At 44.2% G+C, this 144179-nt stretch overlaps 2 protein-coding genes across 8 annotated transcripts; both read right to left on the reverse strand.

Annotated features, from left to right (window-relative positions):
- Nucleotides 1–3487: 3487 nt before the first annotated feature.
- RABEP1 (rabaptin, RAB GTPase binding effector protein 1) lies at nt 3488–95389 on the reverse strand. 3 transcript variants are annotated; one of them, XM_059717311.1, is made up of 19 exons: nt 95239–95386; nt 89729–89799; nt 61396–61524; nt 54835–55038; nt 53238–53398; nt 35775–35894; nt 28922–29057; nt 27944–28122; nt 26842–26961; nt 22595–23062; nt 17266–17370; nt 16434–16550; nt 13458–13556; nt 9503–9643; nt 8794–8983; nt 6817–6872; nt 5976–6074; nt 5302–5418; nt 3488–4103 (listed from the first exon to the last, which is right to left on the reverse strand). In XM_059717311.1, exons 2-19 carry the CDS (start codon nt 89733–89735, stop codon nt 4002–4004), a joined length of 2550 nt encoding a protein of 849 aa, XP_059573294.1. In that variant the 5' UTR covers nt 89736–89799; nt 95239–95386; the 3' UTR covers nt 3488–4001. The 3 variants fall into 3 exon arrangements, with proteins under 3 accessions (XP_059573294.1, XP_059573291.1, XP_059573292.1); XM_059717308.1 differs by lacking the exon at nt 89729–89799 and having other exon boundaries at nt 95239–95389; XM_059717309.1 differs by lacking the exons at nt 89729–89799; nt 95239–95386 and adding an exon at nt 87020–87059.
- A 38399-nt stretch (nt 95390–133788) lies between these two features.
- On the reverse strand, nt 133789–141273 carry LOC132244713 (intraflagellar transport protein 22 homolog). 5 transcript variants are annotated; one of them, XM_059717001.1, is made up of 4 exons: nt 141223–141273; nt 140523–140649; nt 140161–140434; nt 133789–135663 (listed from the first exon to the last, which is right to left on the reverse strand). In XM_059717001.1, exons 3-4 carry the CDS (start codon nt 140336–140338, stop codon nt 135515–135517), a joined length of 327 nt encoding a protein of 108 aa, XP_059572984.1. In that variant the 5' UTR covers nt 140339–140434; nt 140523–140649; nt 141223–141273; the 3' UTR covers nt 133789–135514. The 5 variants fall into 5 exon arrangements, with proteins under 5 accessions (XP_059572984.1, XP_059572986.1, XP_059572983.1 ...); XM_059717003.1 differs by lacking the exon at nt 141223–141273 and adding an exon at nt 141061–141168 and having other exon boundaries at nt 140535–140649; XM_059717000.1 differs by lacking the exon at nt 141223–141273 and adding an exon at nt 141061–141168.
- Between the last annotated feature and the right edge of the window lie 2906 nt (nt 141274–144179).

Raw genomic sequence — 144179 nt, forward strand, 5'->3', positions numbered from 1 at the left:
GCACAGGACACCAACGGCTTGGGTCGCTGGAATGCAGTAATAGCTTCCAAACACTCAGTTTGCCAAGATATGGCTCAGGCTGACTTAGAATTTAAAAGCCAATTATATGGGACTGCAAGTGTGGGTGATTTCTTCCCCCTCCCCTAAAACAATGATCTGGTCAAGCTAAGTTTTGAAAAGTAGTACTGCACTACTAGGACAATGGCACAATATGAAGTGCCAAAATAAAGCCTTAAGGATAGGAAGGCTGCAATTCACTGCTAGGTAACAAGGTTACCAGACATGCTGCAAAGAACACTTTTGTACAGATTAAGACTATACAAGTAGAGGGAACACTTACAAAATTTGATTTTTTTTTTCCTCTCTTACAGTCTGCACAGACCAAAGTCCCAGTTTTCTAAACCAGTAAGTATGTTTTTGCATCATAGGTGGCGATATGACATGTTAAAGCTAATAAAAGTTAGTAAGAGATCAGAAACTGATGGTACATATAATAATCACCCTCCCCACATCAAGCCTAAAAGCTTCTCAAACTAGTTAGGGGCAGTTTCTCACCTACACTCTCAATTACCAAGTGAGCAGTACCCCCTTACATGCCTGAGGTGGATATGTGCGCTTTATAGGGACTGGAGTCCTTTGAATTCAGTCTCCAGAAGGCAACTGACTTCCCTGTGCAACTTTGCTGCAGAACAAACTAGCTACCCCTCTCAAAGCTGTGCCTTATGTTCCTCATTTCTTTGAGGAAGTCACCTTCAGATATAGGGGCTCATTAGTTTGCCAACCCAGCCTTCTCCAAGGTTAATGCCCAGAAATGCTGTCAGTCACTACTTTCCTTTTGCCAAGCCAGCACCCTGAGCTAAGTCAGGTCTTCAAGAACTCTTGTAATGGTCATGTTTTCAGAGCCACTTTAGCCACGCTTCTCACACAGTGAAATAAACTGGAATGGGTATTGCTAGCTGAACAGCCTGCTGGTGCAAGAGCTACATTCTACTTTTAAGCATTAAATAATACTTTTAAAAGCTGAATGTAGGAGATTGGTCAAACTAGGGAATGGGAAAGCCTTTTGAAATAAAAAGGTAAGAATGGGGAATACATTGGTCATAGCTATCCCACGTGATAAGTTAAAGCTGGAGGTTGCTGCATTGAACTCGCTACACAGAATCAAAGCAAGGAAGTACATCCATCATTCACCACCCCTTTGTGCTACATCCCCCTTTCAATGCCCTCCCTCCATGCTCACCTTAAAATCAAAACCATCATGCAGCCTCTCAGGCCATAAAATGTAATACACCAACATGCATACTCATGCACATGTTCCTTCTGTCATTTCAACATCAGTTGCTACCAAAGCTTTGAATGATCACTAACAGATCACCCACCTACCACTTCTAGGCTACAGGAAAACATCTTGCAGCTGCAATCTGACACCACACCAATGCACAGCTACATAAAATATACTGCATGAAAGCCACATCACTCCCTATTGATCAAAGCAGTATAAACAATACATGGGCGTGAGATAAGGCTGAATGGTGGCTGTTCAAGAGTAAGTATGGAGAGAGAAGATATGGCTCAGAGAAGGAGGTAGGGGAGGTTGAGAAAGGAAAGTGGCAGTGGTTTGAAGTGTGTTCCATGACTAAAAGCTGCTTTCCTTGCTTTATCTGAATAGCAGAAGGAAGTCTAGCAACCTTAACTCTCGGGTTCTTGCATCAAGTTATTATTGAGTGTGTTTCTTCAAATAAAGTGTTCAATTTGCTGCAGAGCTATGTTGAAAGTAGTTCAGTCCAGGTCTTGTAAAGCAGCAGGCTTTCTTAGTGCTCCACTGCAGGAGTTAGGTACAAGAAGGATGTTGGAGTTCAGGAGAATGGGGAAAAATCTCTTGCCTTTACTGCTAATAAAGACCCAGCAGTTCAAGTGCACATGTACACAACAGTGCATGTACATTTTAGGAAGCTATGGGTGCTAATAAATATGATTTGGTGTCAAAAAGTTAGCAGCAGGCAGCGGCTCCTGTCAGGCCACAATCAGAAGGAATTCTGGCTACTTGCTTGAGATGTTAGATTTCATTTTTAAGCACACTGTCAAAACATGACAAGCAACACTCTTACTACCTGTCAGATTGGCTTATTCCTGAACAGGGCCAGGGGACGTGGGATGGTAGGGGAAATAAGTTAATAACAAGGGCAAAGCATTAGCCACATGTGCTTCATCTGGGGTTCTTTAAAACAGTCCCCTTTTCAAAACCAATCAGTCCTAGTTTTAGTTTAGCAGAGTGGCTCTGGCTTTGGGTGGGAGTGTTTAAAGTGTGTGTGTGTGTGGGGGTGGTGTTTAAAGGCCAGACCAAAATAGTAATTGCATGCACAGCAATTGAAGTCATTTTCTCTCTCTAGCTTTCCCTTTACCTTGTAAATTTTACTGCTTTGAAGATTATAAAAAAAGAGAAGCAACAGGTTAAAGCAGAAAGTATTACCCCCACTAACCTTTACACTACAAAAGCAGAACTAGTGATCAATCCATTTAACCCCCCCTTCCTTTAGGCAGGGAATTTGGTTCTAATCAGGGGCCACATTCAGATATTCAGTCTGCAACACTGCTTGTAATCAACAGAGGATTGTACCTAAACCACAGCCAGCTGACCTCAGTGCATAGAATTCCAGTAACTACAGGAATGTTCATGTTAAACACCGTACATCTGGGTAATAAGAAACCCATACCAACACTTGGAGACTCACACACATGTCCATCCTTCTGCTGTCTGCTGTTGTGTTGCCTAGCGTTACTTGAATGTATAATTACAGAAACAAGCAACAGTGTGGTTTAGGGGTACTTCCTTTGCTTTCAGCAATACCAGGCTGCCACATTTATAACAGATGCACTGGACTTTTGAAACCTGAAGCTACACATGCTGCATTTGTAGTCTGATAAAGAATGTAACTGGTGCTTCACGTACCATTCACCTAACTTGCATGGGGTGGGGGGACAGGGAAATCAGACTGACTTTATTCTAAAGCAAAATCTTCTGCCCTTTTCAAATACAAAGTCAGGTAAAAGCTAGTACTTCATGCATGGTGCTGTGCACTGCAGTGGAGAAGAGTTGTGTAAAGCCCATGCACTGCGCTGACAGTGCGCAGAATTTTGCTACTAATCTTACCAGCTACAAGGGACTAGTAAAATTGTTCAGGTTTAGAGTTAAAAAAGCATCTGCTGACTTAACTCTGTACAAAGAGGTACCAAATAGTGCAGCTGTTGTGCTTTTCTTGAACCCCAGAATTTAATGTGGCATTCAAAGGAACTGAATGTCTCATCATTCATTACAGACAGGTCCATTCATTTTTTTGGATTAGCTTTTTACCTGCTCATGAGATATGCAGCTCACTCATAGCCATCACATTTCAACAGTATCCAGATTCTTCAGCACAAGGGCAATGGTAAAAAAAACAAAAACCAAAAAAAGCACTGAGTTTGGAAAGAAAATCAATATCCAGTGTCCTGCTAATAAATTCATATTTTAATATAAAATATTCATACAGCATACTACACTTCATTCTCTCTGCTAGCGGAATACTGTTACTGACTATTCAAACAGAAAATTGTCAACCACTCTGCTCTTCAAGGAGTTTTGAGGGACATTATGGTTTCCAGCAGCTACTCTGATCACAGTATTTTGGGAGAGGGGAATAGGTTCCAGAAATCTATATTAGGTTAGAGAAGTTGGCCAAAAGGGAAAAGTTTTTCAGGATGTGAGGACTGATCCCACTTACAGTGGAACACAAACACTGCACCCATTAGTGTTCCCATTAGAGAGTTCTCTTCTAGCCTGCAATCTCCCTGGTGCTCTCTTCCTGCCCTGTACAAAACCTTTTCCCCTCGAGAAACAACTCAGTCATTGCTCCCCTCTGTTGTCTTCTGCTCTTTCAGTTAGAGTTAAATAATAATTAATGTTGCTATAAAGATGAGTTAAAAACCCCAGATGCAGCCTCGGAGCCCTGCCCCTCAGGGTGTCATGTTTCAGGAAGCTGATTAATGTCTGTCAGTTTTGTGTCATTCAGGATCGCCCGGATTCTCTCCAAGGAATCTGCCTGCCGGATCCGTTCCAACTGCACCTAAGAAAACAACAAATACAATATGTCCAAAATGGTGCGTCTGGACCCACAGAGCAATAGAGCTTGGTTCTTCCCCAGCTACTCCTTTCCATCATGCACAGATGATGCCCATCCAGAGCTGACACTGGCATGGAAGAAAGGAAATAGCCCTTCCCAGTTTGCCCACTCCTCTTGACAAAGCAAATGGCTATGGGGCTGAAATGTCACTGTCCAGCCACAAGAAGAAGAGATCAGATAGGACAAACAACTACTCGTACAAACAAAGCTGGGGTCTGGGAAAAAAAGACAGCAGCGAGTGACAGTAACACCAATTTCTTGTCACTAGGTGTTTATTGAGCTACATGCATTTTTGGAAAGAGCATCTCATCTGCCAAGTGCTGGGCAATTTTTCCACTATGGGTATTTTTCAGCTACTGATCCAAACCCGCCTTTGAAAAAAGAGATGACAAGCAGTGATTTCAGTGAAAATGGTAATTTAACTAACTGTCTTATGTCTGTGCTACCTACCACTACAGCAGCAGAAGAAAGCACTGACAGCCTTCTCTGCTCACCCACATGGACCATGTCCAAACAAGCTGAGATTCTTGAGGCTGTTTTCTAGTTAAACTAGAAAACTTGCTTCATGTTTTCAGTCTGAATTTTACAACACTTTAATGAGCTGTATGTGCAAGGAGTTAAAGGCCAAACTTTAGATGTACCCCAAAAAGAGCTTTGAATCACACTCGGTAGCATAATGTAGTAACCTAAAATCCCTGGATATTGAAATTCCTTCCTTCTGCTGTCTCATGACAGCTTTTTAGGATCAAAGGACTATCCTACACTATGACTATAGCTTAAAAGCAGCAAACTCACCAACTAGAGGTGCCATCCCATGGATTTAGAGCAAACGGTGCAAGTCTCTGCCTTCGCATCTCCCCTTCTGAATCACACTGTATCACTAAGACTCAAAGTCATATACTGAAGGAACTTATTGAGAAGGACACGATAGGGTTCTGAGTAAGAGCTTAATCTGGTTCTAAAACAGGTGGAATATTCCTGGTTTGTACTAGTAATGCTTTATTATTCATAAAAACACCTATCAACAAGTTTATAGCCCCAGCTCTTATGCTGCACAGGCTCCCTGCTACAGAGGTAGCAGAACATATACAGGCATTAGTAAACATAATACTTGGAAATGGACTGATTTTATCTCCCTTACCTGAAGGGTCTGCGAAAGCTTTACAAAGTCTCTCTGTACTTGCTCACTGACGTCTAATTCAGTCTGCAACCGCTGAGCTTTATTCTTCTCTTCAAACATCAGCTGCTCAAGGTTAGCCTAGAAAAAAATTAGTTCCTGATGTGTATTCACGGAGAAGTGGAGCATGTACAGACTCCCAAATAAAGTATGAGCTGAGAAGCAGAAAACCTGGGTAATACCACAGAGGCACTGCATGAAAGGATCCTCCCTGGGCCTTGGTTTTCCTATCTATGAACAGGAGAATCTCAATTATCTGAAGTCTCAGGGGCTCAAACCGAGGGCTTGATTAAATTAGAGCTGTTTGTATATTAACAAACTCTGTATTGAAGTCTGTCAGAAGAGATGCTAGCTTTACAGTTTTAAGTCACTGTAGTTTAGATTATTGACTATTCCCCACTGCTCTCCCAAATACAATTGTAAAGTAATTTGGAATGGGGCTTTCAATAACTGTGCTAGGCAGACGACTGCATTGCCAGGACACCTTTTGACTTTCAGAGACTTCTCCTTGTGTTGTCCCTGTGAGTAATACCTTGTTTGACCGCCACACTGATCTTCCAAGACTAACATGTGCAAGACAGCTTGCCTTTAAAAAGCTGGTTACCTTAACACACACACACACACAACACAGATTCTACCTTTGCAGCAGTTTCCTTCTTCAGATGCTCTTCCAAAGTTTTGTTCATTTCCTGAAGACTCTCCAGCTGCTGTGTTTTCTCCTGCAAGGTGTTCTCCAACTGTAAAATCAAAGAGGACAGCAGGGTTTTTCATCAGTTCATTTTTCACGACTGACATGCATTGAACACACTACCATGAAGCAATTGGTATAAATGCCTTTAGCCTTTATAAATGTGCAGAAACACCAACATTAAACCATGTCACTCATACTTTTCTACCCTGAAACTAGAAGGAAAGGTGGTGCCTAATAGTGTTTAGCTTAAACATTAGTATAGAAAGAATAAATATTTTAGGGAAGAGGGTCAACTACTAAGGTGTCAAAATGTTATACTATTCCCAGCATTATAATTTACCCTTCAAAACTTCAAATATCTTTTTTCTTCTTTTAAAACCATGCTGGTCTTTACAAGACAGAAGTATGTAAGCTCACAACTTGCAGCAAGGCTTTTATCAAACTGATACAAAGGAACAGAGTAGTTAAAAACTTTAAAGTTATCCAGTTAGGTTTATAACTGCTTGTGTACTTCCTTACATTAGGCCAACTAGTTAGTCTCCTTGTACAGAGTTCTTCTACATAAATGCATAAAAATGTTGTTAGTGACAACTCAAAGGCAACAAGAAAAACTAGTTTATCTTTTCTGATATGAAGGAGACATGCTCATACCGGTTCAGAGCCAAGGAGAACTTGTTACCCGGTTATCAGACTCCTCAAGATTCTCTTTCCTGCCCATTATACAGAAGGTTAAAATTCCTATATTTAAGTTTGTAAAACTCTTACAAACTATCACATTGACTCCTCACCTGTTCCTTTTCCACTTTTATTCTGTCCAGTTCAGCTCGCAGACTAAAAATGGAAGCTGTAAAACAAAGCAAAACAAGCTTCGTCACTGCATTGGCTTCTTCAGGTTTTAAGACCCAGTTGTTATCTATCAATGGTTTAAAAAAACAAAATCTAAAAATACTGTATCCTAGCAAGTGTGTCTACAAACTCATATACATATAGGTGCATAGCTCAGCTGGCCCTAACATAGAATCTGACTGTTCACTCAGCACATTACCATTTTGCCTATTATGAAGCTCTTCTTTTTCAACAGATAACCCTGGCTATCTCTTCAGTAAGTAAATAGTCTCTTAAGGCAGGTGTCAAAATTGCCATTATCACTATTCCTACCCAGCGGCCATGGGGTGAACTTCCTCCCCTCAGCCTGTTCCATTTTATCCATGTTGTTATACTAAGCCTGTCAGTATCCCATCTGAAACAGTTACATGTTCAGGAAGAAACATCTCCCGTCATTTGAATATTTAAACATCACTCTCTCAGGACATGAACCACTATTATTAAAAGATCATTAATATTATGAAGTTAATCTACTGTGATTTTAATAAAATGTGTCCTTCTTCAGAAGCCTTAGGGCTCTGTTTTATAATGTTGGTTTACTACAGCCTCTTTTTCCCCCCTATCTACATGTCCTGGCTGAAGCTTTTTATTAATGCAGACTCCTGGACAGATCTGAAAGTGTAAGTAACAGTGTTGTGACAAAAATGAAGTACACCCAAATCTACTTGAGCTAGCCCTGTCAGCGCACAGTACTTTCAGCTTCGATTGGTACATTTACCTTGCTGACATCTGGAAGATCTGAGGCAAATCCAATACTCTTCCAACAACAGGACTCAGCTTCCACCAACCTGGGCAGCCTAAGTTACCCCCTGCACCCACCTTGCAGCATGTCCTACTTCCAATCAAGTACTCAGCTGTCCGTAGTCTCAGTGTACTTGAGCAATGTGCAGAACTATTACTTTATCTCATCTCCCATTTTCCTATGATTTTCCCTTTTCAAAGATATGTGAGGATAAAGAACTTATTTCATTCTTATGAGTGCTACTTTGAAGGGAGACAAAGTTTTTCTCTTTGTACAACTAAAAGCAGAAAACAAAGGTAGCAAAGGTAATCTCAGGAGAGAAAGCAGAATTCTGTTGTTTTTTTTTCTTGTTCACATTTCATCTCCTACTGCAAAATCTTTGAGATACGAACCTGTAGTAACACACAAAATCAACAACTGCACCCGTGTTTAATTCCTACAAGTTACTTCTGTTCTAATCATTTAGACAAACCTATACAAAGCAGCTTCTATTCTTTTTATCATGTTCTTGTTTGCTATTCACCTGTCTGCAGGATTCTCATTCCCCTTCACAAGTGTGATGACCCTCAGGAGCTAAAGCAAGTAAAAGCTGTATTGCTGAAGTCTAAATGAGATACTGCTCTCTCTCCCACTAAATTACCCTGGTAGTTTTCCTGGCAACACACTAATGGGTCACCTAGTCCAACAAATTCATGCCTTACATTCACATTTATGTATTACAAAGACTGAAAAGAACCCCTGTGAACCCCCATATAACACAGGAAAGTGGCAGCACCACAGATTTCCATATATATTTAAGTAAAACAACTAAACTAAGAAACATACCTCAATGCAAGAAAAAAAGAGGAACCACCCAGTTCCTGTTTACTACTTTTACTTTTAACTGCCCTTAAGTATCAGGTCTATTCTACACCAGAAGCCATATTTATAAGAAAAATCTTACAATACACAGCCACGTCAATTTAAGGGCACACTCAGATGCACACTTGTGTGTTTTCTATAAGCATGTCGCGTACATCTTATGAAGAAAATGTGGATACCTTGTACTTGTACTTGTTACCCCTAAAACCAAAATCCTAAAGTGCCTTCCATTTTCCAACAGGCAATCCTCTTTCAGGAGTATTTTTTCCTCTCTCACCTATTTCCTCTTTGCAATTCTCTATTTCCGTCTGTAAAGTTTCTTCTATAGTTTCCTTCAAACATTGTTCAGCTCGAATCTGTTCTTTTAAGAATAAGATTTCTGCCTTAAGTCTTTCTTCAAGGTGATCTGCTGCAGTCCGTACACTAATGATGTCCTCACGGTATTTTAATAGCAATTTACGGAGTTCCTAAATGGAAGATTAATGAGAAGTTATTTAACAACAATATCTTCCTATACGCAAAGATACACACTCAGGCAAAAGACAGAGATGGTAACTTGTTTTATCTCCATAACTTCTCTGTATTCTGCCTCAGCTTCTCAATTGACTCCTAATTTTTCAAATGATTCAGCAAACCATTTGTCTGAAAAGGAAATAAAATGTTTGCAAAAAACTTTATCTTCTCTTTGTATCTGCCTACTGTTAATCTGACACCCTTGAGAATGAGGAAGGGATATCTAGTGACAACTGAGATATACTACTCCACAATGCGGAGGATTATGGCTTATTCTTAACCTTCAATCACTCGTATGCTTAGTTTACGTTCACAAGTGGGATTATATGTATATCTGAACAACAGTTTGCAGGGGCAAAGGCTTTAAAATTTAGGCTACAACAGGTTCTACAATTTTATCAAGATTTTAGGTACCACACACATTTATTTCATTTTTTTTCTGTATAGTCTTCCAACAATTTTAAAATCATTACCTCCATGGATTCCGGCAGAATGAAGTCTTCTGCATTCTGTAAAGACTCATGCAAGCTATGCTTTCCTTGAAGGCTTTCATTATCTTTCTGTAATCTCACCAACTCCTCTGAGACCTCCTCCCTTGACTGTGTCAGAACAGCCTTCAATGTAAAGAGAAGAGCACAAAATTATGACCTAAAAATTGTGCTTGGGCCTATTCATATCCAATTGATCATCGTGCTTCCAGTGCTTTAGAAAGGCAGGACAAATTACATTTTTTGAGAAAAAAGGGCAAAAAGGTGGCAATATGGATCATCTCCCTCTGTTTAGCTTTGGTAATTTCAGTATTAGTAAAAAGCAGAAAAAAAAAAATCAAACTTAAGGGCACAATAATAAGCAAGAGAGTAGGTTATAAATACACCACAACCATGTATCTGCCAATTTTCTTGCCTCTAACTGATAAATTGCGTGTCTATACACAAATGTATAAAAGAGACTCAATTTAGTTTTTCAAATCATGAGTGGAACTGTCAGCAGAGTCTAATAAGATCAATAAGACCTTGTTTTAAGTGGATCCCAAGATTTAAACGAGGGGGTTTCAAAGATAGAGCCCACAGAACACTATGATCCTGCCCACAGTGCAGCCTGCAGTTCTTGGACTGGCCTCATGGGCTGCAGGCAGCACAGGCACTGGCTTCAATCCTGTGTGCAGTATGTATGTGCCAGAAAGGCTCCGGGCTGGTCCAGGCACACGTTAGAGGCAACACGAGGGGCTGGCCTACAGTGCACACTGCATGCGGCACCTAGACCTGATTGACCTTGGATTTATGGCTTACTTGGCATGCCTAGCCGAGGCTGTAGGCTCAATCCGTCCTGCAGACTGACCCCGTGCCCCTCACCTGTCTCATAGGGCCAGATAAGTTTGATGCCCCTGACTTAAGCCATCTGGGCTGAAATTTTCCATGTCACACTGGTCCCAGGCTCACACTTCTAGTAAAAATTTCAGCTGAAATTGTCAAGCTATTTCCAAGACTGAGGTTACTAGGAAGATGCACTGCCTGTGACCTTCTCTCTCATAAGCTCTCATGCCCAGGTGTTTTGCCACAGGACCTACACATTTGGCGGGGGGGGGAGGACGACGACAACGGACGGACCTCTGTTTCACTGATACTTTTGCCTTCTTGAAAATCTACCCAAACTCAGCCAAGTTTTAAGCCTTTGAAAACTGTTGTTCGCAGAGGCTTGGAACAGACTTGCTAGACTGTCAGAGTTAAGATCAGCATATTCCACCTCTGTTACGCACACTCCAGTGCAGGGCTGAGAAGGACTTTCCTTGAAACTGCAGCTCTGGGTTGCTGCAGGCTATGCTGGGTCCAGGTACTGAATCTGAGAACTGGCAGCCAGTCTCTCCTATGCTCTCAATGCTTATACTGTTGATGTGCAAGGAGTCTGGAAGAAGCGGCCCATTTCAAACAAAGAACAGCAATTGGCTTCTACCCCAGTCTACTTACCATGCCAGAGAAGGGTTGGGGAAGCAGACTGGATCAAGAACCTGGGGACAGACATAGCCAGTAGAAATGAAATAGTAGGAGTATGGCAACTGAGGCCAGAGGGCAGCAGAGAGACTGGATGAAAAGCTAGGAAAAGATGGGCAGGCCAGGAACTGACTGGGTGAAAGAGACTGGATCTGATATGAGAAACCTGTGCAGTGAAGACTGGGACTGTCCTGGTGAGGCAAATGGTACTGAGAAGAGAAGCCAGGGGTATAAGGGAACAGACACAACAAAGCAAAAGGGTGCCAAGTAGGGGGGTGATAAGGAGAGGCAGAAGAATATGTCCACTAGAGCACATTCTCCTTTAGAGCCTGAAATAAAACCCAAGATTTCAGTCTCACCACTCTGCTGCTGACAGCAGATATCTGTGAAACCCACTGGCAAAGTGAGTTATCCCCCATCTACTGATGGTCCATGTAGAGGGTGAGAAATCTACTACTTGTATCAGTTACTCCATTTGCTCAAGTGGCAGAGGTCTGTGTGGTGGATCCAAAAGGTTTAACACCATGCTGATAAAACCATGTGGTTGCTGACAGGATGTCGCATGATGGGACTGTTTTTCAGTTTGCTTTTTAAAAACCTAGGAAGTTACACACAAAAACACTACGTTAAGATATTATTAACAGTGCCAAGCCAAACCTGCAAGATAGGAAATGCCAGAATTAAGGTTTCCTGTGCAACTTCACTGCATATGCACATATAGGCCACATTACGATATAATGTTTTATTACATTAATATTTTTTTCCAAAGGACCCCGTCTCATTCAGGTCACAGGATGAACCTGCGGTGAGGATGAGTTAGAGCTGTAATGGGAAGGAAACTTATCTGTAAAACTCTAGCTTTGTTTATTTAGCAGGCTGGAAGGTGGCAGAAGAGGATGGACTCTTGGCTAAAGTCGCAGAAAGCTTCCCCAAGGAACTAGATTTTATCCCTACTTTCTGCTACTGATGTTTTATATGATGTTAGTCAAGTAATTTAAACCCCATGTTTCATCAGCAGTCATTAATTTATATATTCCTTGTTTGCTGGGTGCCAGGTTGGATAACATGAAGTCAAATTTGGAGAAGTGCCAAGCAGTCAATTAAAACTGAAGTCACAGGGAACTGTGAATGTTAACTAATACTTTATATCAGGGGTAGGTAACCCTTGGTATGGGTGTGCCAGAGCATGGCATGCAAAAAAGCATTTTGCTTGGCCCATGTGCCTAGGGGCAGATGGTGGGGAAGGGGCTGGGGCTGCGCTGCCACAACAAGGATTGAGCCCCTTGCAGTTCCCCCACTGTCCGTGCCCCTGGCACACCAACATTTTACAAGTTGAGGTTGTGGGTGTTTTTTGGCACTTTGCCCAAAAACATTGCTGACTCCTGTTCTATATTATCTGTTCTACATTATGTCTCATCTCTGGGAGAGGGGAAATATCAGTCACTAAGTATCTCAGATCCAGCACCTGAAGTATGTTGACCTATTTGACCTTGAACCCACTGCCTCAGTTCCTTATTCATTTCCTCATTGCCTGTGGGCATTATAAAAATACACTCATTAACACTGGTAAACTACTGTGAAACTACAGTAATTAATACCACAAAAGCCCATGAGAAAATTAATTCCGTTTCTGGAGTTGAGTCAGAATAGTACCTGGTAAATATGACAACACACTGAACTGCTACTCCTAAGTAAGCACCTGTATGAAGTGTAGGGTACAGAGGGGAGGGGGAAGGGGTGGGCAAAGAATACAGACTCATATAGTTAATGACTACTATACTGAGGTGGCAAAGGCAACCTTATTTCTGAGATTCCTTAATCTTTCTAATGCTTGACTTTGCAATCTTAACAATGTTCTTTTAACATAGTTTTGTGTGTGTATTCTGTTCACTGCATGCATTTTACTATTTATGGTAGCTTCAGTAAAAGCAAAATCTTTTTTTCTGAAAACAAGCTCCATCATGCTGCTGCAGGTCATGGACTTGTCCTCCTTATAACTGCTGAGTGCAACAGGTCCGTTCCCCAGCATACCATGTATATGGAAAAGAGGTCAGTCCCTAGCTCCAGCAGTTTGGAGAAAGTAACAAATCAGGAACCCTTGATCCAGAACTTCCGGCAAAAGTTAAAACAGCTTCTTGGAACGGTGGAAAGGGAAAAACTGGCAAACTAGGGAAGGATGACACCTGCAAGCAGGCTCTCCCTGCTACATGGTGACAAGTACACAGACTATGGCAGCACAGAACCTGGAATGGCTTCTAAAAACTACAGGCTTCATATCTCTTTTTTAATTAAATATATCCACATGTAAAAAGCATGGTTATCTTATCTTAGCAGACTGTGTTAAACAGCAAGAAACAGACAAAACACTGATCACTTAATAAAGTACATAGTGTATCATGCAGCACTTTTGAAGCGAAATTTAAGATTAAAGTTTCTTTACCATTTGCTCCTGAACGCTTCTCTTTGCATGGGAAAATGCCTGCTGTAATTCACTGAGTAAAGTCTCAGACTCCTGACATCTAACAAGAAGTGAAGAGATCTTCGGGGGGAGGGGGAAAAAAAAACAACAGATCAAACACATAAGGATACAGTTAACAGTGAAAGCAAATTAAAACAATTTTTTTAAAGCACTGAAGCATTCCCCTTCTCTCATACCTCACATATACTTTAGATATTGCAGCTTTGTATTTATTCAAAACAATTTTTTTGTTGTATTGGCAAATATATCATGATTTCACCATAAGTGAGACTATAATTCAATCTGATCAGTTAAAATTAATAAGATAAAATATAATACATATTATATAACATAAATAATTATACAATTATATATTTATATAATACATAAATAATTATATAAATACTTATATATTTATATGATATATAAATAAAATTAATACTGTGTATTTGTATACTATTTATGTATTAATCTTTTATTGAAAATTAACAATGAAACAGTAGCCAAATCTGATCACCTCAAATACAGACATTTCAGACTGGCAGAAAAGACAAAAGATACCAAAGAGCTAAAGAAAAAAATAAAACAACGAAAAGAACAAGTTCAGGGGAAATACTGCAAAAGGGTTTTTTAAATATATTTAATTACTAATCCAGAAAATTTCCTCTGAAATTGCCTACTACACTCACTGGGCATGGCCAGACGAGCGCAGATGTGCGGTGTGTGGTTCAGCAGACCTGTCTGCGGTGCCACACACTGCACATGCAGGTATTCCCTGCGCTGCTACTTTGCCAAAAACAGTGGGTTGGCGCATGTGGCAGCAGCATGTGCCTGTCAAAACTGGAGCCTAGCCAGCTGAACCCACACACTGGAGGCCGGCCAGGCTCCCTGCTGCAGGAGTGCCTCTCAGAGCCCAAGGTAAAGCTACTGGGGCCAGCATAGCTGATGGCCCCAGCCTCCATTACCACACCTTGGGTAACCTGCCACGTGCCAGAGCGTGCATGGCACGAGCATTCACCAGGGACAAGCAGCAGTAGCACAAGGGAACTCACCTTCCCGCTTGTGGGGATGGGCCCATTGGGTGTATCTACACGTGTTCTACTGTGAAGTAAACTAATTAGCTCCACAGTACAGTGTCACTGGCTACACGTGCACCTGTATTAGGGCACAGTAAACTAATTAACTCTGCTGTAAGATAGAACTATCCAGGACAAGTACTATCCTATAGCGGAATAGTTACGTGTGCCGAAACACACGTGTAGATGGTGACAGTAGCTGGCTGAGGCATGAGGGTACTACAGTGCAGGGGCTGCCTGCTGGCTAGCCCTACACTGTAGCACACTTATGACCCAACCAGCCGAGCTGGGGCTGAGCAGCCCCGGGCTGGCAGGCTGACCCCCAGGCTTCCTGCAAACTGGGGCTCCTCCACCCTGGCTCAATGTGCTGTGGTCCTGGGCACACATGTAAACACTGTGCCCGGGAGCAATAAACTCTAGTGCAAACTGTGCCAGAGGTTTTTGTTACGTGCTAATTGCACATGTAGATGCACCCACTGTTTCTATAATATTACAACACAAAAAAATCAAATAGTTCATGGGTTTGCAGTATGTTACTATACATAAGTGTTTTCAAAAAGCTGTATATTGCAGGATTAATTATCCTTTATTACTTCATCTGTGGTAGCATCTAGTGGTCCATGCTACATCAGGACCCCTTGTGCTAGGGGCTGCAAAAACAAAACATAAATAAAATATTCTCAGATTGCAAGCTTCCCACTAAAGGTTCCTGCTCTCAAGGCTCAGAAAAAAAAGGCATGTACTTTGATTGACCATAATCTATTCCCATCCACTCAGATACATAGTAAACGTTTGTCTCCACCTTTATTCAGCCTGTCAAATGTTGGCAAGGTAAAATAGCATGTAGGAGATTACCCAGAAAAAGTAAAGTGCACGATTAACATCATGTTCCTATGTTTGATTCATTACTTCTAAGACTGAAATACTACTCATCGAATCTAATCATTAAAATTTAGAATTGATTTTTTGCAAGAACACCTGAAAAGGAACATCTGATCTAGCATCAAAATGTTCCAGTCTAATGAGGTACAAAAATAATCCCAGGTAACTGTAAAACAGATATGCATAGATACTTACAGCACACAGCATAAAAACAGCCATATCCCCAGCTGGAATGGGTCTTAAACCCCCTTTTGAAGAGAGCATTTAATAAGCTTGTTCACCAAGATGTTTCTGTTACAATTAGAATGTCTTTACTGAGCAGAGAACTCAGAAATGGATGACAGATTAAGCCAACTTGCAAAATAAACTTGTTCTGTCAAAGTGATAGCTGACTTTTTGGCATTCCGTTTAAGAAATGGTCTGAATGTTGAATTACCATGGGGAGAGAGACAGAACTAACAGAAGGCTCCAAGAACAAGAAGCACTGGAAAGAAACCAGTCATGATTAAGTGGGCTCAGAGAGGGAACTTTTAAGCCAAAATGGGTAACAGATGAGAGTATCAATATATGCCAGATGCTTGTATAAGGAGTTTGACAGGATGTCAGGACACTGGAGTACAGACTACAACCTGTGTGGAATTTTTCACTTCAATAGCTTTAGGGGAGAGCAGAGGTTCTCAAACTTTGTGATACCGTGACCCGGAGCAGTGGATGGTGGCAGTGGGGAGCTTGCACATGGCAACCGCCGCTTCCATCCACCACTCTATGATGCTGCAGCACATCGCTTCTCTGCGCCACTGCATGTACCTCTGGGGAAGTTTGTGGCCCCCTTTTAAATTGCTCATGACCCCCCAGGGAGTCACGACCCACAGTTTGAGAACCCCTGGAGTAGAGTCTGCATGGTTCCTAAATCTTTAAAAACTTTAATTATCCTGGGAAACACAAAAATAATGTTCCTTCAGAAGAATCTGTTTCTTTATTAAACTGAACTTGTTCATACCTGATTAGAAGAGTCTTCAGCACTTTGTTTCATGTAATCCTCCAACTCCTGTTTATCTTTCATCGTTTTCTCCAATTGGTCATTAGCCTGTCTCAGCATCACCTGCAGCTTTTTCACCTACATGGTTTGAACAAAAGAAGTGATGCAGCTTTCCTTTTAAAGAGCACATTTATTTCCTCAACAAGAGTATAAAAACATTCGGAGTTTAGCATTAAGAGTCACAAAAGTCCCTTTGTTGTTCTGAGAAACACCATGCATCACTGATTAGCCCCATAATGGAATGTAGAACACCAGACTGCAGTAGATCCCCATTTCTTTCATATTACTCACAAGAGAAGAAAGATGGCCTGTAACAATTCAAGACCTGTTCTTCTTTAGTACACAGGTCCAGTGACCCTATATAGTTTGCATAGCATAAAAATTAAAATAGCAAGTGTTTTGCTTTGTGAAGAAAGTCACTAGAATTTCAAAACATTAAACGCTTTTCTACCAAATAGGTACAGAAGGCTGTTTAATCCATAATCTCCCTCCCCCAACCTTGTTTTTTCTTTTTGCCAGTCATAAAGTCTTTTGTTGCAAGGCTACATAAACCCCAGCAACACAACTGTAGGAACTATCTAAGAAATATGCATAAGTGAGGGCAAATGATTTTACACACCTAAAGTAGCAAGTCAGATTATGGCAGTAAATTGAAGCAAATTTCCCAGAATATGAAGTAGGTTAACTTCCCAAAACTAAAGCCAGATGATTACAAGTACAGATGGTTAATTGTTACATTCTTGGTAGTTTCTACAGCTACAAAATCTGACTACAGACAAAGGAAAAGCCCCACCTGATCTCTTGTCTCAGCTTCCTGAATCTGGATACCTTGCAACTGCTTCTCGTAATTCGAGCACATATCGCAGCGTCTACCCAGCTTGTTTCCAGCATTCTGCACCTGGGGAACATAAAGTTATCACTTGCCACAAAGACTACTGAACTCTATAAAGGAACGTGCAAACGAGTGGTACAGATATTCAGGCATGTTGTGTGATCTGAGAAGGCTACTGTCGATAAGAGAGTGGCAGAAGTTAGGTGGCAGCAGGCTGAAGTTATTTTATGCTTAAATAACAATATAAATCCTAGATGTCAAATGTTAGGATTTCCTGGCACAAAACCCATTACCAAAGTAAGAGAGAAGCTCAGACATGCAAGAGGTTATCAAGTCATTCAATATTTGAACGACATTTGTTTTCATGCTCATAATTAGGTACCATTTCAAAGTAAAGAGGCATCAGTCAGAGAGCAAGAATTCAACAAGCTATATCATTTTTCCTCATAACTAAATGTTATTACAAATTAAACAACATAGGAGACAGCCCTCAGTAGTTGGTCATTTTAACTTTAAAATGATCTATTAAATTGAACACATTCAACTCTGTTAGCCAATACGTAGGCATATTCTACAGCTAACTAAAAAGTTTTTTATTTGAGGCAAGAACAGTGATACAGTAGCGATTTGGGAAGCAGACACATTTTACACTGGAATATTTGGGAGTTATAGCTCACTAATGAGTGATAACACATCTATGAAAAGACATGTCAATCTTTTCTTACTCTTCTCAGTCTTTAACCATATATACACACTAATAGTGTTAAAAAGGTCAGGTCACTATATAGTTTGAGGATACTGAACTTCATAGATCAAGTGATTTTCTCTTCTACAAGCACACTGGACTACTGGCTACGTGAGTAGATTTACAGGCACAATTCAACCAATGTCAAACTGTCATTTATAACAACACATTTACAGAGTGATATCAACTCAATCTCTTAAGGAGCAGTTCCACTGTATTCAGAGCTAGAGGAACTGGCACTGAATGATGTGTGGTGAGGGCATCAGTTCCACTACTGAAACAGAAGGTATCTAGGGGTGCAGCAGACTGAGGATATAAATGACTGAGATATGGAAAGTCTTCCATAAGAAGGGATTAAACTGCCAGTCCTTTCAGAGAGGAAGCCAAAAGGAGACACAGCAGCAGTATACAAGATAATTGATAGAAACGTAAATAAAAATGCATTTACATCAGCTTATATTTACTGTGCAGTAAGCGGAAATAGGTCGGCATCTACATGTGCAGGCATTAAGGCACATTAACACTATGGGAGATCAATGCCTCCCATGTTGAGGGAGGAAGTGGGTCTGAGGCATGGGTAGGCGCTGCCCAGCCAGGGCAGGCAGGGTGCAGGACAGAGCTGCGGTTTGTCTGGGGGGTGCGGGGAGGGGGCGGGGGGGACAGCGTGGGCTACAGCTGCGGGCTGGGGCTGGCAGGCTCTTCCCAGTGCGTGGGGGGCGGAGGGGTAGGGGCTGGGCCGTGCTGCGCTCGGGTCAGGTGGCAGTGGCACTGGGTGGGGGCTACAACAAGGGGCTGCAGCCACCCCAAATTTCATCATAGCCCCCCCCCTACCCCCCAATGTGCCAGGAAGAGCCTGGCACAGCTCTGGCCCCAGCATGCAGCTGCAGCCTGACCAGTCTGCCCTGCGCATATCTGGGGTGCTCACAGCAGTGGGAGCCGCCCCTCCCCCCCGATGAGCCATGGCTCCATCTCCTACCTCAGCTGGGCAGTGCCTGCCCCAGCCACAACCCCACTCCTCCCTCACCATGGGGGGCACTGATCTTGGCGAGGCCACAGCTGGGGTACTGCATCCAATTCTGGGCTCCACAATTTAAAAAGAACGTGGAGAAGCTTGAGAGTCCGGAGGAGAGCCACATGCATGATCAGAGGGCAGGAAAACAGGCCTTATGATGAAAGGCTGAAAGCTATGGGACTCTTCCGCTCGGAAAAGCACAGGCTCAGGGGGGACCTGGTGACTGCCTATAAGTATATAAGGGGCATACATCAGGATCTGGGGGAACACCTGTTCACCAGAGCACCCCAAGGGATGACAAGGTCAAACAGTCACAAACTCCTCCAAGGTGGTTTCACGCTTGACATAAGGAAGAACTTCTTTACTGTGCGACCCCCCAAGGCCTGGAACAGACTGCCGCCAGAGGTGGTGCAAGCACCTACTCTCGACTCCTTTAAGAGACATTTGGATGCTTATCTTGCTGGGATCCTTTGACCCCAGCTGACTTCCTGCCCCTTGGGCAGGGGGCTGGACTCGATCTTCCGCAGTCCCTTCCAGCCCTAATGTCCATGAAATCTGCTTCCCCCATGCCCCTTCTCTTCCCCTTCTCCTTCTACCACAACATACTTACCAGCTGGATGTAGCCGTTTTGGAAATTGGATCGGTATCAGCCAACATGCCTCCTTAAAAACTGGCTATCTGTATCAGCCCCCAAAATCTCTATCAGTACACCACCACTAATCAGGTGTAAATCTGATATTTGCGTCATGCAAGTATCAAAGTTACGCTCAAGTCAGCGTAAGTCACCATATTTACCGTGCAGTATGGGTGTGCATGTGTAGACGCATGTCAATACTGTTCAGTAATTTTGGTTACTGCACAGTAAATGGTCACATATAGAAGCACCCACATATACTTAATTTACCCACTCACATAAAAAGGTAAATACATTTAGAATTAACCTGCCCCCATAAATAACTGGTGAAGCACAGTTAGCAACAACAGGAACCAAGAGCTTAACAGGACTAATTTAAAACATAAATGAGAACATCCCAAGCAAAATTACATGGGCTAAACTCACCTTCCCAAATATAAGCCTGTGGTTAAAAATAAGCTTTTCATACAGGAAAGATTCCATATTCTCAGAAGGTAGGGATTGGAGGGGAGGGCAGGGAAGACGGCAGTTACAATCTAATATACATATATTTACATCCATTGGTGATGTGGCTCATGACTCCGAATGCTTTCATATAGTGGACATAGGGTGAAGTAATTACCATCATGGAATCAATGAAGTTTTGGTACTGACTTCAGTAAGGCCACAAATTTTTTTTTATTTATAATCCTTGAAAATTCACTACCAAATAAAACTCCTTTTTAATATGATTTAATACTTTGTTCTTTATATGCCTGTTCTCCACACAACATTACACTGGTCTTTTTTTTAATTTGCAAAATAAAACACTTTGGTAAAATAATGTGAACAAAAATCACAGCTACATTCTGCCCACAAAGTAATTTTTTGCCTGCCTTTGCAATAAACTTTTGCTATTTTTTGCCATGGCAACCCTCTGATACTGTCTGGTGTCAAAGACAAAATTCTCAACTAGATGGGCTGCTGCTCTGATCCAGTTTGGCAATCTTTCAGTTGTTGTTTTTGGAATTTAAGGATTCAGACCAGGGTTTTAACAAAGCAACAACTACAAGTCAGTGCTGCAAAGTGGAATCTCATTTGTATTTGCCACTCCCTGTCTCTCCACACAGAGCAGTATTCACAGCTGTTTGAAACCTAGCCTGTATTCCTGCCCCCAGAAACAAGTGGAAAACAATGTTTCTCTCAGAATTTCTAAGGGCTGGAATAAAATGTCATCCAAATGACAGTGGGGCAAAAAATGTCCAAAAGAATGCAGAAGACTGGAGTTGCCCATGATGACGTAACATAGCCTCTTAGCATTTTAGACAAGATGACAAAGGAACTGGTTCAGAGAGGCTTAAACATGCAACTGATGGTCTATTTGAATTCCAATAATCCTGCAAAAATTGAGATGCTAAAGTCAGTCTTATGACCACAACCATACCTGCCCTGTCTCTCCATTTCTCTCCTTTCAGTATTCATCTCTTTACTTCTTGCAATTCTTACTCCTGTGTTTGTCTTTCCTCTTCTCTTTGCCCTTTGTCCCTTTTTTTGTACTTGTTTTTTTTTTACTTACTGTCCTCCCTCTATATTCTCTCCCATTTCCTCCTTTCCAGGTCATCTCAGTAGCCCCTTTAAGTAGTCCCTGAACACAGTGGGCATGGTAGTTGAACGCTAGCTCATGCCTTAGCAAGAGAACAAACTCAGGCTTTTGACTTAGCTGCCTGCCAGTTCCTTCAACAAAACTCTGATATGGCATCTTCTTCAGTCAGGTCAGCTCATCTACACGTGCACACCCATACGGCGCAGTAAATATGGTGATTTACACCGAATTGAGCGTAAATTTGATACCTGCATCATGCTAACTGGAATTACAATACAGTAAACTCTCTGGTAACTGGCACCTTACAAGGCAGCACGCTCTGTTAACCAGCATGCCAGTTTGGAAGGAAAAGTGAAACCGGAAGTGCCCACCGTGGAACTTCTGGTTTCTCCAAGCCCCCACAGCCCAGGGCAAAGCACCCTGCGCTGCCAAGCCCCCACGGCCTGGGGGCATAACAGGCTGTGCGGGGCCCACCTCCCTGTCTCGCAGGGCCTGCAGGTTCCGTGGGAGGGGCAGCGATGCTGCGGGAAGGGTGGAGGGATGCCCCAGACGTGGCGGGAGAAGCGGCAGCTAGGGCCACTCAATTAACCGGCATATTTTGTTATATGGCATCCCCCATTCCCGGGGGATGCCGGATAACAGAGCTTTTACTGTATATCAGTTACCATCCACTGCTTATAGGATTGCAAAAATGGTTACCAAAAAGAGTAAGTCCCTGAAAACGTTCTGCAGCTGATTATATTGTTGGTTAGTGGACTACAGACATTTTGATTGGTGGCAGGGTTTATATATGCTCTAAACTTTGTTTCCTGCATGATCCACAGGTGATAAGTGGCTCGGGTGCTAAGGACCTCCATTATTAAACACTTTTCCTTTCTGTATCTTTATTCCTGTCCTGCCCATCTCAAGATTACACCAGATCTCTTTTTTGCCTTTTTTATTTCTCATCTTCTCTCTTTCCCCTCCTTTTGCAAGACCAGAAGCAGCCTCCAATTGATAGCCCAGTATCTAAACCAGCTGTTTCCTGTATCCCTTCCACATACAACACTTCTAGGTTTCATAAAATGGGGAATGGTCTTTCCACTGAATAGCATCTGCCAGGCCCCTTGTGCATTAAATATGCTTTGCTCCACAGGACTATCTTCTGAGGAAAGGGCTAGGATCATGTGAAATTAATGTATTTCCTTCTGTAGCCGGCTCCATGCTCAAAGCAGATCTAGAAGGGCTGAACAGTTTTCACCCAGTGGACACCCAACACCACACGATTAACCACCACACAAAAGCAACAATGGCAAGATGAACAATTGGGCTACTTACCTCTTTCTGAAGTAGATTCCATTCTGTCTCACTAACTAAGCGGTAGCCACTAGGGGACACGTATGCACTTTCCACACTCTGTGTAACGCTGGAGAGAAGGGAGGCAGTCTCTTCTTGCTCTGGTGTCATTGCTTTGATTGCTTTTTCCTGATCTTTGGTTAACATGAATCCACTTGGCATTTGTAGAGACCCAAGGGATGCAGTATCGAAGTTCTCAGAAACTGAATCTGCTCCAACTAGTGGTCCAAAATCTGATTCATCCAGATTCCCAGCAGATTTTGCTTTGTTGTTGTATCCTAAAGTTTTGGACTGTAAAGATCCAGATGTCCCCAGGCTGTCCGTTGACTGTGCTCTCCGAAGTCCATCTTTAAACATATCACTGTCTGATTTATTGAACGATTCTCCAGAAGACAATAGCAAGTCTGCATCCAAAGAATGGACTGAGCCATGGGTGCTATTTAAATGCACCTGAAATTGAAAAAAAAAAAAAAAAGCCAAAAAACTCATAAATTTTCAATCTCTGTTCTGGCAGTAACAGCAATACAAACTGGACACCAGATATTTATCTGAATTGGCTATCAAAATGCCGTTGTTAGACGTGGTAACTGCAGATGTAACCTGACTTTGGTGAGAACACTTGTCATCTCTTGAGTGCAAAGTAGAAGATGAAGAACTAAAATGGCCTACAGATAACAAATTTGCCCAACATTCCAACTTTGTTGCAATATTTACCAGATTATGTCCACAAATAGTGAAAACGAACCTCAGTCTAGGGTTAAATGTAGGCACCAAAAATAATGCCATCAATCACAAGGCATGCTAGCTACTCCCTCTGATAGACTGCATCAACATTGTAAGTCTGTTATATAATAATAAAGATTAGAGAATACAATACATATGAACAATTTATAAAAAAGATTCTAAGACTGATTCCAGGAAATGCTTACCAACGTTTCACTGATTTCTGTTTTTCCCTAAGCTGTTTGTAAAACAGTAGTGAAAGGCAATGCACTGCAATTTTGTTCATCTTAAACTAAGTTGTTCTGGGTAATCTTGATATGTATCTTGAAATATATCTTCCTAGGACTGACATGTGTGCTGCTAAAATGGAGGAGCTGTTGAAATGTACTCTTCTTTACCTTGATTGTTAGTGGTTTTCAGGGAGCACTGTAAAATATTCCCAACTAGTGAAATTTTTAGAACAAAGTACAGGTGTGCAGCTCAAATGCAAAAATATTACTGGATCATCTATCCCGAGTAACTCTCAAACACTGTTATTTGTAAGAACTGCACAAAAGGCACTATATAATGAAATTTACCATCTTAAATCAGAATTTGAATGAAAAACAGCTGTTATCCAAACAGAAACAAAAAGAATGAAAACAGCTTTAGTAAAATATGATTATTGCTATCCAAAAATATATTCCACAACACAGGTGATGGTGTAGAAACTCAAAACCCACATGACAGGCAAGAAGCAGTATATTCACGCCATCAATAAATCTAGACATGAATGGGCAAGCTGTTACTATAGCTGTTACAGGCAAACATTCAACCATCATTTGAATAAAGCACAACTGAGCGTTAGCAGTTTTCTTTATAAAAGTGTTTTGCAATACAACAATGCTGCATATTTTTTAAACGGTAAAGAATATCTAAACACACACTTAAGCAATGCTGCTCAGGTTCTGCGTTTTAATGGTGTTGTCTTTGTTATTGCCCCGTCCCCCCGTACCATGTTCAGTTTAATCAAATACTTGCATGCAAACTTAAAAAAAAAGAATTCTTGTTACAGTATATGGTAAATTGCAGGCCCATATATATGTTTTTTTCAGAAAGATATTTCTGCTGATGAATATTTGAGAATGTTCAAGCATTTGTAAAGTCCACTGTGGGTAATTAGACCTCTTGGACCTAGGAAACTCCTGAAGCTATTGATTTTTTTCTGTAAGGATTGTTTTCTATCTGGAAAACACACATCTTCTATAGAGCTTACATGTCAGGCATGTAAAGCAAAAAAGTTATTACTTTCTGTATAGCACTTCCTATATAGTTATGTATAGATTATAAATGGCAATTGAAAAGGAAAACAATCCTGGAAAATATCCAAAGAAGCCACACTCTACTCAAAATATAAATTATTTCAGATATTCCATTAGGGACAACTGCTAAAACTAAATGAATGCAGCTGTTTGCTTACTTTTATAGTACCCCAAGGAATAAAAAAAATAAATGAAATAAATGTACAAAGACCAAAAGTTCAATTCTCTGCTTCTTGAACTCCTTGGAGCACATACATGTTGGTAGCCTATGGCACAAAGTTTGAAACCAATCATGATGTGATCACAGACTTACTGCCAGATGCAGGATAAAACAAAATCTCAGTGGGAGCATCCCCATGTGCACTTTACTGCAAAGCTTACTGATTAGCTCTACAGCAAACTGCCACTGTCTACACGTGCACTGATATTGGGGTGCAGTAAACTAATTACCACTGCCATAGGATAGTACTGCCTGACAAGTACTATCCTGTGGCGAAGTCCTTACCTGCGCTCAAATACACGTGTAGGCTGTGACCAGGGCTGGCTGGAGCACAAGGGTGCTGCAGCGTGGGGGCTGCCTGCTAGCTAGGCCTGTGCTGTAGTACTGTCATGCCACAGTCAGCCCCTCCACCACTGCCACCTGGAGCCCAGGGCCGACCCTTGGGCCTCCTGATGCAGGTCAGTTGTTTCTGGGCGCAGCATCTTCACGTGCCTGGGGCCCACCTGGCTCTAACTGCTGCAGTCCCAGAAGCACGTGAAGACACTGCACCTGGGAGCAGCTAACTCCATTACAAACTGTGCCAGAGCTTAATCAGACACATTAATATCACATGTAGATGTGCCCAGTTATGATTAAATTGTAATTTATTCCTTAACCAGTTCTAAAGTGTCACATTGTTTGTAAGAAGCGGCGAATTGCTGAATCCTGCTCAGTTCTCCACTAGGACCATGAATTTCATTCAACTCAACACACAAAGGGAAAAAATTAAATTTAAAACATTAAGGTCCTGCTTCAAACTCAAGCAGATACAAGAAAGAAAATTCAAATTTCTGTACTTCATTATCCTTAACTAGGCTCAAACCTAGGTCTTTCAGAAGCAGTCACAAACTACCTTAATAGTACAGTGACTCAAACTGAATATGTTACACAATGTAATAAGCTCATTTAAAGCAAAGTAAACTCATTGTTTTAAGTCAAACTTTTAAGGCAGCTTAAAAGTAGATTTTGTGTATTTTTTAAAATGGTTTAAAATAAATGGAAAAAGGCTACTGAACTGCTGGGTACAGCAGTATTTCTGTGATGAGAAAGTAAAAAAAACTGTAGGTACAATTTAAAAAAAGAAATAGTTGTAGAGATTTTAATGTACAGGGTTTTGCCACAATACCATACAACAGGAAGGCTTAGAACATTTTTCTGCGTTTTAAAATCTTAATAAGGTCCCTTCCAACCCTAAGGCTTATATAGTTCAACCACCTGCACAAATACTGGATGCACTACTCCTAACCCTTGCCAGATAAATGCTTATCCCATGAGACTCATCCCCTCTTTAGATGATTATTTTGCAATAAACTGTCAAAGGCTATAAAAGCAGATTCAAATACTTAATATACTCACAAGAAATACTTCTGCTTACATTCTGTTTAAAAGCTCATGCAAGTTAACAAATCCCTTCTGTAGGGTTTACATATGCTTTTACAGCATAGAACAAAATGAGTTTTTAAAAAATTACATTTGGATATGCAACTGAGAATAAGGCCAAAAGTGAACTTCCAGACAATGATCAAAGCAACTATACAGGCACTGGAATAAGAAGAAAAAGCAATTTAAACTAGTCAAATCTGACATTTTTTCTAAGTTCCAAACTGAGATATTCATTAGTTCTTGTTTTTGACAAGTGAAAATATTTGAAGCAGATCTCAAATACAATTTTAGCCAACCCAAAAAATGATAATGATTACACACACCCACACATAGATTTTGACAACATCCAAAAGCATCATTTTTGGGCTCTTAGGCCGCGTCCAGACAAGCGTCTGACCATGCAACGGCAACTCAAAAGTATTCATTGTTCAATGAGGCTGATAACCAACTGAGGATAAAGGCCAAGACGTACTGAGGCAGCACCAGCAGAAGGCAGCACCTTATACCAAACACCATGGGAAATAAACACAGCAGGGTTACTCTGAATGGTTCTTTTGTTTTACCTCTTCATTAGAGAACTGTGGAAGGGATTCTTCATGGGAACATACTACTTTTGTTTCATCTTCTGGATCTTTTTGTTTCTGATCCTTTCTTTTGCCAAGTCTCTGCTGCTCATCTTCTTCCTAGAAATCAGTCGTCAATGAAAAACATTTAAACATAACACATTTTGGCCTATTTCATGCAAATGCAAATTTGAACTTGGAAGCCACTGCATGAACTCCTTTAATAAATCTAACTATAGAGAAGAGATTTTGCCAAGAAGATATACAATAGTACCCATTTCACAAGAGGCATATGCTGTCATACTGACTTAACAGAAGAACCCATTATTGAGAGTTGATTCAATGATTAGAATGAATTGTATTCCAAAAAGAATTGCTCATTGCTAACCTTCATTCTTATCAGAGGCTACAAGACATATAAAATTATAAAGGAGAAACTGTTTAAACTATCCTACCTGTACACACTGACAGGTATCATTAACAGAAGCATGGGCATTTGAAACAAAGGAAAGAAAAACATGACTTCCTGGATCACAGTGAAAAAGGCAAAGGACATATAGAAGAAGCATGAATCAGAGACAAAGTGGGGCAGGAGGGAAGACTGATAAAATATTGGTCATCATCTTGAATTACAAACAATCCTCAGAATTAGAGAACGTAATTCTTCTTTGTAGTAGCACCCAATACAATGATCTTTTCATTTACCCATGAGCAAGGAATTGTATTTTAAAAAGTTGTAAAAAATCTGCCCTTTCAACTTCCTTGCCTTAGTCCTTCTATTCTGCAAGGGATCCATTTCTCTCTATAAGCTTCAATTCCAGCCTTTCTTAAAATTTCTCTTATTGATGGTGGCAGCACTGCTGCAATTGCTGGTATGCAAATGTTTTAACAATTTTTAAATGCAATAAAAATGCACTTTTTCTATTAAGCTCTATAAACTGTTACTTTCTGAAATACAAATGCATTTTGCAAAGTATAAAATAAATCAAGAGCCAAAGTAAAGCCACAAGGTATTCTCTAGCCCACAGAGCACTTTTAATAACTGATATAACATATTAACTCTATAAGCTCATACTACAAATTAAATGAAGGCAGTAAGGACCTGATCCTTCTTTTTTAATTCTTCAACTTGTCGCAGCTGTTCAGAGGTCAGAACAATTTCCATGCGTTGCATATCCCGCATCAGCAAACGCTGAGACTCCAAGAATTGATCATTGGCTCTTTGCCATGTGTGTTTCAACTGGTTGTGCTGTTGCCGTTCTTGCTCTAAGAGATGACAGACTATTCAAGAAATCAAAACAAGAGTTTTTAATTGGATTTTAATGGTTGATCATTTTTCTTTTTCTTCAACCAAAGAGATTTGTATGAGTTAAAGGTAACTATTAGGGCTCTACTCCGTGACAAATTTCATTCAATAATTATTAAGGGTGAAATGAACGGGATTTCTTTAGCTCAAGTGTGGGTAAAGTCAGAGGTACATATTACTGGCAATAACATTTTAATTAGGAAGCTTTTAAACTTTCTACACACAGGAGCTGAAAAACAAACCATTCAGATTTGTTATTTTAAACAAAATGATAAAGGGCATTTGTCTTGCTTATTTCAACATAAAAGCAACTGCTTATATTCTCTTTAAATAGTATAATTTACATATTTGCACCTGCAGATATCCACATCCACATCCCTCCTATTGAACCTCAAAAAACACATGAGTGTATGCTCCTCAGTGTTGGGACTGTACTCTTTTATAATTCTACAATTCTTAGCACGTCACTTTACGGGAAACAAATATCACTATTACTAATTCTAAATACAGGGGTATTATACCAAAGATGAGGTTACCGTAGTACAAGTTCAGTAACTTTTGGTGAGAACGTATTCATTCCTTCTTCTCCCCAATAAATACATCCAACAGTATAAGAACTGCTCATCAGGGAGAAACTTCAAATGGTTTAGCATTTAAAATACTTGTTTAGTAAGCCAAGATTTAAAAAAAACAACAAAGGGAGAAAGCCACCTGGCATTGTATTTCAAGTCTTTAGTGTAGGAAAGCCACACCTGGTGTGACTGCATAATTTACCTTCATGCAATTCCTTCCGTAATTTCTCTGCATCTTCTTGCAGGACTGATTTCTGTGTATTGAGGACAGCCACATACATCTCTAAATCTGTCCTACATGACTTCTCAGCTTCCAAATAGTGGTTTAGTTCTTTAACCTGAAGAATAAGTGAAGAAATGGAAAACAACATAAAAATTTAAGGCTATGCTCAAACAAATCTTTTGCTCCATGCTACTGCCCCAACTGCTGAGTTAAACTTTACTTCTTACTTCATGAACAAATAAAACTAATGAATTTATTGTGCCAGTACTGTTTGTATTTATATCACGTTGCCACTTGGTCAGTAAAGTTCTGCTGTAGAGCATGCAAATATATATTTGCAGAGATGTGGGGCAGAAAATTTTCTAGTGCTTTATTTTTCAATGGGAAATTTTCCATTTCTAAAAATTCATTGTTTCATAAAATTCATTAGTAACAATGAATGGATGCCAATACAATATTAGGCAAGCTTGGCAGTTTCAAAGTTGTAATCAATGTTTTTCAGGTGATTATCCCTAGGAAGTGTGTGTGAGAGTACATATGTTTTATGCAGTTGTAAACAGGAGGGTCAATACACTCACATAATAATCCAAACCAAAAATAAAATTATGAATTCACCTAATTGGCTCAGCAGGTCAAATCAAAACGAAAGCTAAAATTCTCATTTAATCTCAGACTGCTAGTGAAAGCAAAACCAAAACTAAAACTGTGATTAATTTTTGTTTCACTTTCAGTTCAGCAAACACACAGAACAGCGTCTCATTTATTTTCTCGAGTTGGGGAAGTTGCAAGTGTTTGTTAATTTTTTAGTTCTTTTCATTTAAAGTAGTCATAGTAATGCCTAATCAGAAAAAAAAAAAAACCCTAGTCTGTGGCATCATTATAGTGAAGTTCAAGCCACTGAAGGAAGGAAGAAAGTTGTAGATGTAAATATTGTGGGCAGAAGTATGCTAACAACGCAACAGGAATAAAGAAACATTTAATAACAACATGCAGAAACTGTCCGGAAAGAGTACAAGCCATATATAGAAAGCCAATACAATGAAGTGGTGGAACAACATAATTGAGAAAAGTCTACTTCAGCAATCCTATGCAAGTAAACACATGAATATGTTAAATGTCACACAATATACAATAGTATCTATATTGTTTTAAAACAATTGTAATTTAATTTTAAAAGTTGTTAATGCAACTCTGGACTATTATTTATTTATTTATTTAAAATATTTGCATCCTGCCTTTCTGCTTGCACTAAGCACCCAAAGTAGCTTAAGCTTAACAATAATTTTTTTAAAAATTACATAACAGATAAATAGTTAACTATTTCAACCCAGCAGAGCAAGCTTAGTCCTTTGGCCGACAGCAGAGGCCAGACTATACTTCCTTTGGCTCTGCAGTCCCAGGGCAACTGAGCAGCAAGTTGAGCAGTAAAGTGTTCTTTCTGGCAGGGAGGGAGGAAGCAAGCTCCCTGCTATTTCTCCTTCTCCTGCTGATGGATGAGGTCAGACTAAAATAGGCTAAAATATTTTTTTTCCCCCTTTTGTTGCAGGAACTTGGTAGCTCAAGTGAAATAACAGATTTGCAAAAGATGGAAAGTGAAAACGTTGAGCTGCCACATCTGGGGGAAGAAGAAGTAGGATCTTCGCTTTCAAGATCACTGCCACAGATATACGATCCACCAGGAGTAGCTGTTAAAGACAGTCAAGCTTTTTATCAAGCTTTGTGGACAAAATGTCAAAAGATCAAGAAAAAGCAGATAAGACAAATATAGCTCGAGCTATGTTTGCAAGTGGTATACCTCTTTACAAACACTGGAAAATCCATACTGGAACATTACTGTTCAGAGGAGGGCCACCTGTTTGGTCAGAGGCCTGCAGGCAAGGCCCTACAAGGAGAGACTGAAACCTAGATCTCTTCAGCCTTCGCAAGAGAAGGCTGAGAGGTGATCTTGCGGCTGCCTATAAATTCATCAGGGGAGGGCAGCAGAGAATAGGAGATGCTCTATTTACTAGGGCATTCCCCTGGAGTAACTAGGAACAATGGCCACAAACTGACAGAGTGTATTTAGGTTGGACATTAGGAAGACCTTCACAGTAAGGGTTGCCAAAATCTGGAATGGGCTTCCAAGGGAGGTGGTGCTTGTGGCAGAAAGCCACCTTTGTCTCTCCCCAAAGTCTTTGCTTTGTGACAATTTGATAAGGATGGGCCCAGCAGAGAGAGACATCCTTACCCTATCTCTTTAGGTAACCTGAGCTGGATACATTCCTGAGGGAGGGGGGAAACCTGCTCTCTCTGCCTCCGTGACTGGCATCACATACCTGGATGAGGGGCTTCCTTCCTGGTGGGCTAGAGTCTGCCCGACAACTAGTGATGCATTTCAAATTGGTTGGCTCACAGCCAACAGGTGCTGGCCTCCATTGGACCAGGTAAATGAGGTCACAAGGGCTATATAAGTTAAGGACTGCCCAGGAGGAGGGAGCCAGCAGCAATGAGGGATACTCAGGAACAAAGAAGAGCTGTACCATCTGAAACTTGCCCTCTCTCTCAAAACTCATGATCAAGGAACTGCCTGCCTCCAGAGAGATTCTCCAACTGCCTCTGGATGATACTTGTGAGTAAGCTAACTGAGATCCAACTAGATATATAGCTTGCTGTAACTCAGATGTGAGATCAAAGGCTACCCCAGCCACAGGAGTTTGCTCTATGGGATTTCTCTGATATTGCTCTACCCTGTACCCTATTCTAACCCTACCCTCTGTAACCAATAAAGTTCTCCTTTGTGATTGGTGTAGGAGACTTATTGAGGGGTGGGTTTAATTATGCCTAGGAGGCCCCTTGGGTCTGCGGACTAAGGGAGACTATCCTTTTTGGCCTCTGACTTAGGGAAGTGCCCCAATTTCTTGTATTGGGTTGAGTACCCGTTGGACTATTAGGCCTGTGTTTCCCTGAGGACACAGGACCCAGACAGTCCCTTCTCGGGGTGGTGGAAGCACATGTTACCCCCGGACTCTGTGGTGGGACTCGAAAGGCGGTCGGCCAGGGCATAGGCGCCCTTGGAGAGACGCGTAGAATCCAAAAGGTGGATGGGCATAGTGAGGTGGGAGGCTCAACACAGGAGCTCTCCCTACTGGCCCGCCATAGTGCTCTCCCCTACCTTGTGGGTTTTCAAGAGGACACTGGACAAGCACTTAGCTGGGGTCATCTGACCCCAGCACTCTTTCCTGCCCAGGGCAAGGGGTTGGACTTGATAACCTACTGAGGTCCCTTCCGAACCTAACATCTGTTACAAAATAATTCGCCCATCATATAAGTTACTGTCAAGTTACTACTTATCACATTCTCTCATGGACAGAGAGCATGACAGAGTTCAAACAACGGTTATTCAAACGAGTGGTCAAGCAGAATCACTGACTCAGATGTCAGATGGATGGACTGATATACAAAGAAATCCTTTATTGAACATTATATGTTAGCAATAGTAAGTGTGGATACAATGAAGACAACATTGGCAAAATGCAAAGCAGTTGTGAAGGTATTCAACAATCATCATGTTACTAATCAGACTTCGAAGAAATTACAGAAAGAGAAGCAGGAGAAGCAAAGTGCACTAGATGGGGCTCAACTACAAAGTGTTTACATAGTTTGCTGCACACAAAGAACTGTTTGCAGTGTGCTTCCATAGATGACACAGTATCCCAGATTATTTCCATAAACATTTGGAAGCAGATTTTCATCAACTATGTGTTCTGGGTTCGAGTTCAAGGAGCATTCAATTTGCTACTACCAGTTTCAGTGGCTATCAAGAAACTTGAAGGAGATGCACCAAACCTTTCAAATATTCCACAGATATTCAGACAACTGAATTAAAATTTAATTGAGCTTTTGCCTTCTTCACCTCTATCCAAAGAAGTAGTAGTAGTAAAACAAATGTTTGCTAAGAGATCTGAGTTTTGCTCTCATCCAGTTCATCTGGCAGCAAATCTTTTGGATCCTCAACACAGAGGACAACATTTATCAGAAGATGAATTATCTACTGCTCTTGATACAATTATAGATGTAGCTAAGAATGTCCCCAACATTGACAAAATAGCTGTGATGACAGATGTTGATAAGTACCATACAAAAGAAAAACTTTGGAGCAAAGACATCATTTGGCGGGCAGCAGAGAATGTGTCTCCTCTCACATGGTGGAAGAGATACTATAACACCTGCCTGCTGTTCAGGATTGCTCAAAGGATCCTAAGCATTCCATCAACAGCAGCTTCTTGTAAGTGGAACTGGAAGACTTTCAGCTCAATCAAGACAAAAAAGAGGAACAGACTAACAAATGAATGCATCGCTATGCTTGTTTCTATTTCTCAAAATCTCTTGCTTCTGGAGAATCAGTCAGAAGCAAAATTAATGAAGAAGATGCAACACGATGATAAGTTGCCCATAGACTCATTGGTAAAACCATCCATTAGCAAAAGAGAATGTGGTCAAGTAGTTCTGAATAAGATTTGCCTCAATCTGATTCTGAAATGGAAATAATAAGTAGTGCAAGTGATTCTATAGATAGTGACGGTGAAACTGGAGGTGCCACAATGACCTCAGTCGAAGAGAGGTAAACTCTGTTAAAGTAGATGAGTGGACAACCGTGACATGTCACACACAGGTCTTTGGGTGTGCTAAAATTAGTGTCAACAGGTTTTAGTGGCTTTGTTTTTTTTCTTAAATTTAAACAAAGAATGTAAGGAAAGTACATGCTATTGTGTACTGTCTTTACATTTTTACAAGTATTCCAATAAAAATAATTTATTTCTATACAAAGCTTTGAATTTGTTGGAATATAACATTTAAACCAGGTTAAGTGTGCTGTATATAATTTTTTTCCTAATTGAATATTTCAGTTCAAATACCTGTGGCTATTGAGACATAAAATTAACATGGGGGTACTTTTTTAGTTTTATTTGACTTGTATTTAGTAAACAAACTTGCTAAATCAGATCACGCTCTATTTAGGGCACTGGAAAATTTTCCAATTCAAAATTTTCCCAAAAACCCACATCTCTGTATATTTGAAGATTTAACAGTTACCACTAAATCATCATAGAAACTTTTGCACAGATATTTGCTGAATTCTGGATGCTTCATAGTAGCTCACTAAAGGCAGGTATTGGTTACATGCTCTTTTAACACCAGCTTGCTAGTTTTTGTCTAATAGTAAGGGCAAGCCATCACTTAACAATTTAAATGCTTCACAGTAACATCATTTTTGACAACTACAAGCAGGAAACTGGAAAATTGATCTGGAGCTTCCAACATCACATTCACAGAACTGCAAGAGCACATTAGCAATCTGCCAGGAGTGAAAGGACCACTTGGGTTTAAGGGTTATAATGCATCCAGCTATATTATAAATGTGTCTCTTTGCTACTATATGTTAGTACCTATAGGATACTAAAACCAAGCAAAACAACAGAGTTATACAGCAACAGAATCCTGCAGTTTCACAGAGTCACTGGATGCTGCTTTTCATGACCTTGTGGGTTGTCTGGACCCAAGGTTACACACTGTGACTTTCTGCATTAGTAGTGGAAGAGTTGCCATTTGGCACGAGTTATTCTGTATCATTATAAACTTCACAAGAGGACAAATTTTCCAGATGTTATTCAAGATTTATTACATTTTTGGAGGTGCAAGTGTAAGATCCAGGAATGGTGATGGTTTTGTTGTGGGGCACAGTTATTGTGGGAGTGTTAGGGATATGTTGGCAGGTTTTACATTTCTTGTCCTGTAATTTCTTGTCTTGGACAGCCATGCCAGGACAAGAAATGTAAAATCTTAAAGGGAACTTATAAAACACCTTTAGTAGACAAGCCTATGAACTTCACTTCATAAATCTACTGGATACAAAAAAATCATGAACTTAATATAGACATTGGATTTATTACAACTTGTCTGACATCTGATTCACCAGGTACCTTCACACATTTCCCCTACTTCCCCTCCTAGCTCTACCCACTGTCATCCAAACTTTCACTTATTTACATTTTCACAGACTTCTTCCAATACTTTTGGCTTCTTTTCTACCTTGGAGAACTCAGAACAACAGCAGAGTCTCTCAATGCCTGAAGAAGGATGTTTGTGCCCAAAAGCTTGAGAAGAACTTTTTTTCCAACTATTTAGTTGGTCTAATAAAAGATATCACATCTACCCAAAGAACCTTGCCTGCCTATATCCTTAGACCAACACAACTACAACCAACAGCCATGCATTCCCCAATAGAGAAATTTGGGTTAAACATGTCTTCTGGCATGCCTGAGAGAGCAAGCAGGAGTTTTAGAGAACTGATTTATACTCTAAGCAAAGTTTGAAAGATGCTGCTAAAAAGAATCAATGCAAGACAAACAAACTGGACCTAATACCTCATTTTATGAGCAGATTGATCTAGTAAAAATCAAAATAAATTACGAAGGGGAAGTCCCAGTTCTAGATTATAAAAGCTTAACTGCAAAACTTTCATGGACTCAGACGCCCCTTAGTCCAATTTGAGCTTGATGGAAAGGGACAAACACAGTATGCCCATCTGTTTAGTGCTTTATTTTTACAGGTGTTTTACCAAGCTCACATAATTTAGATTATGCCTGGATAATTTGTGCACGTAACCATATCCTCAAGACAAACGCACTTAGTATGTATAGAACAAGTATTATGTACGAGGACAACGATAAGTTGTGGTGTAGCACTTCATACCATATCTCAATTTGTGTATCTGCTGCAAAGTTTGTTACTAGTTGTATCCATCAGTGGAACAAGCAATGGTGCAAGCAGCAGAGTTGACATTTTGTCTCACCTCTGAAGCCTCCAGTTCTTTTATTTTTTCTTCAGCTTCCATCAGTTTCTCCTTTAAAGCTCCAATCTCTTTCTCCATTGGCATCACAACTGAACGCAGTTTCTCAGCATCCTCCTGGGCCTGAAGTCAGTAAACAACATGTTACAGCAAGCACTATGTTTTTATTGCAAAGTCTTCCACCCCACCAGAAACACAAACAAAATACACATGCCAATATAGCCAGATTGTATTTTTACTTATAATCTTGTTCTATTACTATCTATTTGGCTAGCTGTAGTGTTGTCTAGGGCAGTGGCTCTCAATCTTTATAGACTCAAGGCACCCCTCAGAGTAATATCAGCTCTTAGTTCTCTCTCCATTTTTTTACTACAGAAAAATAGAGGAATTATTTTCTTGCAAAGAACTCAGGAAGACTACAAGTCAAAATGCTTTAAAATACTACAGATTCTTATTTAAAATCTCTATATTTAGCTTGTGAATCATGTTTGCACACCTAACATCAGGGGTAGGAAATTATTTGGGCTGGAGAACACCATGACAGCTCACTAAAACTCCTTAAGTGGCTCTGCCCCACACTTGGCTGGACAGATGGGATGGGACTGCAGGCAGGCAGGGAGTGGTATGCAGGAGTGCGACAGGTGGTCAGGGCTGGGATTGTGGGGTGGTGACAGTGCAGGGCTAGGACCTGGGGCAGAGCTGAAATCCATTCCCCACATGCCCCTGCAATGGGTGCTGGTTCTGTGGGGAGGAGCGTGCAGTGCAGGGAGTGGATCAGGTCTTCGCCCAGCAATCCTGGGGCCTCTATAGAGTGGATGAGACTCAAGCAGGCAGGGCACATGGCTGGGCGGATGGGATAGGGCTGTGGGTGGGCAGAAAATGGCATCCAGGAGCAGGATGGGTGGGCAGGCGGGGCAGGACCATGCCAGGATCACAGGGCCATAACAGTGCAGGGCTGGGGCATGGGATAGAGCCAAAATTCACTCCCTGCATGCCCCTGTCAGTGGAAATGGTGCCCATCATAGGACTGTGCAGGCACTGGATCATGGCTCTGCCCAGGCCCCATACTGTCACTGCCTTGCAATCCCAATCCGAGCCCTGGCCTCGCCTGCCCATCCTGCTCCCAGATGGTTCTCCTTGCCCACCCACAGTCCCATCACGTCTGCATAGCCAAACATGCTCTGCCCGTGTGGGTCCCAGGCTAATCTCCTTAGAGACCCTGCCCACCAGCTCTGTCCAATGGGGCCAAGGCTGGCAGCAGAGACTGGCAGTGGCAGCTGGAAGGAGCCACAACTGTGGGGGCTGCTGGAAAGTGAGTCTGGCCACCATGCCACCCCAGGCCTACTGCACACTTGAGGATGGTGGGACTGGCTGTATGCGCCAAAGCCCAAGCTGCCCCCACACCTGGGCTGGGTGTGGCCAAGGGACCAGCAGGGACCTGGACAAAATGCCTTGGTGGGCCAGAGCTGACCCGCAGACTGAATTTTGCCCACCCCTGCTAACATGTTAACACTGCATGGCACTCCTGAAAGGATCTCAAGGCAGCAGCACTCTGGTTGAGAGCCAGTGCTCTAGAAGGGCCAAAGTTATGTGATGCATTGAAGGCAATGATGTTTCAAATTCATGGCTAAATGTTTGCTTTTTTGTTTTGTTTTGTTTTGATTTTTTAAAGAAGAAAGCTAGTAGGTCTTTCTCCTTAGTATTTAGAAGGATCAGGGACGATCAACAATTTTTAGAAATCTGTACTGGACTCTCTAATTAAAATACTGTACTGAACATTTTGCACCTTGATGGTAGATAGTATAGAAAAAGACAGATCATTCAGTTGGGATGCAAATTTAGCCACTGATCACCTTTTTAAACTCTCGAATTCTGAAGTGGAATACATGCAGTACTATTATTTTTTGCTTTATATGCTTTAGATAATTACTGATAAAGCATCACTTGCTAGTATTACTATGCTACATATTTTGGTTATAGTCAAACTATGAAGAAATACTATATTTTCTCAAAAGTAGGTCCCCAAAAGATTGAAGTAGGATAAGAGAATGAAATGACTGATCTGAGAGAACAGGGGAAAGGGAAAGGGAGTCAGATAAAAACAGCAAGAATTAAAAAAAAGAAAGTGCAAGAAGTCCTCAAATTTCAAAATGTTGGAAGGTGGCCTTGATATCCCAATATCTTATGTGCTCTGACATGCCTTCAGAAACATAGCAAAACCTTTCCAAGTTAAAGTGACAGCTCCAGCAGAATCTTCAGCAGCAGTCATTGGAATTGCTTACCCAAAAAATAAATCAAAGTTATTGTTCAAGCAACAACCAGGGAACTTATTTTTAGTTTATATTTCTGCGTGTAGTAGAGGGAACTTATACCTTCTCTTCAAAGATCTTGGCAAGGATAAAAATAAAACTATTTTAAAAACAAAAACATGATCAAAAGGGAACAATTCATCTAATAGCAAAGGCTCCCAGGCAGCTGCTGGACTAGAAACATACACTCAGTTGTGGTGAATATAAAATGAGACTGCAGACTGAAAATGGTACCCACCCACTCACTCTCACTATAGTCCCACTTTCTAGTTAATTTGCTGACAAACATTTGTTTTGAACACAACCGCTGGGAATAAAGATAGCTAATAAAATACTGCAGTTGTTTTGGCATATTCTTTTTCTTTAGAGAGGAAATGCTTGAAATATTGGATAATACCACCAGTGTCAACAGGTGTTCAGTCTTTAAAAGGTTTTCCTAAACTAAGCCAAATCCAGTTGGCCAATTACTCCTAATGCATTTTGCCACTGCCAGGTTTGTATATCTAAACAGGCTAAAATAAGACCTGCAAGCAAAAGAACCACTGCCACATACATGGTAGATTCACTGCCTACCAGGAGTAGCTGGTGTCACATCGTAGAAACATGTTTCCACAGCCTACAGCTGGTCAGTCTGCCAATTATGTTCTTTCAACCTACAGCACAAGTTGAGTTTCTACAGTTGAACCACTCTCCCCTGGCACCAGGTCAGTGGATATGAAATCCCTATAGCTGTTCATAGTAAACCAGTTTTTTTAGGTCTTTTAGAAAGCTTTTCCAACAACCTCTTTCCCAGCTACGTATGACATTTCACAGCACCCTTTCTTGACCAGTTAGTTCGCGTTGCCAAGTATAATAAAGCACAAAGTAATACAAATCCATTTGTTCCTGGTACCTGGTGCATTTAGTGGAACAGCAGGAAAGTTCCACCATAACAGAACTAGCCTGTTCAGCAGCAATCAAGCAGAAAGATGGCAAGCCACAAGTAAACTGCAGTGTGATGGATTTAGCCATTGTTTTCTCATCGGATCAGAGCTAAATACCGAGTCTCAAAACTAAAGGGAAGTGTAAACAAAACATGCAAAGGTCTGTGTAACACTGAACACTGGATAGTCTACATTGCTATGCTAACAAAATCAGTAATTATAATTCTCACCTTCCTCGCTAATCCTTTAGTCTCATGCCTGCAACTACAATAAACAGAAGTGAAGCCTAATCCAAGACCTATTGAGAGGGGTGATGATGGAATGAGAGGGTGGTTTTATTTCAGGAATGCTATTCTGTTCACCAATACGCTTATTCCAACACTTCCAGTTCACTGGTTGTTGCCCACCACCTTCCATCTTTTACAGTATGCTCACTTCTGAATACCTCTCCCCTTTGCAATGCTTCTACACCCCTCTCACCTCCTTGTTGGTTTTCCTTTTATCCCGCGCACAAGCTAGAACAAAGTCCTTTGGCAACTGTTAAGAAATATCACCCTAGAAAAATTATTGCTATGCATACAAATACAAAAATTATTTTTTTTAACCTAGTATTTTAGATAGCAGTGCCTTAAATTCATCCTTCTCAATACATATTTTTGTGGTTCTGAACGTCCAGCCCATTTTCAATATTTTCGAATTCTGATGTCATAGAAGAACACCAGGAATGAATAAGAACATTTTAAGTCTTGAACTTTAAAACCATGCCAGGAAGTTGAATAGATAACATTTCAGTAATCTCAGGTGGATGTGCAAATTGAGCTCTCTCTAACAGAAAACTCTGGAATTGCAAAATGAACTCTTGGCAAGAACTATCCTTAACTTCTATATCAAACTTATTATGCAAACAAGTCTCTTCATTTAACTGACCACCTGGCCATCATGATACAGAACATTCCCACTTTTGCTTTACTGAACTGCATGATAGCTTTAACATTTGTCATACCATACTGCTTGCTGGTACAGTTTTCCCTTGCTTTATGCTTTACATGTGTTCCTGGAAAATGGCGTGCAACTCAAATTTGCATAAAGGGAACCCATTTTACAAGGTACCAAATAGGGATATGTTCCAAGACCTAGACTGTACTGACCCCTAGACCCATTTCTACCACTTTTACAAAGCAATTTTGGTACTCACCAACTTCAGACAGTACACACAAGCACAGGGTGGTGGTGAATGTTACCATAACGGGGATGGCAAGTACAGAAACATGTGTTGCAGACGAGTGAGGAGCACAGATCCACAAAGGAGACTATATTTTGGTGCGCGTCACTCCCACAGTGCACCACATAAAGCAGCTGACTGCGGGCCTGCACCACAACAGTAAGAGTGAATTTACCTCACATAAAACAATTTTGGTATAAAAAGGGTCATCGCATAAGAGTGAATTTGCACACACAAAACCTGCATAAAGCAAAGGAAACCTGTACTATTTAAGGCATTAAGCATATTCTGAAGTTATATTCTAAATGAAACTATTAGAAAGAGGTCAGCGCATGTTTCCAGGGGCTAACGAATTCCACTAGTCTGGATTTCCCATTTGGAATCCAAGCACTTTCTTGCACAGATGCTGAATGATCTTTGAATGATCTCTGAATGCACCAAGGGTGCATTCTTCTTCCTTGATGCTACACTAAATTTATTCACATGACTACTTTCTACCCCAGTTCAATTTAAAAAAAATATTTATATCGAGTGGAGATCTTGAGAACCAACATAAGAATGTGTATCAGTTTATCAGGCTGGATCAGAATAAAAAGCCTTTTCAACTGACTTTTTGCTGATTCATTGTCTTAATAGGTTGATATAGTCTTGCAACAACTTTCATCAACGCTGTAAAGAGCATGGTTTAATCAAGCATATAGTCAGATCTTTTCTACTACGTTTAGCATTGGCAACTTTTGGTACAGGAACGAAGGCTGATTTCTTGAAATCACCTAGAAGCTCTCATTATGTGTATATCTGAATAATGAATTTAAGTAGGTATGTTTTGGAATTTCCATTAGAAGACTGGATTTCAACTGTAAAAACATGCTTTCCAGATACTCTTCCTTCCTTTCTAGCATTCTGTCTAGTTCCAAGAGTGTTTGTTGGGGCTTGTTCTCTTTTGGCATGTGCATGTGAAGATCATCATAAAGTGCCTTCATTAGTTCAGTCCATCTTTTCAGGGTGGTGTATTTGTAGCATGCTCTGCCATTCTTACTTCTTATATGACTATTACCATTTGTTTTTTCCTTAAAAGAAATCCATCATGCTATCAGAGAGCTGTAGGATTGTGTCTAGTTTCATAATCCTCTATTTTGTCAAAGCTTTGTTTTAGCCATTTTTCTTTAGCCTCCTTGACCTTTTCCACCAAACTTGTTTGTGCATATTCTGGCAATCCCCTACTTCTCCTGATGTTGCTATCCTGACATTGGGGTAACAATTTCTCCACTAGCCTGCTGTTTAACATTATACCTTTTTATCCATAATAGTACGTGTCACCGTCCAATGCAGGGGTGGGCAAAACAGAGCCCACAGGCCGCATTTGGCCTGCCAAGGGATCCATTCAGCCCGTGGCAGGTCCACATCCTGTGCGTCTTTGCCTGTAGAACCGGAACCTGTCACAGGGACGTGTGTGGAGTCTATCGTGGCTCTACCCTGGGCCCTGCATTATCCCCACCCTGTAATCCCTGCCCATCCTGCTCCTGGACGACGCTCCCTGCCTGAGGCCCCATCCCATCTGAGTGTGCCCTGCGTGTGGGGGTTCTGGGCTGATTTCCATGGAGACTCTGCCTACCCACTCTGTCCAGCAACCCAAGTGGTGGGTGCAGGGGGCAGATGGGCCCAGGACTGGACAGAATCAACCGTCTCTCCTGCTGCCATGCCATGCCAGCACCTTAAGTGGCCCTCCAGCCCAAATAATTGCCCACCACTGGTCTAATGTCTTCCAAATATTCCTCAATGTTTTCTTTGTGGTGCTCAGCTGTGGTCTACTGTTGTACAATATTCCTCACATTTATTTGCGTTCATCCATAGAACAGTTTATTGTCTTCCTTATCTTTTCAGTACTTTTTGAAGCTTAATTCTCAGCTTTGCAGCTGGAAGGTGATGGAGAACATTTCAACCTGCTAGTGGAAATGTTCTAGCATCTAGAACTCTTTGCAAAAGCTTTTTGATATTGCAGAATCCCCATTTTTTCCTACGAGGATGATTCACAACCTGCTTAATTCACCATGGTTGCCAAATTAAGAATGGACCTGCTCAGCTAACTGCTGCGATTTTTACTTCAAAGCGTGCTATTTCTCCTCTAAGCAAGAGCTCATAAGTGGTCCCATGCAGCTGATGGGATTAGCATCACCCTTTGACATAAAAAGCTACAGTCAACTGCTAGTGGTTCCATATAGCTATATTGTACACACACACCCCCAGCCCCACCCCCGTCTAGCTCATGAACTGTCATCTTCACATGGAGGTAAGGTACCTAATCCTATAAAGAATTTGGGTCCTGCTATATTACTAGTTGGTCTATATAATTTTTGTAGTAGATGCCAGTTTATCCTAGGGCCAATAGCGATATAATCTTTGTGGCTGGTAAGGATGATCCAAGCTGTTTAGCATTTCAGGACTACATCCTGTAACTGACAGAATAATTTTAATTAAATGTTGTGCCTCTCCAACTGGAATTTGTGTTCTAATCATTTATTGCCCCCACAGAAGTTTGCCAACAGGATGCTCTAGACAGCTCTTACACTTTTTCCAAAACTGATAATAATGAGTACCTTTAAGGGTAAAAATAGAAAAAGGTCAAGTGGAAGACATAGTTGGAGATTATGTGCTAGAACAAGAAAGGGGAGACAGTTTAATCAGTATGAATTAGACATCATGAGAGCTCTTTAAGAGCTATGCAAGTATCACTTGAGAGCAAGACAGGAAGGAACATTAAATCATCTAATGTCTTGTAAAGCAGGCCACTACATTTCACTCAGTTACCTTTGCACTAAAACCAACAATGTGTTCAGCTAAAGTACGATTTCCAAAAGGGGACCCAGTCTTGATTTCAAGTCATCAGAAGATGGGAAATCCTGGATTTCCCTTGATAGTTTGCTGCATTGGTGAGTTACCCTCACTGTTAAAAGTATGAGCTTTATTTCTAATCTGAAAGACTGTCTTCAGTTTCCAGTCATTCATTCATTAATCTTGCTATGCCTTCCTTCAGTAGATAGAAAGACTAGTAGTCTATATTCTCTCCCCATGAAGGTATAATTAAATCACTCTTCAATCTTCTTTTTGATAAACAGATTGATTTCTTTTAAACCTTCCACTTAAGCATGTTCTTCAGCTATCATCTCATATTGGCTCTCCTGCCAATTTTCAACATTCTTTTATAACACATGACTATGTCTTTACACGATATGCCAGTATCTATCAAAATACTGTGGAGAGAAAGATCACTTTTCTGTTCCTGTTATATTTTGATACAGTATCAAAATAGGAGCTCAAATGCAGTTGCTTAATAGGCCTGTGCGAAGTGGCTAGTATTCGCTTTGGATTCGGATTTGGCCGATTAGGGGGACAGCAATTCAATTCGGTGATTTGAATCACTGCCCCGAATTGATTCAGTCAAATCCAATTCGGAGATTCGGCCGCCGCCAAATCGGCTGAATCTCCGAATCAAACAGGCCCCATCTCCCACCCACTCTCCCATCCCCGTCAATGGCTGCCTCGCCCAGCCCCAGCTCCTGGCTCTTTAAAAAAACCCAAAAAACCCGAAGAAAAAAAGCCCTGCACTCACAGGCTCCTGCAGGTGGGAGGACAATTCCTGCTGCCCCCACTTGGAGGCTCTGCCACAAGCCTCCAGAAGCCCCAACAGCCGCTGCAGCAGCCAGTGAATACGGGGCTCTTTTTTTTTTTAAGAGCTGGAGCGCTGAGGCTGGGTGGGGCAGCCATTGACAGGGCTGGGAAAGCAGGCAGGGGATGGGGCCTGGAGGGAGTCCCCCCATGGTCCCCACCCCCACCATGGTCCCGCCCTCCCCCGCCCCCACTTACTGGCATGGAGTCCAGGTCTAGCTCCCTGTGGTGGCGAGCGGGGACTGCCCTAATCTCCAAATCTCTCTGAAGCTTTCCACATCTTTTCCAAATTGATTTGGAGAGCTTCAAATTGATTCAGACCTTTTTACTGGTTTTCTGATTCGATTCAGATCCAGAAATTTGGCTGCCAAATCAGTCTGAATCTCCTCTTAATTGAATCAGCACACAAAGCTTTGCACAGCCCTATTGCTTACCAGACACAGGATGTTGACAATTTGGTGAATTACTATTAATTGCAGTCCACCATACCTGTTTAGTATGTGACAAGACTTCTGCCTTGAGATTTCAGGCCTTTGCAAGGCCTGGAGTTTGTTTAACTAAAGAAAGAATATTTTTTTCTAATTTGTTTATGAGGACTACCTGTTTGAATTAAAAAACAGTCTTAAGAAGTCTCTCTCCTTTCCTCACATTTCTAGTTTTTGTATAGTCTTGGGGAAACTGGAAAATGTGGAAATACAAGCAAGGACCTCTTCCAGTTTTGTGAAATATCATTCAATACCTCATACTGTATGAAGCATTGACAGTGGCTTGACAGACGCTGCAGGACACTATCTTTCAGATGCAAAAAGATCAAATAACCCACCAAACTGACTTACAAAGAACAAGCTATTTCTGGGTTTAGGAGCCACTTTGCTAACCCAACTTCTGCTATGCAAGTCTTAGTTTTTAATAAACCTTCTTGGGCAGAGCACATACACATAGGAAGCTCTGTTCCACCCAGGAAAGGAGACTCTTTGGGGTAGAGCCAATAGGGGTTTTTCATATTGACTGGGAACAATCAGGCATACTAACTGTAGAGACATGTTTAGTCAGTTATGTAGGACAGGACCACTGCTCTGAGTTCTCAGTTCATCATGGTCTTGCAGCTGCTGGATGCAGTGCTTTCTCTCTGGGATCCATTCCCATGAACAAGGTCCTGTGGCCAGTTTCTGGCAACGGTGAGGTGACAGAAGCAGATGGCACATGCTGAATTACTGGACAATATGGACTCGGGCTCATTGAAGTATACTTGTGTGTGGTAACAGAATTCCTAACAGACTTCAGTAAGAACTGGATCTTTCTGTGACACTATTTGTTTCCCATTACGGTCATCTTCCTCTTCTGAAATTAGACCTTTGTATTCAACTGCAACTATCCTCAGCCCAAACCCATGACTGATTGGCCTGGAACCCTCTGTTCCTTTATCCTGAATCCAAGATATCCTAGGAAATCCATAACTCTGGGTGCTTGCTTCAACTCTTTTCTCAATAGAAAATCCTGATCAGAACCAAGAAGAAAAACAAATCTTTTTTCCCCACTAATACCAGTATTATTGCTACCACAGTCCTAAAGAGAGACCCAGGGAACACATGCAAGATCAAACGGTAGCATATCAAGTTGGAAAGCAGCCAGTGTCCATGTACAAAACAATTGGCTGAGAGCAGTAAAATAGGAACGCTCTGGTTATCAGCCATTCTTGTCTTAAAGATCCACTACAAGACTTCAGATATGTCAGACAGGGGAAAAGCAGAATAGAGCCCTAACTATGAAGCAAACAACAGGAATTGGGGGGAGGGGGGAGCAGAACGTTCCAATCTAAAATTGATTGTTATATTCATGGTGCGTCTTTTCCCTGGGTTGCCAAGACTGGGAAAAGGACAAAGCTTCATAGCTTAGCCCCTCTGGCAATGTTGAGTAGCCTCATTTGATAAGAAACTAGATGCAGCCCTTTTGCTTACACAACAGGAAAACCTAGCATCACTAGGAAGACTAATGCCAGACAAGGCTGTATGAGAGACCTATAGAAAGTTTAAGGCAATAAAGGAGAAGTTACTCAGCCTGTATTTATCCTACCACCACCTGCAAAGAAGTATCCTTTTTCCTGCTTACTAGCCTCAGCTTTTCACAAAGATGCCTACTGGGAACAGATTTGTTCAAGCATTTGATCCCAAACACTGGACTTCTGCATAAAAGGAGCGAATCTCACTTTAAAATTCATTTTAATATTTTATTTTTCTTACCAATTTGGACCACTGGCCTTGTAGGTAAAAAAAAATTAGGCTGCATACTATAAGGTGTCTTACCACTAGTTGATATATTTCTCAAAGGTCTTTTTACCTACCTATTTCCATCAGGAATGGAAGGGGTGGGTGGCGATGTTCAAGGTAACAGTAGTGGGAAGAAGCTGGGCCCAGAAGCTCCCTACCACACATTCCAGTGTAGCAGCCTTCACACTGCATCCAGTGCCTCAATCCATGACCAGCATAAAGGGAGGCAAAGAATCCAGGTTCCAGTCACAGATACAGCCATTAGTTCATGTTATAGGGCAGGGGTGGGCAATTATTTTCACTGGAGGGCCACTTAATGAGTTTTGGTGAGCTGCCAAGGGCTGCAAGGGTAGCCCCGCCCCTTGACAGATGCCCCACCCCCTGGTAGCCACCTAGAGACCAAAAGTCTGGTCCCTAACCCCTGACCTTTGCCCCGGAAGTGCTCCTTTTGGAAGGGAATTGCCTAGCAGGCCAAATCCAGCTCACAGGCTGCATTTTGCCTACCCTGTTAAAGGGACTTGGGTACAATCTTCCATCTGGTACATGGAGGTCTTCTTGTGCAAGCCTTGCCACCCTGGCAGCTCCAACTGCATGACTAGATAAGGTTAGGTAACCCCTTACATTTAAAGCATGTTTACAATACATACTGCAGAGGCATGCAGAGATGACAGAGCATCAGGTACTGGAAGCAGTCTAGGCATTACTTAGCAGGGTAAACTTAGTTCACTTGCAGAACCATAGTACTGTGGCTATTCAGCTTCTGGTACCCAGGCTACTGACCCCCATCCCACCCCTATCTAATTTTTATTAATATTATTTAATTTCATTTATTTTTAAAAGAAGTGTCAAGGAAAGCTACATATCCCTGTAGCCTGACATTGGCCCCATGGAGGACTGGAGAGCCTCTGGGTTAAAATACGTGAGGAAAGTGGCACAGGGAACACAATGGTAGGAGTCTACTACAGACCTCCTAATCAGGAAAAAGAGCTTGACCAGGAATTCGCCAGGGAACTGGCTGAAGCTACACACTCTCGGTGAATGGTTGTCATGGGAGACTTCAACTACCTAGACATCTCTTCGGAAGAGCACCTGGCCAAATCTGAACAGTCACAAAGCTTCCTTACATGCGTGGATGAGCTCTACCTGACTCAAGAAGTCTATGGACTGACAAGAGGTAAACTGCTGATGGACCTGGTACTGGCCAAAAGGGATGAACTAATCATGACCTAAGAATCTAAGGAAAGCTGGGAGACAGTTACCATAAGCTGGTCACTTTTACTATCCATCACAAAGCTGGCAAGTGAGTCAGCAATGCAGAAGTCCTTGACTTTAGGAAAGCTGACTTTGATAAGCTCAGGAGGTTTGTTGTCAAGGCCCTTAAAGAAGCGATCCTGAAAGCACAAAGGATGTCCATCCCATCTCGGAGGAAAGGTAGCAAAAGGGCACAGAAACCCCTTTGGCTAAGCAGGGAACTTGTGGACCTCCTACATCTAAAAAGAGAGGCTTAAAAAGGATAGAAGACAGGAATCACTACTACGGAGGAGTATTCTGCACTGGTCCGTATCTGTAGGGAGCAAACCAGGAAAGCCAAGGCTGCAACTGAACTCTAACTGGCTACATGTATCAAGGACAATAAAAAGTCCTTTTTCAGATATGTGGGGAGTTGGAAGAAAAGCAAGGGCAATACTGGACCCCTGCTAAACCAAATGGGATAACTGACAATCGACACTGAGGAAAAAGCCAACCTGCTTAATGGGTACTTTGCATAGGTTTTTCACCAGCCCAAAGGGACCACCCTGCCTAACATGATGTGGGACAGCCAGGGTGAGGGTGAATTTATACCCAACATTGGTGTAGACCTTATAAAGGAACACCTTGAGAGGATGGACACCTTCAAGTCAGTTGGTTCTGACAGATTGCACCCCAGAGTATTTAAGGAGCTGGCAAGCATCACAGCCCAGTCATTGGCAAAGATATGCAAGAACGTATTGCGCTCAGGTGAAGTACCCGAAGACTGGAAGAAGGCTAAGATGGTGCCTATCTTCAAGAAAGGGAGGAAAGTAGATCTAGGGAATTACAGGCCAATCAGCTTGACCTCAATCCCTGGACAGATTTTGGAAAAAGTTATCAAAGAGACCATTCTTGACAAGCTGACTGATAGCAACATCCTGAGGGATAGCCAGCACGGGTTTGTTGAGGATACGTCTTGCCTGACCAATCTCATTTTCTTCTATGACCAGGTGACATATCACTCAGACAAGGGAGAAGAGATTGACATCATATATCTGGACTTTAAAAAAGCCTTTGATCCGGTGTCCCACCATCTCCTCATGGAAAAATTGGCCAACTGAGGCCTCAGCTACATCACAGTCCAATGGCTAGGGAATTGGATTCGAGGTCAGACCCAGAGAGTGGTAGTCAACAGAAGTGAATCATCATGGTGCTCCATGACCAGTGGTGTCCCCCAAGGCTTTGTTCTTGGACCTGTACTCTTTAACGTCTTTATTAGCACTGCGGACCACTGGTGTTAGAAGCGGACTGGCCAAGTTTGCTGATGACACCAAACTTTGGGGTAGAGCATCCACACCCAAGGATAGGCTGGTGATCTAGGTTGACCTTGATGGGCTTAGAAAGTGGGCGGATAAAAACCTGATGACATTCAATACAGAAAAATGCAAGGTACTCCCCCTCAGGGGAAAAAAAACCCCGCAGCACGCTTATAGGCTTGGCAGTGCTACGCTCGCTAGCACCACAGCCAAAAGGTACTTGGGGGTCATGACTGACCACAAGATGAACATGAGCCACCAATGCAATGTCACAGATAGTAAAGCGAACAAAACTCTGGCTTGCATTCATAGATGCTTCTCAAGCGAATCTCAGGATGTCATCCTCCCACTGTACTCAGCCTTGGTGAGGCTGCAGCTGGAGTACTGCATCCAATTCTGGGCTCGACAATTCAAGAAGGATGTGGAGAAGCGTGAGAGAGTCCCGAGGAAAGCCACACACATGGTCAGAGGGCAAGAGAACAGGCCTTATAAAAAGAGGCTGAGAGCCATGGGATTCTTCAGGCTGCACCAGGTGACCTGGTGGCAGCCTATAAGTACATCAGGGGTGTACATCAGGATCTGAGGGAACGCCTGTTCACCAGAGCGCCCCAAGGGATGACAAGATCCAACGGTCACAAATTCCTCCAAGACCATTTTAGGCTGGATATAAGGAAAAACTTCTTTACTGTCCAAGCCCCCAAGACCTGGAATACACTCCCTCCAGAGGTGATGCAAGCACCTACTCTGGACTCTTTTAAGAAACATTTGAACACTTATCTTCTCGGGATCCTTTGACCCAAGTTGACTTCCTGTCCCTTGGGCAGGGGGCTGGACTCGATGATCTTCCCAGGTCCCTTCCAGCCCTAATGTCTATGAAATCTATGAAATATTGTCAACAAATTAGCTTAAAACATGAAAACCAGGTAAATTTCTTTGGCAGTGTTAAAAAGCATCACTTGCCATTTTTGAATCTCAAAGATTACACCCATTTTTTCTGGGAATTGTTGCTCTGTAAAGATGACAGGATCCAGAAACTTTCTATAGAAATGTCAGTCTCCAAACTTAAAAAAAAAAAAAAAAAAAAAAAACATGGGAAAGCACAATAGCTATTCCTAAACAGTAATTCCCAGACATATTCCATCAGACAAAAAAAGAAAATCACCTCAAAGTGCCAAAACACAGATTCATAGAGGAGACTTGGATACCTCTTGTGGGGCAGTGTTGATCAAGTATAGCTCAGAAGAGAAAGCTAAATCAAAATATTACCTGCCCGGTACCACCGGTTACTCCAAAAAAAGTATGGGGGGGAAAAGATACTTAGCAGGTTAATTAAAAGCATATATGCCTGTGAACCCCTCAGCTCCCACACTGCACTGCCCTGCTCTCTGCAGGTGGAGCAAGAAGCATCCATCAGAGGTGGGAGAGGGAGACTCTGGCTGCTGTTGCAGTTAGAGCAATGGGGAAAGAGTAAAAGCATCCACCAGGTAACGCCTGGAGGGCCATAACTTAACCCCCTGTGGGACATATACTGACCACTGTCAACTGGACAGCTCTGTCCTAAACAAAAGACGCTTTGAATGCAAATTCCCCACTTCCTTTGGTTCATCTACACTTTGAAGACTCCTTTCATAAAACCTCCAAGAATTCATAGACTCCTCTTTAGGATCTTAATCAGATTTAAAATTTTTTTTTAAAGAGTCATGTTTTCAAAAGTTGCAATATTCATCTGCTATTCTAGGGATGTGAATACAAAGATGATGTAGCCCACTTTCTAGTTTGTTATTTGGTGCAGTCTGCAAGCTCAAGCCCTGTTACAACAAGATGAAATACAGTGCAAAATGCCTTTCCTGTATCTCGTTTTTATTTTAAGGGGGAGTTGCTGGGAACATTTGTGTTTATAGGAGTTTGTTAGCTTACTTACATGCTGCATGCTGTGGGAGAGTATTTTAAGTTGCATGCTGTGCAGGGCAGGGTCCACCTTATTTGTGTTTGCACAATGTTCACCTCAAATCCTGATTAGACTTTGAGCATGACCATAATGTACTGGTATACTACTGCTTAAGATGCTGATATGAAATAAGCAAATCATAACTTCAGTTCAACAGCACTGGAATGAAGAATTGCACCACACCAGCACCTGGACCTTTTGTCTTGCTTGTAGCTCATTTTTAGTTTTTAAAATAAAATGTACAAGAAGTACAGCTTTGACAGCCCACATTTATGTAATGACAAAAAGATTCCTTACTAAATTAAAATTTTTTAACAGAAACTTTAGACATTTGAGACTTGAGACTCAGTTGGCTTCCTTCCAAAGTAGTGGTTTCGCCTACGATCTTGCCAAAACCTATGGATTCTTATCTAGCCAAATCCTGTAATTTAAGATGCAAGATACCAGGATGGATCATTTACAGCTAGGACACAGGTAAGCAGGCTTTATTCAGAAGGCAATCTATAATTGTCAGGACTTACTATTCAAATAAAACGGCATCCACATTTAAGGCACCCCAACAGAAACAGAAATATCAAGCATTTAGCTAAAAACAATGGGATTCTATGGACTTGCACAGGCTACCTTTTGGTTTCAGAGTCCAAACTCTTCTATTTACAATACTGTGGTCTTGCCACAATGTAACAGCAACTGGCAAAGATGCCACTTTTCCCTGCTCTGCTTGCTTTAAAATATGAGTATTGTCAGCAGAGGAAAGTTTCAGTCAGAGATTCATAGAAGTAGATAAATGGCATACAGACTCATATTATGCAGATTTTTCCCTTATATTTATTTGATCTAAAAAAAGTTACATAGGACAAATAAGGTTCTTAAAATACCTTGAGTGAAAGGTCAAGGTAAATATGCACCTTTACAGACTAACATATATACACACATATACATGCGTGCATGTATTAGTCTATGAAGGTGCACATCTACCCTAGCCTTTCACTTCAAACGTGTCAGACTTCAAGGTATTTTAAGAACATTGTTTGTCCTGTATCTCTCTCTTTCTCTCTCTCTCTATATATATATATGTGGTCTATATCTACCTTGTCTTCTAACTGACTTCAGACTAATACAGTTAACCACCTCTCTACCTTTGGAATGGGCACCCAATATATTTTCATTGACACGTGTTTAAGATTACACATCATTGATATATTTTGACAAACTGAACCTATGTACTAAACACAATATAAATATCTAGGGTGTGCATATGGGTGGGGAAAAGGGGTGGAAAAGATGGTTCTGAACTAATTTTGACATCATTTTTTAAAGCTTTTCAGATGGCAGGAGAGAAGTTACCACAAATTTGAGCATTTCTCACAGATTTCTACTTGTCCTAATTTTGAATTCAAAGGTCTGCATTTCCTTGCAAGCCAACAGTAATACTTAGGGCAAAAAATGCAACACACCTAGTGTGACAGCCTAAAAGCATAGTAGAAGCATTCACAGACTAATAGGATCCATGCATTTCTTGAGATCTCAGTATTGCTAATACAAAACAAAAACAAACAAACAAAAAAACATGCCTCCCCTTCCTACTCATAGTTTCACAGTTCATAGTTGTTAGGGTCGGAAGGGACCTAAGCAGATCATCAAGTCCGACTCCCTGCCATGGCAGGAAAAAGTACTGGGGTCAAATGACCCCGGCAAGGTGTTCATCCAGCCTCCTCTTAAAGACCTCCAGGGTAGGAGCCAGCACCACTTCTCTTGGAAGTTGGTTCCAGATCCTAGCCGCCCTGACAGTGAAGTAGCGCCTCTTGATATCTAGCTTGAATCTACCCTCTGCCAGCTTGTGACCGTTATTGCTTGTCACTCCCAGTAGTGCTCAGGGGAACATGGACTCCCCCAATGCCTGCTGGTCCACCCAACCAGTTTGTAAACGGCCTCTAGATCCCCCCTCAGCCTTCTCTTGCGAAGGCTGAACAGGTTCAGGTCCCTTAGCCTCTCCTCGTAGGGCCTGCCCTACTGACTCCTGGCCATGTGTGTGGCCTTCCTCTGAACCCTCTCAATGCTGTCCACATTCCTCCTGAAGTGCGGCACCCAGAACTGGACTCAGTACTCCAACTGCAGCCTGACCAGTGTCGGATAGAGGGGGAGGATCACCTCCTTGGCCCTGCTTGAGATGCATCTGTGGATGCATGACAAGCTGCAGTTGGCCTTCCTGACCGCGTCCCCACACTGTTGGCTCATGTTCATTTTGGCATCAATAATGACTCCAAGATCCTTTTCTGCCTCTCCCCAAAACCCCACGAAGATGTTAAGGAAAAGGACCTGAAGCTGTAGTAAAACATTTTGCAATGTGGTACCTTCTGAATTCATAAAAGAGACAAATGCTTTAAAATGCCCTGCTTTTAAAAGCTGAAGGCCAAATCCTGTAAACCTTTTATCACTTAGATCCAAGTCATCCAGCTGAACCTGCAAGCTTACACTTATGACATCTGACTTCAATGGAACAAGTATGGAACAGCTTGCAAGATACTATATAAACAAATCAGACATATTAACATAGGGTTAGCACTTCACACATTTCACCATACCTTTTTCATTTCATTTTCTAGATTTTCCTCCTCTTGCCCCTCAGACAGCCGCCTTCTCAACTCTGCTACTTCTCTTTCCATGTTTTCCCGATATTGGTTCCATTGAGTTCGCTCTTGCTCCAGTCTGTGATGAAACTGGAGCTCATAGTCACGAACGGTTTCTGTAAAACAATGTTTCCACCAGTGATTTGCAATACAAGTTATAAACATAATCTCCAACTATGTCTTCCACTTGACCTTTTCTATTTTTACCCTTAAAGGTACTCATTACCATCAGTTTCGGAAAAAAGTATAAGAGCTATCTAGAGCATCCTGTTGGCAAACTTCTGTGGGGGTAGTAAATGATCAGTAAATATCAAGCCAGAAGAAAACATTTAAATAAAAAAAAAAAAAAAAAAAAAAATCAAAAAACTTAACTGTAACCTGTGTTGCTTAAAAAGCAACACCTAAAACCAATTTGTTGTTCAGCTACAGTACCAAAAGAAATCTTAGCCCTGTATCCAGACTGGAAAAAGCTTAGTCCATTTTTTTGCCTCCCACCTTGGGGTCTGTATTATACACACTAGCTTCTTTGCCAATGGTTGCTTTAGAGGGAACTCCCTTTAAAGAATGATCCTTAATTAGCAAAGGGGTATCGTTATGGAGCAATGGAAAGTACTCAGAGTAAGTACACTGTTTTCAAAGTATTACTACCTCAAGAGCAACAGGAAAGTCAGCATATACATGCATCATTTTAATTTAAACAGATATATTAATGTCTATGTGACATATTTAGAGTATTAGATTATACTTCCAGAAATGGAAGATATGGAATCACAAAACTACTGAGTCTTTGCAGATGATTGTAGATTGTGCTGGTGTGAAATTTAAAACCACTATCATTATTCAAGCTGATTTACAGATATCATGCTGTCAACCTGAAATGTAATATAAGTTAAATATAATACTGGTAATATAATGTAATATAAGTTAATATAACACTGCTAGTAATACAGTCAGGTTAATTAAAACAATGGCTTTTATGTCTTAAAGGTCTATGTGTTCCTTCTTGTAGGTATTTTGGCTCAAGAATACCTCAGTAATTGTGCTGTGCACCAGAATGTCACCTATTGTACAGGTTGTTGCAGCAAAAGAATAAGATTCTGTGGCAGAGTGACATATTTAGTTACAAGGCAGGGAAAAATCCATGTGTTGGCACTGAAGGGACAATTAAGGGCTTGGCAACAAAGCCAAATCTGCACACAGAAGCAGAGAATCGTAGTCAGCTATAAACTGCTTTCACGTCAGCCAGATCTCACAGAACTTGTTTTTCTTTGTGAAAAACTGAAGACCACAAGCTCGGTCCTTAAAGAATACATAGTACATGCTAGAGACTTCCTAGCAGAGTGTTCCAGTTACTCTGCACCTCAGTATAGCCTCAAGACAGACCAGGGTGATTCTGACCATCTTGGAATTGAATAGCTAAAACTGAAGTCGTCACTCTAGTTCATAACTGCCCCAAAGCAAGATCTGTATATCTGCCTACATTCTGTACAACACCAAGTACAAAGCACAGCTATCTTGTAGCATCTTGTTCGCTAACTTTCTTTCACCTTACCTTTCATAATAGCTTGTAGTGAAGCCACTTCTTCTTGCCACTGTCTCTTTACTTCATCAATAGCTTCCTGCTTTGTATTTTCTGATACTGTAGCTACAGCTTTGATGTTCTCCATTTCAGCCTGGGCTTCCATTAGCTGTGTCCGCAGTTGTCCTAAATCATCTTGTGCTGCTTGTAGTACTGCATTTTGCCTTTTTAGGTCCTCTGAAAAGAAGCATGATTTCCATTTATTTTGGTTAACAAATTCAGTTTGAAATGCAGTATTATCTGCTACTAAAGCACCAGTTTCTGTTGTAAAGGGAGGAAAATGTGATTGATGTTAAAACATTTATCCATGGTGTCTAACAAAAAGACTGAAGTAACATTCTTGATTCATTTGGGGAGATTTCTTCCGCTTCTTGGATCATTTTTCAACTTATTGCTCATTCATGCAATATAAACACTGAAGGTACTACAAAGCAGATGCTGTAAATATCACCCGTCAATCAATATTCCCAATTAAACCCAAATGTATCTACTCTGTGTCACTTAATGAATATGCTGGTAGCAACCATGACCTATAAATTCAAGGATAGGAGCATGAGTCAAGAAAATGGAGTTGCTTACCTAATTTTGCTACCAACTTGCTGCCTGGCCTTAATTTAGCCACTTAACCTCTGCGGTTCAAGCTTATACATTTGTAAAGAGTGGGATGCTACTTTATTGCCTCATTAGAGGCATAACAACACTGCAAGATCCTGGTATTATGGGCATACAGAAATGCTAAGTGTTATTACCTGCCCTCCACGCAAGCTAAAGCCAAAATTTACCTTCTGTCACAACTGTATTGAGAACCACCTAAACCGGGGCCTGTTTTGGCTGCAGAGCTGTTTAATGAGTTTTGGAGAGGGGTGGAGTGCTGCAAGGGTATCCCTGCTACATGACAGGTGCCCCGCCCCCTAGTTGCCATCCCACCCCCAAACCCTTGATCTTTGCCACTAGGAGTCTCTCCTTGTCCAGGAAGTACTCCTTTAGGGGTGGGGGTTTGCTTGTATATTTTGTGTGTGTGTGTGTGTGTGTGTGTGTGTGTGTGTGTGTGTGTGTGGATAGGGGAGGATGTGGTTGGGGATGTGTGGGTATGCAATGTGTGGGTGTGGTTCTGCATGGTGTGAGTGGGGTGTTTGGGTGTATATGTGGATGTGTGTGAGGTCTGGTTGGAGTGTGGAGTGTGTGGGACTGTTGGACATGTGTGGGCTTCATGAGGGGGTGGGATGTGTGAGGGGGTGTAGGTGCATATATGGGGAGGTATAGGTGTGTGTGGGGTGTGGGTATGCATGTGTGAGGTGGGGGTCAGAGTGTGGGTGTATGTATGTGGGATGTGTATGGTGGGGTGTGTGGGATGGTGTTGGGCATGTGTGTGGGTATAGAAGGGGGTGGGTGCATGTGTGGGCTGTGGGTGGATTGGGCGTGCTCATGTGGGGGGCTTCTCCCATGTCTGCTCTTTGAGATGTGGCTGAGCCCAGCCCCTCCGCATGCAAGGAGAGGGAGAAGGGGACGGGCGCTGCCTGCCTGGTTCACAGTGTGCTGCAAAGGGCAGGAAAGCAGCTGCCGCTGGCTGGCAGCAATAGATGCCCCTGCAAGAGAGGAGGTGGGGCAGGGAGCGACACTTGGCATCACCAGCTCTCTTAGTCTCGGTCCCACACCTGCCTGGTGGGGCTGCAGCTGAGCCTGTGCTGGCTCTTGCTCCTGTTGCTTCTCTCTCTCACATGCCTGCCCAGCAGGGCTGCACCAAGTGCACAGTGCTCCTGCTGCTGTTCCCTACCTCCTGTGTATCCCTGCCTGCCCATCAGGGCTCTGTGAGCAGCTGAGCTTCTTCAAGCACCCCCCCTGCCCTCCACCCACACACGCTCCCCCGCCCAGCATGAGCAGGACCAGAATGAGCTGCAGGCGGAGCCCACCCTGCTCCCCTCAACACTATAGCTTCTCCTCCCTATCAGCTGCCCGGAGCACTGAAGCAGGGACAGGAAGAGGAGTTGCTGGAGGCTGGGGGAGCCCAGCAGTTTCCCTGGGCAGTGGCATCAACAGGAGCCCTGCTCAGAAGCTTGGCCTGCTGGCAGAGGAGGTTGGGAGCACAGCATGCTCTGCCCCAGGCAGGACTCATCCACAGGCAGAGCGCAACAGGGGCAGCCACAGATGGGGTGGATACAATTAACTGGTGGGTGCCTGCCTATGGGCTGAATCCAATCAGCTGGTTGGCCAGATTTGGTCCACGGGCTGTATTTTGCCCACCCCTGACCTAAACCAAGAGCTATGGCAAGGTATCAATTACACCATTTATCTAAACGAAAGATTTACTCTCAAGAAGAATTAAGCAGCATCAACTGTTTCACTGTTGATCATTTTAGCAGAAACCTCCAGCTAGTGTATGTATCCTATAATGCCTGACAGCCTTTCCTTTTCTGCCACAGTGCCGAAAATGTTCAAGCTATCCACCTGCTCAAACTGACATCTGAATAGTCCAATATAGGTTTTTGTCCTGTTAACTTTTCAGTATGTTGCAGCTGCTGGGTTGCTATAAATGTAAGCAAAATAAACAAGGGATCAGCATACTTATCTTAGTTCATTATTAACCTCTATATTTTATCTACAGGAAGGAGGTGCAAAACTTGTTCTGCTACGAAGTGCCACAGAATCCAAAAACTTTACAAAAACTAAGACACATTCTGTATACAGAGTCCAAGGCCCTTGGCTGTTACATTCAACAGGAAAAAAAAGGACAGAAAAGTAGCTATTTACAACTTTAATTTCAATACCTAGTTTTAGGTTTATGCATCTATTATCATTTTTTATTGTTTTGCTATTTCCATGTTTTTCAACCCTGCTTTTCTCTTTAGGGCTAATTAATCTTTATTTCATTAAAAAAAAAATCTAGAAGACTAATAATTGCTGAACTTTCATGTTTCATGAAATTGCATCATAGAGCTAGTTAAACTACACAAAGATGTGTTACAAATTTTTCCAGTATGCTTAATTTAAATGTATATAATTTCATATTCCTTAAAAAAGACATTTAAAAGCATACTGCAATAATGTCAAACTAATAAGGCATACACTATGCAGCGTTCAGTCTAACTTTCTAGTGAATACTACAACCTTAAAGAGGAAAGGTCTGCAACATATTAAATGCATTTTTGCAGCCAGTGTAGAAAGGAACATAGCCTACGGAATATCATTCTGCCGAGTCATGGTCTACACTATGTGGGTGCATCTACATGCGCAATTAAATGTGAAGCAATAAACTCTGGAGCCGTTTAAGCTGGAGTAAACTACTCTTGGGCACAGAGTCTACACATACGTCTGACACAGCAGCAATTTGAGTAGGCCCAGGTTGGCAGGTAGCACGGGGGTCAGCCTCAGGTTCCTAGTGGCAATGTCAGGCAGTGGAAGGGCTGGCTAGGGCATGAGGGTGCTGAAAGCATGGAGCTGTGTGGCTAGGTGGCAGGCAGGAATCTGGCCCCCAACTGGCTGGGCTGACCGGGCGGAACTTACGCCTGCAGCGTCTACACGTGCATTTAAATCATAGTACATTACCCCAGCGGAAGACAGTACTGTCCCCAACTATCTTACTGCTGTGTTAATTAGTTTACTGCAGCCTAATACTGCTGCACACGTAAGTGATGATGCTTTACTTGGCAGCTAATTAGTCTACTCAACAGTTTAAGCGCATGTGTAGAGGCAGCCTGTTTGCAGTAAAATTTTTAACACCAGCCAGCTATATGCTGCACCTCTCCATGGTGACAGCAAAATCATGTAAATGAGAATGCAACGTGTCTAAACAACCAAATCTTCTCTGACACTGAGCTTTAATCTTCATTTTTCTCCCACTCCAGAGCTACAACACAGCCGCAAACTTAACACAATGATTCAATTAGCGAAATGGAAACTAACAAGAAGCCAAACCTGGTAAGAAGTATAGTCTTGAGGTCACAGCATCGGACAGGGAGCTAAGAGATGCATTCTACTTCTGGCTCTAGTACACACTTCTCTCATTGGCTTAATTTCCTCATTTATAAAATGGCAATAAAAATACCCAACACTTGTAAAATGCCTCTAACACAGACAGTTAAATCCTATAAGAAAGCTGTAAGATCTGTTGTCATTTGTATTCTGACAGTGTCCAAATGACACAATCTAGGTCAAGACTCATTAACCTAAAGTCTAGACATATGTAGAAATGAACATGCTATACAAGGATCCTCAAGACAAATGCTTTGAAATAGCAAAGTTATCTATCCAGATTAGGTTCTTCTTTGCCCCCCACTCCTTCCCCCCCTTTCTGGTATTTATGCAGCCACAGAAACCATTCATTTCTAGTTGTTTTAGTTTGGGAAAGGGTGAAGATGTTGTTGACCCTTCTCCAGCATTGTCCAATATTTATATTTTCATTTCTCTCGATCCAACTCCTAAAAAAACTACAGAATTAGCCACTCTTGAAAGTCTTATCTGCATACTTCTGATCTTATAAGCATGTAAAAAGCTGCACTTCTGCAGCAGCATTTTCTGGCTTCATTTGCCTATTTTAAGGACAGGAAGACTGTCTAAATTAAAAAATAAAATCAATTTTGCTCTTAAAATAGAAACCAAATGCTTTTCTCCAGTCTTCAGTTATGAGCTAGTTGAGTCCTAATTGTTTTTAAAGAGCATTATTATATAAAATTGCCCTTAGCCATCAAATTTAAACTACTAAGTTTAGCTGCTTACATTTCACTTCAGATTGAGCATTCATTCAAAATGTAAAACACTACTTAATACCATGTAATAACATGATACCAAGCTACTGATTACCAGGCATCCGGGTTTTACATTCGCCATGGAAAATCGCAGTAAAAAACACCTTTTCTGATTTTAAGGAGAAAAGCACAGGAAATAAGTTTGCACACGTACATATGCACATGGCCGACAGGCAGCCTGGAAAGCAGCTCCTGCAGACAAGTCATGGGAGGGGGAGGGAAGGGGGGGGACTGAGGCACCCATAGTGAAGGTGGAAGGTAGCTGGGCAGGACTGGGGCTATTGCCCACCCGGGATGGTACATGGGGCTTGGGGCCCAGGGCTGGAAAGCACGGATGCAGGACTTGTGTGGGGAGTGGGACGGAGCCATGGGCGGCTTATCTGGGGGGTAGGCTGCCTCCCCACCATTGCGAGCACTTCTGGGAGGGCTATGCTCCTCATGTGCCTAGGGAGTTGTGGGCGGGGAATGAGGGGCACCAGCAGGGGTGCGGGGGGGTTGTGGTTGGGAAGTAAAAGGCAACGGCATGGGCAGGACACCAGCATATCAGGGCTGCTCAGCACCACAAAGCAGGTCATAAATTATTGGGTATTATCTCCTTTCTCCTAGCTGCTGCTTTTACTGTGATTAAGACTGTAAGCAGCAACGCAGTGGTGATGCGTAGGGGGTGCATGGGGGTATACGTGTGCCCCCTGAGAGCCCTGGTGCACCGTGACAGGCCACACTCCCCACTCAGGCGATGGGTGGGGGGGCAGGCAAGAGCACTGGTGCCCTCCCTGCGAGCACCAGCCAGGGGCGGGAGTGCCGCTGCAGTCGCTTCCTGGTTGGCGCGGCCAGCTGCGGGGGGACATGCCTCCCCGCCCCGGTCGCTGGCTGATCACTGGAGGGGCACATGCCCCCCCGACTAAGGTGGCACCAGTCGCCCATGCAGCAAAGAAAAGCCTAGATCAGCAATTCTCAACCAGGATGTCAGGTCACCTGCCTGGAGGATCCCCCATCCCCACTGCAAAAGGGCAAGCATTGTAGTCTATAAATTGGGTGCCACTTAATTCACAAAAGTTATGGAGGTATGCCTTGAGTGACCTGGATGTTTGTAAAAATGCTTGGATACATACAACTGTTTCCACTAATACTTATTGCTGCATTAAAAGGAGGAGCAGTGTTGAAGACCTAACCTGTTAGCAGAAATTTAAGATTAATCAAATATTTTCCTAACATTAAGCTACCATAGGAAGAATTGCTGTAGTTATCACTAGGGCACAGTTGTCTGGCAGATACTATCACAACATCATCCATGTGATAAAAAAAATGAAAAAAAAATGGAGGATCACTATTATCTTATTTCATGCAATGAATAGGACAGTTTGGAATGTTATGTGCATTTCAACTGCTTTGACAGCCATCAAGATTTCTACAGAAAGAATTGTTTGAAGATTAAGTTACATATGATTCTCAATAGGTTTACCAACAAGAATGGTTAATGAGGTCTGAAATGCTAATTAGGTTAACAGACAGTGGTTAGGATTCTCTCCTTTCCCTTCTGCTCACTTTCTTATTTATACCTGCCACTAAAACACTGGCAGGAAAATGCATTCTCTCTCGGCTAATAAGAACCATCAGACCCATATCACTAATCTGGCTGAACAGCCAACAATATAATCGTCAATATAAAAAGTGTGTTCCTTTAAAACCTTATTTCCCTATCTCCAGATAAAAGAGAAAAGAAGGTTGGTTATTAGAGACTTAAAGTTCAATTAATAAATCTTTAAAATAATTTGGAGAACTCAGAACTTACCTTCTTTAGCCAAGTATAACTCTTTAAATTTTGCCCTCTTTTGATTAAATTCTTGCTCAAGTTGCTGCTTTGTGCGCAGAAATTCAGCATTGACTTTTTCCAATTCTGCTACCCGTTGCAGAAGAGCAACTAAGACCAAAAAAAACAAACAAACCAAGAGATAAGGTACATCACTTACAGTTAAGGGTCCCATGCTACAACTATATAAAACATGAACCCAAATCCTTATTTTCCCTCATTAGTTCAGGTGTGTTCCAATGACAAGTCAGGATGACTGGTTGAGGTTTCTTTACAAAAACAAACTTTATATTGAATTCCACTTGGAGAAAAGGGAACAAGTAAAAGAATTGTTAACTGTTATACTACCAAGTGTTTCATTCTACTAAGTGAGGATTTTTTTGTGCATAGACAGAATGCAAGCCACACATACCTCTCCACAAGCAAAACAGTACTGGCTAGGGTACTGGAAACTTTCATACCTTCACACTTTATATCCTTCTTTAAGAATTTAAGTACAGAACAGACACAAAGCATAAAAGCCTGGGAGGGGAGAAGAGGAGAAACACAATCCAGAAATGCTAGAATATGTCACATGCTAGAAGTCCATCAAACAAACAAAAAAGTTGATTTAAGAGTACACCCCCAATTCTGCAAAACCATTTTATGAATATGTTACAATATGTAAAATACATTACAATTTTATCATGTAAAAAAGCTAAGAGACTGCTTTACAGTAACAGGTTTTGTTTTTTTTTTGGGGGGGGGGGGGGGGTTTGAAGAAGCTAGGTAGATAAATACTTTACCATATGTATTAAACCTGCCTAAATACAAACATTTTTTGACACTTATTTTTGGTGTGAAGTAATTAATAACTTATGCAAAAAATATGCACTAACTTCTGTAATATCATGTATTTTTGGGAATCTAAGAAATGCAATTATGACAGAATGCTACCATGCAGTCTCACTTACCTAAGCATTAGGTTACCCAAACCAAGTGAGGATATGCACAAAAGGATTCTTTAGAAACAAAACTATATTTTGCAGTTTGCTGTTATAAAGTAATAGTTAAAATTAATTACTGGAAAAGAGTCTCTCACCTATGCCTCTTAATTCCTCTCTTCTCTATAGCATATTTAGGGTACTTTTGTGTAAAGAATTGAGAAACTGAATTTTGTGCACAAACACCTTCATGCAGGCAGAAAGGCATTACAGGGAATGTTTCTAGTAGGGGTGTGCAAAGCAGGCCTTATTCGATTCGGATTTGGTTCGAATAGGAGACAGTGATTCAATTCGTTGATTCAGATCACTGTCCCCGATTCGATTTGGCCGAATCCGAATCTGAAGATTTGATGCCGATTTGGAGAATCAGTGATTCAGATGCAGACGCAGCTTTAAATGTTTTTTCTATATACCTTGAGGTACCAGTGCAGCTTGTGAACGCTGCTGTGACACTTGGGTAGATGGAGCATCCCACGGGGGGGGGGGGGGGGGCCACACCTTCAGCAGCGAACCTAGAAGCGGACCGGAAGTATTTCTGGTCCACTTCTGGGTCCACCTGAGAGCGTGCTGAGGGGGCCTCCCCATGCCCCTCCCCCCGCCCCCCCTGCCCAGCTTGGCAATTGCATGCGAGGGGACCCCAGGTGCCCCCCCAGACCCAGGAGGCACCAGTCGCTGAGCCAGGGGGGCGCAGGGGGGGTCCTCTGTGCACTCCCTGGCAGACCCATAAGTGCTTCTGGTCTACTTCCGGGGTATGCTGACAGCACAGTGGGGAGCCCCCTGCGCTCCTGTAGGACACTCCATGTGTCCCAGCATCACAGCATTCACGAGCCGCCTGGTACCTAGAGGTACGTAGAAAAAACACTTAAAGCTGTGTCTATGTCTGAATCGGCAAATCATTCTGAATCTCTGAACTGATTTGGAGCATTCCAATTCAGTTTGGAGAGATTAAAGGATCCCCTGATTCAATTCAGATTTGGAGATTCAGCCACTGAATTGAGCCAAATCAAATCAAGGACTGAAGCTTCACGCAGCCCTAGTTTCTAGCATTCTCACATGAACATAGTGGAAGCATCTATATGTGCCCCCACCTGTGCATTTGTTACTGCGCAGTCCTTTAGTATTTGCTTTAGCAAGTACTAAAGGACTACGCAGTAACTGACATTACTGCACCAGGCAGCACACAGGTCATTTCTGACCCTACTCAGCATTAGCAGTGAGCCACCGCTCAGCATCACGGTTCGTGCCTGCCAATGCTATGTTGCCACAGCAATGAGTTACGTTTCCATAGCTCATCGCTATGGCAACATAGCATCTCATGTAGACACGCCCAGTGTAATACAAGGAGCACAAGTTTAATCATGTGGAGGAATAGTTTTCCTTCACGGTTAAGGATGATCAGGGCTCAGCAACATGCAGCCCATGAGCCAGATCCAGCCCACCTACCTTTTCCAGCCAGGCTCTGCCATCCTGCATACTGCAAGAAACATCCCAAAGCATGGAGAGAGGAAGAGGTGGAGATGAGGCGGTGGCATGGTTTGTTCTGTATGATGCACTGGGCAGCATGTCTCTAACCAGCCCAGTGTATGATGCAAAACAATTTTGGGACACATGGAAGAACCACAGCTGCAGCTGAATGGCCCATTCTGCACCATGTGCCAGGTGGTCAGGGACATGCTGGCATCTCTGTCTCAGTCACTAGTGCTGCAGCTACTGCCCAGCACACAACACAGAACGGACCATGCAGCTACAGCTTCTCCAAGTGTCCCCAAGACATTCTGCACCATGGACTGGTTGGGGATATGCTGGGGCTTTTCTCCCAGTCTCTGCAGCTGCTACCCGCACATGGTGCAAAATGGACACGCAGCCACAGCACTTCTTTCACACATCCGGAAGCAAACTGTGCTTCAGGATGTCCCCTGCAGTCTGACAGGTCCTGGAGATTCAAGGGCCACATTCTGGGGAGCAGCATGAGACGATGGACAGGAACTGGTGGAGCAGTCAGGTAACAATCTGTATGGGGCAGTGGGATTTTGCTGGGGTCTGCAGTGTGGGGAGTAGGACCTGCCTTCAACTGGTGTGTGAGCAAAGGCTGCCCTCCTCCCAATTCCCTTTGGGTGTGCAGGGCCAGGAATCTCACCCTAGGGAAGTGAAATTCAACCAGGGTGCCACAGCACTCTGGGGTAACTTAAGATTCTTTCAAGGGTGACGCAGGTTGCCACACAAAATTAGCACTGTTAGGTGTGCAAACAGGGTTCATGAGATGAACCCAGAGATCTCCAACAGGAATCCACAGTATTAAAAATAACCAAGACAAAACAAAAATAAAAAACAACCTCTCACCCGCTAAAACAGCAACCTGTTTAAATTTGCTGATGATACCAAAATTTGGGGTGAGGTGGGCACGCTAGTAGGGAGGGAAAGACTGCAGCAAGACCCGGATAGGTTGCAGGGGTGGGCTAACAAAAACAGGATGCGTTTCAATACTGACAAGTGCAGGGTGCTGCACTTGGGCAGTAGAAACCAGCAGCATGCTTATAAGATGGGAAACTTCCCTCTTGAGAGCACGGAGGCAGAAAGGGATCTTGGGGTCGTTACTGACTCCAAGATGAACATGGGCTGACAATGCGAGATCGCAGTCGGCAGGGCTAACTGGACCTTATCGTGCATCCACAGGTGCATCTCAAGTAGGGCCAAGGAGGTGATCCTCCCCCTCTATGCGACACTGGTAAGGCCACAGCTGGAGTACTGTGTCCAGTTCTGGGCACCCCACTTCAAGAGGGATGTGGACAACATGGAGAGGGTCCAGAGGAGGGTCACCTGCATGATCCGGGGACAGCAGGGCAGACCCCACAATAAGAGGCAACGGGACCTGAACCTGTTCAGCCTTCACAAGAGAAGGCTGAGGGGGGACCTGGTGGCCATCTATAAACTCACTAGGTGGGACCAGAAGGGTTTGGGGAAGACCTTGTGTTTCCCCTAGTGCCCCCCGGGATAACAAGGAATAACGGCCACAAGTTGTTGGAGAGTAGGTTTAGATTAGACATCCGTAAGAACTACTTCACAGTTAGGGCGGCTAGGACCTGGAACCAACTTCCAAGGGAAGTGGTGCTGCCTCCTACCCTGGGGGTCTTTAAGAAGCAGCTTGATGCCTACCTGGCTGGGGTCATTTCAGCCCAGTTTTCCTCCTGCCCAGGCAGGGGGTCGGCTTTGAAGATCTACAAGGTTCCTTCCGACCCTACTTCTATGATTCTATGAAAACACCACACATTCTGACCTGTTGTGGTCTTTCCACAAGTTCTCTGAAGAACTGATCTATTATTTTCCTTTAATCAAAAAAAAATGAAGTGGACATTTTTCAAAGGGTGTCTTGAGTCTAACAAGGTTGAGAACCACTGCCCTAGGGCTTGTGGAGAGACAGGGTTTCCTGTGGTGGATGCTGTGCAAGTCTCCTACTTCTGAGAAATTGCAAGGAGTTGGAGCAAGTCCAAAAGTCCTTGTACATGTGCTTTGTGAAGGAGCCACCTGCTGTCACACTGCTGTTGAAGATCAATTATATTAAACACTGGTCCTCCTTATGACTGAGCCTTTGTTAATTCAGCCCTCCACTACTGAAAGGCTGTTGAGCTCTGCTCCAGATCACTGATCCTCAATGAAGGTGTCATGGCTCCTACATTAATCACAAGAGAAACTCAAGATTTCAAAGAAGAATCCACAGGATCCACATCCTGACCTGCTGTGATCTTTTCAAGTCCTCTGCAGCAGAATTGCTTTGTTATTTTTCTGTAACCAAAAACATGAGTGAAAGCAAGGAGCTGGTATTTTCTGAGTTGTGCCTTAAGTCCAAAAGAGTGGACAACTACTGCTCTAGGTGATGGAAATTGGGGGAACAGATACTGATAGCTGAATCTGGTGAAGAACTAAATTAAAATAATGTAAATATCCACACAAGCTGAAAAGGACATGCAAGGCCATCTCCAAGAAAGAACTGAAATTAAAACCTTGATCACTTCTTCAGCATTTGGTCTTTGCTTATGGCACACATCCACAGGTGGCAGATACTGGAATGATCTTCAGGGAAGGTTAGCTGTAAAATAAGCAGGAGTAACTCTTGAGGAATAAGCAGCTGCAGACCAAGCAGAGATTTCTCACTATACTCTCCTTGCTCCCTGACAGTATGCAAACAGTGGTTCTCAGTAATGGATCTATCCTAATGAACAGTCCCCAGTTCTGGTAATCCAGGCCATGGTGAGACTCTGGAGAACGTTGAATATTTCCTGTACCCCAGAAGCTCTCTCTTCCAGAACGATGACGTTGATGAAGAAATCCAACATTGTCTCAAATGTGCAAGTGCAGCCTTTGGATGTCTGAAGAAATGGGTGTTCAAAGATCATGACATCAGATCCAAAACCAAGCTCATGGTTTATCAAGCAGTCATAATCCCCACCTTGCTGTAAGGAGCTGAGACATGGACAATGTACAGGAGACATGTAAAGTTGCTGGAGAAGTACCATCAATGGTGCCTGTGGAAGTTCCTCTGAATCCAATGGGAAGATAGACGCACCAACGTTAGCATCCTCCTAACACCATGAATATCGAGGCAATGATCAGCCAACATCAACTTTGCTGGGCCAGCCACGTCATCCAGATGTCCAACCCCAGACTCCCGAAGCAAGTTTTATTCTCCTAGGTCAGCCCAGGCATACACGCAAGAGAAGGGCAAAGAAAGCACTTCAGGGACATCCTCAAGGCCAACTTAAAAAAAATGTAACATCAATGTCAACTTGTGGAAGACTATTGCCCAGGAGCGCCCCAAGTGGAGGAAGAGTCTGCTGCAGTGATCTCAGTACTTTGAAATCTCATGACAACAACAGAAGATGGAAGAGGAGTGGCAGAAGTACCACATCTCAGACCAAATCAAGAACTCAGCACCACCTCTCCACATAGGTTCATAGATTGTAGAGTTGGAAGGGACCACAATGGATCATCGTGTCCGACCCCCTGCCCCTGGCAGGAAAGAGGACTGAGGCCAGATGACCTCAGCCAGGTAACTACCTAGCCTCCTCTTGAAGATCTCCAAACTAGGTGATAGTACCACCTCTCTTGGAAGCCCATTCCAGATCCTGGCCACCCTGACTGTGAAAAATTTCTTCCTAACATCTAACCTAAATCCACTCTCAACTAGTTTACACCCGTTATTCCTAGTCACTCCCTGGGGCGCCCTAGTAAACAGTGCTTACCCTATTCCCCATTGGCCTCCCCTAATAAATTTATAGGCGGCCACAAGATCTTCCCTCAGCCATCTCTTGTGAAGGCTGAAGAGATTCAGGTCTCTCAACCTCCCCCCGTAGAGTCTATCACGAAGGCCACTAATCATGCGAGTGGCCCTCCTCTGGACCCTCTCGAGATTCCCCGCGTCCCTCTTGAAGTGTGGTGCCCAAAACTGGACACAGTACTCCAACTGCGGCCTAATCAGTGCCGCATCTAGGGGAAGCGTCACCTCCTTTGTTCTATTAGTCATGCACCTGGTAATGCACAACAAGGTGCGATTGGCCTTGCTGATGGCCTCGTAACACTGCCGGCTCTTGTTCATCTTGGAGTCAATTATGACTCCAAGATCCCTCTCTGCCTCCAAGCTGCTGAGAAGGATGCTCCCCAACCTATAGGTGTGCTGGGGGTTCCTCCTTCCCAGGTGGAGTACCTTACATTTATCTTTATTAAATTGCATCCTATTTCTCTCTGCCCATTGATCCAACCTGTCCAGGTCAGCCTGAATCTGCTCCCTGCCCTCCAGTGTACTAACTTTGCCCCATAACTTGGTATCATCAGCAAACTTAGAAAGGGTGCTCTCCACGCCCTCGTCCAAATCCGTTTTGTGCAGGCTGTGATGCCATTTCCCCTCTGTGCTAATCTACAAATGATAGCAACCGGCCACCAGGAATTCAACAAGAGCAACAGGTCTAGCAATGGAAACACATGTCCAAGCTGCAGTAGAGTCTGTTGATCCTAGATAGGCCTCATCAGCCATCTTTGGACACACAGATAAGATAATCTTAGAAGACAATCATCCTTGACTGCAAAGGACTGCTGCAGAAGGAGTCTCTGCAGCATTTCTTTCCCCCCTACTGCTTTGACTAAGGAGCTAAATATTGTTTTAAAAAAAATGTTAGTTTAAACCTCCTCTAATTATATTGGTTAAATGATTAACCAATAACACTGCAGCTTGGACACAGCTGCTGCTAGGAGTTGCTTTTGAGGGGGAGGTGCAGGAAGGTGGTGGTGGCAAGTCCAGCTAGATAACACAGCCCAAGTGAAGCCCTACACTGGCAGGGAGGGAATACCTATGAACAAGCAGCTAATTGCTTAATTGATGAGTCATCAGGCTACCTGCTGTTTCTCTCAAACTATGGGCATTAGTCCCCTTGCCCCTTCCCTCCTCCTTGTTCCTCCCTCCCTCCTGCCTGCCCTGCTGCCTCCTGGTTCCTGCTGGGGCAAGTGCGCCTTCCTTTCCCCTCTTCCCTGCCAGACTGCACAGGTCACATGCTAAATGATAACTGCTAAGCTAACTGGTTATCACTGCACTCGCTCTGACAGTTAAAGACATCTACTCCATCAGATACTAAAATTACTAAAGGGGAGGGAGAGACGTAATAAAAAAGACAAAATTTTAATCATTTGAAAAATACAGGAAACTGATAAAGTTTTTTATTTTCTAAACATACGTGTCTATTATGATACAACCAAAAAATTAAGTTAGCAAAAGGACGGTTTCCTTCCTGGGGAAAAGAAAGGAAACCATCTGTCTGCACCCATAAATTTGCACCCATAAATTTGAGTACCTTTACCATTTATGGTAATTGACTGCAGTTTGAAGCATTCAACGTCAGACCTAATCTAAACCATTTGAAAGGCTCTCACTGGCATTATTACTGAGTTTTAGATCAGGCCCTTGGCACACACAGATAAATTGCAGGTTAAAGTTCTGAAGGTGCGAACTGTACCTGGTCCTTAGCCCAGCTGAAAATATACTTTGAAATTTATTGTGGCAGAATACAAACAGAATACAGACCTAAAGAAAAATGTGTGTGTTCCTGCTACTCATATATTTTCCAAACAAATTTAGGTCTTAAGCCAATCATGCTATGCTCCCATTTCCATAGACAGAAACACTATCGTCCATGTGTAATGACACAGCTGAAGTACTGGGTACACAGTAAACACAGGCTGATGGATTGGTAGCACTCGTGGAATTCCGCCTGACTGAAACAGGATCTCCCATTACAAAACAGGAGATGAGAACAAGACACAGAACATAATATTTTATAATAGCATTGGCTCTAAAGCCCTGGGAGGCAGCAGAACGCACAGCACTGTGAATCATAGGTTAGAATGGCAAAGTCTCATTGACCAAAAAAGGGGGAATTTAGTTGGCCATTAAAATAGTAGGTCAGAATTCAAATTAAACGTGACATGTCAAACTGAAAGACAAGAAATAAAAAGATGACTTTAGTCATAGCTCATTTGTAAACAAGGTCAATTCCAAAGTGTGCATGTCAAATAAATATGTGCTACCAAAGAGATGGCTAGACACTTATTTGATATGTGAATATACAGTTACTACTTTGTTTCTAATAATGTGATTCTGGACTCCATGAATCAAGTCCAACAGGTAAGCAAAAGACCCGTACTATACTGAAGAATGCCATATTCATTTCCTGGTTTATCAATATTAAAGAGGAATGGTTAATTAAACCACAGCAAAAATATCATCTCAGGATCAGAGGACAAATTTAAGAGGAAGAGAAGAAAGAAATAAAAAGAGGTATGGAGGAATCTACTGGGTTAAGAAATGTTCTTGTTTTCTCACCAAACACATTTATGATACAGGTAGTATAAACAAAGTGAAAACCTAAATAAAAATTCTCTTATGGACCGGTCACTCTAAAGCAGTTTCAAGATCACTTCCCACTTTAAGGGAATTAAAATATTTTCTATGCCAAGGGCTTAATTATTGAAATATACAGCAAGCATTCCAAAATTCAAACAAAACTGATTATCAATAAGATTATTTTTGAGCCGAGTCTATTTATAAGTAAATGCCACAGAGCTTTCCACTTGATATTTTGGCACTGAGTATGGTATCAGGAGTTTAGACCCGTGCACGCCTAGCTGAACTCTGAAAACTGGAACAGAAATGGCAGAAGGCAAGGCATGGTGGTGGCACCTTAGAGATTAACTTGTTCAAAAAATGCATTTTTAGGCAAGTTTATTATTTTCAGAGCATTTGACAAAGTAGGCTGTTGCTACAACAGCTTAAACATTTCTGAATGAGTTAGTCTCCAAGGTGCCAACCTGTCTTGCCTTCTCATTTATGTGACTAACTACCTCTTCCCTACTCATGGATCAAAAACATAAATATTAAAGATCTACTGGAAACCAATAAAAGTATTTTTGTCTTTTAAGTAGATTAACTTAAGTAGATTTGGACCCAGAGGCCGGTAATTGATGAAAGTCAATTGTCGTGGTGCCTTGTGACCAGTGGGGTCCCCCAAGGCTCTGTCCTTGGAACCATATTGTTCAACATCTTCATTAATGATGTGGACATTGGAGTGAGAAGCAGACTGGCCAAGTTCGCTGCTGACACAAAACTTTGGGGCAAAGCATCCACACCTGAAGACAGGAGGGCGATCCAGGCTGACCTGGACAGGCTCAGCAAATGGGCGGACGAGAACCTGATGGTGTTTAACACTGAAAAATGCAAGGTTCTCCACCTTGGAAGGAAAAAACTGCAGCATCCTTATAGGATCAGCAGTGCTCCACTGGCTAGCACTACAGAAGAAAGAGACGTGGGCGTCATCATTGACCACAAGATGAACATGAGCCTGCAATGTGATGCTGCGGCTAGTAAAGCGACCAAAACGCTGGCTTGCATCCAAAGATGCTTCTCAAGTAAATCCCGGGACATCATTCTCCCCTTGTACTCGGCCTTGGTGAGGCCACAGCTGGAGTACTGCATCCAGTTTTGGGCCCCACAATTCAAAAAGAATGCGGAGAAGCTTGAGAGAGTCCAGAAGAGCCATGCGCATGATCAGAGGTCAGGGAAGCAGACCTTGTGACATCAGGCTGAGAGCTATGGGGCTCTTTAACCTGGAAAAGCACAGGCTCAGGGGTGATCTGATGGCTGCCTATAAGTTTATCAGGGGTGACCACCAGTATCTGGGGGAACATTTGTTCACCAGAGCACCCCAAGGGATGACGAGGTTGAACGGTTATAAACTACTGCAAGACCATTTCAGGCTGGACATAAGGAAGAATTTCTTTACTGTCTGAGCCCCCAAGGTCTGGAATAGCCTGCCATCAGAGGTGGTTCAAGCACCTACATTGAACACCTTCAAGAAAAAGTTGGATGCTTAACTTGCCGGGATCCTACGACCCGAGCTGACTTCCTGCCTTCGGGCAGGGGGCTGGACTGGATCTTCTGAGGTCCCTTCCAGTCCTAATGTCTATGAAATCTATGAAATTAATTCTTTCTTTTCCCATTATTTTTACTGTGCTATTACAACATCAGCAAAAGAATGAAAATAGCTACCCATCTTCTCCAATGCACTGGTATGCCATGACATCACACTGGATTGACAGCCACATCACCACTTATAAATTTTGTAGGCAAAATATCGTAATGCCAAGTAAACTTTTCAAACCACCATCAGCCTTTTCCATGAGGTGCCAGCAGACATCTTTAAAAAGATTGTATGAGGCATTTATTCGCATGATGCATTTTTAAATAAAGAAGGACAGGCTCCAAAAATGTATTTTTCCATAATTTCTTAAACCTTACATAAAAAAATGAGAACTATTCAATAAGTATACCTGTAGAAAAAAAAACATATTATGTTCTTTTTAATACGAGTGTATGATTCAAGCAACTCCTGCTTTAATGAATCAGTATGGTCCCAAGCACAGTAAAACAAGATGACTACTTTCCAAAATTCGGTATTAACAGTCATAAGAACTGAGGGAAGGGAAGGAAGAGAGGAAAGTGGAAATACTCTTAAGGAAAATTACTGGATTTTCCCAAACTTACATAAAAAAGTCACAAGCATCAAGAATCTTAAATTGCTTGACCTGGACAAATAACTAAAGTTTACTGGTACAACTATGTTTTTCTTAGCACTATTTGAAGACAGAGACCTGTATAAGATTCTTCAGTTATTTCTGATTTAAGAATGACAATTTATTTACAAGTCACATGCTCTTCTTTAATATAACTGTTTCATTTCCTGAGGTCTTTCGTGCAATGTTAACTATGCTGGCGAGAAGTGGTCTCACTGGGGTCAGTGCTTGGTCCAGTACTTTTCAACATCTTTATTAACGATTTGGATGTGGGGGTGAAGAGCTCACTGGCAAAGTTCACAGATGACACCAAGTTATGGGGAAGTGTGGTTATGCTTGAAGATAGGTTACAGATATAGGTGGACCTAGACAGGCTGCTAAGTTGGGCAGATCAGAATGTGATGAAGTGCAACATCAAGAAATATAAAGTGCTCCACCATGGGACAAGCAAACCCCAACACACCTACAGGCTTGGCAGCACTGAAGTGACTAGCACCACGAATGAAAGGGACCTGGGGGGTAATAATAGACCACAGTATGAATATGAGCCAGGAGTGCGATGCTGTAGCCAGTAGGGCAAATAATACTCTGGCATGCATCAATCGATGCACCTCTAGCAAAACCAAGGAGGTGATTCTTCCGCTCTACTCAGCACTGGTGAGACTGCAGCTAGAGTGCTGCGTCCAGTTCCCAGCACTATACTTTAACAAGGACATGGACAAGCTTAAGAGAGTCCAAAGAACAACCTGTATGATTAGAGTCTTTCATGGCAAGCCATACGAGGAAAGGCTGAGGGATCTGGGACTATTCAGTCTGAAGAAAAGAAGGCTGAGAGGGGACCTGGTAGCAGCTTACCACTACATCAGGGGAGTACATCAAGGGCTTGGTGGGCAACTGTTCACCAGGGCACCCGAGGGGAAAACTAGGAGTAATGGCCACAAACTCCTGGAAGACTGATTCAGGCTCAACATCAGGAAAAACTTCTTCACAGTCAAGGGGCGTGTCCAGACGAGCGCACATGTGCCTCTTGCTGTGTATCAGCCCCCTTTGAGATGCTGCAAGAGGCACGTACGGGAACAAAAAAAGTTCCCTGCACTGCAAATTTGCAGCGGGGGACAAAATTAGACCCCTGGGGTCAAAAAATTTCCCAGGGGAAAAAAGTGGGCAGAGCACAGTCCAGGACCATGCCATGAGGCAACCGGAGGCTTGGTCTTCCACAGAGATGCTCTGGTAACCAGCCAGAGAATCTCTATGGCTGGCCCTCACCCCAGTGCTGAAGCATGCTGCCTGCCCGTGTGGGGCAGGCAGCAGTGCAAGCTGCAGGGACCTAGACCCGGCTTTATGCCAGGTAAGTAGGGAGTTGTGGCACTGGAAAGAGGGGGGGGAAGGAGGGGGGAGGGGAACAGACTATGGGGGGGCCCGCCTAGCCCCATGCCCAGTTCGTTCCCCCAACTCACCATACATTCCCCTGTCCCCCGCTTGCTCTCCCAACCGGCCCCAGCCCTCCACACTCGCAGACCGTAGCAGCAGCAGAATCCCTGAATTGTCTCCGGTCTCCTGATCACTCCCCTGCTTGTCTCCAGCCACCAGAGGCTGGAGATGAGCAGAGGAACAAGCAAGGGGCTGAAGATGAGCAGGGGAACGTCTCCAGGAGCTTGTCTCCAGCCTCCTGCTCATTCTCTTGCTCATCTCCAGCATCCTGAGTAGGGGCTGGAGAGGAGCAGGGGGCTGAAGACAAGCAGGGGACAAGTTTGGAGGGGGCTGTAGCCCCGGGGGGGGGGGCTGGGACCCTGCAGGCAGGGCAGTCTATGTACTGTGTGTGGTGGGGGCTCTGCCCCTCTTAAGCAGCCCCCACACCCACAGTCCGACTACACCTACCCACACACTAACCCGCACCCTCCCCACATCACCCCCATCCCCCTTCCCACCCCCCTCCTGCAAACCCCACATCCCCACCTCACACACCCACTACATGATAAGGAAACCAAAAGCAAACATTAAAACATATAGATACTTAGGATTTATTTTATTATGATGCTAGAGACACTGGTAGGCTTCCAAAGTGTTTTAACATTGTGAATATAGCAGTAAAACATTGCCCATCTGATCAGTCCCTCTCTCTCTCTCTCTCTTTTGTTTCAATTGTGGATGAACGCAGATTTTGGTGCATTTTAAGAAGTGAATTTCGGATGCTGCTTCAGCAGTCCATTTGGCACAAGGGGTAGATCCTAACTGCCCAGGCCACAGAAGCTCCTGTCTATTTGTCCATCCGATTATCATGGGCAAGGCTCACTTGGCTAACTAGTAGCCCCTTTTCATGGGGGCTAATGGACGAATGGAACAACTAAATTCTTGGGACAACTCCCCAGAAGCTCCTGAGGGCAAGCAGCCCTGAGCTGCTGGCCAGGGCAGGTTTTTATACTGCTGGGGCCAGCACAGGTGCTGGCCCCAGTTTCTAGTCCCCCCTGGCTGCGGATTCAGGATGAGCCAGGCAGGGTTATTTTGCCCCAAATGGTACAATTTGCTCCACAACAAAGTGCATGTCCAGGCATGTGTGCCAAGGCAAAATACCTCAGCTCAAATTTGCACTGCTTCTATTTGAGCTGCTGCAAGAGCACATGCTTGCATGTGTGGATGCGCCCAGACTGTGGAATAAGCGCCCTCCAGAGGTGGTGCAATCACCTACCCTGCAAATCTTCAAGATGAGACTAGACAGTCACCTTGCTGGGGTCACCCGACCCCCCAGTTATCTTCCCTGCTTGGTGCAGGGGGCTGGACCCGATGATCTTCTGAGGTCTCTTCCGGCCTTACAGTCTATGCTAGAGGAAAATGTAACCTGCAGCTGTGCAACAGACTATGTTACCTGGTATAGTGTTACCTGTAGACAGGTCTGTATCAGAGCACTGTGGGGGATTACACTATGTTTAAGTAGTTAGATTTAACAAACATCATGCTACTGGTTTATCAAGGCAATACGTAAATAAATAAATAAAAACCAAACACTGGTGTCTTACACGGCTACAGGTTACTCAGCGCCATCATTAATTTGGAATTTTGATCTATATGCCTTCACCCCTTCTGCACAGTAATTTTGTATGACCATAATGTTATGCACACAACAGTCTATTATTGAAAAAGGTGGTTATCACTTCACACTCGGTACTGAGTGTTTCTGTAAGGAGAATCACTAATTGTCTGCTAACAGTTATGCTGCAGTACTAACATGGAATACATACAGCCTGTTAAAAATTTAACCTCATTACAATTATATTGATAATTAGAAGAGGCTGCATTATTACGCCTCTACAGCACAAAATTATACATATCTTTTTAGTAAAGCTGAAATGCGCCCCTTCCTTAGACAATGCTGATTTACAGCTGTTTTTTTTGCCTATATCCCTATTCTTTATTTCCTTTTTCTATTTTTGGATAATTTATGCTACTAGAAGTTTCTCAGCAGAAAACAACACAAAATCTAAAAGGAGGAAAGACTGTACTGCAAGATGGGAAGAGGCTAGAGATGGAAGAGAGATAAAGCAGAAAGATTCTGCAGCAATGGGAGAAGAGGGGGAGGGACAGAGGGTCATCTATAATTATACGGATCAAACAGTAATCTTACACAACTCAGCAGCTCTAAGTACTACCTAGCACTGTGTCAAATGACTTAATACTACATACTTGCTTGTACTAGTAATTCCACAACACTAACAAATTCCAGGCAATACTATGTTAAATACCAGCGTGCCACATGGATATTTATTTGAATCTTCCTCATGCAGATGAACTTGGTTGTTCCACACAGTGGGAGGCTTCAGAAGCAGTTAGTTGGCCATGTCTGAAGTCAGGAAGGTGGCGCTTCAGTGCATGGTAGTAAAGATGTTCACTGATAACACTTGTAATGTGGAGGTGCTGCTTTAAAGCTACCCATAGGTGCGCAAGAGACACTAAATGAAGAAGAGTTCCTCAGTTCAAGTCAAGCACTGCTGTTTACATGGCCATGAACACTCCTTAATAAGATTGTGTTTAGTACCTCCAAACAATTTACCTGTCTATATTTTTGGTCTGTCAATGGACATTTTATTAAGGGGAGACTAAAGTGTTGTAGCTGTGATGGCCCAGGAAATAAATGTACAAGTCAAAATTTTTTTCCAATAGCTTTTATTGGACAACCTGTATAGTTGGGAAAGATGCTGACCAATCTTTCAGGCACAAAATTCCCATTTTAAAATATGTTGTATGTGGGATGAGCTAGATGCATAGCAGAGCAGCTCCCTGAGGAGGCAGCCCCAGCTGTTGCAGGGCCCATGGTGGTGAGGGGTATTTTTACACATACGCCCAAAGGTGCTGCCTCAGTAGCTCCCCCTCTCAGTTATAGTACCTGGAAATGCTTTTATGCAGATTTTAAGTTTTAAAAGTAAAACAACCCCCTATCCCCCAAAAAGAATTTCTGGTTCCTAGTCTCTCTCTTTCTCCCCCACCCCCTTGATTGTGTGCACTTTAGCCTTTCATTGCTTCTCCTCCCTACTTTATCTCTTGCCCCGAGTCTCCTTCAACCATTCCAGTCTTTCCTCATCCTCAGATCCTCCTGATTTTTCTAGCAGTTTCAATTAGCCCAGAACATGTTGCTGACTGATGCTCCTCATCTATTTTAAAAATACCCAACCAAGAGATAAAAATAATACCTCAAGCTTTTATCTACATTAAGAGATTTGTATCTTACTTTTCCGATAGTCTCTATTGTCTGTCCTACAATTACAACCCTTTTAGCCATTCTGGCCTTAGGTTAAACTGAGCTAAATTCAAGCTAAATTTAAACTTAAATGAACTCCACTTAAACGCCAACTTAACTTAATGCAAGGTAATAAAATCCCATTGAGTTCAATGAGTCAGATGCATGAAGTTAATTGCATGTTAAGTGTTTGCAGAATTGGGCCTAATTCTCTAGTTCTGTCTTTCCTTTGCTAGAAGCCTTTTGTTCGTAAAGGCAGTTCAGTATGTTATCATGGTTTCCAGTTCTCTCAGTTATTAACTAATCTATTCCCCCATGCATCCACTTTTTTTATTTTATTTTTTATAACTTCCCCTTTAACTAGCATTAAAATCAGTTGTTTACCTAGTTCTGTTATGGGCATACTCCCTTTGTCTGCAATTCTGAATTTGATTTAATAAAATTCTTTAGGTTTTTCTCTACTCTGAGCACTTTTCATTTTAAAGCAATCCCTCATGAAACCTTTCTGAAGCACTGTAGGGTTATGGGTTCCACCGTATCTTTTAGAACAGACTAATTCGGTCTTTAGACCAGACTCTAATTCTGATAGCATCACATTCACTCAAATCCTGCCTGCACTAGTGTTTTTCAGGAAATGACCTGCTCTCTTCCTGCTCCAGCAGTGAAGTGCCAGCATAGACACTGCACTTGTGGTTTTGTCATGGTGACTTGACAGCGCACTCCGAACAGGCCCCATAAAAACTTGCTGCAGGCCAGCTAATTTTTACAAATGCTGATGGCCTGCATGCACTAACCATCATGCTACTGCAATTACCAGTAGATGATTTTGTCATGAGTGCTACGTAGACAGGAATTCAAATGAAAAAAACACACCCATATCAAAGTAAGCCAGCAGTGCAGTAAGTCTCTCAGTTTCTACATTCAGGAAGCCAGTCAAATCAGTCAATGGGGAATGATATAATGAATTCCGTCTATTATCAGATTGGAAGGGAACTGGCAATGGTCTTTCCTACTCTCAGAGTCTGCTCCAACATACTTGGCTTAGATACCAACATTTTCTGATTTAACAGACAATTGTGATAGCTCGGAGAATAGAAGTTACACACACACAATTTGATTGTCTTCCTGCATGGCTATCAGTAAGTCTACACCATAGTCATGATAGTGGTTGTGAAGACCCACCCAAGCTATGGCAGGTACTGGCAGTGGTACGACCACAGGAAAACGGAGCTCTGGCTGCACTTCCTGAAAATTCACCCAGTTTCTGAGGTAAGTACTGCAAACAGCACAGAGCTCTGTGTTACAGTGCTTACACTGCTATAGGCAAGGGAGCTGGCTATACAGCCTGAAGACACAACAATAAACACATAAAACAGAACAATAGGGGTGCATGGATAAAGATTTTTTGGACCAATACCGATAGCTTATTATTAATCAGCCGTATTGGCTGATACTGATGCGACTGCTGATACACAGCCCGGCATCTTGGAGAGCAGTGTCTGGCTGGTAAGCCTGTTGCAGGGCAAGGGGCATGGGGAAGGGAAGGGGAGTAGGGGGGCAGACCAAGGCCCCCACAGTAAGGGAGGGAGTGGGGCTGGGGCAGATGCTGCACAGCCAGGGTGAGGTGGAGCACAGGACAGAGCCGCAAGCAGCTCACCTGGCGGTTGCAGAGCAACTCCCACCACTGTGCACGCCCTGGGGGAGGCATGGGGGCACATGCCCCCCAGATCAGTGCATGAGACAAAGGCAGGCTGCTTGCTGCAGACTTGAGGCCAAGGAAGAGGGGCTGGGCCAGGACTGTGCTTGGGGTGGGTGGTGGCAGCAGCACTGGGAGGGGAGGTTACATGGGTCAGGTACTACAGCCACCCCAAAATTCACCACAGCCCCCCTCCCAGCGCAGCCACCATCTACCCTGCCCCAGCCTTCCCTGAGTGCAGCCCCAGCGCAGCCCCCCCCACTAGGAATAGTCCAGTGGAGCCCCCAGCCCTGACCCTGTGGCCTAGCCTTGCCCCACGTGCAGGTCCAGGGAACATGTACCCTTTATACCTCCCCCAGAGTGCACACACTGGCAGCACGCCTCCCAGACAAGCTGCCTGTGGCTCAATCCTGCACCCCGCCCCACCCAGGCAGTGTCTGCCCCATTCCCTCCGTCATCGCAGGAACCTTGACGCCCTTGCCCCCTCAAGCCCTTTCCCTCCCCTATACCCCTTCCCCCTCACAGACTTACCAGCCAGATGCTGTTCTCCAAGCTGCTGGGCTGCACTCCTGGCTGCATGCACACTGCACACATCCACAATAAGTACGCAAGGCTTGCATGTGGCATTTAATGCATGTGGCATTTAATTAGCAACATTAGCAGCCGCATAAAGCAAAAAAAGCCAATTGCCAATGTCAACATTCCTTTTACTAGTGCCGATATAATATGGACCAATGTATTGGTGCACCTCTACTAAACAGATTTCCTTGGCAAAGCTTTCCAAGCATATGCTTAATGTGAAATAGAAGTCCTCAAGAATGTGACTGCCATGAATGCAGACACGTTTAAGCCGTTTCCTCTACTCCCTTTATTTTGCTACTTGAAAAGCTAAATATTCAAAAATACAGATCTAAACAGAAACACAGAACAAGTTTTTTAAGCCATACCTTAATCTCCATACCAAGCATGCCACTCTACTCCACTTCATCTCAGCATTAAATTAATCCTGCTAGGTGGTCAAGAAGCATAACACTTCCCAACTAAGCTGAGAGTCTTGAAATACACGCCTTGCACATGAATATAAACAAACCTTTTCTATATTTACTAGATCATATAATTTATATCAATTGGCCAAAGCAATTACTGTAGAGTCTTGAAGAAAAGTCTGCCCTCACTTTACATTTATACATGGTAACTTCTGTCATTCTTTAATATGCAATGGAAAGTGTTCTGCTTTACAAAATAAATTATATCTGAATAGAGAATAAATATTCTAATAAGTCTACAGAGGCTGATATTTTGATTAAATGTTCTTATTTCAGATTAATATTTATATAGGGAAAGATTCTGATACCAGTCTCAGATATGGCAGACCACTTGTGCTATTATTCACCTTTGCAATACTGGTCTCAACTAGCATTCATGAATTGCTACATTTTAAGAAAAAAATATTAACTTGCATAGTACTGATTCTCTGTCAATAATAATATTGCCAATTTTTTTTATAGTAAAAATCAAACAAACATAAAACAAAAATTTCAAAAATATCAGCTGGCCTGCAGATTTATATTACCATTATCCCCTCCGGGAATAAGAGCGAATACAAGACAATGCAAATAAAAATAACATAGCTGTTTCTCACTCTACATATAAGCCTCCATTTTTCCAAAAGTAACATAGCAACTACATGTTCTTCCACTGTTGTGTGCAGAATATCATCTAAATGTAAATTTCAGCCAGTGCCCAGTCTACCAGCTTCTCAAACAGTCAATAGCAGGGGTGGGCAATTATTTCAGCTGGTGGGCTGCTTAATGAGTTGTGGTGAGCTGTCAAGGCCCTCAAGGGTGGCCCTGACAAGCACCCCACCCCCCATGCCACCATCTTGGGACCAGAACTCCCACCGCCTAACCCCTGACATTTGCCACTGGAAGTACTCCTTTTGGGAACAGGGTTTGCCACCTGGGAACCCCCCCCCAAATTATATATTAAAAGTCAAACATCTACAATAATGTATTCTGATTTTATTTAAAAATAAATATTTTGTCCTGATGTGTGTGCATTTGTGCTGTGTACATAGGGGTGATTGCATAATAGTTCAAAACAAGTCTTACTTTTGTATATTGGGGGGAAGAATGTGGGGGGGGATATGGGGAATCATGGGGCTTGTGCGTGTGTGTGAGAGAGTTTGCTAGTGGGTATGGGGGGGGATGCATGGAGGGAGAGGGTGGCTGGGGGTGTACGTGTAGATGTGTGTGTGGTGGGGTGTGTGCATGTAGCAGTGAGTGGAACTCCCCTCCCAGAAGCACGCAGGTGTGTGTGGGGTATGAATGTGTGTGGTTGTGGGGTTTGCAGGGAAGGGTTTGAGGGTATGGTGGGGTGTATATGGGAGCCCCCCTGAGCCAGTCAACACCTGCCTCTGCCTCCGCCCCACAAAAACCTGGAATCTGTGCACCCTGTGGTGCCTCCCCACCACCACCAGCAGCGTGCAGCCACAGCCCGCTCTACACCATCCAGTTGTGATGCATCCTTGCTGCCCCCTGGCCACGCAGCAGGGTTGGGACGGCTTCATGGCAGGACTGCCTTTCTAGGACCTATGCCACATAGCCCTGACCCAGCTCACCCTGTGCCTGCTCTGGATTTGCCTGTCTAGGCTGACCACAGCAGTGGCACCAGGCAGAAACTGTTGCTTGGCGCAGGGGAAAAGCAACCCCTCCCCCCCACGCCATGCCAGGCTGCCCTGCGCCTCCATCACTGCCACCTCTGGGTTGCCCTGAATGGTTGGATGCCTGCATGGGTACCTCCAGGTTGCCCAGCACAGCAGTGGTGACAGTGCAGAGCAGCCACAGGGCAACCCATGCTGCTGCTGCAGCTCAGCCCAGATGGGCGAGTCCAGAGCAGGTATGGGGTGTGCTGGGTTGAGATGGTGTGGTGTGGGTCCCCACCGGTACGACAGGGCTGGGAACCGGGGTAGTGGCAGCCAGAAGCAGCCATTGTCACCTGGGCTGCCTAGAAAGGCAGTCCCACCATGGAGCCACCCCAGCCCTGCTGCATGACCAGAGGGCAGCAGGATGCACCATGGGTGGGCAATGCTAGGTCCAGGCAGGACCAAAGGACTTGCCGTGGGCTGGACAAAGCCCCTCCAGGAGCCAGAGCTGGCCCACAGGCCATATTTTGCCCACCCCTGGTCAAGAGCCTCTTTAGAAAAACCTTCACATATAGTTAGGTGACCAGTAATTTCTGAGAGGAAAGAGTAATGATGACTCTTTAAAAGGAAGACGGAAAGGGAGTCAACAGAGATATGACTGGAATTGGAGAACGCATAAGGATTATGAAAGAATGTAAATGAAGAAAGAGTAAAATGCTAAGACAGGAGGGAAGAAAGAAGCAAAGAGAAAATAACAATGCAAGTGAGGGAACAAGACAACTAAGGTGACCAAGGTCCCTCTCTCCAGTATAACATATGTAAGATATCTCCTCCAGTGCACTGAAAACCCAGTTGGAAACTATGTAGGAGAAACCAAATAACTATGTATCAGAATGAATGCACATTGAAAATCTATCAAAGACAAAAATACCCAATTACCTGTGGGTGCACACTTCTCACAAGACAAACACTCTCTCTCCAGTCTCTCAGTTCTAATCCCAAAAGGGAATTTACAAAACACCTTTTGTACATGAGCCTATGAACTTCATAAATCTAATGGACACAAAAAATCATGGACTAAACATAGACATTGGATTTATGGTGCACTATAGCCTGCCTGTCATCTGATAACCTCTCTACATTTTACCTGCTACATGCTTTCATGGGTCAACATTCCCCCCTCCTGCCTACTCGTCTCCCACCTATTAATTCCTATCCCCTCTGATCTTTCCTGCCACACATCTGCATTTTCACAGACCTGCATTTTGCATATTGGCTTAAGCCTTTATTCCACCCAGGAGACCATTCAAATACCAGCAGACTCTTCCTGTGCTTGAAGGAGGGTGTTTGTGCCCAAAAGGTTGTAAAGAACAATTTTTCCAACTATTTAGTTGGTCTAAAAAGAGATAGCACATTCACCCAAAGATCCTTGTCTGCCTATGTCCTTAAACCAACACAGCTATATAACCAACACTTCTTAATATAAAACATTAGCATTTAAACCAAACTGGCATCTCCCCTAGTCATTTTTAAAAGTGCCATAACATCAATAACATAACTAGTAGGATGCAAATTAATTTACAGGTGTGCCGCTGTTAAATTATTACCTCCAGACAACTGCTGAGGGGGAATTCAGGTTATTAATCTGAAGGAAAATGAGGCTGACAAATACATGGATGTTATTCTATGGTGATAAGTATAAGAAACTAAATGAAAGATTCCAGCAAGCTTACTACATTTGATATGAAACATGGAAAAGTCCTTGTAATTTGGGACAAACATTTACTGCAATAGTTAAAAAACAGATTTTTTCATTGCAATTTTATATTTTTTGACAGAAAAAGTCAACATTATTTCACATTTTAATCTTCTTGCTGCCACTGGGGACCTATTGAATTTTTATTTTCCTATTCCTGTGAACAAATGAAACAGAAGGAAAATTCTCCTCTGACAGAAGAAATTTCTTCAGACTTCTGCTGCATCATCTCATACGACAAGCATATTAATTTAAAAAAGTATATACAAGCAAAAAATGCCAGTAAGACCCAAAAGTTTCCAACCTCAGTGCATGTGTTCTTATAAGAGTAATTTACAAGTACCTTAATAGCCCCTCATGCCTGAAATTCAGGGCTTAAACCATTTCCCACTCCATCTTTCCAAGAGAAACTAGTCTTGCACCAGGACACACATTCCAAGGCTCTTCAGCAGTGGTAAAAAGCAAGGATTTATGTACACCAGTGATTTTCAACCAGTTTGCTGCCAGATCTTTTTAAGGGTGCTATAGGATGCCAGGCAATATTAGCATTGTTAGCTATGCAATGATTCACCAGGTAAACCCAGATATTTCAAACAGGAGTCCATACTACTGAAAACACCCTGCCCTGTTTTGACCTTTCTGAATTCTTTTCTTCAGAAGAATTGCTATTACTTTTTTTTTACTCTTTTTTGGCTATGGAAAGTTAAATTTAACATTTTCCAAGAGGTGACTTGAGTATCACAAGGTTGAGAACCACTAGTTCGCACAGTCTTTGTACCAATGTACTTAAACAGGTGCCCCTAGTAGGATACAATTAAACTGGTATACAGATGCTTGTATTAGTATTGTATGGCTTAAGCACTTTTCATGCGTTCCCGTGGAGAGACTACACCGATATGTATACAGGCATTTCTAAGCACATATACTTAAGACTGTCCACAGACTAACCACGAGAATATGTTGCCATCACTCCTTTCCTGATCAAGTGCCCCACAGATCTCCAAGCACTCACAGGATTTAAGGTTGGCCACTTCTGGGTGAAATTCAGTCTAATTATCAGTCTATGAAAAATCAGTGAGAGACCCCACAAGAATGCAAATGTGGAAAGTGGATATCTACAGTTTTATCACTGATTCAACACATAGTCAGATCACTTACACCAGTCGAAGGTGACTCATTTTAAACGTTCAAGTCACTGTTGAGTAAAGTGATAACAGCAACCCCTCCCACCCGCAAACAAGTTACCAAACTGTTAACTCAGGATTTGATCCAAATCCCTCTGAAATCAATGGGCCAGAGGTAACAATAATATATATTTAAAGAAAATAATAATAGTTAATTTTAAACAATATAGGATGGTTTAACATAATTAAATATTATCAAGTGAGCAGTAACTAATCTTTCAGCTTCCTTACTTTATGGGTAAAAAAAGAATAGAAAATGCAAATGCCAGATTAATGTTTTATGGTCTGTGGTCAAACTCCTATTTCCAATGCTTTTTAACTGCACACACAGCTGGCTTAAGCATTTAATATGCTACTGAGGAACACAGACTTAAAGGCCATACAACAACTTTTACCTTTGGGAGATGTTGTTCCTCTCAAAGACTTGTATGTTTGCAAATAGAGTTATAGCACCACAGGGCTTATGGTGGGACATTTACCATATTCATCTAACTCTAAAATAACCCTGATTTTAAGATAATTCCCCCAATAATTAGATTCTATAAATGGAAAATTTAAAAATTTTCCATGTGTAGAATGTAATCATTAGAGGGATGTCTTAAATTTGCCCCCACCCTCTGAACCACTGCAGCAGAGACAGCAGTGGTAGGAAGGCAAGAAGTAGGGGAGGTCAAGCAGTCTAACCCCTACCCTTGCCTCCCAACATCTTGCCCCGCCACTATTTGCCCTCCTGTTACTTGCCCCCTCTTGCCTGAACTCCCTGGTACCTGCCCTCCTCCCTGCATTGCTTCCCCCTTGCTGCCTGCCTTTTCCCACCACCCTTGCTTCTCAAGTCCTCCCTATCATCATCTATCCTCTCCCCATAGCCTGACACTTCCAGCACAGCCTCAGCCTCATTCTAGCCCAGGGCACAAAACATGTTCTTGCTCCAGCCCAGCCCAGCCATAGCTACTGGGGGTGGAGGGGGAGAGGAGAGGGGGAGGGTTAGAAACAATAGAGAGCAGGCAGCAACTGTGGTTCCACTTCTAACTTGGGGTTGGGGCCAGAGTCACATCTGCAGCTGCCACCTGTCATGTCCCTTCCCACCCCTGATTTGTACTCAAATCCAAGATGAGGGGCTTCCCCCCACCCACCCATGTCAAATGGAAGTAGTTCAGTAAAAAAAAAGTAAATTAAAGCTGGTTAAACAATTTGGAAAGGGAATTACTGTAATTCACGTATTTCCCTTTTTTTTTTTTTTTTTTTGCTGTCATACTATGAAATCAATGCTTGTTAAATTATCAGTAAAAACTCAAACATGCAAAGAGGTTTGGCATGTTCAGACCCCCTTAAAAGGAGTCAGCTACAAGACTAATGATCAGCAAGGCTAATCAGCTCAAGAATCCTTTCCCCATACCATTCAAGCCATCTTCTAATGTACACTATAGATCAGAGGTTCCCAACTTTTTCTTATGGTGCACTTCCTTCCAAATTTACCAGCTGCCTGCATACCTCTACCAGCATGTTTTTAAAGAAACGCCAGTATACTGGTGCCATATCAGATTGGCACTGATAAAAGGAAAATTAACATTATCAGCTATTGGCTTTTTTTGGCCAGTGTAGCCAATAACATACAGATAAATGCAATATGCCTTCTGGTGGAAGTCCCCAGACACCATGTGCATGTGTGCAGCCACACATGGCCAGGAATGCAGCCCAGCAGTGTGCAGAGCACTGCCCTGCAGGTAAGTCTGTGAAGGAGAAGGGGCAAGGGAGAGGGAAGGGGCATGGGGGGGGAGGGCAAATCAAGGCCCCCACAGTGAGGGAGGAAGTGGGGCAGGGACTGAGGCTGAGGGTGCTGCCCAGCCAGGGTGGTGAATGGGACCTTGGGGTGGGGAGCAGGACAGAAACACAGGCAGCTCCTCCAGGGGGTGTGCAGAGGGGGGTCAGCTCCCCAGTGCTGTGCGTACCCTTGGGGGAGGCAGAGGAGGTGCATGTGCTCCCTCAGATTTGTGCATGGGGTGGATGTGAGCTGCCTACTGTGGGCTCACAGCTGTCTGTCCTGCTGCCTTTTGCTCCAGGAGCCACACACTGGCTGCATGCCCCTGCTTACCCTGTAACAGTGGCGAGTTGTGTCTCCCGCTGCCGGGTGGGCTGGGGATGTGGCACAGCCAGCATGTGGTTCCTGGGGCAAAAGGCAGCAGGGCAGACAGCCCCAAGCCTGCAGTGGGCAGCCCGCCTTTGCTCTCACCTGGCTTGCCTCTGCTCCTAAAAGCAACCTCAGGCTTAAAAATGGTGGCAGCAGTGCTTGAACTAAAGCTCATTTAATGACCATTTTTAAGTGCTAGGACGCTGACCCCTTGGACAAACTGGCTGTGGCTCTGGCCCACTACAGCATCCCATTCACCGCCCTGGCTGGACAGCTCCCCCAGCCCCAGCTCCAGCCCCTGCCCCACTCCCTTCCTCACCGTGAGAGCCTTGATCTGCTCCCCCCACACTCCTTCCCTCCCCCTCCACAGACTTACCTGTAAGGAAGGTGCTGCTCTGCATGCTGCTGGGCTGTGCATTCCTGTAAATCGGTTATTGGATCAGAATCAGCCAATATGCCTAGTGAAGAATAGGCTATCGGTATGTGCCAAGAAAATCTCTATTGGTGCACCTCTATATGTTTTATATTTTAATCCCTTAAACATCAATTATCATAATTAAAACTAGCCAACTGCCCATTGAAAATGATTGGCGGGGGGGGAAGGGGGGAGACAGAGGCTCCAACCCCGCTCCCCGCTTCCCCCCACCGCTTTGGGCCGGGGCCGGTGACCACCACGGCATTCACGGTGGCAGCAGGGGGCAGCCACCAGTAATCCCACCCCGCTATTTGCTCCCCTCCCTCCCCTGTTCCCTGCCACTTTCCAGCTGGCTGTTGTTGCGGGGTGGGGGTTCCGGCTCCTGGCTCCAAGGAGCAGACCCATGGGGGCCTCCCCACTCCATCACCTCTGTTATGGCAGCGCTCCAGTCCCCATCATCCCCCTCTGCCCTCCCCTCTGGCCTCTCAGTCCCCACTGGCACTGCGGCACTCCGTTGTCTGTCCCTGTCCATGTAGGGCACTCTGACTGGCTGCCGAGATAGTCAATGCAAGCATGAACAAAGCATTACAGACGGACAGACTTAGGCTTTTATAATATTAGAATTAAATCCACGATTACATAATTTCTGCCATGTATCCCCAGGGTTGTCTTGTGTACCCCACAGTTTGAGAACCCCTGCCTTAGACGAAAGATAGTCAAGGGATTTAGACTTTGGTTCTCTCTGCCATATACCATTTTTCTTTCTAAAGGATCTCCTCTGTACTTTTTGTGCACTAACTACATGTAGCCAGTACTATATAAAATTTGAAGACTATCCTACTATTTGAAGATTAAAATTAAAGCTATTACTGTTTATTTAGTTTTTGTCATCCATCTAGCAGCGTTAATGGTATTTATCCACAGAAAGAGACAAGCCAAGATTCCTACACCCTGTTTTAACAATATATCTCAATTGAGAACTGCTCTCACACCCTTATTAGCACTCCTATAATAATTTCTCTCTTCAAAGCATTTTATGTATTAGTAACCTATCAATCTTCTTGACACCTGTGGGACAGGTAAATATTACTTCAGTTTGCAGATAGAGATATAGAAGGCAGAGATGTTAAGTGACCTGCAGTAGGCCAAAATTAGAAAATCAGAGGAAACTTTAATATCAAAAGTCCCGTTTCCCAGCTTGTGTATTCAGATGATCATACCTCTTCCATTTTAATAGCAGCCTTTTGTGCAATAAGGCCTGGTCTGCTAGGAAAGGAATCTTCTGTGTATTTAGTGGTATTCAGTATCCCTGCATATATTGTAGGAGCTAGTGTCTTCTCAGTCTTATGCAGGCTGGCAGTTCTAAACCTAAGAGCTAAATGCCAGACTCCATATCCTTCAAAGAATCTAGTTTTGACCCTCTCCCAGCTTTACTGCTGAATACTTCAACTAAATTTTGTCCCAATGAAATGCAGAGAAGTTATTGTAAAAGAAATGACAAAACATGGAAGTCAGCTAACCTTACAAGACGAATGCAACTGGACTGCAGTTGGTCAACAGTGAAATAATCTAACTTGTACTGACAAGAAAAATGAGAATTTGAAAACATGGAGCAGAGGGACTGGAAAGCAGATAGCAGAATGAGGCAGAGAAATTGTATAGGGGTAGAGATGGGAAAGGTAATCATGGTGGATATTGTGGGGGTTTTTTAAGAACCTGGACAGATCACACATAGAGATGGAGTCCAAAGCAGCAAAATAGGGAACTGACAATCAATGAAGTCAGCGAACTGGTGCTGTTTGGAAAGGGAAGACGGAACAAATTTATAGTGGAGGAAGTAGTAGTTACGGGCTTTTCTCTGAAGGAACTGGTGGAGAAAGCAGATGTGAAGAATACACTGGTATTAGAAAGGCAGTCTTAGTAGTGCAGAGAGCAGAGCAAATCTTGTACAAGAGTGTCACTGTAAGAGAGCCCAGGGCCCAGTGGGCATCAGACTAGAGGTTCCAAAAAGGCTGTGCAACCCAGAATGATATTTAAAGGAAATGAGATGGGGATAGACAAAGAGAATGGGGACACTAAAATGCTAGATCAAGAACAGCATTCGGTGAAGACAAACTCAAGGGATGGTCATTTGCTCAGCAAGACAATAAATCAAGAACACAAGGTCAAATGAGGCTGACATGCAGGATATCGGTCTGGAAACTAAAGCTGCTGAACATAATGATAAGAGGCTATAAGTAGAGAAAAAGGCAAACCCCAAATGTTTTACAACAGAGAGAAAATCAAATGGGGACAAGTCAAACATGGAAAGATGAATATGGAAGAAAAGGGAAAGACAATAAAAGTCAAGTGACCATACCACTCAGCAGAAGTCAAGGCCAAAAGTGACAGGCAAGGGAAAGAAGTCCAATGAGCTACCACACTCCTTCGTGAATCACTTCGGACATGGTGCAAGAGAAGAAATAGCACTGGAAGCTGCAGATACCTGAAGAGATAGCACTAAAAGAAATCACTGGGATGCCTATGAATACTTAAAGATGTGTCTTGACATACCAAAAAGATAGCTCCTTAAAGAAACAAAGACATCTTATCTATGTCTGCTAGACAATGTCAACTGAAGACACTATAAAAGAATGTTTTAGAATAACACATCTCAATTTCATACAATACCATTCATATTATTGATGGAGTGAACTACAGCTTCCAAAACAGGATGGTCTTTCCCAAGCACCAAATATATTCTAAAAAAAAAAAAAAAAAAGGTCAAGATACATCTTTCAATAAGAAGAAAAACAAATGTGAAGCAAGAATGCTCATAGGCACCTCTTTCCATGTTTGAAATCTGTTTCTTTACTGTTGATTTAAATGACTCAAATTACTTCCAGTCATAATGACCATCATGTTTTACTGACTACACTATGACTAAGGTTACATGATACACACACTATTTATACATAGGAACACTTGCAGAGGCTAGTACTGATGATAAATATCTGATTTAATGGCTGCAGAGTTAAGATAGTTCTGGGAAAAAGAGTTACAAGAAACATTCAAAAGCACTAGACCTTTGGATTGCAAGGTGCACGTTGTAAACATACACACTGGTATTTACAGTTGTCTGTTTTTTTTCACCTGTTATCATAGACCAACTAGAAGACTGCATAATAAAGCTGTGCTTATTAATGCTTCAAATCTTCCAAGATAAGGTTTTAAAGTCATAATGTCTACTAAATTTATTCTGTTAAAGAAACCTTAATGTACTAGAAGATATTCCAAACAGGGTGATTACTTACGCTAAATGCAATATTTTAAAAATACATCACTTAGACTAAGAAACCAGAAACCTATCACTTTGACCAGAGAGCAAAGTGTCTGCTTCTCCAAGTCCTGCACAGCTTAAAACAACCTCTTAGAACAGGGGTAGGAAACGTTTTTTGGCTGGAGTGCCGAAAAAACCACAATCTCTACCCTGAAAGGTGCCAGAGTGCCGACATGCTGGAGCCCTGCTGGAAGCAGCCTGGGCTCCACAGCTAGCAGTGGCTGCTTAGAGCCCGGGCTGGTGGTGGTGTGCCAAGCAAAATGGCCTTGTGTGCCATGCTTGGCACACGTGCCAGGATTGCTGACCCCTGTCTTAGAAGTTAAAAAAGAATTTTTTACTCAAGCCATCTGTTACCCTTTCCCCTCTATCCACACACAAACATGCTGTACAAGTGGATTCCTCCCTAGAAAGCATGATATTACTTGCTACTTATATTGTACCTTTCCTTGGTCTGGCAGTTGGTAGGATAAGGGTGGCCAGGAACCCCCCCCCCGATAAACAAAGCATTTATATTCTTAACCTGTAAAGGAGGGTTTCACTCCATATAAAGGGGTGTCATTACGTCCTGTGTTCAGGCTATTAGACAATCTAATTATAAGGAACCAAAACAAGTGTCATGTTTACCTCTTTGTACAGCTTAACAGAGACCTTCTTGTTCTTCAGAAAGTAAATAAACCCCCTGAACATGTGTTTAGTGTTGGGGAGCTAGCCTAGCTGTGATCTGATAAAGGAAATACATCATAAACAAAAGAGAAACATGTTTGTGTGTAAACACTATTCCTCCAAGAACCTTCAGTCATACAACCCATACTTATTACCAACTGGAAGTCAGGAAAGGGGAAAAGCATTTTTTCTGGAAAACTCCACTCATTTGTAAATTAACTGTCATCATAGGAAAGATGTTAATATATGTCAAGATTACATTGTTACCTCTATAAACCATAGTCTTGTTTTGATAACTTAAAACCAGACCCCTACCAATCTTCCTACTACTTAAAAGGACCTAGAAATGTCTGTACCAAATCCCAACATTCATTTTAAAAAGCTAAGTTTCTTGCTTTTTTTCCCTTCTAAATAATAGTTTGGTAGTATTTGGGTAGAAAATCTGCTGCTATTTTTTTTTTTACCTGGTATTCACAGAACCACACTTATGGTAACTCATAGCTGGCTTTGGTGATGTACCAAAAGTCTCTGTTTCTGCAAGAACCCCAAATTGGCTCCTTGCTGTAGGGGACACAGTGCCAGCACTGCTGCTAACAGTACTATAAATCAACACAGCCAGATTCTCCCTAACTTGTTTCTTACTAAAACCCAGCTGGTTTTCCTGGTGAGAAGTGGTGTCATCTCCATGCATGAAAAAAATTCTATTGGACTAAACAGAGGGTTGAGAGCAAATGACTCTGACATTATAATCCTGGCTATTGACCTTTCTACATAAAATATGACAGATTGAAAATTTCACATACCAGCATGTACTGTACCATAGGCAGATGAACCATCTAACAATTTAACTGGGTAACAGGAATTTATTAGTAACAGAACAGAAAGATTTTCAGAGCTGGTGAGAACTCATAACTGAATTACATCAATGTAATGTATGGGTTCTCATCACCTCTGAAAAGAGGCGCTAATTTGTTAGTACGTGTTATGAACGGTACTAACCTATTGGGCAATACAGGTATTGATTAAAACCTCAGAAACACCTTGCCCAAAAACAAACAGGAGAAGCATACACCTAATTGTAGAGCAGTCAAATCATTAACTAAAGACTCAGTTGACAGGACACTGCACAAAGTCACACTTGCAGCCAAGGGAACTGTGCACTTAGCCTTTATATGATTGCTATCACATGGAAACAACATTAGCCTGCACAAAAGATTGAGAGGTAATTCAATTTCTCTGCAAAGTCAAAGTACATGAAACAAGAAGATCTCTCATCCATTCTTTTTCACACCAATACCTTTCATTTTCACTTTTCAGACTCTTCCTCCTCTTGGACCTGCTTTCTCCTGAATGGAGAGGAGCATGTAGAATAGTTATTAGTTTTGCCATCTTCACCCTTTACCACTCAGTGAGTGTGTCTACACATGCACTTTGATACGCATTAGCTGATTTTAATACACATTAAAGTATCACAAAAAAGTGTGCACTTTTGCTAATGCACATTAAAACAAGCTAATGCACCTTTTCCTAGTACCTCAAAATAGAAGTTCTAAATTTAAAATGCATTAGCAAAAGCACATTAATGAACATGTAGACGAACCCAGTATTTTTAAAAAGCATTTTCCAAGAGATTCTTTAGAGATCTGTTGTCATACAGCCCATCTCTTCCATACTTAAAGATCATTACAAAGACTACTAGTAATGCTAATACTTGCAAAGAATATTATTATAAAAACAGTGTATTTTCCCCGTAGAAACAGTAATCCAGAGGTCCACTGTCACAAGCAATCTTCAGCCAAGAGACACAGCATGTTCAGTGTAGGCAACTGAATAAATATGAAACAATTCTTCCCTCTAACATTTTTCCCCTCACATCAAGAGATAATGGAGAAGTTTTGAATGACCGCTTTTGAGTGGACTATTTAAAACTAAAACAGGCAGCTTGCTGAGAACAATAGCGCAATAATTTTCAAAGTGGGGAAAATATAGAGAATGGCTCTGCCACTGCCAGAGAACAGCAAAGGAGAGTGAGGCCATTTTCCACTTCTGACTACTTCAGTATGGAAGCAAAGTGGCCACTTCTAGGATCTATGCAACGGGCAACAAGCTTTTCTTCTCTGCATTTGCACTTTCTATTAAAACCTTTTCGCTACACTTGCATTGCAGGCATGGACTGATAACTGCTCAGAAGAAAATCACCGCCACTTATAGTTAAGTACAGCGCTACCTTGCACTGTCCAGAAGCAGCAAGCATTTGCACAATGCACAGTTCTACTACACATCCCCAACAAGCTTCCCTGAAAACCTAAACAAGGTTTGTTGTAACTAATGAGTAGATGTTAAAAGGAAAGTCTTAGAAAATAATCATTCATAGTGTTCTCCTCCAAAGGATATACAATGGAACTTACATTAAGAGCAGCCTCTAATAGGAAATTGTTCTCATCTTAAGAAATTACTAAAAAAAAATTGACTTTATTTTTAATATGTTAACTTAAAGAACAATATTTTACGATGCCATAGATTTTAAAGGAATGAGGTAAGAGCCCAGTAATGCAGTTTCAATACAGACCTCTATTCTTTCTGAATATATTTGAACAGTAACAGTTCTTAAGTTCTCCCCAATCCATTTTCACTTACACCCCAGTATAACAACATGGCTCCATAAAACAGTCTACCCCACACAACTCAAGAACAGATAAACAAAATCCTATTGGTAGGCTTTGCTTCATTTAAACAGGTAAAAATTCACCCTTCCCTTTCTCCTCCAAATAGCAAACGTATCACGTGTCATTAACCTTAGTGGAAAAAATGCAAAATACTTTCATCCTTGTACACACATCTTCTTCAAGAGTCTGCCACATAACTGAAACTTTGATCAGGTAAACTAACCACCCTTCCCCCTTCCCCAAGATAAGCACCTTCTTATGCAACTCACACAAGCCACACTTAAGTAAAAAGCAGTCCCCTGGATACACATCATAATGAAGAACCGATTACTGCCCACTTCTGCCAGAGCTGAGCTTGGGTAAAGCGCCCTGCTCCCAGAGAAAGAGGTCCCTATCATCTTCAGTCTATTTCTCATAAATCCCATGCCCAACTTGATATCCCACCCTTCCAAGTCACGTCCATTCAGTCTGCTCCTGCCTCACGCCTGTCACCTATCCAGTTAAACTCATCGCCAATCTCAAGATAAACTTTTCCCTTCTTGGTCTGTTGCGCCCCACCTCATACAGATGCACATAACTACATCCCCCAAAAACCCATTCCCAGCAGATTTGGCTTCTGGACAGGTAGCCTGTACTCAGGAAAGCACGTCCGGTCGGGTCCGAGACCAGCGCTGTACGGAGAAGTCCCAGGCCGAGCTCTCACGAGTGTCCAGCTCTTGGAGGGGGGGGGGGGGAGATGCTGTCCTTGTCCACATGCAGCCCTGTGCCCACAAATCTCCCTACAAGAAAGGGTGCTGCACCCTGTCACCCGCTTTCCCAAGTTACACGCTCCCAACGTCTTGTCAGGTATTTTATCCCCTCCGCCAGGTGGAACAAGCACAGGATGCGCCGCTACGCACCGAGAAGCCCCTGCCTCGCAGCTCCAGACCACATACCAACACGCATCAAGCCCCCCTGCTTTCACCGGCACCTTGGGGCGTTACATCTCAGCTCGTGGGTCAGGGCGGATGGTGTGAGATTAGGGTGGTTTGCACAGGGGCGATCCTCCCTCGAGCTGGACTGGGTAACCTCCGGAGCAGCATTTCTCAACCCCAATGCGGGTGGCGAGAACACAAACTTCAGCAACGGGTCCACAAGCTTGAAGACCCCCCCCCCCCTGCAAGGCTGCCACCGCTCCCGCCTGCGAGGCAGTGAGGAGCAGGCACCGGCTGTGCACAGTTACCCGTGGGTGCTACTCCAAAAATAAAACTAAAGCACGGTTGGGAAGCTGCTGCCTTGCAGCCCGGCTCCTCCATGTCTCCCCTGCCCCAGGGAGCTCCTCCCCGCCCGCCCGCCCGCCCGCGGGCCCTGCCAGGCCCCGTCTTCTCCTGCGGGGTGCGGGGAGGCTCCCCCGGCCCCGCGCACTCGGGACGTGCCCGCTCCCCGCGCGCAGGGCCCGCCCCGGGCCGGGCGCGGCTGCCAGGCGAGCCCGGGGCTCCGCAGGCCGCGCCCGCTCCGGCCCGTTGTGGCGGCGGGCCCGCCGGCTGCTTTACCGTCCGTGTGCGGCGCGGCTCCGGGCTGGGCCATGGCTGCGCCGCGGCGGCCCCGCCGTCCCCTCAGGCAGCGGCGCGGGGGCAGCGAGCGACGAGAGCGGCCGGGCCGGGCCTCCGCCTCCGCCGCCTCATCCTGACAGCGGGCGGGGCCGCGGCGCGCAGGCGCGGGGGCACCACGGGACCGGGGCGGGGCCGGGCCGGGCCGGGCCGGGCCTGCGGGCTCCGTGCCAAGCCCCGGGGCTGTGGAAACACCCGCCGCCGCGGGGACAGCGGCGCTCGCTGAGCGCTTGAGACGGACGAGACCCCTGGGAGGAGCTCCGCGCACGGGCCGGGCCTTCCTCAAGCGTCTCTTAGCAAATGAGCCACCTCCGCATCTCCTCAGGACGCCAAGTGCTGCTTGTGCACCGGCCGGCTTTCGGAGATATATCTTTTTTTAAAGTTTAGCGCATCTGGTGGGACCTGAATTTCCTCAAGCGGTTCCTGCCTTCAGGCCTGGGAAAGATGTGGCAAGATCCCCAGGCGGGAAGGTTTCGAGGGACGAGACCCTCCACACGCGTATCCTCGTGCCGCAGGTGTAGGCCGGGGGTGGCCAGAGGGTGCACAGCTGGTTTGTGGCGTGCCTGCCCAAAAGGTGGGCTCCCGCTCTTTGAGTCTTAGTTTGTCTAGCTCCTAGGTCCTGACGCTAAACGTCGGTCGTCTCTTTTATAAATGATCAAATCATCGGTCCAGGACCGAGAGCGAGCAGACCTGCGTTGTGGTTTTTAACCCCCGTGGGCGACTCTTTGTATGGCCTGGGGTCTCTGTGCCTTGGTATCCCTGGTCAGTACAATGAGGATAACGGTGCTTATTTCACTTTTGCAAATGGCTTTGAAAGCGGAGGAGGAGATGTTGCATATGGGTGTTGAATGTTAAGGATGAAAGAGGAAGGGACGTCTTTGGGTATTGAGCCCAGTCCACTCATATCACAGGCTACTACATCACATTTTCATAAACTGATCAAGCACCTTCCAGAAACTAGTTATGTTTTAGCCTCTACTACTCTCAGTGGAAGAGTTATTCCACCACCTGCCCTGCTGGTTAGGAACCTCCTAAATTCCAGATTCATAATCAGTTTATTTCCATTTGTTCTCCCAATACTGCCCGTTAGTTTGAACAGATCTTTCCTTCCCTAGTGTTTCAGTTTGTTCTGCTCGAACGTGTGCGACTAGACTTGTGCACAATTAGTATTGTCTTATCAAAAAAATACGTCAAACGGTCCTCTGGAGCCTAGCAGTTTATAGGGTTAGCATGATTAAAGCACACCAGTTTCTGTATGCAAGAACATACTTTGGAGAGATGCGGTTAGCACCACATTAGGCCACCATTGACCCTGCAGTCTAAATAATAATGAGGCATCCATTTCCAGTTGTCCCAAATCCAGAGCAGGGCTTGAATTCATCCTGCTGGGGTAGGGTGCTACAGCTGCTCTGCAACCGTGCTCTTCCAGAGCCTTGTATAATGGCATTAGTACTTCTCTAGCTTTACTAGACACAGCTTGACCCGACATTTCCATCTACTCTTTGTGGCTGCATCACATTAGCAGTCATCTTGCAATCAGCTAGCCCTAATGCTCAGTCAGGACTTTCTTTGCAGTCATTTCCACCATATGATCTCTTGGCTAATAGCAGACATTCTTGTTATTATTAGTTACTAGCTTTAAATTGAATTTCATCCCCTACTATTCCTGTCATCAAGGTCACACAGTTCTTTCCATTTGACATCCTGATCCTCCTAACTTGTGATGATGCCTACTACTTTTTTGTCATCCGCTAACTTCATCAGGACTTTCCTACTTTTTGTGCCACACTTTTTAATATAAGTCCCAAGACTGATCCTTCTGGAAATCCTCTGGTAATCTCCCTCCAGCCCTCATTCAACACAATTATCCTTATCTCCTCATAAACCAGTTCCTTACTCACCTTATACTTCTACTAAACTCCAGTTTCAGTAATCATTTCCCATGTGGCACAAAATCAGATACTGTATTGAAATCTGTATAGATGAGATCTGCTGCCTTTCCTTTGTCCAGAAAAATCAATGGTCAAAGAAAGCTATTAAATCTGTGTCATGACCTACCTTCCAAAAACCCATATTTTACTGGATTCCATTTTTCTTTTTATCTCTGTTTTTAATTATTCTTTCCTTTAAAATTTGTTTTAGATTCTTTCATACAACAGAAGCCAGGCTAAAGCAGGGTTGGGCAAAATATGGCCCACGGGCTACATCCAGCCCGCCAACTGGACCCTCCCTCCCCTCATCCCCTGCTGGCTCCCAGGACTTAGCATGCAGCCAGCACCCCCACACACATGCACCCCCCATACCCTCCTACACCTGTCCTACACACATAATATACAAGAGCAAGACTTTATTTTGAGTTGTTATACAATTGCCTCTATTTACACTACTCAAAAAAACAAGGACAGGAATTATTTTTTTAAATAAAATTAAATTATGTTATAGTAGATGTTAAATTTTTAGTATATGGCTTGATTTTTATCTACAATTTGTTAAAATTATATCTTCTAAACGATTTGATGTGTGCAGCCCTTGAACGCTCACCAGAACTTGTTAAGTGGCCCTCCTGCCTAAATAATTGCCCATCCCTGGACTAAGAGGCCTTTCTTACATATAGTTACTACATTTGGTATTCTACATATAGTACCCCCTCTGATGTGACAGATTTGTTAAAAATATATGCTGTTGGACCTGTTCTACCCTATGGCAGGTCTTTTAGAATTTGGGAATGGCAATTATCTGGTTCCTATGACTTCACTGCATTAGGTTCTCTAAGTTTTGCTTTTACTTCTGACGTGGTAGTTTCTGTTTCCCTACACTCATGCCCATTAGCCATCTTGCTTTTAGCCTATTTTCAGTATTATTTCCTTTTTTGAAAACTGAAGCAAGCTATGTATTTGGTTTTGGGTCATATCTAGATTTTCTTAAATCTTTACTTCATCCTCATTGCATAATGGCCCCACTTCTTTCCTTGTGATCTTTTTGTATGTATGTGACTGGAGGACATTTTGCTATTTAATATTGTTTGCAAGATATGGTTTGGATTGACATTTGGGAATTCTCACCTTCTCTCTACACTTCCTGACCTCTAAGGCACAGCTTTGTTTGTTGATCTGCCCTTTCTTCTCTAGTTAAGGCTAGAGCCATGTCCCAAAAAGCCCTTTCCCTTTGCTTAGGATATGAATTACAGATAGTTTTTAAAGCTCTGATGTGCAGAAATGTAGTTCCTGCATTTTTTTGCTTAAGGTTCTTACAGTAGTGTTCAGATCTGCAACATTTTTGGTTGTTTTTGGCTGGCCACACCAATGCCTGTACGTGTGTGGAGTAGGCACAGTCCTTTCACTGATTATATCACCTAATGTCCATTTTTGTTAATAGCAGTACTTTATTTCTCCTTGTTCTCCATCCTTCTTCCCCCGATATTCCTGTATCTATGGCTATACCCTTGATTACCTAGTATTCTTCTACCTTTGTACTAAACCCAGGCATCCAGTTGCATAATTCTCTCCCAAATCTGTCCCCTCTTTTCCTACTTTAAGAAATTATCTTCATTATGCAGTCTTGCATTGACAGGGTTATTCACATGTAGATTGGGTACAGGAGCTATTTCAGTTTGTCATACTGAATTGGTATACCCTTTACATTACTGTTTTTCAACTTATTTGCACTGATTGTTTTGAAAGTTGCCAGGATGAAATCTCTGAAGACTAAAGTCCTCTATGAATACCCCAGAAGGCTATAGCATATGTAGCAGCCTTTCAAACTTCAGTGCGATTCGGCTGTGACAGAAGTACCATCGCTAAATATAGAAGTTCTTCTCAACAGACTTTCCAGGTGTTTAGCCAGTTCTCTACCAGAACTTCCAATAGATGTGGGATTGCATGTGCACCAAACACAGAACAGAGACCATAACATTAATTTTACAGTTGGTACTAAACAGCTCACTTGGGGGAATGACTTTTGGCCACTATTGCTTTGGGCTGAATTTGAATCAGTGAAGGTCTTTGGGCTTGTCTACACTATAGAGCCTCTGACAGGAGAGCTACATGGCAGCAATCCCTAGTGGAGATATAGCATATGCCAGCAGAAGGGTTTTTTATTGTTTTGCTGGCACCAGTTCCCTGAATGACAAACTAAGCCTACAAAAGCACTCTTTTGACAACACCTAGTTGTCACAGCTGCATTGGTGAACCTTTGTGGTATAGATCAAAGATAATCTCTCTATATCTGATTCCTGGGGCCATCCATTCCACATTTCCTTACATTGGTGAGGCAACTGTTGTGGTTCCATACCTAAGAATGAGTCTTGCACTTAAGCTTGTTCTATGCCTAAAAGCTTTGCCAACATAGTTGTCGGTTAGGAGTGTGAAAAATCATGCCCTTAAACAACATTCCTATGCTGGTGATAACATCTACACACAGGCTATAATAAGGGTTATACAGCCCTTTTGCCTGTATACATTATTTTGTTTGTGAGAAATGGGTATGTTAAGATAGTAGCAGAAAACCTTTACCAGTGCAAGCAACACTTATAAAGGCAGCATACCAGCCACAGGGAGCTGGACCTGGGCGCCATGCTGGTGAGAATGGGGTGGGGGATTGGAAGAGGGGCGAGGGGACCACGGGGGGGGACCCCCACCAGTCCCTTCCCCCGCCTGTTCCCGAACCCCCACAATGGCTGCCCCGCCTGGCCCCATCCCCCTCCGTCTCCTGCAGGCCCCCCCTGATGGCTGCCCTGCCTGGCCCCAGCATCTTAGCAAGTAAGAAAGAAAAAAAAAGCCCCAAATTCACTAGCAGTACCAGCTGCTGTTGCAGTCGCTGGGGCCTCTTGGTAGAGCCCCCTGCATAGCATGGGGCAGTGGGGAGCAGCCCCGGCTGCCAGGTACCTACACTGCCCCATTGTGTGGGTGCAGGCAGGGTCGGCAGAGCAGCAGCTGGGGCCGCTCAGGCTGAGCAGTGCTGGGCCCTGGGTGTTCTGGGGGCCCTGGGTGAGCTGAGCAGTGGGGCAGCCATCGGGTGGTCTGGGGAAGCAGGTGGGGGATGGGGATGGTTGGGGCAGCCATCAGGGGGTCTGGGGGTGCAAGCAGGGGGTGCGGCCAGATGGGGCAGCCATTAGGGACGCTGCAGGAGCCGGCAGGAGATGGGGCCGGGTTGGGGAAGCAAGCAGGGGTGGGGCGCATGGGCCCTGCAGGGGGGGTGGTAGCCTGTTGGGGGGAGTTGTAGCTCGGGGGGGGGGGGGTGCAGTCCGTGAGCTGTGCAAGGGAGCTGTGCCCTGCGGGGAACAGGGGACCCACCACTCCTGAGCATCCCCTGCCACAGTCCCCCCATCCACACCTACCCACACACCCCACGGTCCCCTACATCCCTCCACCCCTCTCTCCACCCCCCTTCTGCAAACCCAACATCCCCCAGCACACAGCCTGTGTGCCCCACTGCCAGACAGCATGAGACCTGCTGGCAGGATCTATGGTTGCAGTGCCAGCTGTTCCCACATCCTGGTTAGTGAAGGGGTCAGGGGGAGCTCTAACTGCTGTATGATAAAAAAACCCAAAGGCAAATAGCAAAACATAGGTATTTAGAATTCATTTTATGATGATGATAGAGACACTGGTAGACTTCCAAATTGCTTTAACACTGTAGATATATAAATAAAACATTGCCCAACTGATCGCCGTCTCTCTGTCTCTTTTGCGCTCTCTCTCTCTCTCTAGTGGTCTTTTGTTTTAATTGTGGAGGAATATGGATTTCGGGGTATTTTACACAGTGACTTTGGGATTTTTTTATCAGGGATTTTTCAGCTTTCAAATAGGGAACACCAGAATTTCTAGTGGCAGGACCCAGGCAGAGGAGCCTGCTCAGAGCTGGCACCTTGAACCCAGCTGGAGGTGGCTGACCTCCTGGCCAATTGGGGCCAGGAGGACATGCTTTGACAGTTCAAAGCAGGCCACCACACTGAGAACATCTTTCGGGTGATAGCTGCCCAGATGGTTGGGCAGGGGCACATGTGGCAGTAGTGCCGCACAAGGGCCAACTCTGCAGCCACAGCCCGCTGGTAGCTGGCCCAGAGGGGCAGATGCCTCTACTGGCTATGCAGTCCCCATCTGGGTCTGGAAGGTGCACAGCAGGTCATAGCCGGCAGCAGCCCCCACTGCTGCAGTGGGTAGAGGGTGCAGGGAGCTCTCAGGGCTGCTTCAGCAGTCCAGCTGGCACAAGGGGTAGTGTACCCAATTGCCTGGGCCCTAGAAGCTCCTGAGAGTAAGTAGCCCGGAGCTACTTGCCAGGGCAGGGCAGCTTTTTACACTGCTGGGGCCAGCACAGGTGCTGGCCCCAGGTTGTAGCTCCCCCTGTAGCTCCCCGCTCCCTCCTCTGGGAGGAGCTAGGCAGGGTTATTTTGCCCCAAGTGGCATAACTTGCACCACACTAAAGTACATGTCCAGGCATGCGTCCTGAGGCAAAAAGCCTCAGCTCAAATTTGCACTGCTGCAAATGTATGTTGCTGTATGTGTGGACACACCCTATGAGTTCAGTTGGGTTAAATAGTTTCAGTTCCGCTATTGTAAAAATCTGAGCATAGATTTAAGTTTCCAACTTGACACATCTAAAGCTCGATTCTCAGGTGCTCAGCAGCACCCTTAAGTCCTACAAATCACTGGGAACTGTGCTTTTTTAGAGCAAATACAAATGTTGTCTGGCTGCCAAAATGTTTAAAATGCTAAGGCCCAAGGATTCCAGCCAGATTTAAGAATTACTCATCTTCTGTTTAGCCACTTAGGTAAGCGCCCAATTCTAGGCGTGTTAAAAACAGTGAGTGCAAAATTCGTTTGAAAATCTGACTCAAGTTGTGGCTTCTGAGCACTTAGAAGTTTAACCCCATAAGTTTTCAAGTGGTAGTCCCAAAAAGAGACATCTACAATTAAACAGCTACTGTTGACAATTTAGGTCCTAAGAGTTAATTTTGTTTATATCAATGCAAAAACCATTATAAACTTTATATAATTCTGGATCAGATCCTTATGGAATTGCTCACTGCTGCAAAAAGAAAATAAGATGATTTCAAGTTTGTATTCTTCTTTATGTGCAGGTGTTAAATAAGGGATGAGGGTCCCTTCAAAGCTGCAAATCATCACAATGTTTTGTGTCCCCCACATTGCAAAAACTGCATTAAAGCTGCAGATCAATGCTTACCTATTCAATGGTTTATGCCAGGGGTTGGCAACATTTCTGGGTCAATTGCCAAAAACCCCAGCAACCCAGACTTTGAAGATATTGGCATGCCAGGGGTGGACAACAGGGGAGTTGCAAGAGACCTGATCTTTGTCACGGCAGCGCAGCCCCGGCCCCTTCCTTGCCATCTGCCCTAAGGCGTGTTATACAGCTGCTGCTAGCAACCAACGGGGCTGGGCCCCTGACCTCAGTGCAGCCGCTTGCAGGTTTATGGCTGCCTGCTGCAAGCAGCCCAGGTTCTGGGCAAGCCCCTGCTGCCCACCAAGGTGCATGGGCTGCTCACAGCAGGCAGCCACGAGCCTACAAACAGCTGCACTGGGGTCTGGATCCATGACCCCACTCATTGTTGGCAGCAGCTGCAGCCCCTGGGAACATGGTGGGGAAAGGGCCAGGGCACAGACCTGGGGGGGGGGAAGGGGCTGGCCCCTTTTCCCCTGCAGACCAGGCTCTGGTTGCACACACAGGGGCAGTGCAGACCCCGTTGGGATACCCCCGGGCCATGATTGGGACAAGGGCCAGAGCTGAGGTCTGTGCTACCCCATGCTAGGGGCCCAACTCCCAGCTCAGCAAAGTGGGAGTAAGAGCAAAGGCTGGGGCTGGCAATACAGATGGGCTCAGCACAGCTAATGCTTGAGCATGGAAAGAGGAGCTCCCCTAGGGCCACCCAGGACAGCCACTGCCCACAAGCACCTTCCCTCAGCCCCATAGCCTATTCCCAGGAGATGCGGATGGAGGCACAGAGGCCAGAGCCACCCAACCAGAGCCCTTCTATGTAGGAATGTTGCACCCAAGCAGCTTGCCCTGCTCTTAGCAACTGGGCCTGGCAGGATGGGGACATATCCCGTTACTCCCCCACTCCACCCTCTTCCTGCCCACTATGGAGATGCCAGGTTTTGTGGGCACGCAGCCCCTGGCAACAGAGCCCAGCCCTGAGCCCTGCCCTGTACTGGTCAGTGGACTGCAAGGCACCGCAGCAACGAGCTGGGCTGGGACTTCAGGCCCTGGTGCAGCTGCTTCCAGGCTGGTGCCAGCCTGTCACATCTAGCCGAGCTCTGGGCAGCTGCTGCTGGCCACAGAGCCTGGGCTGCCTGCAGCAAGGCTTGCAGCCTCCCTGTCACCTGCTGCGAGCAGCCTGGGCTCTGCGGCTGGTGGTAGCTGCCCAGAGCTCAGCTGGATGTGGTGTGCTGAGTAAAATGGTCTCACATGTTATGCTCTGCCACATGTGCAGTTTATGCTATAGCTGGAAGAACAGGAAGTCACCCAAGGGCTGAAACGTAATTCCACCCCCATCATTTAAAGTCTTATTAACCTTATAGGGAAGTTCCATACTTAAGCATTGTTGTCTGCTTTTGGAGTGTGATAGGACATGTCAGATATAAAGAGTTACACAGCATCTAATCTGGATGATTTGGAATTTAGAACAATCAGATCACTTATTTTCCTCCCCCCAACGTTTCCCATTTCATTATTATCATTTGCAGTTCTGTCATACTAAAGATTTCAAAGGATTTTGCAAACATGAATCAACCAGGCCTTACAAAAGCCCGGTGACAGCGGTAAATATTAATAGCAGTTTGCAAGCATGAAAATAGACCAGAGGGATTCAGTGGCAGGAAGAGATGTAGAGTTCACAGTGTCCTTACTTCCAATTTTAAACAATGCTATCCATATCAGTAAACCAATAAGTAATGGTTTTGGTTGGGAGAACTATAAAAGGACATGTACTGTTTCCATAATTTCAGAAACAGTACACACAGTACACACAATGATTAATTTTATGGGAATTGTCAATCTGGCAGGTTTTCATGGCAGAAACTGCAGTTTTGCCAAACTTTTGTTTAGTGTCAGCATCTAATAATGATTTTCACATTTCCTTAAGAGATGCAGCAGACAAAGGAATATAGAAGACATGGTTATGTAAACAAGGCATGCTGTTTGCATTAGTACAGATGAAACTAATTCTTATACACTTCTCCCTGAAATCGGAACTTTATCAGTCACCAAACACCTTTGGTTAAGCAACAGTGACACCCAGTGACTGGCTAACCTAAAGTGTGTAGTTCATGTTGCTGTTTGTAAGCAAGATTCAACTGAGGAGGAACTATAGGTATATGTATAGGAAGGAGTGTTGTCTGTATATAAGGAGAAGTGGGATTTTCTTTTACAGAGAAAAACTGAAAAAGCAGAACAATTTGTTCATATTTTTCTTGCTTTATTTTTAACTAATACCGGATGCATATAAAGCATGACTTTAAAAACATAAGCTTGAACAATCATTTAAACATACAAAGCCAGGTCCTCAGTGGATGCAAATTGATGCAACCTCATTGGACTTCAAAGGAGACAGGTCAATTTATGCCAGATGAATGGTTGGCCTGCAATAATGGCATCAAAAAAGAGTTTGCATAATTTAACTTTTATATTTCTTTATCACTTAAAAAGGCACAAGAAAATTGGACTCCATTGTTCTGGAAATATAAAATAAGTCACAGTCCTTGCCCCAGTGATAAAACATCTGTAATTTAGCTCAACTCCTCTCAGAGAGGAGGTGAACAACAACATGCATTTTACAAGATGCCAAGTGGGTCTACAATATTGAATCTCTGTTGCACCACAAAGAACAACAGTTGAGGGATCTCCAATAAGAAAACCCTGCTCCTGGCTACCAAAGAAATTTCTGTAGTGTCAGCTCATGCATCTCAGATGATTTGAACATGTACTGAACATTTACTGATGCACTGAACAAAGACCTAGGAAACAATCTCTTTCATGAGACTATTGGGGTGGGCAATATGATCTGTGGACCAGATACAGCCAGCCAAGGGATTTTGTCCAGCCCACAGTGGGTCCCTTGAAAGTGAGTAGCCCTAAGCTACTTGCCAGGCAGGGCAGCTTTTGACACTGCTGGGGCCCTCCAGCCAAAATAATCACCCATCCCTGGACTAACAGCAAATCAAAGATATATGGTCACATTTTATCTTTAAACATATACAACAAGAAAGACTTAAAGCCCTGAGTAATACACTAAATGCTTAATCAGAGAAACTAGCAGGGAGTCAGAAGTACAGCAGGCTAGCCTGGCCGTGTAGGCAGGCAGGCAGCTTAGACGAGACCAGCTGCACAACAGTAAGCTCAAGGAATAAGGCAGATTCCCAGGCAGCCACAGCACAAAGCTGCAAGCAGCAGGGCTAACATGGAACTGGGAGGAACAGGCTGTAGACGTAAGGGGGAGCAGCTCTGTGGGACTAGGGAGTCACCTGACCCAAAGGGCAGGGCTCTGGGGCATATAAGTCCAGCACCTGAAGGGTGGCAGTCAGTCAGACCTGGTGCACTGTAGGGAACGGAGCTCCCAGCAGAAGGGCTGCAGGAGGCACCAAAACACTCTGGGTGTGGATGTCATATACATTAGGGCTGGAAGGGACCTTGGAAGATCAATGAGTCCAGCCCCCTGCCCCAAGGGCAGGAAGTCAGCCGGGGTCACAGGATCCCAGCAAGATAAACATCCAATTGGCGCTTGAAGGAATCCAGAGTAGGTGCTTGCACCACCTCTGGCGGCAGCTGGTCCCAGGTCTTGGGGGCTTGGACTGTAAAGAAGTTCTTCCTTATGTCCAGCCTGAAACGGTCTTGAAGAAGTTTGTGACCGTTTGACCTCATCATCCCTTGGGGCACTCTGGGTGAGAGCTCCAGGGAAGGAGGGCTGGCTAAACATTTGTTCTACCCAGGGTAGGGAGGTTTTGTTTTAAAGCGGTCACTTGCCTTTCTGTTGTTATAATCGGCAGACTGAGTGTGGCTGTAAGGGGTGAGGAGGAGGCCACAGGGGTGCCTAAGGAGCATGCCAAATTTTGAGCCCTGGTAGGGCCAGGGTGTAAGAAGAAGGTAGTTGAGACTGAGGGGGCCAAAAACTTGAGCCAGAAAGGAGAAAATTAGACGGTATGAGGATAGAAGGACCAGGGGGCCTAGTGCAAGATTTCTCACTTGCCCTTACTGAACCTCATGAGATCTTTTTTGGTCCAGTCCCCTAGTTTGTCAAGGTCTCTCTGAATCTAGCTCTGAATCAACTTTGTTGTCATCTACTAACTTGCTGATGATGCTCTCCATCCCATCTTCTAGGTCACTGATGAAGGTATTGAACAAAACCAGCCCCAGGACTGACCCCTGGGGCATGCCACTTGATACTGGCTGCCAGCTAGAATCAAGCCATTACTTCCCTTTGAGCCTGATCAGCCAGCCAGTTTTCTATCCACCCTGCAGTCTATTCATCGAACCCATACTTCCAAAACTCACTTGCAAGAATGTTATGGGAGACTGTATTAAAAATCTTGTTAAAGTCTAAATCCTCACACATTGCAACACCCTTCGAAGGATGTGATGGCACCGCTGGGTGCCATGGCATCTGTAACAAGGGGCTCTCGGGTCCCGTATGTCATTGGCCTGCCCACCTCTTTCTGGGCCAACTGCCTGCCTCCTCTCTTGTCATGCCTGTTGTTTCTTAATTGGCTCTTATTAAGGCAGAAGGCTGCCCATTCTTGCCCCAGTGCCAGGGGGCACTATCTGCAGCTCTGTTCCTCCCCTACACCGCAGCCCATGCCTCACAGATGGCATCCAGATGACAATGTACCCAGCCTACAGCTGAGTCAAGCTTAGCCTTTGTTGTCAGGCTTCAGATGCACACATTCATACTGTCCTCCTCTCACTAGGGCCTCTCACACTCCACCCCTTCTCACAGGGTCTCTTTCACACATTGACAACTTGTACTGCCTTGCTGCCTCTTGGAGTGGGCCTCTTCGGCCATAGGCTTTACCTAGTGTCACCTTGGGTGGCAGATGTACTGTCTTTTGGGCCTCTCCCATGACCCTCACCAGGGTAGTGGCCAGCCAATTACCCGACTGGGGCCAAGCTTGCCCTGGCCCCTCCTGGGGCAACTCTATACACTCACACACACACATACTGGGCTCCCAGCCCTCTGGTTTCCCCCCTATTGGGGCTCCACATTTCTGCCCCCTCACTGGGGGTGCAGGGCTTCCCTCCCTGGTGGGGGCTCAGGTGGCCATAGCCATGCCTGCCCCCCTTGTACCCACAATGTTGTGGGGGATAGGGGTTAAGGGGCCCCAACCCACCGTTCACCACAGTGGTAACTGGCCTGGTATTTCCTGGGGACTCCTGCACCACCAGAAGCCCCACCAGGCCACTCACCCCCAGCAGGGTGCAGTTTTAGGCCATGTCCAGGACCAGGAGCCTCCAAACCATTCCCTTAAGCTCCTGCCCTTGCCTCCAAGATGTTGCATACAGCCTTGCAGCAAGGCAATACCCTTCCCTGCCTACCAGCAGCAAACTGCTCCATTTATATAGGCAGCCAGAGATCTAAAATGGCCACCACAATCAAGCACCTGGGGGCTGCTTGGCTCAGTCCTTAAAGTGGCAGGCACCAACAATGCCCTGCCACAGCACCCTAGTTGAGAATCATTGCTTTAAATCTTTACAGCTATATAACTTTCTGTGTCTTACTTTCATATATCTGCCTTTTAACAATAACTCAGAATTTCATAATTTTCACACATTGGTTCCTTAATAATGACAATGCTCTAATTATACTGCAAGTTAGTGGTCGACCTACAATGTTAGGGCCCAGTCCAGCAAACATTTTTTCACAGGTGTAACTTTACTTACAGAAATTGTTCAGTCATTGGCAGGACTATGCACATGAGTCAATTAAGCATCTGTGACTGTTTACAAGACTGGGGTCTTTCCACTCTAACACAAAAATTTGTTTGGGCATTTAGATTAGTCTAAGTACTAACATGCGGGGATTGGTTAAAAATCCCAAACCATCAACCCTCTTTCCTGCCAGTTACTTTGAAATGTTAGGAATTCAGTCTGGAACAGTTATATTATTTGCAATAGTGACTTCTTAGTGAGCCCTAGAATATTTTATGTGGTTAAATACTTTTTCAAGAGCAATTGAAAAATTATGTTATTCCCCCTCTCCTTTTTTAAAGGGTTCCATGTGGTAGGATTCTTTGAATATATGGAAAGCAGATGAAGCCAAAATAAAAATCTGGCAGGCAAAAGTCTGTGCTGCTTGCATTGGCTCCAACGCTAGATATGCACACGTTCATGATATCATTTGAAAGATGTCTATATTAAGATTTTAAAGCTTGCTTAGTTCCCAAGGGATGCATTCACTGAATACTGTGATGTACCATGAAACTAAACAATTTTTCTTGCTCGAAAATAACTGCAGAATCAGAAATTCATGATGGGCCCATAACAAAGCACACATTAGTAACAGATGCTCTTGGATAGCCTTGTTAGTGACATTTAATTAGAATCTTAATTTTAAAGAAGGTAGAAAATAATACCAGTACTTTGCACGTGGAGAAGTTCTTCATCTGAGGATCTCAAAGGATTTTGCAGTCCTCAATGGCCTTATAAGTTAGTTGCTCATTGTCTTCCTCAGTTCATGTGTTAGGAAGCAGAGGCACAGACCCTCATTGGGTCTCTCAAAGTTCATGAAAATCTTCCAGGTAAGGAAAGCAAATAGCCTTTCCCTTCTATGCAGTCTGTCTAAGATAGGACTGATGGGTGTCCTTTGAGGCCTGGGTGTTTACCTCAAAGTGGGCAGAGAAGTCATCCTGCATCATCTGTTTTCTTCTGAATTTTTCAGGAGAGGCACATGTTGTTTTCAGACCCTGTGTAATTGGTTTTTCATCAAACAGCTTCCAACAAATGAGGCTGTTGCCTACAGAACATCTTACTTCTGAACCATTTAGTCTCTAAGGGCACTTTTACATGTGCACCATGGGTGGGGGAGGCAGTGTTTTAATTACAGTGGCTCCAAGAGCCGCTTTAAGTAAAGTGCCACCACGTCTCATGTATCAGCATCCCCAAGCTTAAAAATGGCGGCAGGGGCACTTGAACAAAAACTCGTTCAATCAGCTGTAGTTCAAATGCCTCTGTCACCCATTGAAAGTGCAGGAATGCAGGGATACAGAGATGCAGGAGGCTGCTGGAGCACGGTAATTGATTTGGGATTAATGGAGTCTGCCACGATCAGCCCATGAAAGTGGGAGTCAGCCCAGTGATCTTCCTGCAAAATCGGCTGGCTGCCTCCTCGAGTTGGGTAGACCCCTAGTTAATGAGACAGGTAGTGAAAGCTGTCATCCTGGACTGACTGCAGATCTCAGAGGGAGGGAGCCACACTGATTTCAGAGTAACGTCTTTCCTAGGGATAGAGCCACCCTTCTTTCTCTGGATATTAGGCCTGTGCGAGTCAGCAGTGATCCGATCCGGCTTCGGATCTGGCTGCTTCGGATGGCAGCGATCTGATCTGGAGCTCCGGACCGGGTTTCCACCTCAATCCGGCCGAAGCGACTATGAAGCTTCAGAGCCACCTCGGAGATCCGGCCATAGGGTATAATGGGGAATCAATGAAATATCTATAACTTGTTGTTTTTTGTCTGATTTAGATGAAACTTGCAGAGATGGTAGCCTCTGCTGAGAGCATGAAGCCTGCCAAGTTTCAAGACAATCGGTGCAGAGGTTTGGGGGGGAACTATACCCCAAATTCTTGAAAGCAAAACTCATGTCGCGTGTATGTGTTACACAACGGGGGGTGAAATCTGCAGGGATGGTAGCCCCTGGTGAGGCCACAAAGCCTGACAAGCTGCAAGAAGATCGGTGCAGGGGTTCTGGAGGAACTGCACCTCAAGCTGTGGACAAGCAAAACTTGTGAGATGGGCGACACCGTGTGTGTTAAGGCGTAGCGGGGTGAAAGCTGCAGGGATGGTGGCCTCTGCTGCGGCCATGAAGCCTGACAGCTGTCGAGGAGATCGGTGCAGTCAGTTGCACAAGCACCCATGTCACGAGTTTTGCTTGTCTGCAGCTTGAGGTGCAGTTCCTCCCAAACCCCTGCACCAATCTTCTTGAAACTTGGCAGGCTTTGCGGCCTCACCAGGGGCTACCATCTCTGCTGTTTTGACTCCTCTGTGGTGTAACACATACACGAGCCATGAGTTTTACTTTCAAGAATTTGGGGTGCAGTTCCCCCCAAACCCCTTCACTGATCTTCTTGAAGCTTGGCAAGCCTCATACTCTTTGCAGAGTCTACCACTCCTGGAAATTTCGTCCAAATCGGATGAAAAACAAAGTTCTAGATATTTTATTGTTTCCCCATTATACGCTATGGCCTGATCTCCAAGGTGGCTCCGAACTGCTTCGGAAAGCCTAACAAAGCCAGCGCTTCAATCCGGACATGCTGCTTCGGATGCTGAAGCATCTGAAGCAGGGTCTGAAGCCTCACACAGCCCTACTGGATATGGACCAACTGAAGTGACTTTTTGGTTTACATTTGATTCATGGGTTATATAAGAACTGGTGAACCCAGTTCATCCCTATCTCTGTTCATCAATGCCTACCAGTCCTTACAAATCTTTTAATTCTCTGATTTTCCAAGTTTCTTTTAAGTGGTTAGTGTGATTTGCCCATCTACCCCTTTATTTTCCTCCTTCATGCCTGTCTCTCTCAAACATACACTCCCAAATTACTATGCACTCCCAAACCACTTTCTACTTTTACTGTGAAGTAGGAATTACATTCATGTTGCAGACTGGGAAAATGAGACACAGAGAAATAACATGACTCGCCCAAGGTTAGGCATAGTCATTGTCAGAAATGGAAACAGAATACAGATCTTCCTTTTTTTTTTTTTTTTTTTTTTTTTTTTTTTTTTAGTAAAAACGCAAAAAATTCTTTAGTTTTTTTTTTATTATTACTGGTACATCTTTTTCAGTTATCTGATAGGTTCTAATTTCACTACAAAAAATAGATGAAGGCAAGCATTGTTATAAGATTAATACTTAACCATGAAGCAGAGATTAAATTATTTTTTTCTATAGAATCAAAGCATGCAGGAAATTTCAAAAACTGAGACACACTTGACTGAAAATTTCCCCTATAACACAATACTAAAGTACTGAGGAATATTGTTTCTCCAAGGCCAGAAAATATTTCACAGTACATTTGCTGACTCCATCAGCTCATCTTCTCCATACACTTAGCAATCTTACATTCATGTGCAGACTTAGTGACACTCAGCCCATCTTTGTGAGACACACACCGCTATTGTTACTATGATGAAGATTGATTAGCAGTCACTTAGCAAGTAAAATATTTTGGGAGGAATATGAAAACTTAGGAACTTTTCCTGTAACGTGCAGTGACAACATTTTATTTAGTATTTGTCCTTATTTAGCTGTAGCATTATCTATATACTTTGCCGTCAAAACACTCTCTCTTCTCATAGGCATTATAAAATAAGATGTGTAACTATATCTTACCCTAGATGTTTTTTACAGCTTACATCAGTGGTTCTCAACGTTTGGTACCTTACATACCTCCTGCCGATCGATGCAGGAAAAGCGAAACCCAAAGTATCACCTTGGCACTTCTGGTTTCACCGCCGTGAGCCAAGTCCCACTTTTTCCACGGCAGGCCCAGGGCAAAGCAGTTTGTGTGGGGCTTCCCTCCCACGCATACCATGGGTTGAGAAACACTGGTTTACATGAAAGGGATTTCTTTCTTTAAAAGCAGTTTAGCTGGAGTGAAAATGCAAAGGGCACCATCAAGTGTCTAAGCAGGGTAAATGCAGAATGTATCAAAGAAACATGATTTATCGCTAATTAGTGTGTCTACAGAGGGATTCCTGAGCATTTTACAGCCCAGTTACATCAAAGAGGGCCAATACAAATGAAAATAAGATATGTAAGCTACAGCATATATATCAGAGGTAAATTCTGTAGATGAGACAAGGTGAGTACTAAGTAGCACAGTGACTATATTCCAGCAACAATGACTGAACTTCACACAAACCGGAGGCCCAGGGAGTTAGATTATTTAAATTAGAAGTAGTGGTAAGATAGTGTTAGAATGATGTTGTGGCCATGATAGCCCAGATATTATGTGAAAGGCAAGGAATGTTTTATGGTGATATATTTTATTAAGCCAACTTCATGGTTGGAATAAATTTAGATAAGCTTTCAAAAGTAACACATTTTTTATCAGTAGTGGTAGGAATCATGTAACCCTGCCAGAAAAGAGCTGGGTCCTGAGATAAAATTTGCAAAGGATCAGGGAGCTAACAGGGTATAAATATGTAGGGAGATTGTTCCAACTGGAAGTAGCAGTATAGAACAAAGCTGTTACTCTCACAGTTGAACAAAAAGGAGGGAGGGATTAGGGTTGGCAGAAAAGTGTGGTGTTAAAGTGTATGGAGAAATCTAACCACTGCTAAGAGAAAAGGCTGTAAAGACAGGGGGTCAGATCCTTAGCCTTTGCTCCATCCCATTCACATAGTGGAAGCAGCACAAAGAAACTGGAGGGCTGTCTGAAACAAACATCTAAGAAAATGAGGGGGGGGGGGAAGTACAGAAGATGCTTTAAGCTGTCTTTGCTCACCTCATATGGCTCTGCACCAAGCACTGCTTGGCTGGACCTAAGTGCATGGCCCAAGTTTCAAAAAGGTGAAAAACTACAAAAAATATTTTTTAACAGGATTGTGTAATAGACCATGGACAGATACATGTTTATGCTAGAGGGAGTAGGAGGAAATAATGGAAGAATTAGGAGACCATCTGGCTGAAAAAGCAGCAAAAATCTGAGTAAAAGACAAAAATAAAAAAAGTCATGAAGTAGATCTGGATTTCATCTGCGGAGAAGTGATACCCACAGAGGGTATAGTGCAGTAGGCCAATGGACGTGCAAAGCCAATGGTAAACATTAGCCAAAAGAAACCGAGAATGCTTGGTTCATAACAAACAGGGGGTTTATTAATCAAAGATGCACAGGCTGTTCCATTTCAGCACAGTGTTTGAACCTAAATACCATTAATGTATTCCCCCTAGAACCAGATATACCATGGGCTGGCATAAATTATAAATGCTATAATCCAAGACAGCTCTCCTAATGTGTTTATTATGCCTAAGAATGGTTTGTGTGTGTTCAGTCTTATTCTCTTTATAATAGACTTGCAATACAGAACTCACTTTTTTGATTAATACTAAATAGTACTTTGTTTTGCCCTATGGTTGCAGTATCTAGATGTAGTGGTCAGAGTACTGAAAATATAAGTAGTAATTAATCTCCAGTGGAACTTGGTTAAAGTTGTTTGAACACAGCTTATGGTCTCACGTCTTCAGATCAATCATTTATTAGAAATATATGGGCTAGATCCAGGTTTGTGCCTTATTCTCCTCTCCTGTCTTTTTATTCCTGGAGATAGTCTGAGCCCTGGTGTAATTTAGCGGAGCTTCAATACAGCTCTTAATTATGTCTAGTGGTAAGTACTTTCAAAGAAAACAGAGGCACTAAAATTATACTCAGGGAGCACATCTACATGAGCATATTAATGAGCAGCAATAAACTCTGGTGCATGCCATGACTGAGTTTATTGCTCCTGGGCATATGTATAAACATGCATGACCAGGACCACAGCATGTTGAGCCAGGTTGGAGCAGTCTTGGCTGGCAGAGGGCCCAGGGAATCAGCCTGCCAGCTCAGGGCTGCTCCTACCCAGCTCAACTTGCTGGGCGGGGGCAGCTGGCTGGTATACAAGGGTGCTTCAGTGAAGGGCTAACAGGCAGGCGGCTCCTGCACTGAAGCATCCTCATGCCCCAGCCACCCAGATCAGCAACACCTGCCCAGGTATTGCTGCACATGAAAGAACCCCTCAGCAGGACACTACTTGTATTGACAGGTACTACTAACCTGCTGTAGAGTGTATTAGTTTCCTGTGGCCTATTAGGGCCACATGTATACATACCCAGAGATTTACTGCAGAGCTAATTAGGCAACTGCACAGTAAATGCTGCACACCCAGTTTCCTCCAGCCACACCCCAACATAACCCCTAGGTCAGCGACAGGGAAAGTAATAGTGACATAACTGATAGCACCAACACATTTATAACTGTGGGGTGCTTAAGAGGCTTAATTGACATGGCTTGATTTCTAGATTCAAGGTATGATCTATAGCAGGAGAGACAGGGAAGAGACTGGGGATGGAAATCCTCCACATTTCCCCCCCGGCCCCCACCTTCAAAAGCCTGGGCACACAGCTTCAGAAAGCTTTGAGCCCGAGAGTGCTTTGTCTGGAAGGGCCCTCTTCCATATCTAGAGAAAAATCACACAACACATAATACTGGCTATAACAAAAATGCACATAGAACATCAAGGCACATTGGGCAGCTGAAATAAAGAGATTGGATATTAGCTGCAAGCAAGATTGCCCATATAGTATGCCCATAGTAAAGAATTAATTGTATCTGCTGTCAAGGGCAATGGGCTGAATCAACTCTGCCATGAACTGATCCTCAGTAGGAATTCCAAGGATTCTAGGCATTTCAATCCTTATCACAAAGCACTAAGCCAATCCTCTCCAGGATAGGAATGTGAATTAGTAGCAAGGGAAACTGATTTTTTATTATTCATATAAAATTATGGACTATTTCATAAATGCTTTTTTAAGAAAATCATTTTATGCTGGGGAGGCCACATTTACCAAATATGCACATGGTTGGTAGAATATGTAGAAACTGGGTAGCAATACGCTGCACAGGAAGAATAAAAATCACTTTGGCATTGAAGGCGCCGGACTGGAACGCAGGCTTGGGGCTTCCCTCAAGGGCTCATCAGCTGTCCTCAGGGTGGCAGAAGGAGATATCCACAAAGAGGTGCATCCAAAGACTCATAGAAGAGATGAGTCTTTGGGTGGTAGAGATGGTAGATGGGAGACTTGAATCCTAAAAGTCAGGAAGTGGTTCCTGGAGATGTTGTGTCCAGAAGGTACAATATCAGAAAGATAGCTAAGGAGGAGGAAGCTCTTGTAGTTAAGGCATTATCTGGGAAACTGGAACGTTGGATCAATTTGTTCAGGTTTTCCACCGACTTCCTGTGTGACCTCGGGCATGGCACTTAGTTTTTCTACTCCTTGATTTTGTCAATTGTAAGCCAGGGTAAATTCCATCTGCCTAATTCCCAGTGGTGTTTTTAGGTGCTGAAATACAATGATGATGACTGCTGTGAAAAAGCTTATAAATGCATTAACCAGCTGTGATTCCCTCTCCCCCCCCCGGCCAAAAAAAAAAAAAAGAAGAAAAAGAAGAATGCAAAGAACATTTTAAAAAGAAACACATGTTTTTAATATGAACTCTGAAGATTTCAGTATATACTTTGGGACATAGCAATGTGCTGCAGAGGAAATGTATGAGGGCATATCCAGAAGGGAGGTCACTTGACTTTAGTGAGTCAAATAATGAGTCAACATTTCCAGCAACCACTTTCTGACTTTTAGAATATTATTCTCACTGAATTAACAGCAAGAGACATTTTTTTTTCTTTTGAGTAAGCTCATGGAAGAATACATAGTGTTGCTCAATTCTACCTCTGGGGCATTTTCCTGTCTCTTTCCTATTCTCTCTCAGGAGACAGATTTTTACAGTGATGGCTTAATGACAAAATGAGATCTTTTCACCCTTGGTATCTATTCCCTTTATTTCAACAATCTAAAGTATAAGCTTCCCATCACTGGGATCAATAGCACTGCAAATCCACCGCTCCAAAACTCTATTTGGATGAGGATCAATGCAATACTATTGTTGGACTGCATCAGAACCAGAACTTCTAGCCTTGCTTTATGTGAAGCAATTCGTTTTATACAATTGAACTGTAAAAAGTGGCAGTAGGATTGCTTCCCAAGTAGGACTGATCTCCAGTGATAGGTGTAAACACTAGTAAGAAAGTGTCTACTGCAAGTCCCACACCTTTTCAAATCATGAGCCAGAACTCGCCTCAGTGGGGAAGGAGGACATGTATGCTTCATTTTACTAAAACAGCACTCCTTTTAACTTTAGGAAGTTTCAGCCTTATCCTAAGACATACTAAACACAACTATTCCTGCTACAATCAGTGGGATTTATAGGGTGTTTATCTGTGTTCATGGCCAAGTCTTTAGCTGGTATAAATTGATGCAGATCCATTGACTTCACTTTACCTCAGAACAGGATCTGGCTCTTGAGGTCTCCTGGAGCTGTGATTTGGTATATGGGACTTAAAATAGTTTAAAATTCTTCTTATACTGGTACTGGCATAAGAAATTAATAGTAATAATAAATAAAGATATAGATACTAGGGATGTGCGAAGCTTCAGTCCCCGATTTGATTCAGTGGAGATCCGGCCTGATTCGGTGGCCGAATCTCCAAATCCGAATCGAATCAGAGGACACTTTAAACTCTCCGAGTTGATTCGGAAAGATTCAGCAATTCGGATGTAGATACAGCTTTAAACGTTTTTTTCTACATACCTCTAGGTAGCAGGGGCTTTGAACGCTATGGTGCTGGGGCAGCTGCAGCGTCCCACAGAAGTGTGGGGGGCATCCCGGTGCACTCGGCAGCACACCCAGAAGTGGGCCAGAAGCACTTCTGGTCTGCTTCCTAGTCCACCGAGGAGCATGCTGGGGGGGCCCCCCCATGCCCACCCGGCGACTGGTACCTCCTGGGTCTGGGGGGAGCCTGGGGTCCTTCTGTGGCCGATCACTGAGCCAGGGAAGGTACGGGGGGACCCACAGCATGCTTCCTGGCAGACCCGGAAGCGGACTGGAAGTACTTCTGGTCTACTTCTGGGTTCGCTGCTGAGTATGCTAGAGAGCACCCCCATGCTCCTGTGGGACACTCCATCTGCCCCAGCACCGCTACACTCTACCTCAAGGTATATAGAAAAAAAAACTTTTAAAGCTGTGTCTATGTCTGAATCGCTGATTTGCCGAATCAGCATCGAATCTTCAGATTCAGACTCAGCGGAATCGAATCAGGGACAGTGATCTGAATCAACAGATCGAATCACTGTCCCTGATTTGGGCCGAATCCGAATCGAATAGGGCCCGTTTCGCACAGCCCTAATAGATATTCACTTAAAATATCTTGCTGGATTAAAAGCTTGGGAGCCTAAGCTGCTTCTCATTTACACCAGTTTTACATTGATAATTTCCATTGACTTAAGTGGAGTTATTCTTGATTTCTACCAATGTAAGGGCCAAGAGAATTGAACGTCTGAGGATGTCTATATTTTCTCCTAGTGCAAAGCTATATTCTACTGACATCAGTTTATCACAGAATCATAGAAAATCAGGGCTGGAAGGGACCTCAGGAAGTCATCTAGTCCAAACCCCTGCTCAAAGCAGGACCATGCACAACTAGATCATCCCAGCCAAAGCTTTGTCTAACTGAGTCTAAGGGTGGAGAGTCCACAACCTCTCTGGATAACCTATTCCAGTGGTTTACTACACTCCTAATGAGAAAATTCTTCCAAATATCTAACCTAAGCTTCCCTTGTTGCAACTTGAGATTGTTGCTACTTGTTCTGTCATCTGCCACCACTGAGAACAGTCCAGCTCCATCCTCTCTGCAACCCACTTCAGGTAGTTGAAGGTGCTATTAAATCTTCTCTCTGTCTTCTCTTCTCCAAACTAAACAAACCCAGTTCCCTCAGCCTCTCCTCAGAAGTCATGTCCCCCAGCTCCCAAACAATTTTTGTTGCCCACTGCTAGACTCTCCAATATGTCCACATCCTTTCTGCAGTGGGGGGCCCAAAACTGAACACAGTACTCCAGATGTGGCCTCACCAATGCTGAATATAAAATTATCACTTCCCTTGACCTGCTGGCAATACTTCTACCAATGCAGCCCAGTATGCTGTTAGCCTTTTTTGCAACAAGGGCACACTGTTGGCTCGTATTCAGCTTATTGTTCCCTGCAACCTCCAGCCCCTTTTCTGCAGAGCTGCCCAGTCAGTCAGCCCCCATTTTGTACTAATGCATGGGATTGTTCCATCCTAAATGCAGGACTTTGCACTTGTCCTTATTGAACCCCATGAGATTTATTTTGGCCCAATCATTCAATTTGTTGAGGTCATTCTGAATCCTAGCCCTACCCTACAGCATATCTACTACTCCCCCCAGCTTGGTGTCATTTGCAAACTTGCTGAGGGTCCACTCTATGCCACCTTCCAGATCACTGATGAAGACGTTAAACAAAACTGGCTCCAGGACCAACCCCTGGAGCACTCTAGTTGGCAGCTGCTATCACATGGACAACAAGCCATTGATTACTACCCCCTGAGCCTGAAGCTCCAGCCAGTTTTCTATGCACATTACAGTCATAGAAGGCAATCAAGTTGGTCAGGGTATGACTTGCCCTTAGTGAATTCATGCTGACTGTTCCTAACTACTTTCTTCTCCTCCAAGCAATGCTCTTACATTCCTCCCTATTTATTTGTCCAAGTTTCCACTTCTTATATTTCCTTTTTGTGATTTAGTTTACTGAAAAGTTCCCTGCTAAATCAAGCTGGTCTGCCTTACTTGCTAATCTTCCTGCAGGATGGTTTGTTCCTGCACTCTCAGCAAGGCTTCTTTAAAGTACAGCCAGCTCCCCTGGACTCCTGTCCCCCTCCGTCTGGCTTCCCAAGGGATCCTGCCCACGAGTTCCCCAAGTAAGTCAAAGTCTACTTTTCTGAAGTCCAGGGTCCTTACTCTGCTGCTCTCCGTCCTTCCTTTCCTCACGGTCCTGAACTCAATCATCTTGTGGTCATTGCTGCCCAAGTTGCCATCCATTACTACATTCCCCATCAATTCTTCCCTGTTTGTGAGCAGCAGATAAAGAAGAGCACGGCCCTTTGTTGCTTAGTTCAGCACTTGCACCAGGAAATTGTCTCCAACACTCTCCAAAAACTTCCTGGATTGCCTATGCACTGCTGTATTGCCCTCCCAGCAGATGTCAGGGTGATTGAAGTCCCCCATGAGAACCAGGGCTTGTGATTGGGAAACTTCTACTAGCTGTTTGAAGAAAGCCTCATCCACCACTTCCTCCTGCTCTGGTGGTCCAAAGCAAACACCTACCACATCAACTTTGTTGCTCTCTCCTTCAACCCTAACCCAGAAACTCTCAACAGACCTATCTCCAGTTTCGTACTGGAGTTCTGGGCAATCTTATGGCTTTTACATAAAGTGCAGCTTCTCCTCCTTTTCTCTCCTGCCTATCCTTCCTGAGCAGTTTGTACTAGAAGTGCACCGATACATCGGTCTGATATTGGATCAGTAACAATATAAAGAAAATTGTCTATATTGGATTTTAGCCTGATGGGGCTGATAAATGCCTGTGTTGCATGCCACTGCAGCGCAGCATAGAGCAGAGCCAGTAGCATGGAGAGCTGCCTCCAGTGGGTAAATCAGAAGGGGAAGGGGAGGGAAGGGGTGTGGGGGGCAGATCAATGCCCCCCCAAGGTGAGGGAGGGGGCAAGGGCAGGCATTGCCCCACCAGGGTGGGGGTGGGGTGTGGAATGGAGGCACGGCTCGTGGGGTGGGGGCACTGCTTGCACCCCGGGAGGGGGGGGGGGGCATGTGCCCCCAGATCTGTAGGGTGTGGAGTGGGCGGTAGCTGTGGGTTGGAGCCGGAGCTAGTGCTGCACAGGGCTGGGCTCAAAGCAGGCTTCAGTGTCACTGGGAAGAGGCTGCAAACACCCCACATTTCACCGCAGCTCCGCTCCCAACCCCGCACTGCTGCTCACTGCCTGACGTAGCCCAGCTTTTCTGGCACTTGGGTGGAGGTGAGGCGTTCAGCCTCACCACCGCTTCTTGTAGCTCTCTTGCCTGTTCTCTGAAAGACACCACCAGGAGGCACCACTCATACCACAGGCACCCCCCAACCTGGCGGTCACTGAAAAGAGCCTGCAAGCCACAGTCCCCAGAGTGGCAAGCCCAGACCTGGGTGGGAACCTTGATGGTGAGCGGCCCTGCCTGGACAGAAACCTCACAGGTGCAAGCAGAGGCAGTGGCAGTGCCTCTGGCATTGTGATATCCCAGAGCCATTTACCTTGGTGTCTTAATCTGCCTTATTTTACTGCCCTTTTTCCAAGCACACCTTCCCTAGCAAACTCACTTGGAAGCTGGCCTGTTTACTGCTCCTTGGCCCTAAAAGTTTCCTTCTTCCCCGCTTCCTCACACCAACCTGAAAGGCTCTCCACTCAGAAAGGGGAAGCGGGGGGGAGCAAACTGACTTGTGAATTGAATTGCAAACTGCCTGCAAAATGCTTACCCTATTTGCCACCCCTGTTTGCTAGCTCCCTGGTCACCAGGGGAGTCCCCTTTTATACCCTGAACTGGCTCCACCCCCTCGTTAGGGTGTCTGTCAGGTCCACTCAGCAATCACTCAGCCAGCAATACTCCCAGCTTCTCAGAGCACACACCCCAAACACACCTGGCCTACCAAACACTCAGCAAGCCCAAGGCACAGGCAGCTCTGGATCATTTAACTTCCCTGTGCAGAATCTGGTGCCTGGCTTCTCTTCCCCTTCCTCCTCTTGCTCCCATCAAACTGCCTGCAAACTGCTTACTCTGCTCACTAGCTCTTTGGTCACTGGATCCCTGGTCACTCAGGGAGTTTAGACTTGGCTCAATTTTTCTTTCACTATTGAGACTGTGAAGGAAACAGCTTTATTTTGTGATGTTGAATGCTTGCGTTGTTAAGTTATAAGCAAGCATAAAATAATAAAGGCAACCATAAAAATAGTGAAAATATTTAGTGCCATGTCCTTTCTTCTTCTTTGCAGCTATGAATGGTACTAGATGGAAAAAAAAAAAAAAATCAAAATCAAAACCCTGGTTCCTTTGTGGTGAAGGAAAAGGACGATCTAGGGAACCTGGCCAGTAAGAGCACTAATACAGTGACATTACGCTCACCAGCTGGCAAACTCGCACCATTTTTCCTAGGTATATATTTTTCTTTTAATATCTAGCATTAAGAATACCTTTCCCCATCTTCTAAAGTTAGCATTATAATTGTAAGCAGGCAGGCTATCCTAGAATTAATTTTTTAATGAAATTCCATTATTAGACAATAAGAGATTGAGGACTTTTTAATAGGGATTTTAAAGACAACCTTCCTCAGAAGGAAACATAATAGGATCATATCCTTATCATTCATTGTGCTGTATGAAAAGACCTGAAAATCTTACCCTGCCACCTGATTTTTACCTTAGACACAACAGGAAATTCAAACTGGAGCTTTAGCGGACTTAGTCAAAGACTAACTGGAAGTCTGAATTTTGGAGCGTGAGAAGCTTTGGTTTTTATTTGAAGAGGTGACAGTTTTTTATCTTTAGCAATGATACCACATTCACTCCAATATAAGAGGATCGCCCATTAATTAGTTTCTATATATGGAACATTTATAAATTTGTTATAATTTTCCAGGTTTAGAATTTAAGTATTGGAGGGTTGTCTTGAATTCCCGCCTCCCCCCACTAAAGCACGGAAAGCAGTGGCTGGGGGGTGGGTGTCAGGTGGCCCCCTTGCCCTCTGGCCTACATGCTTCCTCTCCCTGCAGCCCCCTACCCCCAGCCTCCTCCCCTTCCCCTTTCAACTTCCCAGTCTCCCCCAGTCTCTGTCCCTTCCCCAGCCCCTTCCAACTTCTCAATTTCTGTCCCTCCCTGCCTTCCCCCCACCTCCCACTTTACTTCCAGATGCTGCTGTGCTCTGGCTGCTCCTCCCTGGATCCTTTACCTGCTCATTCAGCAGTGTTTGTACCTGTGCTCTATACCTGGGAGAGACCCTAGCTTGAGCTCCAGCCAAGCTGTACCTGACAGTAAAGGGCAGGTGGCAGCAGACGCTGCAGAGGGGGCAGGAAGCTGTTGTGAGTCTGACTTTGGCCCTGACCCATGCACAGGGCCAGAAAGAGCCTTAGGAGCTGCCTGCTCTCCCCTCTGCTTCCTATGCAAATATAAAATAAAGGGCTTTTTTCCCTATGCAGATGGGGAGGGGGACAGGAGAACTCATCTTATAGTCAAGTAAATACAGTACTTTTCCCTCAAGAGTTGCTCGGGTGTTTCAATTAAAAAGAAATTAATGAGAAAAACCTGAATAAAAATAACTTCCCCATCTTGATGAAACTTGATTAATTTGCTTGGTACCTTAATGACATCATCTTGCTAGTGTTCCAGATGTCCATAGCTTACAAAACAAACAAGAGCCTCTTTCAGGCCTTCCTGATACATTACAAAAATGTGAAAAAAGAAACTCCAATCAAACAACCCCCCCACCCCACACACACTAGGTCAGTGCCTCCCCCTCCCTTTTTTTGCAAGCTACTTCTATATCCCATATTATAATTTATTTGGTAGGTAGAGGAATCTGGAAATCCTGCCAGTTTCTCTGTCTTTTAATGTTCTCCGGGCTCATTTAGTTTGTGGGCTTACTGCAATTCAGTGATTAATTTAAAAATGAGAGAAAATAGTGGAGAAAGTAAGAAATAATTCAAACAAAGATCAAATGAAAGTATCCACAAAAAGTGAAGGGTTTGATTCTGCTCCTCCTTGATATGAAGGATGGGATATGAATACCAGTATATCATGTGTAAAAGGGAAAGGAACTGCACCAAAGCAAGATGACAGGAACAGGGCTTCAATTAGCCTCTACCATGGAGCATCTTTGAAGTTCTGAGACTACAAGGCTAGGTACAGACATCACACACAAACTGGTTTAAGTGATCAGAAACTGGTTTAAACCTGTAACAGAACAGATGTTCAGTGCCCATAAACCAGTTTGAAAATGGCTGAAACAAGTTTGAGATACTACGTTCAACCAGGTTTATCAGACTTAACTGGTTTGGGTCAAACCGGTTTATGCAATGTCTGTCCCAGACCCCTTGCTGATTTAAGTTAAATCGGACACCCCAGAATCCTAGCATGCTCTCCGAGCTTGGCTGGGCTCTCTGCCCCACAGCAGTGTTGGTCCCTCCTCTCTACTCCCTGGCTGGAGCTCGGCACAGACTGCAGGTGCCCCTGCTCCCTGCCTCACCTCCCCATCCCTTCTGCCTTACAGACATCTCAGCATTAGCTAGCAGAGCTACGGGCTCACTCCATCCCATCTTCCAAGTCGCTGCAGATGTTGAACAAAACTGGCCCAAGGACAAACCCTTGGGTCACTTCAATTGATACCGGCAGCCAACCAGACATCAAGCCATTGATTACTACCCTTTAAGTCTATTGATCCAGCCAGTTTTCTGTCCGCCTAACAGTCCATTCATCCAATTCATACTTCTTTAGCTTGCTTGTGGAATATTGTGAGAGACCATATCAAAAGCCCTGCTAAAGTCAAGGTATATCATGTCTGCTGCACTCCTCACATCCACCAAGCCAGTCATCTTGTCATAGAAGGCAATCAGGTTGGTCAGGGCATGACTTGCCCTTGTTGAATCCATGATGACTGTTCTTAATCACCTTCTTCTCCAAGTATTTAGAAATGGATTCCTTGAGGACCTGCTTCATGATTTTTCCAGTAACTGGGATGAGGCCAACTGGTCTGTAGTTCCCTGGATTCTCCTTTTTCCCCTTTCTTAAAAATGGGCACTATATTTGCCTTTTTCCAATCATCTGGGACCTCTCCTTATCACCGCAAGTTTTCAAAGATAATAGCCAGTAGCTCTGCAATCAAATCAGCCAACTCCCTTAGCACCCTTGAGTGCATCCAGCTTTTCTGAATAGACTCCAGCCTGTTTTTTCACTGTTGGCTGCTCACCTCCTCCCCAAACTGTGCTGCCAGCTGCAGTAATCAGGAAGCTGACCTTGCCTGCAAAGACTGAGGTAAAAAAAGGCATTGAGTACTTCAGCCTTTTCTGCATTAGGTGCAAACAGAAGTGACAATTTTTGTCCAATTTGGCCACAGAAAGTGGTCTATAGCCATGACCAAACACAAGTGCATGGCTGCAGACTGCTTCAAAAATGACTGATCATGTGAAAATCTGAACCCTTATTGCATGAGGGGTCAGATGAAGATGTTTCAAAACAGAGCGTTTCTCTGGTATACCCGTTAGCATACCCCCGGTATACCATTTAAATGCTAATGGCATGCATCTGAAGGCATGTCAACCATTTGGCGGGAAGTCCCCAGGCCTGTTAACCCAATTTAATTTAATTTTTTATCCCTACACAGCACTGACTACTGTAGTTAGAATCAATTCCTGAATGAAACAGAACTCTGGCAGGTGCCAAGTGATTTCTGAAGAATGTGCTAGCTCATGCCTGTTCTGCAGTAATCCCCAAGAAACCATTTGACAGTTCATTCAGAATACTTGGATTTAGTTTGGTCTGGCTGCGTCCTCCACCTTCTACAACATTCCCCATCCTATACTCAGGATGCCCCTGTTCCAGGGGCTAAGGGATGTTTGTGATGTAAGGCCATCACTCAGGGAATCTCCCATGTGCCAGGAGGATTAGGGTAGGGGTGGATCTAGCTTTTCTGGCCTTTTTATAGCAGTAGCATAAAGAAGCCAGAATGCAGCCTGGAATCAAGACTTGAACTCTCTAAAGTCTCACTGCACTCTTGGGGTGCTTGTATAAAGTGAGAGAAAAGGGAAGGATCCTCAGGACACTTGACGGGACTGCAATTGATAGGGCTTGTGGTGGAGGAAAACGTGAGGTGTCACTTTTTAGAATAATGAGGAAACAAAAGCTCTATTAGTGATCCCCAGGCACCTAATCCATGCTCATACCTGTGCTCCCACTTGCATGTGCAATGATTCTTAGAAGTCCCCTTTCTTATCATCACACCTTCCCCCTTTCAGCTGGCTAGGGGCTGATATTTGCTCGTGTAACCCAGGTACACCCAAGGGTGTGCCCTATTCTCAATCAGGCAGGAGGGGATGCTGTGAGAGGGATGCCACAATTTCTAGCAGATCCCTCTGTCCTCAATAGTTAGCCCAAGCCCAAAGTTCTTAACTATGTACAATTTATTGAGTTACCAACACACACATATATATAAAACTCTTTAAGATAGATACAAATATACATATAAAGGTCTGTTAGCTGGAGGAAGTCGGCCCTAGGGAGGGCATTTGGGTAAGTACCCGTGCCTCAGGCCCAGAAGTGGGGTGGATCTCAGGACAGTCAATCCAGCAAGTTTATACCACAAGTGGGTTAGCTAATAAAGACATCCTTACAGAGCCCATTATACAGAATTAATACACCCAACTATTTATAACACCAACTATAACAATAGATACCGAACAGGAAACATAACTATAGATATCAGACGCACCCTATATGGGTTCCAACCACTTGGTCCCTCAAATGGGATAGGGTCTTCTTCTCTTAGGCCCATTCCCCCCAGGGTCCCTTGCCCGGGGGTGCCTCCCCTGTGGGACCCGGGTTCTCAGTAACTCACAGTCCTTCCTCTGGGGGCTGTCAATTTGGCTTCTGGGTCCCTACACCGTCTCAGGCCTCCTGGAGCCGTCAGCCTCAAGTTGAGGGTTCTTCTCTCTGGGCCCTGGGCCCCATGTTAGGCACCCAGAGAGCTCCTATGGGAGCTGAGCCCTCATTGACTCTGGTTCCCCAGCCTTATGCTAGGGGTCTTTCCCCTTCCCGGGCTCTGCTCTGGGCACCGGAGCTCTTTTAATTTAATGCTGAGCCACACTGCGGAGCTCTGGTTATCTGGTCTACAGCTGGGGCTAACTTCAGCAGCTTCAAGCTGCTCCTATGGCCAACTCTCTGTGTACCAACCTGAGCGCTATGTGGGGCCCAAGCAGCTTCGAGCTGCTCCCAGGGCCAACTCTTCATGCACCAATCGATGCACTGTCAAGGCTGAGGCAGGGTCCAGATGATGGTCTTTTCTAGAGCTCCTCTCTCCTTGCCATCCCTTGCTGCATCTGCCCAGAGTGCTGAGCACGCTGGGCTTTTATTTACAGCAGAGGCTCCGCCCCTGAAGTCAGACAGATCTGCAAAGCGCAGTCTTCAATCAGGTCCAGGGGCTTCTCGCGTCCCCCACCTCTGAGCAGGGGTGGGGCAAGCCCCTCCCAGCTGTTACCTGATTGGTGGAAATGTTCCACCAGTTTGAAGTGTCCTTCTCCAAGCTGGGCTTTCCAGGCAAAAGCAGTGAGCCCGCCACACTGGCGTTGGCAAATGGGTTATTTACTGGTTTGCCTGTATTGCAGTGAACTGGGTATGGTATCTGTGTACTTGTTAATGGATGGAAGCAGAACTTCTCAAATCTGCATCGTAGGTCCTACACGCCAATAAAATTTTTCTTTTGCTTATCAAGGAGGAGGCTATAATTATCCCTATTGTTATTGTGAAGTGACCATAGTGTGCAGCAGGCTAAGAACTGCCAAGTCCCACATGATCAGAGACTGGTTATAATATTATTATATTCACATATCTATTCATTAGCTCTTGAATATGAAAAACATGAAAAAGAGTGAGAAGAGTTAAAGGGCCAACATTCAGCTTCAAAGTTACTGGGCCAAATATAGCCTGGGGTAACACCATTGCCACCCATGGAATGACACCAGAGACTAACTTGCCCTGCTGCTTTGCAAAGGTGTCAGGATTCCCTGCTGCAAAGTCCCATGAAATGCTTGGGGAAAAAATTCAGAGCACATATTCTATGGAAACCAGATGGTGTTTTGATTAACTATTACTTTCAATAATCTGCAAAGGAGTAGCAGGAGGGCCTTGTAGGGGTTTCATGCAAGTGCCAATCTTATCTTAGATGCAATCAAACTTTGATTTTTTTTTCACTCCTCCAAGCACACAGTCAGTGTTGACACCAACAGTGTAGCCATTGCTCTAAAAGTCATGCAATTATTTTGTTTTATATTTAATATTATGGGGACCATAACTGCTCAGTTTCTGTAGCATTGACATTTGTATTAAGAACTCAGCAATAGTAATTTGGATACTGACTGGTTCAGAGTTCTTGCTTCAGTAGTGGGTCTGGTTTTCTTCTCATTTACCACGAATGACTTTATACCATTGTGGTAATTCCACTGACTGGTTTGTTCAGGTGCAAGTGGGAGGAGGAGATGCTTGTAGCCTAGAAGATTATCAGGCCCTTGCTGCAAAGATGAACTTTGCTAACTGTGCCTGTAATTAGATTTTGACAAATAAAGAACAATGCAGTCCCAGAGTTTGGGGAATAGATGGTTACTGCCAAACCACAATAAATGCCTTTGTCTGGAACTCATGAACTAGTAACATAGCTAGGGAGGGTGTGCCCTTGTCTAATATTCTCTTGCAGTAAATTCTCAGGGTCATTTTACACGGACTCAGATAGATGTCATGGAATGAGCAGAGTAACAACCTTTTTATTTCTCTAAAGAAAGGAAGAGACAGTGGCACTCAAAGAACCAGATGGCATCGTTTTGTGTTCCTGTCTTGAAGGTATGCAAGCACACTGCACTACCCACCTTGAGACAATGCTTTATTAACTGTGAGTCACACCTGAGAGAATTTGAGTTACCTCTACAACTGAGCTCCAGCTGTACAGTTAGGAGCAGGATCCCAACTTCCTCAAATTCAGAGAGGCTTAATGGTGATCTGATTCAGTTTTATCTTGATTGCAAATACCTGTGTGCAAACAGGAAAAGAAACAAGAGGCCATGTCTGCACAGCACCATAGGAGTGGTAGGAACTTTTGTATCACAGAATCCAGTCCCCTGTATTTGCAGGCAACCATGTTCTATAATCAGGTTTAGAAAACCTGTGAAGTCTAATCTTAAAACTAATTAGATGTGGTCGGCCCTACTAAAGGCTGGTGCTGAATCTCACTGTTCTAATGATCAAAAGTCTTCTTCTAATTTATGCATGCTCAGTTTATAGCCAACTGTACTTTTGCTAACATTGTCCATTAGCTTAGATTTTCTCCTTTCTGGATAGTTACCCTCCATATATTCATAGTCAGCCTCCTGGTCTTTATTTTGCTAGACTAAACAAGCCAAGCTGTATGATTTTCATCCTCTAAATAATCTCTCCATCCTAGTGGCCCTTCCCTGCGTTTGTTCTGGTTTGCATAGATCTTTTCTGAACCTGGGTGACCAAAATTATACATATTATTCTAGGTACCACCAATCCCTTCTACAATGGCACTAACTTTTCCATATATCTACTAGAATATCTTGTTGGATGCATCCTAAGTTTACATCTGCCTCTTTTCATAGCTACACTGTTTTCCTGTGATCAACTAATACACCAAGCTCTTTCTCCTTTTCTATTGTTTCCAACTGATGACCCTCAGCATAGAGCAGAAATTCTTGCTTGTACATAAGTGCATGATATTGCATTGTGTGCTCTTGAATTTCATCCAATTTCTATTACTTCTGTTCTCAAGGTAATCTAGTTCTTCCTATCATGATCCTCCTCTGTACTGACATCTACAGATTTACTATTTGCCAGCAAATTTTGTAAGCATATACCTTTTTGCATCAACATCATTAATGCAAATATTAAATGATTAGTCTTGAGACTGATCCTTGAGAATAACTGCAGATTTTCCCCATTTTAAGAAGCCTTAAAAAGTATGTTTGTTGCTCCACTGTGAGACTTCCTTTGAACAAGTGTAATTGCTACATACTCGGGCTCTGCAAAGCTTCAGGAGCTGATTCAGAGGAGATTTGGTCCGATTCAGTGGCCAAGTCTCTGAATCCGAATCAAATCAGGAGATCAATAAAAAGGTCCCAATTGATTCAAAGCTCTCTGAATCGATTTGGAAAAGATTCAGAGACCGTCAGAGATTCAGGCAGTCCCCGCTCACTGCCGCAGGGAACTGGACCAGGACTCCGTGCTGGTAAGTAAGGGGTGGGGGAAAGAGGGCTGGAGAAGGGGACCATGGAGGGACCCCTGCCAGGCCCCATCCCCTGCCTGCTCCCCAAGCCCCCTGAGCACCCCCCAGCCCCTGCCCACTCTCGCAGCCACATCAATGGCTGCCCTGCCAGGCCCCAGCTCCCAGCTCCTTAAAAAAGAAAAAAAAAAGGCCCACCGGCTGCTGGCAAGAAGGGAGGGAGATCCCCAATGCCCCACGCTGCGTGGTGAGGCTCTGTCATCAGCCCCCATCCCCTGCCCACTCTCCCCCCTTCCATGGCTGCCCTGCCTGCTCTAGCTCCTGGTTCTTTAAAAAAAAAAAAAAAAAGCTCCACACTCATTGGCTGCTGCAGCAGCCATCAGGGCTTTTGGGGGCTCATAACAGAGGCCCCCCACATAGCACGGGCAGCAGGGATCACCCCCCCCCCCCAACCTGGCAGCAGCTGGTGAATTTGGGGCTTTTTTTTTTTTTTTTTAAAGAGCTGGGAGGGTGGGGCCTGGCAGGGCAGCCATTGACAGGGCTAGGAGAGTGGGTGGGGAATGGGGCCTGTCCAATTCAGAGATGCGGCCAATTCATCAGCAGTTGAATCTCTGAATCAGATTCGGCTGAACCAATTCGGGACAGTGATTCAAATCACCAAATTGAATCACTGTCCCCCAAATCAGCTGAATCCGAATCCAAAGTGAATACTAGATGCTTCGCACAGACCTACTACATACCTCATGCTAACACTTTAACCAATCTAGTTTCAAATGTCCAATGCAATGAGATATCTATTACTTTTTTAGCAAACCACTGCATAGTTGAACACATTTCACCTAGAGGAACAATATTTTTCTGATACTCAGCAGTAAACAGTTGATAGTCGTTTTATTTCCACTAAGTTGTTCAAATGACTAACTCTTAATTGCTAGATGATAACAGAATACAGTATTACCCTGAGTTTTGTATATGCAATAGACTATTTTCTTACTGTTAAACCAGTGCGTCTGAGGCCTTTCAGTAGAAGGACAAGGTTACAATACTGTACCAATGAAGAACAAATGTAGGAGCGTATTAATATCTCTATATTCTGTTTGAATAGGTCAGGATAAAATCCCACTCCAAGGTCCTGATTCCAGGTTATTTCCACAGTCACAGCAATGCAACTGATATCACAAAGTCCATCTTGAAATAAAATAGCCATATAGTTCCTGACATGGGGAAAACAGACAACCAAGAAGCGTAATTAATTTCAACCCATGGCCGAAAGACTAATTTGTAAGAAATGTACAGCAGGCGCAAGGTTCATCCCCACCCAGAAAGGAAAGAAGACTTAATCCACTTAACTGGAGGCTGCTGCAAGATTCAATAGTCCTTGGCACTACAGAGATTAGTGACATGGGGGTGGAGGACTTGTACTTCCTGATTAATCCTTAGTTCTTCCCCATCCTATGACTTCCCAGAATGATGCCCAAAAATCTTTTTGAAATTCCCAGGTGTAGTGGTGGTGACCCAAAAGGGAAAAGAGCTTCTGCTGTAAATTGTCCAGTTTTGGAGGATGCTGAGGAGATTGCCTGTTTTCTGTGGCTTCCTTTCCACACAGCCATAGCCCTGTTTTAAAATCTGTTCGTGGAGAGCAGTGTTAGGCATAAATCAGTTTCTGGAGATTTTGTATTTGTCCCTCTGCCCCCTGGTTATGTCTGAATTTACAAGTACATGATAATTACTGTGGACTTTAGCCAGTAGAGGCTGTTAGCTATAATCTCTTAATCCTGACAGTGAGGGTTTAAAAATGTTTGTCACAGTACACCTCCAGCCCCTGCGTCATCTCCTCCAGAGCATCTCATTTGGACCTCAAGACTCTAGCCAACATCTTTCCTGGAATAGGAACCCCTATTCCCTTCCCTCTAGATTTTAGGTTTCAGTCCCCATGCAATCACTGTCATAATCTCAGATGGAAAGTTAGCTCAGCACCTTCACTTCTGTTCTCTCTCAGGTGAGTGGGTGAGTCCACTAACTTTTTAAATCTGGAATCGCTCAAAAACTAGCTTACGGTCTCAAGTCAATTTGGTGGGACTCAAATTACATGTCAGTAGTACACACCATAATGTATAATGGCTGGAAGACTGATGGGTAAAATAGCAGTGTTGCTGCTAGGAAAATGTTTTAGGACAGTACTTGTTTGAAACATTCCCTTGTACACTGTACAGGTGGCTAAAGGGAAAATAATCTAAAACAGCATCAAATATATCTGTTCTTCAGTTAGGCCAGGGCTGTCCAACTGGTGGCCCATGGGCCACACGTGGCTTCCCTTCCAAAGGGTTAGCATAAAGCCTACAGGCACCTGCCCCACCACTCCTCCCCCACTCGCCCCAGGTGCTCCTGCCCCTGTAGCTGGGAGGGCGCTGCAATGCCTGAGCTGCTTGCATGGCAAAGGCAGTTGGGCTACCTCTGGTAGGTGTGTGAGGTGGGTGGTACACGCAGCTGGGAGGGAGCTTGGCTGCCAGTGCTGCAGGGCTGACTGTGTGGTGCACATGGCTGGGTGGGGAGAGAGCCAGGCTTCCTACTTTGCATATGGCGAGAAGGTGCTAGGCAACCCATGGGTGGTGGGGAGCCGGGGGGACAGTTGTCAGATGTCTGGTTTCACGAGATCCCTTTTAGACACTGATTGCAAACATACATATCTTGAATGTCATAAAGTTTAAAAATAAAATTGAACTTTCTGAATTCTGACTACCTCCCCATTTCTTTTCCTTCTCTTGCCTCATCCCTCTGTTCAGTTCTTGGCTTTCTATTTTTGGAGTGAGACTTCTCTGTCCTGATTTTTTTTTTTTCTGTCAATACTTGCTTTTTTTCTTCTCATGGATGAGCGGAGCTTTATTGGCAGAAAAAGGGAATAGAGCCCAAAAGAAGCAGTGGCAGCAAATGCTGGCAGCAAGACGTGCACACCAGATAAAGAACACTGCTTGCCCTTAGCATTGGCTTCACTCATTCAGTTTTGCCACTAGCCTGACCAAACTGCTTAGGCTTTTTGCAGGAGTTGTACATGAATCCTACGAAGCCCCTGTCTGGTCCAGCATTGGTTGATAAGTTATCTGTTGCTACCTCTTTCAGTTAAATGCTTTATTAAGAGATCTTTTAAGTCCTCTTTTTTATGTCTTTATGTTTTAAATTCTGAACAGAATAATATTCAAAGAGAAGATTGTTCAGGGGAAGTCAAGAATACAAAAAATAAAAGAACTTTCAGACTGTGTGTTTGTACTGGCCCTGATTAAAAGTATGGTGTTGAAATGTCTGAAACAGTATATGAAAGTGACTTTGAAAAAGCTTCTCTCTTGAAGAAAAAAAAAGAAGAAGAAAGCTTAGGAAGGATGTTTGACTTAGCTTTATTAGTTTGTTTGTTGGGGTAATTAATATAGACTCCCAATGGTATTTATGTAAATTATTGTTATTGTTAAATATTTCGATTTATATCCCATCCCATCCAAAAATGGTCCAGGATGGCTCACAATAAATTAGACAGCCCACAAGATAAGAAACATGGCTGATTTTTTTGTGAGTTTGGGTTTGCTGGTAGTGTGTATGGATTTGGCTGTTAGTATGTATGTGTGGTTATAGGTATATGTTTGTATACCTAGCCCTTTGAAGCTTCATACCTAGAAAAATAGCAATAATGAGGAGGAAGGGGGTGGCGAGGGGTTACCTGGTTCTAGATGGCTGGTAAAACAAAGTTTCTTAAAAACTGGCATAAAAAGTCCTGTTCTGGGTCAGATACCCAATAATCTAAGAACTGACAAATCTGAGTACTGTACCCACTAAGCATCTATGCAGATGATAGGTATTCTCATTTCAAATTCATTGTTTCAGACTTTCTTTGTAATGATTTGCTCTAAATAAATGCATGTTCTAAGGAAATAATGAACTGAGCTAAACTCAGCCAAGATGGTCACAGTAAATTACAAAGGGAATGCAAACCAAAATCCTGGTCCAGAGGGGAGGGGAACATGGGTTCCCATCCCAAGAAAGATTCTGGCTAGAGGTGAGACCTACGCAGGCGGTGGAGGTGAACTTATAAAACTGAAACCGTGACATGCAGTTCATTAAACCTTGATGGCCTGGAGCAAGACACCCTCACTAACAGCTTCTTCCTACAAAAGTTCAAAGCAACTATTTGTATCAGTAATATGCCTGTAGCTCGAACACAATCATAAAAGGAGCTGGAGACAAGCCTTGCTAGAAAGCCAATAAACTCTTCTCCAGAAACTGATGTATGCATGATATTGCTCTCAAGTAATAGCTTTTAAGAAAGAAGAGCTATAACAGTGGGATACATTACAAGCATTTCTACAGTTCCTGCTTCTATTCTGACCCATTACGTCTGTTTTTTCATATTCCCTATTAAAAAAAAATTAGCACGGCTTCTGTCTTAAATTATCTCCACTTTAGCTAATTGATGTTAGAATTAAATAGCCAAGCACAGTATTTTGGTTTTGGAGCATCTGTATGAAATAAAAAAGCTGACCAGAAAGACTGTAGCTTTGTCAACAAATGAAGCAAGACAGTTGGATTTCCAAGAGAGTGATAATCCTTGCTTAGCTTTCACTTTCAGAACAAGACAGATGCATTTAAAAAAAAAAGTTTTAATTGAGTTTGTGGTACATATCATAGGAAAAAGATGGCTGTCTTTCACAACACACCAAACAGAGGGAGCCTGAGTGTAACCAAAACAAATCAAACAATGAGGTCCCCAAGAAACCAATAATTTCAATATAGCAGAGGACAATAAAATACATTTTAAAAACATCTTTCCCTTACCCAGAGAATGCAAGACGTTTTCCCTTTCATAGTCTCTGTGTTAGGGCAAAATTATCTAGCTGGAATGGGATTCAAAATTTTTTCCCTCCCAGAGAGGCACCTAAGCATTGTCACCAACAACAAGCCTACCAGACTTACTCAAATACAAGATGCCCCCCCCCCCCCCCCAATAATAAGATTCTACACACAGAAAATGTATAAGTTTATTATAATTTTCCATGTGTGGAATCTAATTATTGGAGGATCATCTTAAATGTCTCCCTCCCCGCTACTACAGGTGGTGGGGAAGAAAAGTGATGAGGAGGCAGTAGTGGGGCAGGTGTTTGAGAACAGACAGTGGGAGAGGCAGTAGGGGGCAGGTGATAGGGGGCAGACAGTGACGGAGGCAGGCAGCATATCCTCTGCTGCCCATCCCCCTCCCCCCACCACACCAGCCCCTCCGCCACAGCCTCAGGTTGTCCCAATTCCCGCTTTCCCTGTTCCCCCCTCCATAACACTTTTATCACTCATAGCCTCAGGTCCCTGCCCCACCTCCTCCCATCTCTCCCCCTTCTGAAGTCTCTCTCCCCCTGCCTGCCCCTCAGCCCTCCACCCTGATCTGTGCTCTGAACCAGCTTCTGTCCCTGCTGTAGCCCAGGGCATGAAGCATGGCTCCAGCCTGCCCCATGCCAGCAGTGTGGAGCTGACACTGCTATTCTAGCCTGGCCCCAGAGCAGCAGCAGCAGATCTCTGCCACTACTGCTACAGGGCTGGAACAGCAGTACCGGCTCCATACTGCTGCTGAGTAAATATGGGAGTTTTGTTGAAGTGGATGGAAAGGCTTGCTAGAATAAAGGTTGCAGTTTAGTCTATCTTGCCAGAACACAAGCCTGTAAAATGATATGCTCTTCAGATGCTGGAGAAAGGTGAGGAGATTTGGGGACATTAATATATAGATTTCACCAGAGACTTAATGCTCACATCTCAGTTCCAACCAGTTTCTACTGACATCCAAAAGCATATTTTCTCCAGGTAACAGCACAGCTGCCATAGACACATTACCCAAGTGCTTAAACACAGATTCCTAAAACTTTTGTTCTGCCTGGCCCATTCATTTAGCTTTTTCTGGAAAAGGATGAGAAACTTCTTAAGTGAGTCAATTAAGAACTAGTCAATTCCTTAATGTTTTCACAAACTAAATATATAGTTAATTAGCTGGGTCCACAAAGACATATTAGAAGACACCTTCTTGAACTTTATCCAGTAACACACCTGGTCAGGGGACAGCTAAAGTTACTTGCATTCCTGGATTTACAGCCAAATCTTTTGGATAACAGTTCATCTGAATTCAGCCTTCAGTCTCTTGAGGAGTCTTAAGCTGTGCATCTATTTTCTTTTGGGGAAAATCACTCTCAAACTATCCTTATAGCGTTTATCCACTGGCAAACTCTCCTTAACAAGATAAGTTCTAGAGTTATTTCTTGGCTAGGACAGATCTCAAACTGCAAACAGTACTCGCTCGGTCTCTCTCTCTTCATTCTTTCTTTCAGCATTATGTGATAATTGACACCTCTTCCCTAGCTCTGCTTTCATTTAGCAAGTTGACAACGCTTTTGAAGTATTTTATAAATTCCATCTGAACATCTTCAGGGTCTTCTTCCAGGCTGGACTGTATTAGTTTCAGTTTGTTCAGCGGTGCAGCTTTGAAGTGAAGCAAAAAAATAATTAGATAGATTCATTTTGACAAAGAAATACACTTATAGTTTTGAGTTCATAGGACAGTTCACACTGAACAAGCCATTTGGAATCCTTTTCTGCACAACTGCTGATGTCCAGCATGATAGATAATATTAAACATGTGATGCATCGTCACTATATAGTAATTCAGTTTAGCTCTTTGATGGACGAAATCCCTTCAGCCTTTGTTGTCAAGACTGACATTTTTGCTTTTGAGTTTTAGAAGAAAACTTTCCCTTTCCACTTTGGATAAGGAGCACTGATGGAAAATAATTATAATAAACATATTGGACAGGTTAAGGAAAGTTTTGTTTGCTGTAATGCGGAAGTGATTCCTGAGACTCTTCCATTCCAGTCTGACAATTCTGTGCCATTTTTCGTGCATGCACTTAACATTTTCCAGGATGACTATTTAGTTTTATTGTGCTACTAGCAAATTGCCCGTCATGAATGATGGAGGGCGGGGAACCGAGCAGCACCACCCAGCATCCCGTGGGGGCGCTGCCACTGGAAGCCCCCCCTTCCCCTTCCTCTCTGCCAGCTGTTGCTTGAGGGGGAAGGGGAGGGGAGGCGACACAGCTCAGCGGCTCCCTTGCACCCTCTGGCTGTAACGCTCTGGGCCCTCACAGCCAATCGACACATGCCTTCTCGAAGGTACAGGCGCAGTTGGCCCAGAGCGTTATGGACAGACAGACAAACAAAGGCTTTTATTATATTAGAATAAACATTTATAGCCTTTCCGTAGAATACAGCAATCAACACTATCAGACCTCTATGATTCAGATAATGTCTTTTCCTCTACGTTCCTTAAAGTTAGTCATTGCTAGTGTCAGGTTTGAAACTCCTGTAGTAAAGCCAAGTTAAAAGGGGTTTTTTCTGAGAAGGTCTCTCTCTGTCTCATGCATGCAGTCATCTTCCTCCATCAGAAAAGCTGAGGGATGATTTGCTTCTCACAACGTGCAACTCAGAGCAATTCCTTTGGAATCAGTTATAGTGGGGTGAAACAAATTAAAAGAGGAGCATCACGTTGTTTCATTTGTAATTCATCTCCGTTTCCAGCTCCACGAAGCAAAGTATTCTCCTGAGGACCAAGTAGCCTCAAATAATTTTTATATAGAAGTATCTGCATTACCTTTAAACTAGCTTCGCCAGGGGATGGGGCCACAGGGGAAAATGATGACACTTCCCAGCCACGACAGGTGACGAGCACAAAAAGTACCCAGGTAAGTGGCAGGGGTCCAGATAGTCCTGGGTTCAGGGGGGCAAAGCATACACCCACAGGAGCCCTTAAATGCCTCTACACTAATGCACGTAGTATGGGGAACAAGCAGGAGGAACTTGCCCTCCTGCTAGCTAACACAAACCCGGACATAGTGGGGCTTACAAATGTGGTGGGATTCAACCCACGACTGGGCGGTAAACAGCAAGGGCTACAAACTGTACAGGAGGGATAGAACAGGGAGGAAAGGTGGGGGTGTGGTGCTCTACATCAAAGAGCAATAGACATCCTCAACAAACAGCACGGGGCTAGATGAGGGGCAGACTGAAGTGCTCTGGGTCAGAATACAACGGGGTCAGGGGGAAAGGGACTTAACGGTGGGGGTCTACTACAGACCACACAACCAAGGGGAAGAGCTGGACCGGGAATTCTCAGGTCAGCTCACAGAGGCAGTTAAGTCAAGGGACGCAGTCATCATGGGTGACCTAAACTACCCAGACATCTGCTGGGAAGAGCAGTTAACCAGATCTGACCACTCACGTAGGTGCCTAGCCAAGATACAGGACCTCCACCTAACCCAGGAGGTGCATGGTCCCACCAAGGGAAATGCCTTGCTGGACCTGGTAAGGGGGCTGCAGGTTCTTGACCACTTGGGGGATAGCGATCATCGCCTGCTGGAATTCACCATCCAGCGCAGGGTGTCAAAGGCCTGCAGCAAGGCAGCAGCCCTGGACTTCAGGAGGGCCAATTTCAATGAATTAAGGAGATTAGTTGGGGAGGCACTGAGGTGCTGGTGGGGAAGGAAGCTGGGAGTCCAAGAGGAGTGGTTGTTCCTTAAGAAGATGATACTCCAAGCCCAAAGGGCAACAATCCCGATGCGAGTCAAAGGGGGCAAGAGTGCTCAAAAGGCCCCATGGCTCAAAGGCATTCAGGAACGTCTGAAAGCTAAAAAGGAGGCGTACACCCAGTGGAAAGAAGGGGCTATCACCAAGGAGGATTACACCTCCATTGCTCAAGACTGTAGCGGGGCTGTTAGGAAGGCTAAGGTGAACACAGAACTGGGACTAGACAAGAAGTTCTTTTTTAAATACATAAGGAGTAAGGAGGAGGCACCGGGTAATGTGGGGCCCCCCTGCAGGACATGCTTGGCAATCTGATGCTTGCACCAGATGATAAAGCTGACCTCTTTAACAAATTCTTTGCCTCCATATTTCTGAGCAGGGACCAGGGCATCCCCCCCACCGGAATCCCGCGCAAACTCAGGAGAGGCACAGCCGGGCCCAGGGTCAGAGAGGACCTGGTCAGGGAACTTCTGGTGGGACTGGACATCTTCAAATTGGCAGGTCCAGATGATCTCCACCCAAGGATGTTGAGGGCATTGGCAGAGGACGTTGTGGGACCCCGGCACAGCTCTACAAGCACTTGGGGTGCTCTGGCGAGGTGCCAGAGGATTGGAAAAGGGCCAATGTGGTTCCCATTTTCAAAAAAGGAAGGAAGGAGGACCCAGGAAACTATAGGCCTGTTGGTCTTACCTCGGTCCTAGGGAAGCTCTTTGAGAAAATTTATCCAAGAACACATTTGCAAGGGACCAGCAGGGGAGATTATGCTCAGGGGCAATCAACATGGGTTCATTAGGGGCAGGTCCTGTCAGACCAACCTGGGTGCCTTCTACGACCAGGTCACAAAATCCTTGGATGCAGGTGTCACAGTGGACGTAGTCTTTCTGGACTTTAGGAAGGCCTTCGACACTGTCTCTCACCCCATTCTCATCAAAACATTAAGCGACTGTGGCATCGATGCCTACAGTCAGATGCATCACAAATTGGCTGGAGGGCCGCACCCAGAGAGTGGTAGTGGACAGGTCATTTTTGACCTGGAGGGATGTGGGCAGTGGGGTTCCCCAGGGCTTGGTCCTCAGGCCCGCACTGTTCAACATCTTCATCAGCGACTTGGACAAAGTGGTGAAAAGCACCTCGTTCAAGTTCACGGATGACACTAAGGTGTGAGGAGAGGTAGGCACGTTAGGAAGGAGGGACAGGCTACAACTAGACCTGGACAGGTTACAAGGGTGGGCAGATGAGAATAGGATGAGTTTCAATATTGACAAATGCAAGGTACTGCACCTGGGGAAGAAGAACCAGCAGCACACCTACTACACGCTGGGGAACTCCCTTCTTGTCAGTGCAGAGGCAGAAAAGGACCTTGGAGTCATTATTGAGGATGCGGTCAGTAGGGCCAACTGCACCTTGTCATATATCCAAAGATGCATCATGAGTAGGTCCAAGGAGGTGATCCTCCCCCTCTATGCGACATTGGTCAGGCCGCAGTTGGAGTACAGCATCCAGCTCTGAGTGCCGCACTTCAGGAGAGATGTGGACAGCATTGGGAGGGTCCAGAGGAGGGCCACTCGCATGATCAGGGGGCAGCAGGGCAGACCCTACGAGGAGAGGCTATGGGACCTGAACCTGTAGGCTGAGAGGGGATCTGGTGGCCGTCTATAAACTTACCAAGGGGGACCAGCAGGGAGCGGGAGAACCCTCTTCCCTCAAGCACTACCAGGAGTAACTAGGAATAACGGCCATGAGTTGACTGAGAGTAGGTTCAGGCTGGACATCAGGAGGCGCTACTTCACAGTCAGGGCGGCTAGGATCTAGAACCAACTTCCAAGGGAAGTGGTGCTCGCTCCTACCCTGGGGGTCTTCAAAAGGAGGCTAGATAATCATCTAGCCGGGGTTGTTTGACCCCAGCATTCGTTCCTGCCCATGGCAGGGGGTCGGACTTGATGATCTGCTCAGGTCCCTTACGACCCTACCAGCTATGAAACAAACATGAAACCTTTTAAACACAAGGAAGATATTTTCTGATTTCAATGAACTCCTTTACTTTTGCCTATAAAATTCTGATTTAAAACATCACTAAAACAATTTGTAAAGAGATAAGACAGAAGGACCATAAAAAGTAAGAAGCTCTCAAGTAAACTGAAGAAGTGCAGTTTAATCAGGAACGTTTTATTTGGTTCCGATTTGGATTCAATGAATAACCTCAAATGCTTCTCCCATCTGTAAGATGGCTCTAACGCGTATATAGATGGACTGAGAGAAATCAAATTGTTCAGGTCTGTAAAACCCTCTCATCAAGTACAAAGGACTATAGAAGTGCAAAGGTCATGAAACATCACCAACTTCCAAATAAAAGCGTGTCAGTGAAATACAGGATTTAAATGAACATTTTTACCTCCTTACCCAAGGAGGGACCTTCTGAATCCACAGCACGGCCAGGCTTGCGATGTGCAACCAGGAGACGCTGGCTGTCCAGTGACTGCTGCTGCTGCACGGAGCAGGAGGACCAGGCGTCATCTTCCTCAAGGTGACCGGGCAGGTCCGGGCTGACAAGGATTACACCACCACGGGCGTCTTGCATCAGAGCTGGCCAGCACCACTCAAACCTCGGAAAGCAGATCAGCGACAAATGGGAAGCTGGCAAACTCGAAGCAGAGCTGTCCTTTGGCTCTTTTACCTTTCGAAATAGATATAGTTTAGGGGGGGATTTTTTTTTAACTCCTCAGAAGCAAACTTTAAAGTTTTCCCCTATAAACATTAGTAACCTTCTTGTCAACCTGGCAAACTGCAAACTTTTTTGTGCCACACGAAGCCGGGGAGAAAGGAGAGCAGAGATTTCTTCTGCCCGTCCCAATGATTACAGCACAGGTCACTCAGCGCTGAGGAGAAAGGCTGCAGAAAGGAGGGCGAGTTTAGACGGCAGGGTTTGTGTCGGGACGTCTTCTGCTCGACCACCCCCCGCACCGCAGGACAGACCCAGCCGTGCCCCGAGACCGGGCGGCTACAGTTGCTGCAGCTCCCCGCCGACACCGACCGCTGCACGGGCAAGAAACCGGGAGGGGGGGGGGGGGCTGCCGGCTGCCCTTGTGCAGCACACCTGGGGCCGCGTCCGGGGCCAGAGGAAAGGCGACGCGGGCCCCGGCACCTCCCCCCGCCCGGGCCCGGGCCCGCCGCCCGCACTTGGGGTCGCCGCCGCAGTCCCACAGCTCCCGGCGGCAGCCCGCGCCCCTCCCGCCCAGGTCCGGCTGCTCCAGCTCCAGCTCCAGCTCCAGGGCCCTGCGGGCGGAGCCGGGCCCGGCTCACCTGAGCCCCTGCGCGGGCACGTGGCAGCCCGCGCCCTCGGCGCTCGCAACACTAAATTGGCCAGGACGCGCCCCCCAGCCGGCGGCGACAATAGCGTTAGAGCCCGGCCCGCAGCGCGCCCCGCCCCCAGAGCCTCGCCCCGCCCCGCCCCGCCCCGCTCACCTCACTTGGCCCCGCCCCCAAGGCCCCGCTCTCCTCGCTCGGGCCCACGGGCAGGATCATGGCCCGCAGTATCGCCCCGCCCCCCCGCCGGGGGCGCCCTTTGATTGGGGCGGGGCGGGTCACGTGGTGCAGGGCTCGCCCCGCCCCTTTGCTTGCTGCTGTTGCGGGGTGTGAGGTAGTTGCCTCGCGCACAAAGGGGGCAAGCTGGGGGTCACGTTTTGAGGCCGCTCCTTGGCGCAGCATGTGCCCAGCCCGGGGCTCCGTTTCTGGACCCTTTTTTAAGAAAAAAAAGGACTAATGTGTTGTTTTCCAAGTCTAGTTCGCCAAAACCAATGCCAAGTCCGTGGGTCAGCCCGGAGGCCGGGGCACGGCCAGGGCGGGGGCACGGCGAGCTGGCCCAGGCGGCCATGCTGTGTCAGTGGGGGGTGAGCACCGACCAGCGCCCGGCGGAGCTGCCCCAAACAGGCCCGAGGCAAATCAGCCCATGTGACCCCCGGGCCTGGATCCGAAGAAGCAGCCGCCCCCATCAGCAGCAGTAGTGGGAGGGAGGCACAGTGAGCGGCTGGATGCCACCGCTTCACCCTGCTTGGTGGGGCCCTGCACTGCACAGGCCAGGGCAGTCACCCCGGTGTTTTCCAGGGTGCCTACTGGGTTTACTAGAAATAATGGCCACAAACTGGGAAAGAGCAAATTCAAATTGAACATTAGGAAAAAATTCTTCCCCGTGAGGGTTGCCAAAATATGGAATACGCTTCCAAGGGGGGGTGGTGCTGTCCCCTTCCTTGGGGGTGTTTACAAGGAGATTGGACACGCCTGGCTGGGGTCATCGGACCCAGCACTCATTCCTGCCCGGGGCAGGGGCTCGGACTCGATTTAATGGGTCCCTTCCGGCCCTAACATCGATGAAACGTCTATGAAACTATTCGAATCACGAGAAGAAGACCTTCTGCCAATTGTCTTTGCCATGACAAAGCTCCACACGTCTATTAGAGAGCACAAAACTAATAAACTCTGCAGCAGGGTAGGACTTGTAAATACACCTCTGCAGAGTTTTTTTGTGCACAGCAGCACACAAGTCGACCCATCTAGCTGGCTGGGCACGAGATTGCTTCTGTGCCGGGGTTGTCTGCCAGCGAGCCCTGCAACGAAGCACCCTCATGCCCCAGCCAACCTGCCTGTAGCACACTGAGCCCAGGTGACCCCCTGGCTCCCCTGCCATCTAGAGCTGCTGTGACTTGGCTCAGTGTGCTGTGATCTGGGTGCACTTGCACACATGCACCCAGGACCTTTGCCCCCTAAAGGCACGTGTAGACACTCCCACTGAATCTCCTATGCTGCAGACAAGACCTTTCCTGGGTCTAGGGGAGCCCTTGGAAGCAGCACATTCACTTACTATAGCTTGGATATTGCTCTGCCTTACACCAAGGCTAGAGAAAGGACCTGTATGGCTCCATGATACAGGGAACACAGTAAGAGAGGAAATGAGACTTGGGCTGCCTGCCTTCTCCAGGACAAAGCCGTTCTAATATTTTACAGTTGGGGGCCTGTCTATATTTCAATATTTCCATAGCACTTTGGCTCCCTGGCCCAGGACTAATCTAGGATGTAGATGTGGTCCATGTCTTTACAGAGCAGAAAGATCCCAACAAAAATGGGAAGAAGCCTTTAGCGTGAGAAGAGCCATTGCAGCGCTGGCTAGCTGTGGCAAAAAGCTATGGAGCTATACCACTTTAGCAGTCTTTGAGGCACATTTAATTTTTTAAGAATGTTTTCATGTTCCAAGTCAAATCAGCCAAATGAAGTCCAGTTCAATGAGTCAGGCCAGACCCATCAGTGGCCCTACAACTGGCAAACGTCCTCCACCCCCACCAAGGGCTTCAGATATTTCCAAAGTCTTTTGGCAGTTATCCTATGTGCAGGCCCAAGGCCAGAGGCTTGGGGTTCAGATGCCCCCAAGTTTTGCCTGCCCTGAGCCATATAGCCTCAGAAGCAAGCGAGAGAGGAGCCTCCCATTTCCATACAGGGGGCTTTAAGCTCCGACAACCTGGCGGGTACTAAACCATGCCAAAGGAAGAGTTATCACCAGAAACGCTTAAGAAAAACTGCCTACATGGACCTGGATACACAGTGCTTCCCCTGGCAGGAGCAGCCTCTCTGCAGCCTGCTGGAGCACCCCATGTGCTCCCCCTTCCTGGGATCGCTGCCTGTATCAGGCCAGGGAGCTGCTTAGAAAGAGGAATGGGATCTGCCATCTGAAACCTGAGCCTGTTCCAGCCTGAGGAAGGGCTGAGCCTCCTCTGGCAAGTAGAGGGGGAAACCCCCCAGGGAAAATGGAAAGCAATGACTAGGTAAATGGACAGATGAATGTGCTAAACTAAACCCAAACAGCTTCTTTAAAAGTGAAGCCCTTATGTGAGTCCACAGTAAATGTCAGAAGGATTTGCAGGGGTTTGGGTTGTACCCATGTTGGCCTAAGGACATAGGCAGACAAGATTCCTTGGGTGAATTTGATCTCTTGAAGGATTTGCAGCACTAATAAATTCTCCAGTCTTTTTATTACATTACAAACCTACTCAATGGTGGCTTTTTCTAACACACGCATAGGGGGAACAATGAAATAATCAGCAACACATGCCACCACAACAATCTCTCTCTACCAGAGAAAAAGGCCATAGAATCTCTAAGATCTAACCACCAAATAGTAATAAAACCAGCAGATAAAGGAGGAGCCATAGTCATCCTAAACCGTGAGGATTACATAAAGGAAGCCAAGAGACAGCTCTCTGACCACCTACTACAAAGAACTAGAAGAAGATCCTACTCCCCTTTTCACCAAAAAACTCAACAATACCATCAAATCATTTCCACCAAGATTACAAGAAAAACTACAGACCTTGATCCCCCGCTACCTAACCCAGGGACTTTTTACATGCTCCCTAAAATCCACAAACAAGGAA

The sequence above is a fragment of the Alligator mississippiensis genome, chromosome 14 (assembly GCF_030867095.1).
Source record: "Alligator mississippiensis isolate rAllMis1 chromosome 14, rAllMis1, whole genome shotgun sequence".
Lineage (NCBI taxonomy): Eukaryota > Metazoa > Chordata > Crocodylia > Alligatoridae > Alligator > Alligator mississippiensis.

What these genes read in the sequence shown, in the direction of transcription:
- LOC132244713 (XM_059717001.1), bottom strand. Translation starts at nt 140,338, where the DNA reads ATGCAAGACGCCCGTGGTGGTGTAATCCTTGTCAGCCCGGACCTGCCC. An exon ending in TTCAGAAGGTCCCTCCTTGG is followed by an intron (nt 135,664 to 140,160) that starts GTAAGGAGGTAA and finishes TTCACTTCAAAG; the next exon opens with CTGCACCGCTGAACAAACTG.
- RABEP1 (XM_059717308.1), bottom strand. Translation starts at nt 95,272, where the DNA reads ATGGCCCAGCCCGGAGCCGCGCCGCACACGGACG. An exon ending in AAGCTGAGACAAGAGATCAG is followed by an intron (nt 16,551 to 17,265) that starts GTGGGGCTTTTC and finishes CAAACCATGTAG; the next exon opens with GTGAAAAAGCTGCAGGTGAT. An exon ending in GAATTGCAAAGAGGAAATAG is followed by an intron (nt 6,873 to 8,793) that starts GTGAGAGAGGAA and finishes TTTGTTTTACAG; the next exon opens with CTTCCATTTTTAGTCTGCGA.